At 43.3% G+C, this 126,335-nt stretch overlaps 1 protein-coding gene across 1 annotated transcript; it reads left to right on the top strand.

Annotated features, from left to right (window-relative positions):
- Nucleotides 1–67,564: 67,564 nt before the first annotated feature.
- On the top strand, nucleotides 67,565–123,666 carry LOC144260179 (collagen alpha-4(VI) chain-like). The gene is given in 23 exon segments (XM_077808735.1): nucleotides 67,565–68,264; nucleotides 74,208–74,831; nucleotides 75,234–75,611; nucleotides 75,614–75,820; nucleotides 77,832–78,071; nucleotides 78,074–78,436; nucleotides 79,197–79,795; nucleotides 80,118–80,262; nucleotides 81,137–81,688; nucleotides 82,682–83,239; nucleotides 90,206–90,555; nucleotides 93,032–93,110; nucleotides 94,323–94,468; nucleotides 94,559–94,651; nucleotides 97,173–97,226; nucleotides 100,082–100,108; nucleotides 102,801–102,845; nucleotides 102,933–102,986; nucleotides 105,353–105,418; nucleotides 106,770–106,823; nucleotides 107,788–107,840; nucleotides 121,971–122,033; nucleotides 123,639–123,666. Coding segments are annotated over 23 exon segments (5,478 nt in total).
- Nucleotides 123,667–126,335: the final 2,669 nt, after the last annotated feature.

Genomic DNA, 126,335 nt, shown 5'->3' with positions numbered 1-126,335 from the left:
CAGTGCAACCTGATCCTCATGGCAGGAGCTCTGTGTCCCTCCCGTGCCCTGTCCCCCAACTTCCTCTTCTCCCCTCACTGTTCTTTTTTCTTTCTGTCTGAGAGAGAAGTAATTACAGACTTGGTTGAAGCTGCCTTCTTAGAAGATGCCAGTTCAAAAGTTATTGTATTTCATCCAAACAGACAGAGGAATGCCATCAAGTTAACTGTAGGCTCCTCGCTATACCTAGCCAATAGAAATTCACCTTTGGGCTGAGTCAAAGCATGCTGGGACAGAGCCATGCTGAGAAGTCGTAGCAAGCTCCCTGGTGGCCACTCTTCCTTTCTTGTACTGAGCAGATCTTGGTAGAAGGCAGAATCTGGCCAGCTAACCTCCACTGCCTTGAAAACAGAGCTTCTGATCCTTTACAATCACTTTCCTTCAGCTTATATGCTTTAATGTCAAGGTTTTCCCACCCCACCCCTGTGCTTCTTCCCTTTGCTTCAGCTATTCTGATTTTTAGCCTGCAAGTTATTGACTCAGAGGAGCCTCCTGTTTACTTTCCCATTGAAGAAAGGAGTTGATTTTCCTTTGCCTTGCCTGATATTTTACTCTTCACCTCCTCTTTGGGCTGGCACCTTCCCTGCCCTCACAGCCATTGACTGAGCTGCTCTCTCCTTTCTTTTACTAGAGCCAGGTCCTAGAGCTTGAGACTAATGAAAACAAATCTCCAGATTGGGGAAGAGTATCATTTACTTCCTTTTCCCTGTATGCCTTTGCCCTCTTTCTCCGGTGTGGGGGTGCAGCTGCTCTAACCCTGTCATGTAGTAGCACTGGCAGTAGCAAGAACATAGGAAGACTTAATTGGTGGCAAAAGAAATAAGTGACTTGTTCACAAGGTGAAGACATATCTAAATTTGAATATTTGATTTTAACCTTTTAAATTGAATCATATGTTTTATTTACACATTGCAAATTCTTTACTTTCTTCCTGCTTCATAGCTTTAAATTTCTAAAGTGGATGTTTTATACTCATTTTTCCAATTAGTTTCCTAACTGTTGAGCCTAGTTCTGCCCTCATTTAGGGTGCAACTTCTATTGAAGTCATAGAAATTGTACACATGTAAATGAGGGCAGAAATGGGCCCTATAGGTCAGCAGTTCTCAAACTTTTTTCCCCCATGGACCAATTGAAAATTGCTGAGGGTCTTGGTGGACCACTTAATGAGCTTTCCAAATGTTGTTTGTACCTTTATCTAACTATTGTAAAGTGCTTTGCATAAAAATGCTATATAAAAAATGTTTTTCTGTTCTACAAATAAAAGCACACAACTCATATTTTAATATCAGTAGTCTTACCTTTCTAATGCGATGGCTGTGCCCTTTCTCCCCAGCCACGGCAGCCCCTGAGCTGGGGTTAGGAAGGATGGGGGTCTCTCCCTTTCTCCCCCACTGCAGCAGCCTCTGATCTGGGACTTGGAAGGAGGGCTGTCTCTGCCCAGCAGCTGCAGCCCTGGAGCTGGGGAAAGTCACCTCTTTCTCTGGCTGCCGCAGCCCTGCATGTCCCAAATTCCCCCCACCCCCTCTTCTCACCCCACTGCCCCCTCCCACCTACCCCCTATTGCCCCAAGGCCACCACCTCACCTTACATGTGCATCTTCTCCAGGGTCCAAGCACCTAATTCGTGGAGCCACGCCTGCCCAGCTCCACTAATTAGGTGGGTGGCCCTTCATTGTCTTGTGTGCGGCCTCCCAGGCACGCACCTGAATGGAGCTTGCGGACCACTGTTCGAGAACCTCTGCTTTAGGTTGTATTTACCTGATAGACTTTAGTAGTACTCTTTTACACAGGAACCGTGAATGGCCTAGAAAAAGATAAGATAGGGGACACGGGGACACACACACACACACACACACACACAGAGTCTGGCCCCTATCCGTGTTGCCAGCAATACAGCACCGGAAACTAGTTTTGTTGGAACCATATTTACAAGTTTCAGTGTGGGTTCCAGAGGTGGTTCAAACCCAATGTAGCCAAGGCTTTTAAGAAAATGTGTTGACAGAAGCATTTAAATAGGTGCAAAAGAGGCATAAAACTGTGTACAGATAGATCAGGGGTGGCCAACCTGGGGCTCCGGAGCCACATGCGGCTCTTCAGAAGTTAACATGCGGCTCCTTGTATAGGCACCGACTCCGGGGCTGGAGCTACAGGCGTCAACTTTCCAGTGTGCCGGGGGTGCTCACTGCTCAGCCCCTGGCTCTGCCACAGGCCCTGCCCCCACTCCACCCCTTCCTGCCCCCTCCCCTGAGCCTGCCATCGCCTTGCTCCTCCCCTGCACCCCTGAGCCTCCTGCACGCCACAAAACAGCTGATCAGGAGGGAGGGGGAAGGCGCTGATCGGTGGGGCTGCCAGTGGGTGGGAGGTGCTGGGAGCGGGGTGGGGGAGCTAATGGAGGGGCTGCTGACGAAATACTGTGGCTCTTTGGCAACGTACATGGGTAAATTCTGGCTCCTTCTCAGGCTCAGGTTGGCCGCCTCTGAAATAGATGAAAATGGTAGTGAGTACCACATGCTACTCATTTTTGGGGGGGCCCAGTCCAGGACTGTGTGAAATGAACTCACAGGAACTAAGGGCCGTCACAAACCTCTCCACCTTCCACTCCAAGGGCAAGGTGTTTTCCTTTGACCTGGCCTTCTCTAAGCCCCCGTCTACACTGGCAAGTTTCCGCGCAGTAAAGCAGCTTTCTGCGCTGTGACTCCCGAGGTGCACACACTGCCAAGCCACTTAGTGCGCAGAAACTGCACAGCTCTAAAAAAACCACCCCGACGAGAGGCGTACGGCTTTCTGCGCCGGGGCTACAGCGCTGCGGTGCCGGTGTAGACATCGTGGCAATGACACTGCTGTGACTGGCCTCCAGGAGGTGTCCCACAATGCCTGTTCTTGCCTCTCTGGTCATCGGTTTGCACTCTACTACCCTGCCCTCAGCTGACCAATCGTCAGCCTCACCCTGTAAATTCCTTTGCAGATTTGGAAGTCCCCTTGCTCTTTGCTTGGTGATGCGTGCAGCCGTCTCAGCGCATCTTTCCAGATGGCTATGCCTGCTCCATGCACCACGCGATCCCCTGCTTGGAGCAGTGCTGAGCTGCTGGACCTCATCGGCATTTGGGGAGAGGAGGCTGTCCAGTCCCAGCTGCACTCCAGCCATAGGAATTATGATACCTATGGAGAAATTTCACGATGCATGATAGAAAGGGGCCATGACCCGGACACACTGCAGTGTAGGGTCAAAGTGAAGGAGCTGTGGAACGCCTACCACAAGGTGCGGGAAGCAAACTGCCATCCCGGTGCTGGGCCCACAAGCTGCCGGTTCTACAAAGAGCTGGACGTGATACTCTGTGGTGACCCCACCTCCACTGTGAAGGCCCCTGTGGATACTTCGTTGGCTTGTGTGCCAGTCAAGAGTGGACTGAGCCAGGAGGAAAAAATTTTGGACGAAGATGGGGAGGGCAACCCAGAGGCCGAGGATGACTCGGCAGCCAGAGATGCATGCAGTCAGGAGCTATTTTCTACCCCGGAGGAGCCTAGCCAGTCACAGCAGTCGGATCTTGGTGAAGCGCAAACAGGAGAGGAGGCCCCTGGTAAGTGGATCTGATTTTGGGAATCGCTGAAGCGAGTTGTTGGGGGCAGGAGAGTTGCAGAAAGCAGACTTGTCCCCCACCGCATGCCTAGTCCGAGCGGCGGGACAGGCTGTTGATTGACTCTCTCACTTCACGGGAATCTCTCTCAGAGATCTCCAGGAAACTCTCGTGGAGATACTGGGCAATCCGCTGCCACAGTAGCGAGACATCTTCCATAACGATCAGCTCCTGTGGAAACTGTGGGGACAGGAATGATTATCCGGCCCCCCCTACAGTGCTGACTCTCCCCAAGAGCCACGTGCCCAGTGAACAGTGGGGTCCGGGAAGAGAGATTTACCCTGCCCCTGCAGCTACTCACCATTTTGGGGGTCTTGTGTGCGCTTGCCTGGGGTCAGCCAGTTAGTGAGAGGTGTGAGAGTACTGGCTGTGTTTTAAATCACTGAATCCGTGTTGTCTGTGTTGCAAACAATACTGCTTCTGTAAAATGCATTTAAACTTAATAGGATGACCTTGGGAGCCCAGCCCCCTCTTTGTTATTGGCGGCAGAAAGGCAGCGCAGAATTAGAAAGTGGCCAAGAAGAACTAAGGGGGACTTTCTCCATGAGGTTATGATGTACTCTGCTGCCGAGAAACAGGAATTGAAGGAGTGGCGGGACAGCAAGAAGAGGGACTGAAAGGAGAAAGTGGCACATCAGAAAGAAGCCACAGAGCGGCTCTTAAACGTTATGGAGCACCAAGTGTACTTGCTCCAGGCAGGGCCATCCTTAGGCATATGTAGCATACACAGCTGCGTAGGACACCCGAAAATTTGGGGCATCCCTGCGTCTTAGTGTCCATCCCTCTGCCTCTTCCTATCCCTGTTCTGAGGTGGGGCTTCAGGGGGCCAACAGGAGCAAAAGTTTGCATGTGAGTGAGCAGATGGAGCTGGGCCAGGCAGTGGGGGGGGCAGGCAAGGCTGCAAACAGAGCGGGTGGGGGGGAAATACCTGGGAAGAGGGGGGGGGGAGCCGAGCTCAGGGGGGGCGGTGGGGGGAGGAGGGTAGAGCCAGGCACGGGACTTCAGGGAGTGCAGGGGCGGAGGAAGAACCAGCCTGTGGATTGCTGGGAGGAGCCGGGCTGGAAAGGGAAAAGAGCAGGGGTAGGGTTCTTTGTATGGCTCAGTGAGCAAGCAGCAAAGATGCTAGGGCCTCATGCAGAGCAGGCTGGTGGCCCTGGGGGAGAGCAGCTGTTCCAAGCAGCCACCCACTGTACCTGCACCTCTCCCCTCTTTGCCCACATGCCCTGCCCAGCCGGCAACTCCCTGCAACCTCTCTCCTAGTCTCCTTTTCACTCCGCCTCCCTCTTCTCTGAAGTTTAAGCCCAGACGCCAAGGATCCCCTTTGGCCCATCACCTTTCCTCTCCTCCCTTCCTCAGCATCCATAAATAAGAAATGGGCAGCATTATCTCCCGCAAATGTAAACAAAACTTGTTTATCTTAGCAACTGGTTGAACAAGAAATAGGACTGAGTGGACTTGTATGAGGTGAATTAAAAAAATACTATTTCTTTTGTTTATCTTTTTTACAGTGCAAATATTTGTAATCAAAACAACATAAAGTGAGCACTGTACACTTTGTGTTGTGTTGTAATTGAAATCAACGTATTTGAGAATGTAGAAAAAACATCCAAATACACTTATAATAATTTTAAATTGGTATTTTATTATTGTTTAACAGTGCAATTAATCACAAGTTTTTTTATCTAGTTAATTTGTTTTCATTTAATCAGATGCATTAAGTGCAATTAATTGACAGCCCTAACAAAGTTAAATGGTCCACAGTGAAATCAAATGTAGGTCTTAGAAGAGGGCAAAGCAAAGTTCTCCTACTTGCTAGGTTTTTAATGAGCACCCCAACATTACTTTAAAAGACCCCGAACTCATTCTGCAACTTACCTGCTTTATGCTGAAACTTGACACAGTATAGATCATTGTAGGGTTATTTGTTAGGTCATCTGGCCGCACCCACTTTGCAAACATTGCCTTTTGTTTGCGTGACAATGGTAACTTGCCACATTTATCTCTGGATTTAAAAATAATAATAAAAAAATTATTCAAATCAACCAAAGACAGATCAGAAACAACTTTCCATGGTATATCCCATTTTATTTACAGCAGTCATAGACATTACTTAACGAGGCCCATTACTCAATGAGGGGGGGAAAGACACTAACAGAAAATGTAGAAATGCTAAATGCCTTTTTTGTTTCAGTTTTCACCAAAAAGGTGAGTAATGATTGGATGTCTAACACAGTGAATGCCATTGAAAGTAGGGTCTGAGGCTAAAATAGGGAAAGAACAAGTTCAAAATTACTTAGACAAGTTAAAAGTTTTCAAGTCAGCAGGGCGTGATGACATCTGCCTAAGGCCTTGTCTAAACTACAAAGTTTTTTCGACAAAAGCTGCCTTTTGCCGACAAAACAGGGGAGTTGTACACACTGCAAAGCTACTTTTGGCAGCAAAACTCTTCTGTTTTGCTTACAAAATAAAACCATCTCAACGAGAGGCATAAAGCCTTCTGTGGCAAAGTTAAAGCATCAAAGTGTCAATGTAGACGCTGCTGTTTATTTTGTCGACCTAACCAGCTTCCACCAGCATCCCACAATGCCCTCCATGACCGCTCTGCTCAGTATTTTGATCTCTGCTGCCCTGCAGGTATGCGCCCCTCCCCTTTCAAAGCTCGTTGAAGTATCTGACAGCTGAGCGTGCTGCTATGCTCCAGCAACAAAGAGCAAATAATTATTGTGGAATGCTCCTGTTCCGCTCTCTACTAGGAACACAGGGACAGGCAGCGGGGAGTGAGGGGGACTACTGCTGTGCTACTTTGACATTCCTCAGCACTGACAGCTCACAGAGCTGCTCAGGGTGCTGCTCCCGGAGAGCCGAGGCGGCTGTGGGAGAACTCTGAGGGAATCACAGAGCCATAGGCAGGCAGGCAGGCAGGCAGGCAGGCAGGCAGGCAGAGCGGGCTGCTTCTGCGGAGGGGTGGGGTGGGAGAGACTGCTGTGCTGATCAGAGCTGGGGGGCTGACATGGGGGTGGGTATTGCCCTTCCCCTGCCTTAGGATAGGTTGATCAGCCTGCTGTCTCCCCCCACACATCACTCTCCCCCCCACTTCAGTTGAAAACGGCTGATAATCTACTAGGATGCCCATGGAACGATGGGATTGAGAAACCTGCATTATGTGATGCTGTGCCTGCCCCATGAGGCACTGGAAACCCTTCCCAAAGCACCCTGCAGCCAACTGCACAGTGGGATAGCAGAGTGCACTGCTCTCTGTATCAATGCAAGAGCTGCTAGTGTGGATGCATTCTGCCGACCCAAGGAGCTAGTGTGGACATGCAACAGCAGTTTTAATTAAAGTGCTTTAACTAAAGCGGCATACCTTTTGCCAACAAAACTTTGTAGTGTAGATAAGGCCTTAGAATGCTCAAGGAGCTGACTAAGGAGATATGAGTCATCAGCGATTATCTTTGAAAACGCATGAAAGAATGGGGAGATTCCAGAGGCCTGAAAAAGGGCAAATAGAGTGCCAAACTATAAAAAAGGAGAATAAGGCCAACCCAGGGAATGACAGACCAGTCTGCCTAACTTCAGTACCCAGAAAGATAATGGAGCAAATGATCAAGCAATCAATTTGCAAACACCCAGAAGATAATAAAGTGATAAGTAACAGTCAGCATGGATTTGTCAAGAACAAATTGTGTCAAACCAACCTAATAGCTTTCTTTGACAGGGTAACAAGCCTTGTGGACAGGGGAAGTGGCAGATGTGGTATAGCTTGACTTTACTAAGACTTTTGATACCGTCTTGCGTGACCTTATAAACAAACTAGGGAAATACAATCTAGATGGAGCTACTATAAGGTGGGTGCATAACTGGTTGGAAAACCATTCCCAGAGTGTAGTTATCAGTGGTTCACAGTGAAGCTGGAAGGACATATCAAGTGGGGTCCCACAGGGATCAGTTCTGGGTCCTGTTCTTTTCAATATATGCCATTAGCTAAATAATTTGTGAAGAGAGAGTACACTTATAAAGTTTGCAGACTATACAAAACTGGGGGCGGGGGTTGCAAGTGCTTTGGAGAATAGGATTAAAATTCAAAATGATCTGGACAAACTGGAGAAATGGTCTGAAGTAAAGTAGTATGAAATTCAATAAGGACAAATGCAAAGTACTCCACTTAGGAAGGAACAATCAATTGCACATATTAAAATAGGAAATGATTGCCTAGGAAGGAATACTATAGAAAGAGATATGGGATTATAGTGGATCACAAGCTAAATATGAGTCAACAGTGTAACACTGTTAAAAAAGGTGGGGGAGAAGAGAGAGATATCATTCTGGGATCTATCAGCAGGAATGTTGTCAGCAAGACAGGAGAAGTAATTCTTCCACTCTACTCTGAGCTGTTAAGGCCCCAACTAGAATATTGTGTTCTGTTCTGGGCATCACATTTCAGGAAAGATGTGGATAAACTGGAGAAAGTCCAGAGGAGAGCAACAAAAAAATCATTAAAATTCTAGAAAACATCACCTGTTAGGAAATACTGAAATAACTGGGTTTGTTTAGCCTGGAGAAGAGAAGACTGAGGTGGGACATGATAACAGTTTTCAAGTACATAAAAAGTTGTTAAAAGGCGGAGGGTGAAAAATTGTTCTCCTTCACCTGAGGACAGAAGCAGCATCAATGGGCTTAAACTGCAGAAAGGAAGGTTTAGGTTGGAAGTTAGGAAAAACTTCCTACCTGTAAGGGTAGTTAAGCACTGGAACAAATTGCCTAGGGAGGTTCTGGAGACTCCATCGTTGGAGATTTTTAAGAAAAGGTTACTCCTGTCAGGAATGGTCTAGTTATTATGTAGTCCTGACTTGAGTGTAGGAGTCTGGACTAGATGATCTACTGAGGTTCCTTCCAGTCCTACACTTCTATAATTCTATGACATACGTAAATACAACTATAAAGTAGTTTAAGTTAATAGCTTTGCAAAGCTAATAATTATTTGGGACATATCATAAGTAAAACATAAAATACTAAATGTTGACATTTCCCTCCCATATGCAACTAAATAGGAGAGGGGAATTCCAGTAGCCATCTTTAACAACAAAGATCAATTTTTTTTTTTAAATCACAGGTGTTGGATCAGCACTTGGAGAAGTTTACTCAGTGCTGGAAAGTGTTGAGCTATTCCACTCAGGGCCTGGCAAGTCTCAAGATACTGGACTGTAACTCATAATTTCCCATCTCCCCCATATTGTCATTGAACTTTACATTTATAAATCTTCCCAACAGTTTCACATAACTGAACTAAAAGTAGTGTCTGTTCCCAGTGCAGTCCCCTCTTCCAAGGAAGTCACCTGAGTCCCAGGTTGCTGCTCTCCTAATATCACCTAGCTCTTATACAACCAACTTCATCAATAGATCCCAAAGTGCTTTACAAATAGGTCAGTATCACTATCCCCATTTTACAGGTGGAGAAACAGAGACATAGAGAGGTGAAGTGACTTGCCCAGCATCATCCAGAATGCTAGCTGCAGAACCAAGAATAGAAGCCAGGCCTCCCACGTCCCAGTTCAGTGCTCTATCCACTAAACCAGGGGTTCTCAACCTTTTTCTTTCTGAGCCCCCCCCCACCCCAACATGCTATAAAATCTCCACGGCCCACCTGTGCCACAATAAGCTGTGCGTATAAAAGCCAGGGCTGGCACTGGGGCAAAGCAAGCAGGGCAATTGCCTGTGGCCCCATGCCACAGCCCCATGCGATGGGGCTTTGGCTTTCTGCCTTGGGCCCAAATGAGTCTAATGCTGGAACTGCTTGGTGGAACCCCTGAAACCTACTTACGGCCCCTTGGGGGCCCGGGTCCCCTGGTTGAGAACCACTGCACTAAACCACACTTCCATTTCCACTCTGAAGAGAAACTAAAGCTGCCCTCTGAAATTATGTGGTGAAGGTGTCAGGCTTATACTCCCCCCCCCACCCGCACCCCCGAAGTCCAAAGATTTCTAACAAATTGGAAGTGCAACTGAATAAGACAAGGCGAAAAAACACAGCACAGTAGGATCAGCATGCATTGAGCAACACCAGGTTCAGAGAGTACAAAGGAGGGCCGGGATTTTCCATTAGCAGGTGGTTTTGGGTTTTCACTTTGAGACAATTTGTTTAATGGGGCCTGATTTTCAGAAGCTGGGAGTTCAGCACTTTCTTGAAGTCAGGCTTCATTAAGGTGTCAAGTGGGGCATCCAGAGTTTGAGGCACCCAACATCCATAGTCACTTATGAAAATCATGGCTGAGTTTTAAGCAGGACTTGCATGCAACTCCTCAGTTTTCGCTGTTACCACTCTCTTCTACTGTCAGACTAACTTGGTGCGAATGGCACATTCCACTGGCTGGCAACAGTTAGAGGCTGAGCTACAGCTGTACTTGAACAATTTGGATTTTTGAGAAAGGAAATGCAATGAAGACAGGAAAAATTTGAGAGAAAACAAGCACAAAAATAACTGGAGTAACTGATGCTCACTTACGAAAATGGCACTGGAAAGGCAAAACGCTCCCTCAGGTCAACACTCATGAACGGGACATACTCAACACCATTTATCTTTGATGTCTTTCTGCACATCATAAAAGGAGAACATGATTGTAAGTGTCAAAGTGGGAACCATAATGTTCAAAGCTATTTGGTTTTTACCAACTTCCAGAGCACAACACCCAGGAAATAACAATGAAGGAACGAAAAAACAGAAGCCAAGAAATGGTGCACTTGAGGATCTTTAAAAGTATTGTTGCGGTGCAATTCGGCCTCAAATAGGGAATAACTACAAGTTCCACATTTCTAAAGCTGGAGTACTTGCTGGGCTGGGCATCAATCCTGCAAAGACACACACAGAAGTGGACCAATGGTCCTCTGTAGAGGCACAATGGTCTGCTGCCTGCACAGCAATCTGTGGCATTGAAGTCCAAGGCCTTAAAATATGTTTGTTTACATATACTTTCAACGATGTCTTTAAATTTCTATTGTCACAAAGTTATAACTATATACACGCACACACACAAAAACTAACAACTGATATGGCACTTTTTTAAGAGGTAATTTTTCATATTCATCCACTTTTGTTCAGTTAGACAAATAGTAAAGATACGAATGATAACACTGGATGTATTTATTAGTGTATTTGCAAAGAGATAGTCAAGTGCACACAGAGCTATAATGGGGGCTATTTTAGATCAGGAAGAATAAAGAAATATGTACAAGTCAGATGTGACTGCAACAAGTTTCAGTGACAACTGCTGAACAATAGGTAGTCAAAAAAAACGATATTTTCAAAAGAAAAGATATGTAGGATTTAAAGCAATTTGAAGCTCTCTTTGAAGTTTAGAAAGGTTTATATTTAATAAATATCAGTTAAGATGAAAAAACTTGTTTTTAAAACGAAACTCGTTCATACAACCGTCCAACTTTTCCTGCGCAAACATATTTATATTGTTAGGGCCTGATCCAAGCCCAATGAAGCCAATGGAGAGACTCTCATTGACTTCAGTGGGCTTTGGATCAGGCCTTAAGTTTTTAGGCACAGAGCTGGGCACTACTAACTGCCTCTGAAATCTTACATTCCGGTATCTGTCTGAAAATGAAAGCAGAGTGCATCTGTCCAGACAGCGCCCTTTGGAAGGATTTTTCTACACTGCACTGCCCCACAGTTTGGACTATGGGGATGTGAATAGCAGTATGCACCAAAGTGCTGCACCGTAATTCCCCTGCGAGGACGCTGCGGGTGTGAACTAAAAAGTTCCTGGTTCACATTAACGTAGTCCTCTTTGAAGAGGACTACATTAAACACAAATTAAGAACCTTTTAGTTTGCACGTGCAGCACCCACACAGGAGAGTTACAGAGCAGCACTGTAGTCACACCCCTGCAGGCCAAACTGTGGGTCACTGTAGACATCACCTAAGATGCATTTGATGGAGTTTTCAATACTTGTAATTTGAACTCAGGATATTATATATTAATTGTTGAACACCAAAGCATGTATAGTGTATGTGTCTGATCCTACTCCAATTAAAGTCAATGCAAGAAGGAGTGGGCCTAAGTAAAGGCCCAATCCTGCAAGAGGATAAGCACCCTTAATTCCCGCTGAAGTCAATTTTACTCGAGAGAACTCTGTAAATATTACAGGGATCTCTGCAGCTCACAGGGTCAGGCCCCCAGATTATACACTCATTCAGGTAGGAAATGTGTGGGGTCTATGTTCTGTACTGCACTAAAGAAATAATGAATACACAGAGAAAACAGAGAAAATATTTCATCAACTAGAAGAACTGAATTCTCTATCAAATACACCTTACAAAGAATGCTGTCTGACAAGGAGCCATCTGCATTCACTTACAAAGAGATTATTTTTTGGAATGTGTTAGCTTTCAATACAGTAGAACCTCAGTGTTATGAACTGACCAGTCAACTACACACCTCATTTCGAACTGGAAGTATGCAATTAGCCAGCGGCTTGTTTTACAGGTGGTGAGAGCAGGCGCAATCAGGTGTAACTGAGATACCATTATCTGGGAACATTTAGGCCCTGATCCTGCAATTGGATCTGGACTTGGTAGATGTCAGTGGGCCAACCTATGTAGCCTTCAGTGACAGCAGCAGTATTTTGCACTGTTAAGAAAAAACATTCCTGTGAACTTTGACTAAACAGCATTTAAACCCTTCTGGTAGATGAACCCGTTTTGATAAAGTCTATACCTTTCAAACACGGAAAGGGATACTCATGCAAACATTTTTACTGTAGTGTGAAATTTTCCCAGTAGTGTGGTAATATGAAGGGTCCACCAAAGATTACTGCACTGCCTTAGCCCAGAAAAGGGGCTTAGCCCAGACTGGCTGCTTTGGGAGGGCCTCTTCACTACCTGGGCATCACAATAATGGCTCCTGCAGGGCCTGAATAGACTTGGACATATGGGAAATGTGCATGTAGGTCTGGGTGGGGATAGGCCATGGAATGTGTGACTACAAAGATCCAGCATTCCTGACACACTGGATAGGGGTGAAAAGTGGTAAGAGCTTCTCTGTTAGCCTATGTACCGTAGGAGCACCCACAGAGGAGTTGTGTTGAAGCCGCACAGCCTGTCCACAGAAGGGTGGTAATATAGATACTGAGGACCATAATATTGCACTTGAATATAGGACTTGAAATAATAGTAAACTGCCCTGTTTTGTAAGTTCTTCAGTGTGTTGCGGGTCTTGTAGAACATTAGCCTACTGGATTAGAGGACTGCCTTCAAGTTCCAACATGATGCTTAGGCAAGCCCTGCAAAACTAGTATTTCATCAAAATGCCATTTGCTCTATTGTCATGTAATGTTCTTGTATTGACCCACCCATCATAGCGGATAACACAGAAGTTGATATATAAATGAGCTCTTTCCCTTGTATCCAGCCTGCTTCTCTTATCTGATGTATTGACTGCCAGGGAGAAGCAAAGTATATTTTATCTACAAAAAGCGAACACCTTTCAAGCAACAATTAAACTATCACAGGATCTCATTGTATAGCCCCACTCTTAACTGTGGTCTTCCAGGACCAGCAAGACATCATGTATCTAACACACTTGCTCCTCTTACCAACACCAATTTGTCCACTCATCCAAGAGCACCTTCATTGCTCTACTAATAAAACTATGGAGCTCAACAATGACTAAAGCAAGGAAAGTGTCAATGACTAACCAAGCAGTCTTGAAGACAACTTTTTGATAAAAGTATCATAATGTCCTTACACTAAAAGATCAGGTTAAAATTTCCAAGACAAAATTTATTGGAAAAATACCATAGAAATTACTCCAGGACCATTTTGATACATTATATTAGCTGTTTCCCCTACAAAGAAAGTTAGTATCTGTCAGGGTATACCCCCCCCACCCCAAATCTGAACTCTAGGGTACAGATGTGGGATCCCACATGAAAGACCCCCTAAGCTTATCTTCTACCAGCTTAGGTTAAAACTCTTCCAAGGCACAGTCTCCTGCCTTGGACAGATATTTATGTTACCACAAAGTGATTTTCAGGGAAGGGTCACTTAGAATCCCTATCCCCACAAGCCTCTTCACCCCCTTCCTGGGGAGGCTTGAGACAAAAATACTAACCAGTTGCCTTAGCAACGTGAGCACAGACCAACCCCTTTTTTAAGGACTTTTGAATCAGAGGATTCTTTAAAAAAAGGTAAATTTTATTAAAAAAGAAAGAAACATCTGAAAATTCAGGCTTTAGGGATTAAACACCAAAAATAACTTTCTTGGGGTTTCAGCTTAAAGGTTACAAGCAAAACAAAAGCACCTGGAGTTAGTACAGAGGAATCCACAAACCACAATAACTAAAAAGGTCCCTAATCGCATCTGTCTTAACTTTTCCTGTGCTACTTACATATCTGGGGTTCCAAATGAGGAGTTTCTAGGTATGATGCTGACGATTTCCCATACCTGGCTTAAAGCCTACAGCTTGTTGCTACCTTCCCCTCTCTCCAGCCCAAGAGAGAAAGAAAAAACCCCCCACACCCAGCAGCTTTTCCAATTTGAAAGGGTACAGCCTTCCTATTGGTTCCCCTGGTCAGGTGCTAACTCAGCCCTGGTCTACACTAGGACTTTAGGTCGAATTTAGCAGCGTTCAATCGATGTAAACCTGCACCCGTCCACAAGATGAAGCCCTTTATTTTGACTTAAAGGGCTCTTAAAATCGATTTCCTTACACCCCTGACAAGTGGATTAGCACTTAAATCGGCCTTGCCGGGTCGAATTTGGGGTACTGTGGACACAATTAGACGGTATTGGCCTCCGGGAGCTATCCCTGAGTGTTCCATTGTGACCGCTCTGGACAGCACTCTCAACTCAGATGCACTGGCCAGGTAGACAGGAAAAGAACCGCGAACTTTTTAATCTCATTTCCTGTTTGGCCAGTGTGGCAAGCTGCAGGTGACCATGCAGAGCTCATCAGCAGAAGTGACCATGATGGGGTCCCAGAATCACAAAAGAGCTCCAGCATGGACTGAACGGGAGGTACGGGATCTGATCGCTGTATGGGGAGAGGAATCCGTGCTATCAGAACTCCGTTCCAGTTTTTGAAATGCTAAAACCTTTGTCAAAATCTCCCAGGGCATGAAGGACAGAGGCCATAACAGGGACCTGAAGCAGTGCTGCGTGAAACTTAAGGAGCTGAGGCAAGCCTACCAGAAAACCAGAGAGGCGAACTGCCGCTCCGGGTCACAGCCCCAAACGTGCCTTTTCTATGATGAGCTGCATGCCATTTTAGGGGGTTCAGCCACCACTACCCCAGCCGTGTTGTTTGACTCCTTCAATGGAGATGGAGGCAACACGGAAGCAGGTTTTGGGGGCGAAGAAGATGATGATGATGAGGCTGTAGATAGCTCACAGCAAGCAAGCGGAGAAACCGGTTTTCCCGACAGCCAGGAACTGTTTCTCACCCTGGACCTGGAGCCAGTACCCCCCGAACCCACCCAAGGCTGCTTCCTGGACCCGGCAGGTGGAGAAGGGACCTCTGGTGAGTGTACCTTTTAAAATATTATACATGGTTTAAAAGCAAGCATGTGAAAGGATTACTTTGCCCTGGCATTCACGGCTCTCCTGGATGTACTCCCAAAGCCTTTGCAAAAGGTTTCTGGGGAGGGCAGCCTTATTGCGTCCTCCATGGTAGGATACTTTACCACTCCAGGCCAGTAACACGTACTCGGGAATCATTGTAGAACAAAGCATTGCAGTGTATGTTTGCTGGCGTTCAAACAACGTCCGTTCTTTATCTCTCTGTGTTATCCTCAGGAGAGTGAGATATCATTCATGGTCACCTGGTTGAAATACAGTGCTTTTCTTCAGGGGACACTCAGAGGAGCCCGTTCCTGCTGGGCTGTTTACCTGTGGCTGAACAGAAATGTTCCCTGCTGTTAGCCACGGGGAGGGGGGAGGGTTAAAGGGGTAGCCACGCGGTAGGGGGAGGCAAAATGCGACCTTGTAACGAAAGCACATGTGCTATGTATGTAATGTTAACAGCAAGGTTTATCCTGAAAGAGTGTAGCCACTGTTTTATAAAATGTGTCTTTTTAAATACCGCTGTCCCTTTTTTTTCTCCATCAGCTGCATGTGTTTCAATGATCACAGGATCTTCTCCTTCCCAGAGGCTAGTGAAGCTTAGAAAGAAAAAAAAAACGCACTCGTGATGAAATGTTCTCTGAGCTCATGCTGTCCTCCCACACTGACAGAGCACAGACGAATGCGTGGAGGCAAATAATGTCAGAGTGCAGGAAAGCACAAAATGACCAGGAGGAGAGGTGGCGGACTGAAGAGAGTAAGTGGTGGGCTGAAGACAGGGCTGAAGGTCAAATGTGGCAGCAGCGTGATGAGAGGAAGCAGGATTCAATGCTGAGGCTGCTGGAGGACCAAACCAGTATGCTCCAGTGTATGGTTGAGCTGCAGCAAAGGCAGCTGGAGCACAGACTGCCACTACAGCCCCTGTGTAACCAACCGCCCTCCTCCCCAAATTCCATAGCCTCCACACCCAGACGCCCAAGAACGCGGTGGGGGGGCCACCGGCCAACCAGCCACTCTGCCACAGAGGATTGCCCAAAAAAAAGAAGGCTGGCATTCAATAAATTTTAAAGTTGTAAACTTTTAAAGTGCTATGTGGCATTTTCCTTCCCTCCTCCACCACCCCTCCTGGGCTACCTTGGTAGTCATCCCCCTATTTGTGTGATGAATGAATAAAGAATGCATGAATGTGAAGCAACAATGACTTTATTGCCTCTGCAAGCAATGATTAAAGGGAGGAGGGGAGGGTGGTTAGCTTGCAGGGAAGTAGAGTGAACCAAGGAGCGGGGGGTTTCATCAAGGAGAAACAAAGAGAACTTTCACACCGTAGCCTGGCCAGTCATGAAACTGGTTTTCAAAGCTTCTCTGATGCGTACCGCGCCCTCCTGTGCTCTTCTAACCGCCCTGGTGTCTGGCTGCGTGGCCAGGCGATTTGCCTCAACCTCCCACCCTGTCATAAACGTCTCCCCCTTACTCTCACAGATATTGTGGAGCACACAGCAAGCAGTAATAACAGTGGGAATATTGGTTTTGCTGAGGTCTAAGCGAGTCAGTAAACTGCGCCAGCGTGCCTTTAAACGTCCAAATGCACATTCTACCACCATTCTGCACTTGCTCAGCCTGTAGTTGAACAGCTCCTGACTACTGTCCAGGCTGCCTGTGTACGGCTTCATGAGCCATGGCATTAAGGGGTAGGCTGGGTCCCCAAGGATACATATAGGCATTTCAACATCCCCAACAGTTATTTTCTGGTCTGGGAATAAAGTCCCTTCCTGCAGCTTTTGAAACAGACCAGAGTTCCTGAAGATGCGAGCGTCATGTACCTTTCCCGGCCATCCCATGTTGATGTTGGTGAAACGTCCCTTGTGATCCACCAGAGCTTGCAGCACTATTGAAAAGTACCCCTTGCGGTTTATGTACTTTCCGGCTTGGTGCTCTAGTGCCAAGATAGGGATATGGGTTCCATCTATGGCCCCATCACAGTTAGGGAATCCCATTGCAGCAAAGCCATCCACTATGACCTGCACATTTCCCAGGGTCACTACCCTTGATATCAGCAGATCTTTGATTGCGTGGGCTACTTGCATCACAGCAGCCCCAATAGTAGACTTGCCCACTCCAAATTGATTCCCAACTGACCAGTAGCTGTCTGGCATTGCAAGCTTCCACAGGGCTATCGCCACTCGCTTCTCAACTGTGAGGGCTGCTCTCATCTTGGTATTCATGTGCTTCAGGGCAGGGGAAAGCAAGTCACAAAGTTCCATGAAATGCCTTTACGCGTGCAAAAGTTTCGCAGCCACTGGGAATCGTCCCAGACCTGCAACACTATGCGGTCCCACCAGTCTGTGCTTGTTTGCCGAGCCCAGAATTGGCGTTCAACAGCATGAACCTGCCCCATTAGCACCATGATGCATGCATTGGCAGGGCCCATGCTTTCAGAGAAATCTGTGTCCATGTCCTGATCACTCACGTGACCGCGCTTACGTCGCCTCCTCGCTCGGTATCACTTTGCCAGGTTCTGGTGCTGCATATACTGCTGGATAATGCGTGTGGTGTTTAATGTGCTCCTAATTGCCAAAGTGAGCTGAGCGGCCTCCATGCTTGCCTTGGTATGGCGTCCGCACAGAAAAAGGCGCGGAACGATTGTCTGCCGTTGCTCTGATGGAGGGAGGGGCGACTGACGACATGGCTTACAGGGTTGGCTTCAGGGAGCTAAAATCAACAAAGGGGGTGGCTTTACATCAAGCAGTATTTCAGGCAGGACTTCACGGAGGGTTCCAATAAGAAATGGTGCACCTAAGTTATTGTTCTTATTGGAACAAGGAGGTTAATCAGGCCTCTGATTGATACATGGCTAGATTTACCTTGCTGCACCTTCTCTGTGAGTGACTGCAGTGTGACCTAGAGGAATGAGTCCCCTAGACGGAGGAGGGGGGAAGCAAATGAGTACAAAACAAATCTGGTCTATTTCTTGTTTTGATTCACTCCATCTATCTTTTACATCTTTGGCTGGCAGCGGACGGTGCAGAAGGACTGCATGCCATCCACATCTCATGGCTGCCCAGAAGAAGATGATGCAATAGGACTGCTAGCAATCCATATTGCCTGCCTGCTCACCATAAGACGGTTCAATAGGACTGACTGCTGGACTAAAGAGAATGACCTGGTCGAGTCACTCTAAATTTAGTCCCTGCGCCCATGTCTGCCGAGGCGCTCCTGGCCGACGTGGCCAGGAGCACCTCGGACATGACAAGGACAGCTATCAGTCGTACTGTACCGTCTGCTGCCACAAGGCAAGGGGTTGATGCTGCTGTGTAGCAATGCAGTACCACGTCTGCCAGCACCCAGGAGACATAGGGTGATGGTTACCTGAGCGGGCTCCATGCTTGCCGTGCTATGGCGTCTGCACAGGTAACTCAGGAAAAAAGGCATGAAACGATTGTCTTCCCTTGCTTTCACGGAGGGAGGGAGGGAACGGGGGCCTGACGATATGTACCCAGAACCACCCACGACAATGTTTTAGCCCCGTCAGGCATTGGGATCTCAACCCAGAATTCCAATGGGCAGCGGAGACTGAGGGAACTGTGGGATAGCTATCCACAGTGCAACACTCCGGAAGTCGACTCTAGCCTCGGTACTGTGGAAGCACTCCGCCGAGTTAATGCACTTAATGCACTTAGAGCATTTTCTGTGGCGACACACACACTCGAATATATAAAACCGATTTCTAAAAAACCGACTTCTATAAATTCGACCTTATTCCGTAGTGTAGACATACCCTCAGATTAAGCTTCTCTTAACACTTTACACTTAAGGCAATTAGGGTACAGCTGCTAAGGAGGATGCTCTAGCTACTTTCTGGCTGGGTGTCTATAAAAGGGAGCTACCCCCCTCATTTATCACAGTATCTCATTAATTAAGGCTTCACTGCATTCCAACTAAATGCAAAGCCTGTCTTTTCATCTTCACTCAATCAATTCTACCCACTTGCATATATTCAGCACATATGTTAACTAATTGAGCTGTTTCTCCCACAGTCTGGACAGGAAGAGAGATTATTATTTCAGTGTTTAAATATTTGGGAAGTACTATATCTATATCTATATCTATATCTATATGTGTGTGTCTATTTACTGGTGAAAGTTAAGGATGGTATGTAAACACCAGTGTAGATAGGCAGATATGGGATCTCAAAACACCAATACTGACGTCAGATGGTGATACGGCCAGACTGGTATTTGTGCTTCAGCGTCTGTGCTAACATTCCAATGTACAGCAATGCTGCCATACTGCCCTACAGAAGAACACGACAGAAAAAGAGTTAAACTCTGCAGCATGTTTGGTGAAGATGCTCTATGCTGCCGGGAGAGAGCTTTTCTGTTTGCATAAAAACACCACCTCCGCGAGGGGCAGAAAGCTATGTCAGTGGGAGAAGCTCTCCCACAAACATAGTGTTGTGTACATGAGCGCTTATGTCGTTGTAACTTACATTGCTCGGGGGTTGGTTTATTCGCACGCCCAAGCAACATAAATGGTGCCAACGTAGGCTGTAGTGTAGACATAGCCGTAGTGTCTGAACCTGCAAACATTTATGCACGTGCTGAACTCTGTCCCTATGAATAGTTCCAGTGAAATGTTCTCAGATGGGTAAATTACTCCTGGGCATAAGTGAATGCAGAATTGGGGACTAGCGAGAACAGAAGCTCTTGGGTGTACACGGTTTTGTATCTTAGGCCTGGTCTACACTAGGAAATTAGGTTGGTATGACTATGTTGCTTAGGGGTGTGAAAAAGCCACATCCCTGAGTGACACAGTTAAACCGACCTAACCCCTGGTGTAGACAGTGCTAGGTCGCTGGGAGAATTCTCCTGCTGTCCTAGCTACTGTCTCTCAGGGAGGTGGAGTACTTACACTGATGGGAGAACCACTCTCGTTGGTGTAGGTAGTGTCTTCACTGACACCCTACAGGGGTGTAGCTGTGCTGCTGCAGCGTTTTAAGTGTAGGCAAGCCCTTAAACATCACTGGGAGCCTTGGCGCTCGATGGCATGGAAAAAGAGAACAAGAGCTGGTATGATGTGGAAAGTGGCAAGGGATATAAAAAATGAAAAGGAAACCAATCAGTAAAAGCCGAGTAATGGCGTACACGGATTCTGAGATTTTAAAATACGCACAGAGCTCTTGCTTTGGTCTCATTTTTATGAGGTGATCAAATGGAAAGATTACGTTTTACATAAACAAGCAGAGCAAATCTTCCATCTTCAGAAACTGGGCAAAAATCATTTTGTTCCAATTTCCTTTCCTCGTTTTGTACCAAAACAGTGATTATTGGAGGAGAAAACACAAGGTTTGTAGCAGAGGGTGTGGTGCTTCTGTAGAATCTCCCTATTAAAAGCAGTAACTGGAATTTTAGCCATTAGCTACCTGTCACAGGGCTGGCCCTTTAAGGGACTCAGCTACCCAGCCTACCTGTGACAGGCTCTACTGAAGGGAATGAGCCAACCCAGGTCCACCTGGAGATAGTTAACTGCCTACACACCTGGAAAGCAGCTAATAAAGAAATAAGCACCTGGGCCTAATAAAAGGGCTAGGAGAGCTCAACTGAGGGGAACCTTTGGAAGAGGAAGGATGCCCTGGCTTGGAGGTGGGTGAGGAAGATGCTCTGAGGGAGTCTGAGCTAGGCAAAAACTGTCCAGGTAGGGAAGCCTGGGAGAGACCCTGACCAAGCTGGAGTAGAGCTCTCCAAACAGTGAAGAAGCCAGAGGCCTTACAACAGAAGGAGGTGCTGGAACCCAGTGGCTTTTGGTTTGGGACTTTGATGTTTCATCTGGGTAAGAGCCTCTGAACATTTGCAGAAGTGCTCCTTTTAGGAGGCTTTCTGAAAGGGTGCTACTCTGCTGTAGAGTGTTTGTTTGGCTTCTCCTTGACTGGGCTGTTTAAGTGACCTTATTGTCCCCTCAGGAAGAAGGGGAAACTGAGGCAGACCATAGCAGAGCCACACTCCTCCATAATGGGCTGCTCAGGAAGTGATGGTGCCCCATCTGCATCACCCTTCAGTGAATTCTGTTGAGTATCACATTAGTGGGTTGCTTTAATAAATACCCATTCCAAAAGCTAAAGGATGGTGGTAAAACTTGCTCTTTTAACTCACCCCAGCTCACCAGTTCTAGCTGCAGAAATTTTACTCATGCATTTCCTGGTTAAATGATTTAGACTTTTTAACTGGCCTTCTACGCAGGGCACTGAATAAATGTGGTATATTTAAAATAAAATAGAAGCACAATTTCTTAAGTCAATAGATACACCTCTAGCTCTCATGAATACAGTTTCTGCTCTGCACTTGAAGGATGGAGATACACTGTTATGGTGTGGTCTTGTAGGTTGAAAAATGCATGGATATACAACTTTGGAGTGATGGCTGATACTCCAAAGAGTTTTTATTGGCTTTAACTTTTGCCTTTCCATTAATGTGTGTAATGCCAACATCATCGGCTGGGATCAAAGCTGGGACCTCTGGAGTTAATGCATGAGCCTCTACTGCAAAAGCTAAAAGGTGTGTGTCTTTTAGCCAAGGCTGTAGCAGAGTCATGGATCTCTAACTGCCAGTAAAGTGGGACAGTGGGCCACACCGTGCTCAAAAGACTATGTTTGCCTCAAAAGTGGTAGGCCAGATCTGGGGTTGAAGTTAATTTTTTTTGTAAAACTTCAAGGGAATCCAATGAAGCTTCATGCATTATAACAACCTAAAAATAGGTGTTCAGTGTAGTTCAAGAAGTCTTCCAACTTTATTGACTCTTCTGTGTGTTTCTGTTTTTTAGTTGCTCCAGAGAAGTAAAACTTAATCTCAGCCAGGGGGATTTAAAAGACTAACTGCCCAGCACCTTAATTTTGTTGTTCAAAGTCTAATTTTGAAAATTATTCACTTTTGAAATTGGAAAACTGGTGTGGATGCAGCCCCCATCAGTGTTAATACAGCACATGAGTGCTGGAGATCTAAGCTTTCATTATATTCTATTAAAAAAAAGTCCCTAACCCTTTTCCTTATCTGTGTTTTCTGGGTCTCTTTTTCATGTCTTCAATGGGAGCAGAATGAGGCCAGTCTCACCACTCCTGAACACCCCACCCTGAATTTTCACTTAAAAAAACCTAACTTCCATGAAAAGTCACAGGTGCTCAAATTACTGATTTGTGTTTAATAGCTTCATTTTAACAAGGACTCTTTTGTATGGGATTTTCTGACTATAAGGCGGCATTGGTTTCCTTGGTCTCACTTCTCCTTTTCCATCCTTTCAAGAGGGTGTGTGTGTGTAATTCACTGGGTCCCCATTGTGGGCTGATCATGTCATCTCAACACTGGTATGCTATCTTTAAAGTTGCTGGACAAGCTGCCAATGTACTGTATGTACATATCTCAATAGTTCTTATTACTTGTCAGTTCCTTTGAGGCAGTATTGTTAAACCCCAAACTTTAGATGCCACTGCATGTGCACACATGCGTCTTGTGCTCATGGTCAATCAGAAGAACATGTATATTCTTTCATCAGTGCTGAAAATGTCTCCGTGAATTGAGTGAATGGTACTTGTAACCAAACTTCTTAAGCTTTGATTTTTATGGAGGATTTTCACTCCTGTGACAAGAGTGATCTTCTACTGAGTGAAGAATCTTCTGCTCTGGACCATGGTATTAAGGAATTACATTAAGCAGTACTAGGTAACAAAACTACCATACAATGACAGTGTTTCAGAAGCTTACTGTTCAAAGTACTATGTTTCAGCTCCTCTACTGAGAAGGGCAAACCTGAATCAGCAGTGACCCTTTCCTATAATCCAGGGACTGGTTATATCAAGGGCTTGGCAGGCCATTACTAGCAGTTATCCAAAGTCTTTACATAACCCTTCTGCCAGGAAGAGTCTGCAGCAACCAGGGCTGGGTTCAATATCTAGGGGTTCCTCTTCAACAACACAAAATTGGCTTGAGCCCTCACCCAGTAACCTGGGAAAATTGCACACAACCTGGGCACCTCTAAAAGGCAATGCTTCCCCTCACAAGCACAGAGTCTGTGTATAGAAAAGAAACTCTTCGTGAAAAGAGGGAAGTCACCTGACATTAATTAGGGAAAATGCTGCAAGCAGGATTCAACTGTGAGCAAAACACTCATCCCACAAAAACAGGGAGTCTGGTGGCACCTTAAAGACTAACAGATTTATTTGGGCATAAGCTTTCATGGGTAAAAACCCACTTCAGATGTACGGAGTGAAAATTACAGATACAGGCATAAATATATATTGGCACATGGAGAGAAGGGAGTTACCTTCCAAGTGGAGAACCAATGTTGAAGGTCAAGTCCCAATAATTGACGAGGAGGTATCAATACCAAGAGAGAAAATTGTTTTTGTAGTGAGCCAGCCACTCCCAGTCCCTATTCAAACCTCAATTAATAGTATTAAGTTTGCAAATGAATTGTAGTTCTGCAGTTTCTCTTTGGAGTCTGTTCAACGCCACTGTTCCGTTCAGCTCAGCCAGCTGCCCCGCCCAGTTTAGGACCCAGATTCAGGGCTCTTCATACTAGGAAGAGGGAAAGGCCTGGCAGGTGTTACCTACTGTGAGGAGCATGATACCAGGTAGTGTGGATGGGTGCTATAAGGAATTGATACATGCACTGGATTAAGGGTTCAGGCTGGGACTTTAGTGAGGGTATGATGGAGTCCCTATTCTGTTGCCCTCAGCCCAGGAGAAGTACAATGTACTGCTGAGCCCTGTGAGGGTGAAGACAGGATATTGCTGTGCAAGGGTGCCTCTGACTGAACAGTGAAAGACTGAGCATGATGTTGCTGGATATCTGTTTAGGTTCTGTTGGACGGAGTTGTTATATCCTAGAGCCTGGGATGGGATGTTTGACTTGCACACACAACTAGGACAGTTTTGAGACCTCAAGACTGGGAAAATTAAGGCCTCCACAGGATCTGATGCAAGATATAAGGCCCTGTTACAGAGGTCCACAAAAATACATCTGTTAACTTTCCTCTAGGTCTCAGTGAGTATTGTCTTGTCTTTCCGTTCCTTGGGATGGTTCCTTGAAATTGTGGATCAGGCTCACCTCTTGCTCTATCTGGGCATGCAGGAAACTCCTTCTTTCAAAGTTTGGATATAGGGGCTGGTACCTGTGGCTTAGGGGCTGGTACCTGTGGCTTAGTGGTCAGTCTGTCTGGTATAAGGGATATTGGTGTTCTTAGTCACACTTAATTCCTGTGGTCAGTATACACTGGAAATACCGAAGAGACATCACATTCCCCTCTGGAGGGAGGCAGTGCTTTTGTTCCTTTGGAGACAGTTGAGATATGTAATGGCAGTTATGTTTTCACAATGATTTTGAGATGAAGGTAGACATAGGGCCTTCATGGGAAACTGGGGATAAACTGTACGGGAGGGAGGGTGGTGGTGAAATGCAGGGAACCTTACATTAGGCACATGGGGGAGAAGAGGAATTGAGCAACTTTATTTATTTGGTGGGTAAGAAATCTAGGTTGTGGAGGAAAAACACTGCTTCCTTACTGCCTCTTGAGGGTGAGAATAAGAGTTACTAAATTTACCTTGTACTACATAATGGTGTGGAAGCTTGCTAGAATAGTATTCTCCTCTATGTGCAAACTGGCTAGAAACAGAGAACCCTCACATTCATTCCTCTTCTAGGGCTCCCAGTTTCCAAGTTAAGTGGAAAACCTACATTGAAGAAGTGCAGACCTTTTCAAGCATACCCCTGGACATTGGAATTTTCATTAAAAAGAAATAGGTGTTTCAACCCAGACCTGTAAGGAATTGTCACTACCTGCCCTGCAACTCTGGGCGCCTTAGGTGCTGTGGCTCACAGCCCTGACACCAACAGCCCACCTACAAGCATGTAGGTCAGAGCCTGGCTTTCATAGCCCATTATGTTTTGCATGTGGCCTCAATGCCCTCCTTAGTCTTGAATTTCCCCCAATCCATCAGCCTCTGTAGAGTCTAGCTCTTTCTCGTGGAACACTCTCAGAAGTCAATTGCTCCTTTTAAGAATCAATACCCTGCAGTTCATTAATTTAGCTGATGTTTGATGAACATCCTTATTTCAATCACAGCAATGTGTTGGTTTTATAGGAAAAGTAAAACCAGTTCCTTAAACAGTCATAGATTGAAGAGAGATCAAGTATAAGGAATAAAGACTCAGGGTTCCAAGCAAACAAAAGTAAAAGGATGCTGCTAAGACTAAAACTGAACTTCAGCAAGTTACAGTCTTTACTTATGCAGGTTTCTCACCTTAAACTCAGTTCCCGGAGATTTCAGCCCCCTTAGCTGAAGGGCCTAGTGGTCTCTGATTTCAAGAGCTCTGAGCCCTTGAGTTCTCCAAATGAAGGACAACTGACTTATATTACCCCAAAGTTGCTGTTTCAAGAGCCAAGAAGACTTCTTGCTGTTCTTCCCTTCCTGTGGACTTGATCTCCCTGCTGACTCATATGAAAATGGAGCTTCCATTGTTTTGATTCCACACTGTTTAATTTACATTGGAGACAGGTGAATAGCTGCCTTCCCTCCTGTCAGGGAAAGAACGTGTTTTTTCCAGTGTTTGGTCACTGACTTTAAAGCATAATATCAGTGAGTACCTATAACTCCTCATACAGTGTTAATGCATACATTTCACAACAGTATTAATCACCAATATGTCAGAATTCCATGTAAAACCTTATGACAGACTTGTATAATACAGTAATATTATACAATATCAGTGAATTCAATTTGTTCTTCATCTGAGGTTTAGCCCTCTTCTCCCCCATCTTTATCTGAGAATATATTTCAAAGGTTTACTGGTCTATGAAGTTCCTTTTCTCCTGTTGGGAAGAGATGCCATGTATTTTAGTGAAGATGTCATACTGGTTCCTCCACTTGTTAGCTTTGTTTAATTTTTATGTAAATGAATTCCAATGTGTCTCCACATTTACCTTGTATAGTTGCTTTTAGGAATCTTAGTCAATAAACACAGGCATGGGGAAAATCAAGAGAAATTTTGGCCAGGAAATATCTGCAGCTATTGCAGGGGCATGGAGGGGAAGTGGTGATGTTATTCTTTTGTAGTCTTCAGAAAAACCATGTAAACTCATTCTAAATTAACTTGGCCTATAGCAGACAAGTGAACTGACGTTAATGGGGTAGTACCAGTTGAATGTGGCTGTAAGAGTCTTGGCATATCTCCTCTCCCAGAAGGATGTAGTCTGAGAGGTTGCCTAGAATATCCTAGGTGGAAGGTGTGCCCCAAAAGACTTGTTGATGCTATAAAGCATATATACTATAGGAGGGACAGGACCAGTTTTGAGACTTTTTCTTACGTGGCTTATTTTGAGGTGGTGGATGTCCACCAAGTGAATGCAGACCCAGAAGCTCAACCAGTAGCTGGCAAAATCTGCTTTTGGAAGTGGAATGCAGATAGAATCCAACTATCTTTGTGTGATAAGGGAAGTGTCTCTTGGTGAAGTTATTCTGTTTTAGAAATATTTGGAGCTCAAGCATATGCAGCATTCCTTTGTAACTTTTATATCCCTGCCCACGCAGCAGCACTGTAAAAGTTGGAGAAATATGAGCCACTGTAGAGACTCTGGCCAGATCCTTAGCTGGTGTACATGTGTTGCTCCCTTGATGTCAATGTAGGTATGCTGATTTTCACCATCTGAGTACGTGGCCCAATTAACAGTACCATATTTTGTTAATCTTTGGCTTCATCCTTCTAATAGTCTGTCAATATGCAGGAATGGCCCTTTCCTGGAGATCTGCCTCGTCATAACTGAAAACCACTAATCTTTCTCTTCTCTTTTTGGTTTTACTAATTACTGTACGACTGTGCAGAAGAGTGAGAGAGAATTAGTGGGCTTCTGCTTTCTTTAACTTTCCTTAGATATCTCAATTTGGTGAAATGTTTTGTAGGTTGTTTGCAGGAGATACTCATCAATTAGCTATTACAAAGGGTTCGATCTCAATCTTCGAGCAGAGCATGGGGGGAAACTTCACATGTAGAAAAATTGAAAAGATTGGGATTGCTTACCTCAGAAAGGAGGTAGATGAAAGGGGACATACCAAAGCATATAAAATATTGAATGGCCTAGAGAAGGTAGATCAGAAAGAACAAGGTGACCTTCAATGACCTTGAAAGGTGCCAAATACAAAACCAGTAAAAAGGAATTAAAGTGTAGAACTCATTGCTGCAGGAAGGCCAAGAATTTCATAAGAGTCAGAGAACAGACACTCACACTGATAATTATAACTCTGGTGTTCTTGTTAGCAATGATATATTTTTGTGGAAGGTTTATGTGCCAGGTTTATAAGAAAATCTGTCAGTTTGGGATGAAACCTAATGTTGTAGGGAGGGGGGGGAGGCAGACTATCTCCTGTATACCTATGGTGGAATTCTTACCCCTTCCTCTAAAGCATTTAGTGCTGTCCATTATCGGGGACAGTACACTGCACTGGATGAACTGCAGGTCCGATCCATTCTGGCAATTTGTAAATTCCTATGAAAAGAGTGGAGCAATTGTGACTGAAAGGAAATATTCTGAATTTAGCAATGCATACAGACAACACACCATATACTGACCACTAAATAATGAGAATCCCCACCTCCGCACATACACTTCCAAACTCTAACATATGACATTCCGTGGGTCTTATTCATCCCCAATCCAATTCACCTTGTACAGAAGGCCAGCATGAGACCAAAGCTAACTGTAATAAAATCAGTGGAGTTACACTGGGATGAATCTGTCTATAATGGGCCAAAGTTCTTTGTAAAGACAGAGGCTTTTACAAGCGCTAATAGTACTGGAGAAAGGGAAGACTTGGCAGACCCAAATAAGCAGAGCTGTAGATTCCCATTTCCTGCAGGTCAGTTCTGCACAAGCTGTAGAAACTTTCTCCAGTTAAACACATGCTCTGAAGGTGAAGATTGTTTTTTCTGAGAAACATTCAGTGTTTTTTTTTTTTCTGGCAGCCTCCACAAACTACTTATACACAAGTCCCTTTAATCCTCTCTTGTTTCTTGACCCAAATGCACATCCACTTGAAGATGCAGAACACAGTGTTCTTAGACATTTTATTATACACACAGTGCTTCACAGACTTTAATTTGTGCCACACAATTGCTTATACACATCCACTACTGTCTTCTGTCTTTATTCTGTCTGGAGGTAGACACAGTGGTTATAACAAACCAAAGGGAGGAGCAAGGTTGTGTTTTATAATCTGTAGACTCTAGACTGCAGGCAAAGGGGAATAAGTAAACTTAGATTATGCCTTTTAGACCTACCCTTCATTTGAGGGCACTATTGAGACACATAAGACTGGGGGTTGCTGGGTGGGACTGGGCCTCAGACAGATGCAATGCTTAAGAGGACTTGATAGGCTGCACCATCCTTAGGGATGCTTTCCACCTCCCTCTATACCTTACCTGCTTTAATGGCCTCAAGTGCTCAGAAATCAGGAGACTTGCTTAAAAATTGTGACATTAAACCAATAATAAATCTTGAGTTCTCTTTGCCTTCTGGTGTGTGAGCCCTTAGGGTGCACTTGATCATGTTTTCAAGCTTTTCTTCACAACTGTGAGGGCTACCAACTTACCTTTTTAAAAAAATGATAGCCAAGATTCTCACCTAATCACGTGCTTCCAGGAGCTGGGTCTTTAAGAAAACCATCAAATATGACCACTTGCAATAATATTGCAAGAGTTGGCAACACTCAAGACATCCTCCCACAGAGCCCCTTCCCGCATGTTTTCCATGGTATGTGTGGAGGAGAAATAACATGGGCTTCACAATGTTGGAGGGGACTAAAAGAGGGTGACTGCAGTGAGAAGGGTCAAAAGGAATGATGAAAATGAAAAGGGGGTTTGAGTTGCTCATCGAGGGCATGATCCTGCAAGATGCTGAGCATGCCAGCCCTGATGCAGTTAGGTTGAAGTCAGTGTCCCTGCTTGTGCTTAAATTTAAGCATATTGAGTGCTTTGCTGGATTGGGGCTCAACATCTTGCAGGATCAAGCCCATATAGGTGATTGTTAAGAAAGTGAGAAGTGGCCAGTCTTGGGAAGAGGGAATTTAAGTTCTAATAAATATGTTGTAAACTGTGACAGCTGAACAATTGTTTAACAGGGAAATGGACCCAGATCAGATCCAGGTTTAGATAATGGCAGGAATAGGTTAATTTCCCAGCAGGAGCTGCCTGCCCCTACAGTGCTAGAGGGCGGACATATAGAGGAAGCTCAGAGAGAGCTCCCACTCTGAAAGAGACAGGCATCCCATATACACATAAGGGCTTTTGTGATATAAGTCTAATCACAACGAAAGGGAAATACTTCAGGGCACAGACTTCCAAAGAATTAACAGAACCAAAAAATATGGTAATACTACATTCCATTCATGAGGCTTGATATTCAGTGTTGCTTAGGGTATGTGTTGCCACTTATAACTTCAAATTAAAAAAATCTCAATTGGCCTGTATCAAAGGTTTGATGTGACTTTATGCAGTGCTCTGTAGTCTTACTTTACAAATAGATTTCTTGGCAGTGGAAAGTTTTTGAAGAAATTACGAGGGAAAGGAAATTAAATATATAGAATAATATATTCAGCTTCATGTATGTCAAGACTACAGAGGAACTTTTCTGAATTAACATAAATGTACCATGGTATATTAAATTACATAAGACATCCTGTTTACCATTACTGAAATGCAGCTGTGACCGGGGTCACTGGAGGGGCCTCACTGAGATTACTCAATCAGAGCAAACTGTCTGCCCCATTCTTTGCAATCTCTAAAACTACTGGGCTATTCTAATAATTAGATTCACCAATTGCAGGTACCATTGTTGCCTCTGCTTGAGTGCAACATGCTCAGACAGTGTGGCCATGCAGCTGAGATATCCTAGCTGTAGACTGTATTGTCTCTACAAAGAGTGTTTAGACAAACCCATCAACTGTGCATCGAAAAAACAAGTTGAATGACTGTCTAAAAGTTTGTGATCAGTGTCAGTCTCATGTAGACAAGGGCCACAGGTGTAAAGGGAGGCACTGTAAGCAGTGTCAGGGTTTGATCACCAGTGATGTAGACAGCCACCTGTGTTTTATGGATAGCATTAGAAAGCCCAGATCATCGGAAAAATATAATTTTTACAATTTTGAATGCACACAGGAGACTGGGTTGCATGTGCCAAATTAAGTTTTTTGCTATGTTCCTAAAGCCAGAAAAATCCAGGGAATTTAAGGGTGGTGAGTGTCCTTCTACCTTTAAGACCTTTATTGGCAAAAAGTTCCAGGACTACACATTCCTAGTGCACTATTCCAAAGGTTACAATGCATACTTCGTCATTAGACCGTTACTGAAGGAAAAGATGTGCATAGAACTGATAACTCAGGGTAGTAAACTAATGTGTGTGGAAGTTAAGGCCCTGGGCTTTCATTTTACAGACTCTTTAAACCTCTTGCCCATGAAGCTTAGCAAGCTCCCGCAGGCGATGGGGTTTGAAGGCTGCAAAGGGAATTGCCCACTTTTTTTTAACACTTTAGAAAACCAAATTTACATGGGGGCCTATGCCCAGGGTGGAGAACTATGGTGTAGATAGCATGATGCCTGGGGAGAAAGCAGAATTTCTTGACTGGTATCGGGACAACCGATATGAGATGTTTGACTTGCAGAAAGAGCTTGCATATTATCAGCAGGATGTCAACATTTTGAGATGTGCTTGTATAAAGGGAAGGGTAAGCCCCTTTAAAATCCCTCCTGGCCAGAGGAAAAATCCTCTTACCTGTAAAGGGTTAAGAAGCTAAAGGTAACCTCGCTGGCACCTGACCAAAATGACCAATGAGGAGACAAGATACTTTCAAAAGCTGGGAGGACAGAGAAAAACAAAGGGTCTGTGTCTGTCTGTATGCTGCTTTTGCCGGGGACAGCACAGGAATGGAGTCTTAGAACAATGAAAAAGCATTCAGTTTTCTTACAAGAAGACTTTTAATAGAAGTAAAGGAATCGCCTCTGTAAAATCAGGATGGTAGATACCTTACAGGGTAATTAGATTCAAAACATAGAGAATCCCTCTAGGCAAAACCTTAAGTTACAAAAAAGAGACACAGACAGGAATAGTCATTCTATTCAGCACAGCTCTTTTCTCAGCCATTTAAAGAAATCATAATCTAACACATACCTAGCTAGATTACTTACTAAAAGTTCTAAGACTCCATTCCTGTTCTGTCCCCGGCAAAAGCAACATACAGACAGACACAGACCCTTTGTTTTTCTCCCTCCTCCCAGCTTTTGAAAGTATCTTGTCTCCTCATTGGTCATTTTGGTCAGGTGCCAGCGAGGTTACCTTTAGCTTCTTAACCCTTTACAGGTAAGAGGATTTTTCCTCTGTCCAGGAGGAATTTTAAAGGGGTTTACCCTTCCCTTTATATTTATGACAGCCTGTATCCTGTACAGAGAAGAGATCATGAAAATGACAAATGGGAGATATTGTAGCGAAAGTCCCTGGTAAATTCACAGAGGTAAAATTGTGTATAGATCCTTTCTGGTACAGAATGCTGGCATCTGTCTCCATGGGCATGTACAGGTTTGTTTTTTGCAGCCTAACACAGTAGCTCTTCTCCCTCCAGACAACTATCACAGGCAGAAGAGATATTTGACCCCCTCTATTCAGTGGCTGTTGTATACAGCTCACAAAGAAAATATACAGATACAGCATGCTTTACAGGGTGGGGAATTACAGGTAGGCCCCTACTTTCTAGACGGTTACGCTGTCGTTGATGGGGTATGCACAGCCTTGAGTTTAACAGGTGTTTTTTTACCAGGGCTGTGTCACCTGTTGTGAAAAAGCACAGAACCCTGTGACAGGGACAACTTTGGACAATAGTGTGCGTGTCTTGGAAGCATGCAAAAAATGCGACTGGTCTCTGGCAATACCAACGTCTTCATAGCCTGTTTCACCACTGTTTAGGCCCGCGTAGAACGATACAACATGCTAGACAGGCTGCAAGAGCAGTGCCTGTACCACGACACTGACTCTGTGATATCTGTGAAAAGGGAGGGTGACTGGAACCCTCCTCTGGGGGATTATTTAGGGGAGATCCCACCAAATCAACACATCACCAAGTTTGTGTCAGCTGGCCCAAAAATGTATGGGTACAAGCTGTCAGAAGAAAGGCCTGTATGAAAGTCAAAGGGATTACCCTGAATGTAGCAAACTGTGAAAAGATCAACTTTGAAAGATCTAGTCCTGGACTATAGTGAGGCCCTGGGAGAGAACACCCCAAAAAAGATAGAGGTGCAGCAGCCCTCTATCATAAAGAACAAAACCCTTAAGAAAATGCAGAAAATGCAGAAAGTAGCTTACAATAAGAGGGTCCTTGGAGAAGGGTTTAAAACGCTGCCCTACGGCTTTTGAAAATGGATACGAGGTGGAACACCCCTTTTCTGTGATTCTCACAGGGCCTACCAACTTTGGGAAAAGTTATTTTATAAAAAATGCATTGGATAATGCTAAACGTTGTGTGTTATGCTTGAGAACATTGTGTGGTGTTACAGTTGCTGGCAACCTCTGTATAAAGAACTGCTTGGTAAATATCTCTTTATCAATTTTCTGGAGGGGCTGCCCGATACTTTTGATGACCACTTGTTTCCTACCAATAAAGTAAATATGATTATTGTAGCCGATCTGAAGAACTCTGCTTGTGAAAGCTATGAAATCAAGAGAGCCTTTACCAAGTACGTGCATCACAGGAACCTGAGCATTATGTAATAGTTCAGAACGTATTTTGTCAGGGGAAAAAAGTCGCACGATGAACCTAAACAAAGGTACATGGTTCTGTTCATAAACCCCAGTGATAAATTACAAATCGTTATGCTTGCTTGGCAAATGTACCCTGGCAAAGCACAATCCTTTCTAGAAGCTTTTGAGGATGCTACCAAAAGACCTTATAGCTACCTGGTGGTGGATTTAAATGCTTCCACACCAGAAGCGTACAGACTAAGAACCAGTCTTTTCCCTCCAGACTTGGCCAGCGGCTTATACTTTGAAAAGAACAACAGCTGGGTATAAAAAGAGATGAATTATCAGCAGGCCCTTTTTAACAGCCGGGGTTGCTGACTGAAAACCTGTCTAGCTGCATGAAAAGAAATCTGGTCCTTTTAAAATTACTTAGCAAATTGTCCCTGCAGCAAAGGGAGGTTAAACTGTGTTCGGCCTTTGACGATTTAGTAGCAGCCATCTCAGAAATAGCACTCAATACCTTGAAAGAAAACATACCTTTGACACAGAATCAAGCGCGCATGCTGAAAAAGAGACACGCTTATAAAAAAACCCAACAACTTTGTAATAAAAGGGTTTCACTTAAGAGAGAGAATCCTCCAGTGAAGCAGTCTGGGGGGTTTAATCGGACCTCTGTTAAGTTTTGCTATCCCTCTGATAAGGGGCTTTTGACTAATCGATAATGGAGTATGCAGAAAAAGTGTATGTGGTTCCTAGTCACCAATTGGCACAATAAAGGCTCCCCCTCCGTCAGAGGAAAATATCAGAACGACCGCAACTCACTTACTGGATGCTGAAATGAAGTCTGTTCTTCAAAGAACTGACTTGGCCAAATATGAAAAGGCTAAACTTTACAGAGCCATGCTTCAAAAGTACCTAACATACGTGAAGCAGAGCAAAGCAGATAAAGGGAAAATAAGTTTGTTTTTACCGGAACAGGAACAGAGTATGACTGCCAAACCCCCAGAAACATCAAAGACCTCAGACTCTGTTGCCTAGGAGGTGCTGGATAACACAAATAAGTGTTATAAGAAAAATGCATTAGTATTGCTAAATAAGCTGGGCCAGGATAAAAATATCTCTTCGTGGAACGATAAAGAGCCTTTTGTGTACAAAGGCTCTGTGGTTAATGGTTCTAACATGCTCTGCTAAGTCAGAGCCGTCACCCAGACGCACCCTGTTCCTAGCAGACACGTACCTAAAGGATGGGGATGTGTTTATGAATGCCATGGCAGAACAGAACGTACCATCTTCTGTCATGGGCAACGTGGCCAACACATCTTTTGGAATGCCCGAAGGCCTCGACCGCCGACACCAGGGTGGATTGAGAAACAGTGACCCCTTTTTTGCCATCTAAAAAATGAAAATTGGCTAAAAGATCCAAATGGCTGAGTGTAATGTTTTTATGTTCTAAAAAAAAATTAAAATGTAAAATGGTAATGTTCTGCTTTAAATAAAGCATTTCTATACTTTTCCAAAAAAGTTTAATATCTGTGTACTTTTTCTGAATTAAAAAAAACAAACAACCCATCAAACATCAATTGCCTTTAAACCCCTCACCTGGGGTGCTTTATTGAGTAACATGGCTATGAAAATCATTGCAAGATATACATGTCTGGATTTGTTGAAACATGTTTTGAGCGAGGCTAGGCATGCCCAAGAATTTACATTTTATATTTTTTTTGCAACATTAATCACCATCCGGTCCTTTTGCACTAAATCATTAGAATACAATTTTAAAATCTGCTCAAAAGATTAAACCCTTACTATGATGATAAAAGAAAAACACACAGTGATAGCCGCAGGCAATGGAGTGTGGGTCTTGTAATCGTCTAGTGGGAAACGCAATGTCGGTGGCATTTTTGTTTAAAAAATTCATAATGCTTCTATAAAACAACACACTGTTCAGGGGATGCCCGTATGAGTCAAAAACTCTCCGTGGTTATGCTCCGCCAGATACAAGGCGAGCCAGTGTTCACCCGGTTGGTTGTGTGGATGTGTGTTGACCACCAAACCTAGGGGTCTCTGAGACAGCTTGTCGCCCAGGAGCCAATCACAAGGGAGCACATCTAAGAAATTCTTTTTCGTGTAAGGATCCGCTAATAAGACACATGAGAGCTGCACAGTGTCCATGTTCACATGTAGTCAAACAGAACATTTCACCCCTGCTTTCTCTCTGATGTTGTCAAAAACCCCATACACGATCATATTGACAGTGACCGTCAAAGCCTTCCTAAACTATTTCTGCTCTCAGGATCCCAGTTTTAATCCAGGAATAGTGATTGGCACATTCCTGGTCGGGAGACAGATCAAAGGCAAACAAGGTGTAACCCTGTGCAAACTCCTCATGGTTGATTAACAGAAAATGATCTTTCATGTGTTTACCAGCCATCTGTACCAGATTCATGTATTCTCTCACGCAGTGTCCGGCCTTGAAGTCTGGTTGCAGAGGCTTGGTTGGTATATGTTCACCATCCACATACCAGGCAACAAAATTAATACCATAATGTTTAAAATGAAAGGGGTTTTTAGCATAACTTCCACTAAAGGCATCATTATCCACAAATCCTAGGACAAGCATTTTGGGTAACTGTCCCAAGAACAGGTTCTCCTGTTTACTGACCCTGCTGCTCACAGGGATGCTAAACACTTTCATTCCCACATGGTCCACAGGGTATTTAGCATTAGCAGTAAGCAGGGCCTCCGCATGCCCCAGACGGACGCCCGGGGCCACCCTTACTTCCTTCACAAAAAGGGATGCTGATACAATGAGCAGTTTAAAGCCTTCGGCTGCACTGCATATTAAACAGAAGGTATCTTTACTGCACATCAGTTTAATTTTCACATCCACACCATTCAACACAAGTTTTTTCTTGAAAAAACAGGTCTCTGTGTAGATGACCCAGCAGCTCTATTGTTCTGCTCAGGGCAGTCAGCTTTGCCCGCCACACAAACCCTAGATTCCCGCCATCCAACTCCATTTCTTCATGTTGTCTTGGTGTGTCTTGGAGATAGGTGACCTGCTCTGCAGCTTTTGGGGGATGTGGTTCAGACCTGGGTCTGTTTGCAGCAGGCTAGCATGTCTGGCTCAACAAGGCAGGGTTCTGAAGTCCCATACTGGCAGGGAAAATGGGCTCAGAGGTAATTCCAGCATATCAGGTGACAGTCCCAAGGGGGTCTCTGTGACCCAACCTGTCACAATAGGTACAGCAGCATATTTAAATCCATATAATCTATGCCATTCCCTGCTATAAAAAAGTTGATGTGGGGCAGCCTCTGTAATGGCCAATGGAGGCAGCACCTCAGTGTAGATGCTTTTCTCGATGCTGGTCTGCATAAGGGCTATTTGGAACAAGTCTAGTTCGGATTTGGTGAATAAAAACCATGTTGGTTAAAATATTTTTTTTACCAGGCAGAGAGCATCTTCTCTTTTGCCCAGGCTTCCTCTTGGACTTTCGCTTATGGCCGGGCCTGCACATCAAAACCCTTCTTTTAAAGGGTTTTGCAGGTATGACTCATTTCTCTTTCTCTTCCTCCTTTTAATGTACATCAGCCCCAATCCCTCCTGTGTAGCTGGATTCCCCACCTTCTCCAGAACAGCACGGGAGACGTGGTTTACTATGTTTTGAACAGCAGTTTTTACGTGGGGTTTAATAATCTCTAGCCCCCTCCTCAAAAGCAGTATGGCATTTCAAGAGATGCTACGGAATATTCCGTCCATGTGAGCCCCGTACATCACGGGAGGGGCCCATGATATCCAGGAAGGGCATATCCAGCCTGGGCTTTGTCATCGTTGCTGTAGACAGTGGGGTCACCATAATTTTTTAGGGTCACCATAGCGCTTTGCTTTTTAGAAACCTCGCTCTCTCCGGGGATGCAGGTGCAGCTTGATGATCACCTTGCCAAAGCGAATTAGACGTGTCTGTTCTGATCTGTCTTTATTTCAATGGTGATGGTGTTTGTTTACTGACAGGGATGTAATGAGGTTTATCGTAGGTGATGGTGACAAACTCATTGTTCCTTCCTTGGACGGGGACACAGTGTTATGGAAAAGTCCCCCACAAACTGGCGTTTTACGATATCAGTGTGTAGATACAAGGAGTTGAAACCCACTATGATATCTGCCAAGAAGGGGATTTTTTGGACGCTGTGCGTGGGGCCCAGATCCAGAATGTTAGCTAGCTCCCTGCTGGTAGAAAACATATAAGTAAAATCGGCGGATTTAAGTCTAACTTTTCTGCTCACAGGGTCATAGTTCACTACCACCTCATGCAGTCCAGGATGATGAGTTATGGTACTGTTCATATTATCCAGTAATTCAGGTGTGGATGAGTAATAACCTCATCATAGGATGAAACGCCACACCATATCTCCAAAGGTGATTTTGAAAGGGGTGTCTTTTATTGATAGTGTTCCAGCTGTGTGGGTACGGTATTTCCACTAACCCCACCTCCCAGGCACCCAGGAGATCCAAGGGGCTTAATTAGCTTCGAGCTGGTGTTTTGGGGAAAAACCGCAGGGCTGGCATTGCTGGGCAAAGTAATGTAACCCTCTCCCTCTCCCTCCTGGAGGAATCGTTTTTGTTTTCATCTAAATGTCATAGAGTTGAGAAGCTTCTACTCAGCTGTTAAATGTATCGGGCCACCCCCAACCATTTCACCAGTAGCTGCTTTTTTCTCCCTTTTCCTTTCTCCACTAGAACTTTTTCAACCCTATCTCATTTGGGGTTTACTTTTTGTAATTCTTCAGGGTAAAAAGATCCAGTAACCGTCTCACCCTCGTAATCTTTTAATTGGTATACAGATCTCTGGCCCCTAGTTAAGGCTTCATCCACTATGAATATCTCATCGGTAAACATTTGTTCATAACCTTTTTCAAAACCTCACGTGGTCACCTTTTCTAAAAGGGGCAACAACTGGTTTTATTTTAAAACTGTCTCTGTAAACCGTTTTCCATATCTTCAGAAAATTTGAAGGGTTAACATCAGTGGGTCTGGTATGAATAGTTTTGTGAAAGCTCTGGTTGTAACTCTTTATAAGGTCAGGTAAAACATTGATGTAGCGAAAGGTGTTATGGGCAGTAAAATATCTCCACATCCTAGTTTTTAAAGTTCTGTTGAATCACTTCACAACCCTTGCTTTGACTTCATTATTAGTAACAAAATGGTGAATGTCATGCTGCTTTAACAATCTGCTTAAAGGTTTGTTTAAAAATTCTTTTCCCCGATCGGTTTGTAATTTTTTAGGCACGTGACCTTCGCTGAAAATAGCTTTAAAGGCCTTGGATACCTCACCACTCATCTTGTCTTTTAGGCCTAAGGCCCAGGCATATTTGGATAAAATGTCTATCACTGTTAAGAGGTACCTAAAACTGCTGTCGTGTTTGGAGAACTGGTGCATATCCACTAAATCTGCCTGCCATTGCACATCCACATCTGAAACAATGGTCTGGTTTCTTTTAAAATGTATTCAAGCCTGTTTGTGTAAAGTGTAAGCATCCTCGTCTGAAAGCCAAGCTGTTGCTTGTCTTCTATTTAAAGTTTTACTATGCTTTTTGGCTGCTTGAAAAAGAGGGTTCACCCTGCTGAAGCTCCCATCTTCTCTGGGGGGTGTAATATATTTTCTTTAACAGAGCTATCTGTGTAGACATGACTGTTACTTGTACCATCTTTCCATAACACAAGTATGGCAGGGACACATTCATATTGATAAATTTAAACAAGTTTTATTAATCGTCTGGTTTAACACGACCTTTTACAGCTGCCTGTGAAAGTGGACACAATGACCCCTACCGTTAAGGAGTCTGAGCTGGTTCATTCTTCCATTTTGTCCTTTTCTGGATTTTCCTCTTCAGATCTGTGTCTCAGACATGAGCAAAAACAGCTGATGCATGATATAGTTACTCCCACAGGGCAATCGATGTGTAAGTTCTCAAAGGCTTCTAGAAAGGCATTGTCGAGCTGTCGAGATTTTTTTTCAGAAAAGAAACCGTGTAAGCCCCCACTTGTTTTTAGATTTACGCAATCCAGGGTAGGTTCCTAACCCCATTACACCCCATCTTCAACCGTCACTTCTTAATTGTTCATTTACCTCAGTGATGTCTTCTTCCAGTCACCTTGTCTACCGGTGACTCCCATGAGCCTTCCTCCATAGCGGTGGACAACAAGAGGCCATCATGCTCGTCGGTCTTCCTCATGAGTGGTTAGGTTTTGGGGTCGGGTTCCAGTGTATCCATAAATGGCTGGGCCAAAGGGCTACCCATGGCTGCTCCGTCCTCCTCTTCAGAACTGTCACTGATGTAGCGCTTTCTCCGCAGACGGTTGAAGGCCCTTGTAGCTAAAACAAAATCTGAAGATTGCACAGGGGTGGTGAAGGAGTCCATGTTTACTCTCAGACTTTCCACGATTTTTAAAACATGCGTTCTTGGAATGAAATGGTGTCTTCCGCATGGTGCTGGTACTTCCTGGGGCAGTGCTGTACTCTGATTGGTAGGGAGAGCTCTTAGAGGAGTCACATGACCCTCTTCTGGGCAGGTCATCCCACCCCAGAACTCCCCCACGATTGGTCAAATCTGCTCTTGGGGAGGTCCTCTGGTTGAAACCCAGCCTGATTGGTAGAGGGAGGTGGAAGAAGTTCTTAGAGGGGTCACATGAGACCCTTTGCTTTTGGTCTTGTGTCAGTCTTGACCCCAGAAGTAATACCCCCCAGGGGGAGGGTCTTAGGGTGACAGGTGGGTGGGGCCTACGTTTGATTGATGGTAGGCCCCTTATACTACTCACAGTGAAAGGGAAATACCTCAGGGCACAAATTTCCAAAGAATTAACTGAATCAAAAAATAATATGGTAATACTACATTCCATTCATGAGGCTTGATTTTCAATGTTGCTAAGAGTATGTGTTGCCACTTATAACTTTGAATTAAAAAATCTCAATTCGTCTGTACCAAAGGTTTGATTAGACTTTATGCAGTGCTCTGTAGTTTCACTTTTATAAATAAATTTCTTGGTAGTGGAAAGTTTTGGAAGAAATTACGAGGGAAAGGAAATTAAAGTGATAGAATATAGAAATTAAAGCTATAGAATAAGATATTGAGCTCCATGCACGTCAAGATTACCTATGAACTTTTCTGAATTAACAAGTATCATGGTATATTTAACGTGGCTTGTGTAGTCGTGGCACAGTGCTGGGAGAGAGCTCTAAAAACCCACCTCCACAAGGGGCATAGCTACCAGAGCTTGGAGCGCGGCTCCCACCGCTGGTGCACTATCTATACTGTCATGTTACAGTGCTGAAACTTGCAGCGCTCGGCTGCTGTGTTTTCACCCCCCGAGCGAAAAAGTTGCAGCGCTGTAAAATGCCAGTGTAGACAAGCCCTGAGATTACTCAATCAGAGAAAACCGCAAAGAATGGGGCAGTCAATCTCTAAAACTGCTGGGCTATTCTAATAATTAGATTCACCAAGCCAGCAACAACACATGTTCTGTGTGTATATAAATATCCTCACTGTATTTTCCACTGAATGCACCCGATGAAGTGAGCTGTAGCTCACGAAAGCTTACGCTCAAATAAATTGGTTAGTCTCTAAGGTGCCACTAGTACTCCTTTACAGTTTCTACAATACCTTACTGTTTACCCCAAAACCACAGTTCCCTTAAAGCAATCCAGCCCTCAGCTCCCACCCAGAGAGCCAAGTCAAATATGGTGAGGATTATTTAAAATTTTATTCACCATATATAAAGTTCTACTAATCCCAATGGATCGGACACATTATACAGGTCAATGAATATTTCAGATCTTACCCAAATCCATGCTTATAGCTAATTCTTATTAACTAAACTAAAAGATCTCTTAAAGAGAGTATTGTGGTTAAAAGATCATTATACAAACAGCTATGAAGAAAGTTCTTAGGTCAGTTACATAGTAGAGATAGTGAGCTGCTGATTTGTAGAAAGTTCTTCCAGAATTAGTTCTATAGGTTATAGTCCCATAGGCAATCCATGTGCAGAGTCTGTTTTAAATTCTTCCATGAGAAATAATCCAGTCTGGAACTGAAGATCTCAGTCTTGTGACTCAAACTTCCCCTAGTAAAACTCAAGCAGACTTGAGATGAAAAAAGGATCAGGTGTCAGAGTTCTTGTATAGATCTCTGGCAGGCTGTGATAGCCTCTTGACAGCAGGTAACACACAGACAAGGAAATGTATATTGTTACTTTAACAGTTATTTCCTATGTATACACAGATAATTAGTTGCACTGATTAACATAAGGCCATTAACCATCCAAAGATTGATCGGTAGCTTACTACTAACTTCAAAGAGAAATATAAAGACAATATTATTTACACCAAGTTTCATCTAAATGTTAATATACCCTTTTGTTCTCTGAATCAATAGAATATAGTAACAGACAAATAGAAGTTTACCATCTACAAGCTGATAAAATTACATATATTTCTCCATTACTAAGCAGATGTTTGGTGTCAGATCCTCCGCTATGACCAAGGTCCACAGTGCACAACTCAGGGGCAAAGGGAAGGGTTACAAAGCTCATCAGAGCCCCCCAGTGCTGCACTAACAAAGTCACAGAGGGCCATGTGCATGCAGGCCGTGTCTCCAATGGGCATTGCAGAAACTTCTGGGTTGGGAGCAGAACTACTGCTCATTCCAGAGGTAAGAGAGGGAACCTCACCCTTCCCCAGGGACAACAATTTGGTGCAAACTCAGGTTTTCTCACTCCCCAGATCTTTCTTGTGAGATTTTCTGTGGGAGTGGGTGATCCAGGCTGATATTACAATTGTTATGCCCCTTGTATGAGGACACCTTTGCACCTAAAAGCAACCCTTGATAGTATGTATCAATATAGTGATTGGAGCTAGTCTGAGAAACTTTGACAGAATCATATTCCATTGCAGCTCCATCCAAATGCTTTGTAAAATCAGATCGATTTCTTTAGGACTTCGTTTAAGAGAAAAATGGCAAACAGTTCTAACAATGTGAATGTCTCATTTGGATATGTTCAGAACTAGCGGTAGTGACTTTGTTTGGCTTTGCTTTATTATATATTAGACTATATAATACTATTTTTAAAAACTCAGTATTGAAATAAATCATTTTGAATGACCCCAAACAATTTCTTTTGTGAATTTTCCTTTGCGGAAAGTTTTTGAAATGTTCAGTTTTTACTCTGACTCAGAACAAAGGCAGACATTGAAATCTCAAAATCCTTTACACAATGGAACTTTCATCTTTTGTACAGCTCTAACAGTGGTAAGATTTTCATGATTAATGTTTACATCTATATCTCCTTCAATTCTACCTTAGCTATGACATGCAGAAGTTCAAAAATCATCTTTCATAACAATGACACACCTAACTGCTCTTTCTATTACATATCCGACAAAGTATCAGCCTCCCCACTCCCTGCAGCACTTTTCACTTACTGTGCTGTGTCTTCAAAACAGCATGAGACTTTCCAAGATGGCTGCTTGGTGCTTGTCACTCTAGCAATAGCTATAGTTGTTGTAATGCTGATGGCTACAAAGCTCTTAAGCTCCAGCTTGATTATGTGAACTCCTTTACATTTTTGCTCCAAGAATCCACAGCCAAATCCTCATTCAGATAAAAGTCCCATTGGTTTGAACAGGAATTTTGCCTGAATAAGAAAAGATTACTCCAAATAACTCAAAGTAAATCATTCACTTAACTTTATGTAAAGGTGTATCAGAAAATGTCTTCATATTATACACACTTCCCAGGCATATGATGAATTAACCATATGTAATTCACCCTCACAGATAAAAGAGGCAAACACAGGTAGATATGTATAGTCTACTATCTGCTTATCTCTACAACAGACTACAATTAGCTGAATTTGCAGATAAAATAAGAACCAAGAAACATTCTAGATCTTATCTCACCTATATAAACTAGCTCTCTACCCCAGGGAAATATCTGAAGTTGCCTGCTGATGTTTAGGAGAGAGGTGAATAACATGTCAAATCATATTATTAGTGTACTGAAAAATAATCTACTGTAGATAGTGCAGCACACTTATAAAAAGCTATCTGTTCCCAACATCTGCTGGTTTTGTTTCTTATTAGAAATAGATTTTATGGCTCTTAGTCAAAGCTCTTAATTTTTTTTTATGTACAACATATATGTAAGACTACTTATCAATGCCCGTAACAGGTGGGAACAGGAACATATATTAGTTCTGTAGTTTCCCAACAACAATGAAACTTCTCCAATTCTAGGCTGGCCATGCTTTGTGAAGATATTTTTGAAAACAGTGGGCCGGATTCTCCTCTCTCTTTCACAAATTTTTCACCAGCGTAGCTCCATTGAAGTTGATGGCATTACCCCTGATTTACAACATTGTAAATGAGAGGAAAATCAGGACCTGTGAACTCACTTGGGTCAGAAGTTTTGTATTGTGAGGATTGTAGGAGCAGGGCCTTTATATTAAAAACAAATATATAATCAGAATTGTTAACAAAAGAAGAATGGCAGCTCTCTTTGCAATTGTTCCAAATGCTCTCTTATTCTTGAGATCTCAATTCCATAGCATGAATTCCATAGCTCATGCTTTCTGTATCCATTACTTCCACTTTATCTTTAGCTTCTTTCTATCTGCAGCAACCACACATTTTCTATGGGCTCCTTATATTTCTTCTTTCGATCTCAAATTCTTAAGTGAAGACTTATAAATGATTGATTACTTTGCACCAAGTTTGCTGTAGGTGATGGCACTAGAAGTAGAGTATTTCTCTTTGCTAAGTTACTTTGTGCTTACTGGAGAACCTCTGGAGAAGATGAACTTTGCTGAGACTGTAAACTGGTTTCTATCATACTCCATTCTAAACAAGCCCTTTGACCTTACTTACTTGTCCTGTCTCCATTGCTGCCAGATCTGAGCTATATTTCAAATGTTACTTTCAGATCCAGAAATCATAGGAGACCTTGTCCTCCTCAATCATTTTTACACAGCTCACACAAGATTCACCATTCTATTATTATGTAACCCTTGTTTTTATTTCTATTATAAATAAGCAACAAAGCATCATTTTTATTTGAAATGCTTAAAGTAAAGAAATAAAGGAAGAGTGTTTCTGTGCTGATTCATGTAAAAGTTAATAAATTAGAACTCTTTAGTGGTAGCTTTAAGGCCTGTAATTTTGGTGAGGAGCCACCCTCTAAAAACCCCATTTAGATTGGCCCTTTTAAGGCACCTCCATTTGGACACCCACAATCACAAATCAAAAATTAGCCTTAATTTTGTTAATATTACAGTAGCCCGCAATAATCAGGGATCACAGCCCCATTGGGCTGGGCACGATACAATCACATCGTAAGATTGTTCCTGCACTGAAGAACTTGCAAACTATGGCCTTGATCCTACAATGAGCTATGCACAGGCATCGATTTTCCATCCCTTATGGGGCTCATTGCATGACTGAGTCCAAGAAAAAACAGAATATGGGCAGACTAACAGACTTCGGGCAGTTTTAAAGTTTTACCACAAGCCCAAACACAAAAGCACAGATACTCATTCCAAGGGTCTCTATGGCACAAAGAACCCTTCAACTCACATAGATCAGACAGATCAGTGATTCCCTACCATGGGTACATGTACCCCTGGGGATAGGCAGAGGTCTTCCGGGGGTATGTCGAATCATCTAGGTCGGGGTAGATAACCTATGGCACACGTGCCAAAGGCAGCACGTGAGCTGATTTTTTCAGTGGCACTCACACTGCCCGAGTCCTGGGCATCGGTCTGGGGGGCTCTGCATTTTAATTTAATTTTAAATGAAGCTTCTTAAACATTTTAAAAACCTTATTTACTTTACATACAACAATAGTTATATATTAAAGACTTATAGAAAGAGACCTTCTAAAAATGCTAAAATGTATTACTGGCACGCAAAACCTTAGATTAGAGTGAATAAACGAAGACTCGGCACACCACTTCTGAAAGGTTGCCGACCCCTGATCTACGTATTTGCTTAGGCTACATAAAAAGCACTAGCAAAGTCAGTACAAATTAAAATTTCATACAGACCATGACTTGTTTATACTGCTCTATATACTGTACACTGAAATGTAAGTACAATATTTATATTCCAATCTATATATTTTATAATTATATGGTAAAAATGAGAACGGTTTAGCAATTTTTCAGCATCAGTGGCTGTGACACTTCTGTATTTTTATGTCTGATTTTATAAGCAAGTAGTTTTTAAGTAAGGGGAAACTTGGGGTGCGCAAGACAAATCAGACTTCTGAATGGGTACAGTAGACTGGAAAGGCTGAGAGCCACTGACCTAGATGATCATGATGGTCCCTTCTGACCTTAAAGTCTATGATCTCAAATGGTAACTCACTTTTACATCTGTTCCTTGTTAGAGATGGGTCTGAGCTGCAAAAGTCAGATCCTATATTTCTTTGGTTTTGCTCATTATGGAGAGAAGATCTAGCTGCCAAACTTTAACTTGGATCTGGCTTCAGAGTCTGAAACTCTCATGCCTCCGCAGGGAAGATTAGCTGGCGTGTGACAGGAAAGATCTGTCCCTAAAAAGGTAGCCGTTTTTCAATCTGGGGCTTTCGCTCAATACCCTGAGGCCCTTCAGTCTTAATTTTGAAAGATACTATCCTCCTGGGCCCATAATTCAGTCATTAGACTGCTCTTTTAAAAGAAAAGATAAACATAAAAATCCTTCAGCATCCAAGCTTTAGTGTTTGGCCCTTCTGTGGGCTGTTGTTTACACTAACAGTAGCATAGGAATATACATTTTCAGTCTCTTGCGTGCAGATACTGTAAGGAAAATAGCTGCTCCTATCAGCTGGTTTGTGTTTACCTTCAAACTATTTTATCTGCAGGAAAATATTTAAACTGGGCAACTGGTATTAGATATGAAAGAGTAGAATTTGCTTCAAGTAAAAACCGCTCTGCATCAAAAACCTCAATGCATACCACACAAGATCTGAAAGTGACATACTATAATAAAGCAGATTTGCCAGGTAAAGTATTAAAAATGACGAATCTGAAAGTCCGTGAGACTCTATCGGAATTTAGTTAACATACCATTTGGCAAGAGAAATGAATATTTCAATACTTTGCAATAAGTAATCATTTTTTAAAGTAAATGAATACAACAGCATTTTTTAAAAGTAAAGTCAGGTAGTCAGGATTAAGACATTCCCAATCTAATTTGTTTAAGAATTCCATTGTCACCCCTTATGTATGGAACATCACAACCGAAGGCGAGTCTGTGTAACCATGTTTTTCCTTTCACTGTCACCTTTGGATACTCCAGTCAAATCCATAGAAAGTGGTCTTACTTCCTCTGCCTGCACTGATTGGCTGTTTGCTCCAATCCTGTCTTTCCCTCAGTCTCTACCCTAGCTTCACTCCACACCTGCCCCTTCACCCTCTCCTCTGTCTGCCCTGTTCCCCTTTGCCATCTTCCCTTCCCTGCCTTTCCCTTTTCTTTCCATTTAGATGATCCCATCCTAAGTAAAATCATCCAAGGAACTAATCACCATCACATTGTTCATTCTGCTTGTGTGTTCTATCCCTTTCTCCACTCAGTATCTGTCCTGTCTAGTGGGATAAAATTGTCTCATTGTTTCCTTGTACTCCCCAGCCAGTCTGTCTGTATCTATCTATTGTCTTTTGTCTAATACTTGGATTGTAAGCAATTTGGGGCAGTGACTGTCTTTTTGTTCTGTGTTTGTACAGCGCCTACCACAATGGGGTCCTGGTCTGTGACTGGGGCTCCTAGCTGCTATAGTAATACACATCAGAATAAAAATAGTCTTAAATTAGATTGTAAACTCTTTTAGGGTAGGGATTTCTCTTATGTGTTCATACAGCTCCTAGCATGTGAAGTGGAAGCTAGAGTCTGTTAGGTGAGGGAAAATTGTGAGAAGGAAAGGCCCAGCTTGAGTCTTCAAGGTTTGTGTGAACCTTGAAGAGTTCCTGTTTCTGGCCAAAGCCAGGTAAATCTTCTAGAGTTTAGAGATTTCAGTCTGAAAGTTTTACACAGCATTGTTTTCATATCTCATGAGACATTGCATCATGAGTCTGAAGAGTCTCCCACACACAAAATCTACCTATTTATGTTCTTATACTATGCCCATCACTGTGGTATCAGAACATATTATACAATTTAAATTACTGAGTAGTCTACAGAGAGTCCTCTCTCCTTGTCCAGAGATACATAGGATTCATCATGTACCTTCATCTCTCTCCTCTTGTTCTTCTGTTATTCTCTTACCCAGTCTCAGAGCAAGCAGAGTAGAGGGTTTTTCTCCTCCTTCATTTCCATTGGGATTCCCTATGAACACCTGTATGAAGGAACAAAGCACAGGAACTCTTTGAAAGACAAATATGCAGGTCAAGTGCAAACTAAAATGTCTCCCAAAATGAAAAGTCACATTTGGTAGAGTAGTCACATGAATAGCTGATGTGTGCTACACTTGAAATAAAAAAGCAGTGCAGAACTGTCAGAAGGGTCCAAACATGTCACAGTAAAGAACCCTGTATTGTCAAAGCTTATCCCTGCATTTACTTTACGCTATGCTATGCCTGGCCCAAGGGATAGTAAAACACACACTGTGACATGTCATTCCATATTCTTTATGAAAATATGTTTGATATGAATATGACATAACTGAGATACTTTATGCAAGATGGCTCATGTGAGATCATTGGAAAGGTTATGATTTACTGAATGCAATTATCCAATTTGTATGCCTGTATCATTTCTGTATCTGAAGTTAGGAATATTGACTGTGCATCTGTATTTCAACTATGTTACTTTGGGTGATGTCCACTGCTAACACTTCAGGTACAACAATGGGAAAGCCAGACAGGGAGGATGGCCCATCAGCGAGAACAATGGACTGTGAAAAGGTTGGCCTTTCCGTCGACACTCCATACTGTCACTGACTCAAGGATGTTGTGATATTACAGAGTGAGGTGGTCTTGTCACATGATACTAAAACATTACCTGGGACTGGGGGAGGGATAGCTCAGTGGTTTGAACATTGGCCTGCTAAACCCAGGGTTGTGAGTTCAACCTTTGAGGGGGCCATTTAGGGATCTGGGGCAAAAATTGGGGATTGGCCCTGCTTTGAGCAGGGGTTGAACTAGATGACCTCCTGAGGTCCCTTCCAACCCTGATATTCTATGACTTGTTGTAACTTTCCACTATAAGGAAAGGGGGCGGGGAATCAAGTTTGGGAAACTTGTAAATCCAATTTAAGGGTGGGGAGGAAGGCAAACAGGACGACTCCTCTCCATGGCTTGTCTGCCCAAGAAGAAAGACTGCAAAAGGGAAGGCAGGGGTGGAGTCTGAAAAGGAATATAACTAGAACTCTGAACCACAGAAACTTTGCAGACTGCAGGCAACAATATCTAGGGTGAGAAATACTTGAAACTAGCTTAGTTTGTGTGTTTGATTTCATTTGCTTAGTAATCTGCTTTGTTCTGTTTGTTACCCCTTTTACCACTTAAAATCTGCCTTTTATAGTTAATAAAATTAATTTTGTTTAATAATAAACTTGGTTTCTGTAATTGCTAATGGGGGATTGCGGGGGGGTTGAGAAGTTGTGTATACCTTTCTCCACATTGAGGGAGGGGCCGAATTTCATAATATATCTTTGGGTCTGCACTCCAAGGGAGGTGGACATCTGAGTGTTGGAGTAAGGCCCTTAAGTTGAGTCTTCCCAGACCTGATCTGCTACTGGGTGTGGCCCTGCCTGTGTGTGTGTGTTAGAAGAGGTTTTAAGAGCCTGGCTCAGCAAGACAGGTTAAAGGGGGACCCTGCTGGAAGAACAGGTAGACTCAGTGGTATCTCAGCACATCAGGTGGCTTAGCAAGGGGTCCAACCTGTCACATACACTAATTTAACTATGTGTTCCTAGTACAGATTGGTGCTGTTGTCTACCACCTTTTAATCACTACAGTAATAATGAGCATTCCCCCATGACTGTTTCTGAAGCTTTAAAAACTTTGTTTCATGATCAAATTTGTCATTTTAAAGTAAAAAACAAAGGCTGAAATTTTCAGAGAAGCCTGCGGGAGATGGGGGACTCTTAGACTCCTTTGACAATCCCAACCAAAGCTTTAAAACTTCAAAATGGCTGCAGAAGACTCCTAAATGGCTGTATATTCACAGCAGGTCTGCAAATGGAAACACTGTATAGACAGATACCTCAAAGCAACAAAAGGCGGCAAATCAGAGTTCAGGACATCACTCCACCTTTGGTTTGTCTAGGTATGCCTATTATGGTCACACACATGCTATACAGCCCCATTCTAAATGTCTCTACCGCTTACATTAGCAGGATACATACTGGTGGCTCCATTGCTCTGAGGTTCGGGTAAGATGAATAGACAATGAGTTAACAAAAATGATTAGGGGTATGGAACAGCTTCCGTATGAGGAGAAATTAATAAGACTGGGACTTTTCAGCTTGGAAAAGAGACGACTAAGGGGAGATATAATTGAGGTCTATAAAATAATGACTGGAGTGGAGGAAGTAAATAAGGAAGTATTATTTACTTCTCATAACACAAGAACTAGGGGTCACCAAATGAAATTCATAGGCAGCAGGTCTAAAACAAATAAAAGGAAGTATGTCTTCACACAACCTGTAGAACTCTTTACCAGAGGACGTTGTGAAGGCCAAGACCATAACAGGGTTCAAAAAAGAACTAGATAAATTCATGGGGGATAGGTCCATCAATGGTTATTAGCCAGGATGGGCAGGGATGGTGTCCCTAACCTCTGTTTGCCAGAAGCTGGGAATGAGCAACAGGGAAAGGAAAGGGGGAAAGGATCACTTGATGATTACCTGTTCTGTTCATTCCCTCTGGGGCAGCTGGCATTGGCCACTGCCGGAAAACAGGATACTGGGCTAGATGGACCTCTGGTTTGACCCAATATGGCTGTTCTTATGTTAATGGTGGATTGTGTTGCCCAGGATTTTGAATTTCCTAGTTAGTGCCAAATGAGAGTTAAATGCCTAACACCGTTTCTATTCTAAAATGGGATTTTAATAAATAACTTATTCCAGATGAGACTGGATTTTAATACTTACTCCTGTGTATGAGCTGCTTTTCTGAATGTTCTTAGGAGCAAGAGTTTCACATCTGTCCACTGTCTTAAGCAATTTTGGCTCTGCCTAGAAGGTATCTTCATGAATGAAATGTTTGTGCTTATTCAACTTCTTATCCTCTACTAAATGGGTCAGTGAAGAGATGTGAAGCTTGTAAGTAGGTCTGATATTATTAACCTTTAGGCTACTGACATTTTTCTACTAGTCCAGTAAATGAATGTAACAAAGATACCTATAGATGTCTGTATCATCCTGGGGGTTCAGACACCACATTTTACAATACTTTTAGGATAGCTTTAGTTTATGATTACAATATTTGTTACTGATCATTGTTTCTTTCTTTTCTACTGGTAAACACTGTTAAGGCTGACCCTTGTCAGTACCAACTGTGGGGACACTAAGTTAAAACATTTTAACTTTAAAACTCTATTTTTAATTTTAAGTTTTAAATTTCCCATTCTAGCCTTAGATGAGAAGTGCCATGTGAAATTTCAAGGGGATTGGTTACTTTTCTGGGAAATTAGCTTTAATCAACTCCCTTACTATGATCCTGCACACACTTATTCTCATGTTTTAATTTAAAGCATGTGATAGTCCCACTGACTTTGATGAGGGGACTCGTGCTTAAAGTTAAGCTCACATCAACCTTTTGTAACTAAAATAATAATAAAATTACAAATAATACTTATATGGGGTTGCTATAAGCACTCATAATATGTGAAATTCTCAAAGGAGCTAGATAAAGGTATAAAATAGAGATGGTTAAAATTTTTCCTTCGAAACTGTTTTTGACAGATAAATAGGTTTTCAAAAAAAAGATTTTTTTCATAAAAAGCATCTGCTTTCTGGAGAAAATTAGATTTTTATATAAAGGAAACAAAAGACCCAAACCTGAAATATTTCAGCCAAAAACTGAAATATTCTGATTTGGAAATGCTGTGGACTGTGCTTTGTGGGAGTTATAGTTAAGTTGTCTCATGTCCCCCTTCTCTATGGGTTAGGCTCCCCAGCCAGACTACATCATCCATGATGTGCTTCTTCCTCTCTCTAAGGAAGTGGGCTGTGGTGAATCATGGGAGATGTTGTCCAACCAGAGATCCCGGCCTATAAAGGAGAACCAGCTCTTGAAGCACCTGAACTACAACTCCCAAGAGACATTGCAGCAGCATTTCCAAATTGAAATATTTTGGTTTTCAGCCCATTTTTTTCCCAAATTTCCACCAAAAATCAAAAATGTCCATGAAAAATTTTGTTGAAAATGATTCCTCCCCCCTTTCATGGAAGTTTCCCCATGGAAAAAAATCCATTTTTTTCAAACTGCTCTGGTCTAAGGCCACAGACCAAGTTGGATGAAACTGTATTTGGCAGGTGTTGATGTAAATAACCGAAACATACTTTGTACAGAAAAGGGGGAAATGCATTTCCTGAGTGGGGGAAAATAAGCGTTTAGGGCTTGATTCTGCAAGGTGCTGAACACTCCGGTTTTGTACATGTGCTTAATTGTAAACACATGAGTAATCCCACTGGTTTCATTAGTGGCCCCATTGTTAGGATTGAATAGAGTTTAAGACAGATTATACTTAGATGTGCTGCTACTAGGTCCAGTGATATGTGTGGGCTCCTGAATTGAGAGGAATATTGCTATTTTCTGTGGTCTGGTTAGTAAACCCTTTGTTCTCCAGATGGGGCTCACATTGGATGACTGGAACTTTAAGAAAGTTTGGATCAGGATCTGAATTTTTACATCGGGAGCCCATTGTATTTTTTTCATTTCACACCAGCAGCAAAAATAAATGCACTAGTAATAATGAATCGTTAGACATTTTAAAAAAAATGTAAATGCTGATTTAAAAGCTACAGACAAACAACCAAAGGGAAACTCATAATCACATCACAAAATGAAGGCAGTTTTTCTATCTTATAAATAGTTAACCATTCATCTAAATGGTTAAGCAAGTAAACTTTTAAACCACCACTTGGGAAAGAAAGATGGAAAGTCTTTATAAAAAAGCTAGCAGTAAATGAATGAACTTCAACGTGACCCGCCTTTTCAGTAAGTCTAGATGCAACTTCCTAGCAGAGACCTATTCCTTCTAGTGTCTGGCAGACCCCTGACTGCTTGCAGCAGCCTATGTCTTGATATTAGGGATGAATGCAGGCTGAGGCAGGGGGCAGGTTATCCCAGGAGTATACTGAGCAGGGTCTGCTTCCGTGGGAGGGCGCTCCCAACCTAACCCCCACTGCTGGCCCTACCCCCAGCCAGTTGCAGCCACTCACCCTGCTGGGAAGCCTGAGGGAGAGCAACCTCTGGAACATCTGGCCCATGACACATTAATCACACTGACCTCCAGGCAATTAGGTAAGCCACCAACTGCATTATGTTTGCTTCTCCAATCCTCTCTTAAGTGATTTAGTGTTTTGCCGTATCTGTGTATGGCTCCACCAGAAAAATATGCTTTCCCCTTACAGCCTCTTAGATGGATGGAACTTTTTTCATAGAGACATTTTAATGCTAAAAGATTGATAATGCACTTATAACAATAATGCATCGGTCCTCCACGTAGATAAAGTGACTTCTAATGATCAAAGTTTTCCTTATCTGCATAGAGTTGACACTTGGAAAATATTTTCATTATTTTCATAAGTGCATTATCATTCTCTTAGTATTAAAATGTTTCAGTGAAACCAGATGGGGGTGGGAGTAGGGAGGCTTACTTGTTTCACTGTTTTGTAGGACAAGAAAGTTGTGCTGGAGGAATGTAGACTTCTAATTTGCTTTTGGGGGAGGAAAGAGAGGATGAGAGAAACTGATGTGAAAAACTAGACATATGGACTGAAGCTGTGTGTATCTTTCTCTTTGTACTCCAGGGCTTAAGTTTTTCCAATACACTTTCTAAGGAATGAAGGCAGTACAGAAAAAGTAGAGACCAAACTGAAGTGCTTCACCAGGTAGGAGGAATCTATTTGATCACATTCATTCAAACAGACAGAGGTGGGGCGAGAACTTGTTATGAGCAAGATCATGTTCTTTCTGCTTAACTGAGGCAAAAAAATAGAGAGAAAATGAAGAATAACGTGTATACAGCAATAAGCAGAGTGTGCAGAGAGATCTTGATACACGTGGAGTTAAAGGACTGTTAACCTAATTGGCAGCATTAGTGTGGGATCACGTTCCTGAATTGATTAGTCAGGGTGTGATTCCATGATACTGTACTCTTAAATGATTTGCTACATGAGTTTCCTAAGGTAGGGCCATGAAATTATCTCTTGGAGCTAGGAATGAAGTCGTCCTATGCCAACTATCTATGCAGTCTGTAAGAAGCAGTGAGTCCCTATGATTCTGGGGAAATAAGGCAAAATAGACAGTAGCAAATGGAGAGCTTGATCACCACCTGCTTTAAATTCATAATCTTATTTATTTAAAGCAGCTGCCAGGAGGAGGCTGGAGACAGTCAGCAGGGATTGATTTAAATCAAAGAGATTTAAATCACCAGTTTTAATCATTTAAATCAGCAAGCAGGAAATCTTGATTTAAATAATCAATTTTAATTGTGTTTTTCATTTGTACTTATTTACCTAAAGAAAGATTGATTCTCATTGGTTGGTAACTATTAAAACATGTTATTTTGCAACTAAATATAGTCTGTATGCTAAATTTGGTTCTTCTTTTTGCTAACCAGCTGGATGCACTATATCTATACACATTTATTTAAGCAATTATTGATCTTAATTTACATGTATTTGCATTTTTAATTTTTATATTTTGTATTAAGTTAGAAAATGGTGAATGATGCAATTCTTATTTACCAGATAATGATTAATTTTCTACTTGTGATTTGTGTCAAGCTACATTTGGAGGGAAATTAGAATTCAGTTAAAAATGCACAAAAACAGTATTTTTCCAATTTTTTAAAATTCGCTGAATAAAACTACCTTAAATGTGCTGGATATATAAGAAACAAAAAGTAAGTTTATTTAAACATGTTTTGCATTTAAAACTAACTGACATTAAACAAAGGCAGTATTATCTGTAGTTAGGGAATTGAACTGATTGTTTCTGGCCATTATGTCCTTCAATATTTTAGAAGTGGTAGCTCTCATTCTCTCAGACCTAATTTCTATTAATAGATTGGAAGAGAAAAACAAGCTTTCCTGCTTTTTTTTTTTTTTTTAACTCTGAATTGGTTTTGTAACTATGAATGAACTAGTCATTGAACTGAACTAGGTGAATAAACTGAAAATGAAGAAAATAGTCTCTGTACCTGCAGAAGAGGCTATTGCTGTCAAAAACTAATTAGCACTTCAGCTGGTTCCAGGTGCTAGGCCATTGACTTCCACCAGTTCAGTGGCCTGACTTTTTTTGTACTGAGTAGTATAATTATTTGTATTTAATTTCAATTATTTTAATAGTTTATGATAAGTGTAGGTTTAATATAGTGGTGCATGGTGGTGGCTATTAATCCACTTTGAATACAGGACTGATGGTCACTTTGAAATCTCCATAAATTCATATTGGCCCAGATTGTTTCACTACAGGAATAACATCTGAGATTTTCAAAGCCAACTAAAGGATACAGCCTCACTGGTTTCCTGAAAATTAATAGGAGCTGTGTGACTAAATCCCCCAAATCTCAGCCAAATGGTGTAGCCCATTCCTTTGTGTTGACTCTGGTTTCCAACAAACTGGCTTGTCTTTTGACCTTTGCTGGGACTTGAAAACTCGAGTATTACATTCTTTTGCATTTCCAGTTAGTCTTTGGAAACTTGTGCTGTTTCCATATCCCCTCGGAAATCCTTTTCATGTTACAGCAGCTGTGATAATTTTCCATTGTTGCCATCCATTGGGGCTATGTTTCCCAAACTTTTGAAAGTTGGTTTCATTTTAATGAAAGTGGGGCTTGATTGCACCCTTCCTTCAATCCTTCCATTGTTATTAAAGGCTCTCCCATCCTGATGTATGGATCTTCCTTGCTCCCCTGACTAGTCCTTCATGGTCCTCTGGGGAGGGGTGAAAAGAAAGGGCATGTGTCCTACATTTTAGGAAATGTTGCTTTAGGGGTTCCAGAGTTTGAATAAGTATAATGTTCTCACTTTAGACTTGTCTTCCTTAGCTAGTCATACTAAGCAAGTCCTTTCCCCTGCACCATGAACACGTATAACTTATAGGGATGTCCTTGTTTTTCTTTCAGAGTAGCAGCGTGTTAGTCTGTATCCGCAAAAAGAAAAGGAGTACTTGTGGCACCTTAGAGACTAACAAATTTATTTGAGGGTAAGCTTTTGTGAGATATAGCTCACTTCATCGGATGCACGCATGCTGTAGCTCATGAAAGCTTATGCTCAAATAAATTTGTTAGTCTCTAAGGTGCCACAAGTCCTCCTTTTCTTCTTGTTTTTCTTGACAGACTTTCCACTTGTGTGTGTATTTGTATGTCTTGTCCTTAGAAAAGAACACTAAACTTTGCAAAATAGATATTGTTTGCATGCTGCTTGCAAATTATCTTTTAAAATCTCTGTGGTTATAAGTCTGATTGTAACTAATGTGTGACAAACACTCTTGTGTGGTCCATAGCTTTTCATGAACATCAGGAAGTTACCCCAGTTTTTTCTACTGTATTTGGTTTAATAATGTTGTCCAGATGTTTATTCTCTAGCAGTGTTGTTTGTGAGAAGAACACAAATGCCATGTTAACCATGAATATAAAATGCATCTGCACAGGGGAGTCAGCTTAAAGACAGTTAAAAGGTAAAATGAGTTTACAAGAGATAATCTTGGTTTCTAAGAACATCGTTTTCACACACTTTCTAACACAAATGCTTCTTTCTATTAGAGATGAGCCTGAACTGTAACTCTGGGACTTTAGGAACTCAATTTGGTACTTTGCTTCCATTTCTGCCTTGTTTGTAAGGGATTGCTGAGAGTGAAACTACAGTCGTACATCAGTTTTTCCACAAATCATCATATAAAATGGATTCTATTTCACGGTCCGGAGAAACATTTAATGTGATTCCAAATAGTTTAGGGGGGAAAAGTCCACTTCCATAACTTTCTACAGAACCATGATGGCATGGACTATGCCACAGTTAAATTACAAGGGCTTTGACCGAACTTGTTTTGTCTATCAACTAGGTAAGCCTTGTGGCTATGCCAGCGTAAGAGTGTTAGGGAGGGCAGGAGAAAGCACCAGCCAGCATTTGTGTTGGGGCCATAATTTGGTTGCTGTAGCATAACGTGGGTGGCAGATATGATCCCGCAATTCCTGCTCATCAGAATGGCTGCGGTGGGGGAACATTGGCAACAACTATTAACCATAGATAGTGAGGGTTTTCCTGGGATAGGCATCAATCCACATTTCTGTTGTTTAGCATCAGAGATTGGTTTGTGGTGTCTTTTGGAGATGTGCTAAAACTGAGCACTGCCTTTAAATGGACCTTAAAGTCAGGAGCAATTTCCACAGCTGAAGTCTAGTTTCTAATTTGATCCCATCTTCCAAAACTGAGAGGAATTTCACAGACTTGAAAACTAAAATAGTCAGCTCAAGGGTGTGTAAGCACATCACTAGTCATGTACCTCCACCTTTGAAACTGACTCTAAACCAAGATCACTTGCCTTTTGGCTCTGGACAAGAAGAGCCCATTTAACAGGTTTAAAGCGTCACATCAACATTCCACCCTAAATCAGATATTAGAGAGAGTCCTGTACAGGCCAGATCCTGAGCTCCCTTTGGGCTGGTCTGTGCCGCTCAGTGCCTGAAAAGCTACCTAAATGGGCAGCTGGTGATTCCCTTTGTGCAGCGAAATCTCTCAGTGGTGCACAGCCAGTGGAGGTGGTGTGTTGGGCTGGAGACCAGAGCAGGTGTGGCCTCAGAACCTCATGCTCTGACAGTCCCCAGATGGTAGAATGAACTCTAGGGGGACCATTACCTTGATAGTAGCATAGAGCAATTGCTTCTGGGGTTGAATCGGCCCCTTGCTGACCCCAGGATTGGGGGGAACAAAAAAGGTGTCTTAGAGCCCCCTTTTTCTCCAAACTTGTGTGTCGTACCAAGCTTAGCTCAGCCAGAGCCCACCTCTCTTAGGTCGTACATCTCTTAGGGGTCTATATTTCTGGTATTATGCTGAGACCAGTACATCTGGAGTTGCATTTCATATTTAAGACTTAAATCCAAATTTCCCTAGCATATGCCTCTCTGACATTGCCATTTCAATTTAACCGAGTATAATAACTTTGGCAGGAATATTGCCCAGAGTTATTAATAATTCAGAGAGAAAGATATGTGAAGGTACACCGGGGAGATTGGACAGCCTCTTCTTCGCAGTATCTGGACTATTTCCTAGGCATGCTTAGTGAAATCTATCCATGCCCTTCTCAAAAGCAATCAGACCAGGCAGATTTGGAGTCATCGCTCTGGAGAAGGAACCTGTGCAGAATGTGTAAGAAGATTATATTAGAATTTAGGCAGGCAGGGTTTCTACACAGAACTACTGAGAAATGATTCAGAAACATACACACAATCCCAGTCTTATAAATTCAGTTCCCCCTATTTCTTCTGTCATATTTGGGGACACTTTTATGTGTTTCCAACTAGAGAAGTCACAAATCTCTAAACTGTTAATCTGTATTTATGAGATTTCAAACCTCAACCGCATTCCATGCAGAAAAGCAAGCCAAGATGGGATAAATGTTTGTGACGAATAATTGTTAATCCTGTTTCATTACCCTGAGATTTCCATTAATATTTCAGCACTCACAGCAGAAACATAAATAAAAATCTCCCCAGTAAAAACAAAACAAAAAACAAAAACCTCCTGTAGAAACCCTGTCAGCTCCTAGCACAGGTCATGGCCATGAATATATTTCTTCTTGGAACTTTAAAAAGCCTGTGTACATGGATTTTATTTCACACTATGGGCTCATTTGATCTGATAAACTCAGAGGCGTCCTGTGCTTTGCAGCTCTAATCCTTTGGGGGACCCTTATCCTAAATACAGAGGGGATTAATTCTAATATACTCTGCTTCCCTTGCCACCTTCAGTAAAGGCAAAACAAATAATCTCCTGCTAGCACCAAATCAAACCACATTCTGGCATTTGAAGAATTCTTTGTGGTGCCTTGAAGAACATCAACATTTGCCACACTTCAAGGAATATTGCACACCTGGTCACCATTATTATTATTAGTGGTAGTAATATTACCATAACATCTAGAGATACCAACTAAGATTGGAACCCCATTGGGCTAGGCACAGTAGAAACATAAGGTAAGAGAAACATCCTGTGCCCTGAGGAGTTTACAATTTATATGGACAAAACAGACAAAGGGTGAGAGTGAAATAAAGTCACTTCTCCACTTTTTGTCATACTGAAGGTGACATGGCAGGTCAGTGCCAGAGACAGGAACAGAACCAGATCTGCTGGGTCCAAGTGCAGTACCTTATCCACTAGATCCTGGTGGAATTTCACCAGAGGCAGGGAAATAGTCCCAACTTTCTTTCCAGCTGCTAGATTTCTAAAATGGGCTTCCTAAGAGCCCCTTCCAGCAAATCAGTGGAGCAGGGCCAACTTGCAATTATCCTAAACAGGGCTAAAGTAAGGGAAGGGGAACTCCTCTGTAAAGAAACACAGGCTTTCCTCAATCATGGGTCAAATTTAAAACACCATAAAGTGCATATTGCTTATTCCCCTCTGTATTTAGACTAAACTCCAGACCCTTCTGGTTTTGCTTAGCATATGATCATGGCAGACCAAACTGCTCCAAGGAAACCAATCTACTTTATTGCGGAAACAAACAGTTCTTTAAATGCACAAGTATTTGTTACTTGACAGTTAAGAAATAGTTTATTGGGTAATTGAGATTGCAGTTTCAATGCTCTTAATCAAAGATACTTGCCACAAGTATTTTATTCATCAGCTGGCCTGTCATTATTGAAAAGAAAAATTGGATACTGATGACAGTATGTTCACTGGTAGTGAAAACATTGTCTGCTTCCTGCCTTTCTCTGCATGTGAATCATGCTGTACTTTGTTGACCTCAGTTGATCTCCAGATGGATATTCTTTTTTTCTGCTTTGTGTAAGACTAGGCCATCATGTACAATGCAAATCTTTTCAAAGCATTTCTTTTTTTGCAGACCAATCCTCAGTCTATAAATCCTTTGTTTGAAAGTGTTAGCTAGTTTTCAGTCTCTCCTCTTCATTGTCATTCTACACACTACACCTTTACGTATAACTGGGAGACACAATTTACTAAAAACAATGAGGAGTCCTTGTGGCACCTTAGAGACTAACAAATTTACTTGGGCATAAGCTTTTGTGGGCTATAACCCACTTCATCAGATGTATGGAGTGGAAAATACAGTAAGCAGGTATAAATATACAGCACATGAAAAGATGGGAGCTGCCTTACCAAGTCGGGGGTTAGTGCTAATGAGGCCAATTCAATTAGGGTGGAAGTGGCCCATTCCCAACATCTGACAAGAAAGGGTGAATATCAAAAGAGGGAAAGTTACTTTTTGTAGTGCTAGTGAGGCCAATTCAATCAAATTGGATGTGGCCCATTCCCAGCAGTTGACAAGAAGGTGTGAGTATCAACAGAGGGAAAATTACTTTTTTGTAGTGACCCAGCCACTCCCAGCCTTTATTCAGGCCTAATTTGATGATGTCAAGTTTGCAAATTAATTCCAGTTCCGCAGTTTCTCGTTGAAGTCTGTTTTTTGAAGTTTTTTTGTTGAAGAATGGTGACTTTTAAGTCTGTTATTGAGTGTCCAGGGAGATTGAAGTGCTCTCCTACTCGTTTTTAAAAGTTACAATTCTTAATTCTTTTGCGTAGAGACTGTCCATTTTGGCCAATGTACATGGCAGAGGGGCATTGTTAGCCAGAAGGGTACCCAGAAGTCACCTACTACAGGACAGGCCCAACAAAGAAGATAACAGAATGCCGCTATCACCTACAGCCCCCAACTAAAACCTCTCCAACGCATCATCAAGGATCTACAACCTATCCTGAAGGATGATCCCTCACTCTCACAGACCTTGGGAGACAGGCCAGTCCTCGCTTACAGACAGCCCCCCAACCTGAAGGAAATGCTCACCACCAACTACACACCACACGACAGAAACACAAACCCAGGAACCAACCCCTGCAACAAACCCCATTGCCAACTCTGTCCGCATATCTATTCAAGGAACACCATCATAGGACCCAACCACATCAGCCACACCATCAAGGGCTCGTTCACCTGCACATCTACCAATGTGATATATGCCATCATGTACACAGGAAGGTGTGCAGGTAAATAAACCATTTACAACCAATTGTCCTAGTCAATGGGAGCCATCAAGATTCTAAAGCACCGTTAATGGCCCACACTTTGCATAATTACAATGGGACCTCAGAGTTATACTTCATATTTCTAGCTTCAGATACAAGAATGATACATACATATGCATAGGAGGAATATATTCAGTAGGTTATAACCTTTGTTATGATACCTTACAAGAGACCTTTTGCATAAAGCATATTCCAGTTACATCACATTAAAACTCATAAGCATATTTCCATAAAACATATGGAGTGCAACATCACAATAATATTTAGCAAGAACTCAGGAGTAGAGTGGTGTGAATAAATTATATTTTTGGCTAGCTGGCAGTTCCAAAAAATTGAAAAAATTAATTTTGGGTCAAACAAAATGTTTTGTTTGATCTGAAATGAGTTTTGTTTTGACTTAAAACTGTTTAAGATTTTTAATTGCATTTTTTATAAATAAAGTCAAAGGAAATTTTTAAACAAAAAGTTGTTTCAAATCAAAACATTTCATTTAAAAATGTTGAAACAAAATGTTTCATTTTGGGGGATTTTTTTGTTTTGGTTTGTTTTTTGTCCGAAACAATTTAAATTTGACATGAATTCACAAAATGTTTCAGTCAAACTAAATCTTCATTTCCTCTTCTTTCCCGCAAAAAAAGTACTGAGAGAAAAATTTCACTCCATTCATGTCAGGAGACAAGATTGTCAGGAGGGAAGGCCCAGCACTTTGATTAGCTGCATGAGAACTGAATTCAGACTGAGGGCTTGTCTACGCTATAGTTATGTTGGTACAACATATGTTTCTCAGGGGTGTGAATAAGCCACCCCCCGAGCGGCATACATTACACCAACCTAAGCACCGGTGTGGACAGCGCTATGTCAGCAGGAGAGCTTCTCCCACCGACATAGCTACCGCTTCTTGCAGAGGTGTCTTATTATGCGGATGGGAAAGCTCTCTCCCATCGGCATAGAGTGTCTTCACCAGATGCTTCTAGGGTAGACTAGCCCTGAGTCTGCTCAAGCACCGGAAACAGTGAGTTCACAGTGTATGCATGCTCAGAGGGTTAACCATGTATTAGCACAGAGCAACATGATATCTACAGGATGCTTACAAAGCACATTCCATCTAATGTACTATAGCATGTGTGACGTTATCTAATTAAAATATACCCATGCAAATCATTATTCCTATCTGTGACAGGTGTCGGTCAGTCCTCCGAGCCCCTAGGGGCGATGGAGAGCTATGGTCTCCGTGGCAGGCCTCAGCCACACCTTCCGGGCGTTCGGGAATTAGTGGGGAAGGTGTGCCAGCTGGAGTCAGTAGCGCGCCTCTCAGGCAGGGGAGCGCCGGCCGGAGTCAATAGCGCGCCCCTCAGGCAGGGGAGCGCCGGCAAGAGTCAGTAGCGCGCCCCTCAGGCAGGGGAGCGCCGGCAAGAGTCAGTAGCGTGCCCCTCAGGCAGGGGAGCGCCGGCTAGAGTCGGTAGCGCGCCCCTCAGGCAGGGGAGCGCCGGCAAGAGTCGGTAGCGCGCCCCTCAGGCAGGGGAGCGCCGGCAAGAGTCGGTAGCGCGCCCCTCAGGCAGGGGAGCGCCGGCAAGAGTCGGTAGCGCGCCCCTCAGGCAGGGGAGCGCCGGCAAGAGTCGGTAGCGTGCCCCTCAGGCAGGGGAGCGCTGGGGTAGGGGAACGCAGGCCCACCCAACTCCATTGCGTTCCAGCCCAGGGCCCTGACAGTGGCGGGAGGCGAAAGTCCCGCTGCTGGGTCAGCGGGGCCGTCCGCACCCGCTGACCAAACACACCCACCCCACGGTGTAGTTCGGCCCCTGGGCTACTTCCTACCCGGTCTCTCAGGCAGGTCGCTCCAGTCCCTCCATCTCCTCCGGGTATTCCGCTGCGGGCAGCTCCGGTCCCTCCATCTCGTCTGGGTATTCCGTTGCGGGCCACTCCCGCTCCCCCTCGGTATTGGACTCACGCTGGCCCAGGCTGCAGCCAGGCCCCTCCAGGTCCTCTGGGTATTCAGCGGCTGGCAGCCCTGGTTGCCACAGGCCGTCCTCCCGGTCAGGCTCCTCCTTGCCCAGGGCTTCGCCTGGGTCAGCAGCAGGATCGCGAGGGAGCAGCCTGTGTCTGTCTCCCTCCCTGGTGCTCTCTTCACTGGGCAGAGGGCCCAGCCCTTTGTACTTCCTGTCCTACCCTTCCCCTTCCGGGGATTGGCGGAAGCTTGGCCTGGCCCCGCCCTCTCAGGCTGAAAGGGTGGCTCTTTACCCTCTGGTTCGGAGGGGAGCCACCCTGGGCTCTCTACATACCCCACCCCTCAAATCCAGCTCCCGATTTTCGGAGCTGGTGTCCTCACCTTCTCCGAGGCGGGATAGGAAATCTGCATTGGCGTTGTCTTGTCCCGCCCGATGGTGAATCGTGAAGGCATAGGGCTGCAGAGTGAGATACCATCGCATCAGCCTGGCATTATTGTCCTTCATCTTATTAAGCCACTTCAGGGGTGCGTGGTCCGTAACCAGTATAAAGGGGGCCCCGAGGAGGTAGTAGCGGAGAGCATCGACTGCCCACTTAACGGCTAGGGTCTCTTTCTCCACGACGGAGTAGTTCCGTTCTCTGGGGAACAGCTTCTGACTGAGGTAAACAATCGGGTGTTCCTCCCCATCCACCTCCTGAGAGAGGACCACCCCAAGCCCAACGCCTGAGGCATCTGTCTGGACAATAAAGTCACAATGAAAGTCGGGGCTGAAGAGTATTGGATCACTACACAGCCGTTCTTTGGTAGTTTGAAAGGCCGTCTCACAGTCGTTGGACCAATGCACCCGGCGGGGACTGTCCTTGGTCAAGAGCTCCGTTAGCGGGGCCGTAATGCTTGCGAAGTGGGGTACAAACCGCCGGTAATAACCAGCTAAGCCCAAATATTGACGTACTTGCCTCTTCGTGGTCGGCACCAGACATTCCTGGAGTGCTTGGACCTTCCCAATGAGGGGGCGGACCTGTCCCCGGCCCAAGGTGTACCCCAGGTAAGTGCTTTCCTCCCGCCCGATTCGGCATTTTTTTGGGCTGGCCGTCAGCCCGGCTGCGCGGAGGTCCCGGAGGACTGCTGCTACTTGGTTAAGATGTTCCTCCCAGTTATTGCCATAGATGACCACATCGTCCTGGTAGGCCGCCGCGTATTTCGTGTGTGGTTGCAACACCCGGTCCATCAAACGCTGGAAGGTTGCCGGGGCCCCATGTAGGCCGAAAGGCATCCGGGTGAAACGGTATAACCCTGAAGGGGTGGCAAACGCGGTCTTCTCCTTGGACCTGGGATCCAAGGGGATCTGCCAGTACCCTTTGGTGAGATCTAAAGTGGTGATATAACAGGCCTCCCCGAGCCGGTCGAGGAGCTCATCGACGCGGGACATTGGATAGGCGTCAAATTTTGAGATGGCGTTGACCCTCCGGAAGTCAATGCAAAACCGCCGGCTCCCATCGGGCTTCGGTACGAGGACGACGGGGCTCCGCCACTCGCTCTGGGAGGGCTCAATAACACCCAGCTCCAACATCACCTGGACTTCCTCCTCTATGGCCTCCCGCATTTGCCTAGGCCCAACACCCCACGGGGTCGCCGCCCATAGAGAAGCTCTAACGGGGAGAACTTCGTGGACACCTGTGGGACTTCTTGAATCGCCAGTAGTAAAGGAGGGAGCAGCTGGTCCCACTGGCGGAGATCCTGGGTGGGGAAACGCCGCAACATCCCCTTCAGGGTCCGGTTGAACCGCTCGACCAATCCGTCAGTCTGGGGATGGTAGACCAAGGCCTGCAATTTCTTAATCCCCAATAGGGCACATACCTGGTGGAACAGCTTAGACGTGAAGTTGGTCCCTTGATCAGTGAGTATCTCCCATGGGAGGCCCACCCTTGCGAAGATCTTCACGAACTCCGCAGCGATAGTGCGGGCGGTGATACTTCTTAAGGGGATGGCCTCCAGGAAGCGGGTGGCGTAGTCCATCAGGACGAGGATGTATTGATGGCCCGCCTTGCTTTTTGGGAACGGCCCGACCAGGTCCATTGCTACCTGCTCAAATGACACACCTACGACTGGTAACGGGACCGGGGGGCCTTCCGTACCCCGGCCGGGGCTGCATGTTGGCAGTCCGGGCACGACGCACAATACTCCTTCACCTCACGGTGGAAGCCAGGCCAGAAGAACCTGGCCAGGACCCTGGCCACAGTTTTTTCCTGCCCTAAATGGCCGGCAGCCGGGATGTCATGTGCAAGCTTCAGGACAGCCCGACGATGGATGCGGGGGACCACGAGTTGGGTCCGGACCTCTTGGGTCTGGGGGTCTCGGTCAAGGCGGTAGAGCCGCTCATGGTTGAGTTCAAATCTGGGCCACTGGGTGGTGCACTGCGCCTCCACAACCTCACCATCCACCCGGGCCAGCTGCTCATAGGCAAACCGGAGCGTAGGATCCTCCCTTTGATCTCGGCTAAAGTCCACCAGGTCAGGAGGGGGACCCACCATTTCCCGGCCATCCTGCCCGGGGGTGGGGCCTGGTTCAGCTCCAGGGTCGGAGGTCGAGTCAGGTCCTGTCTTCTTCTCAGGCGAGGCTCCCTCAAACGCCCCTTTGGTGGGTAGGGATTGGAGCACGTCGATGAAGTCTGGCCAGTGACGGCCCAGGATTGCTGGATAGGCGAGGGATGACGCCACCGCCACATTCATCAACTGAGTTACTCCATGCACCGTAATGGGGACCCGCACCGTGGGGTACGATTTTACATCTCTGTGGATGCACTGAATCCGTACTTCCCCGATGGTCCGCTTGGTGTCCGAGAAGAGCGCCTGGCGGACAAGGGTCTGCCCACAGCCCGAATCAACTAGACCCACCACGGGGACCCCGGCGACTTCCATGGGAGCTGTCAGTTTGGCCACGGAGGGCAGACGGGCCCGTCACTCCCCAGCGCACACCAGGCCAAAGTTGCAGTCCATTGCAGGACAGCCCCGTTGCAGATGCCCATACTCGCCATATTGGAAACAAGGTCCTACCTCTGGGCGGGCTGGCCGCGTGGGGGCACCAGTGGGGCCGCAGAGTGGGCCGGGGCCTGGTGGTCGGGTTAAGCGTCCAGGGCCGAAGAGTGGTGTTGACTTGGGCTGTCGGGAAAACTTGGTCCTGCTGCCTTCTGGTCGTCGGGTATGGTGGGGTGCGTTGGTTTCGGAGGTGGGCCCCCTCCGTTCAAGTTTCTGTGCATTGGGTCCAGGGTTTGGGGGGCGAGCGGCCAGTCCTATCGAGGCCTCAGCCTTGAGAAAGTCCTCCATAAGCGAGACGGCCGAGCTCAGACTTTGTGGCCGGTGCCGTAACAGCCAAGCCCTCCCCTGGGGTGGGAGGATGTGCACGAATTGTTCGAGGATGACCTGTTCCGTCACCTCAGCTGCGGTTCGATGCTTGGGTTGGAGCCATCGGGTACCGCGTCCTTCAGTTCCTGGGCCACTGCCCGGGTCTGGTGCCCGGTGGGTAGACCTTTTCCCGAAACTGTCGCCGAAAGGTTTCTGGGATAATGTCGAAGGCATCCAAGATAGCTGCTTTCACTCGAGCATAAATGCAGGCCTCATCATCTGGGAGCCCACGGTAAGCCTTCTGGGCTAGCCCCATCAGATATGGGGCAAGGAGTGTTGCCCATTGGTCAGGCGCCCAACCAGCCACTGAAGCAACCTGCTCGAAGGTCACTAGGTAGGCTTCCGGGTCATCTTCCGGCCCCATCTTGGCCAGACGGATCGGTGGGGCAGGAGGGGTCGGGGTGGCTGCCCGCTCTGGTTGAGCACCACCATGGCCCGACCACAGGGTTGCAAGCTGCTGGAAGCACTGGGTTTGCTGTTCCTGGTGCTGGGCCTCCAGGGTTTGAAGCAACTGCTGCTGGTGGGCGTCCAGCTGCTGCACGAGTTGGTGCTGCTGCTGTTGCTGGCTCTCAGCCAGGAACTTGATAAGCCTTTCCAACTCCATCTTTCCAGTAGGGGAGCTTCAGAGGCGCCCTCGCACTAACCCCTTTCAGCAGGGGTTGGGAATCACTTGCCCGCATTCTCCACCACTTGTGACAGGTGTCGGTCGGTCTGAGTTTACTGTAAGCGTGCCTTTAGCCAGAATCCACCTTGAATAAAATGCTATTAAACATGAAATTATAGTGGTTGTAAGAAAGTTATTGCCGAACGATCTTTTGATTGGGGATGATATTAAAGCTTGTTCAGTCAGGTTGATATCATAAATCAGTCACAGGAAAGAAATTATCCGAAACCTGTGTCTAATAGGGGAAATGATTTACCTATGGAGAGTTTCTCCAAATATGTGTCTGAGGAAGATAGCTGTTTGTCTGTGAATGAAGTTTCTGAATGTCTGTCTAATATCTCAAAAGTGAATCTGGAATTAGATAAAGCACAGAAAGTACTCACTGATCAGAGAAATGCTTCTCTAGAGCAAATTAAAGTTGGTGATCAGGTTAAAACCCTAGCTGAGGAAGAAAGGGGTACATTCTTGGTGAGTGTTGGAAAGCTTGTGAAAGTGAGCCTAACCAATGTAAAAGTAATCCTATGATGAGCTGCTGCCTGTGAAAAGCCGCAATGTGTCTGTTGGAAGTGGCAACTTGCCTGTTAAGGAAGCTGTCCCACGCTCCAAGCAATTGTCCGTGAACAGCCATGTGTGCCGGGACAAGGGAAATAATATCAAAAGCTGTTTGTCTGTTAAATGGGAATGTTTCTCCAGCTCTTCTCTGTCTGTAAAGCAGACAGAAGAAGGCTGTCAGCCTATGATGGTTGAACATTTGTCAGTTGCCTCAGAGCTGATTCTGGATTTAACTGAAGCCCAGGATGGAAATGTTCCTAAATTTGTGTCTACTAGGGGGAGTGACATTGGAACGAGGGTGCATCCGGTTAATGTCATAAATAGCTCCCAGGAACTAAGCAATTCTGTTGCTTCTATTTTGCCTGTTGCTAGTGTGTTGCTGGGTAAAGAGATGACAATCTTGTCTGATCAGGTTGATATCATAGCCAGGGCACGAGAAAAGCATGAGTGTGATTTGACTGTTACTCACTGACAGTGTGGAAACTTGTAACAAGGAAGAGAATGCTTTTAACCTTTTGACCATGGAGTCTAGCAGCTTGCCTGAAAGGGGGTTATGTAAAAATCCTCCTGATGGGCCAGAGGTGATTCTGGATGTAAGTGAAACTCAGAAGGAGTTTTGTAATTTGTCTGTTTTGCCAATGTCGGTTCTGGACATAAATAAAGCTCAGAAAGAATCAGTTACAGTTAATGATATTGCAGGAGGGAAGCAATTTCTTAGTGAAGCCTTTGAAGTTTGTAAAAAGTCAATAGCTGTGCCTAGTGTGGGTGACAAGGTATTATTACTTCCATTAACTCTTTATGGGCCATTGTTGATAGTAAACAGTCTCTCTTCCGAGAAAAGCGTGTTGGTGCTTAATGGCCAAAGTATTTCAAGTAAAAATGAATCCACTGAATTTGCTTTGGAAAAATCTAGTGTGGATAGCTTAAAGGAGGCTTTTAAAACTAATATTGGAAATGAACACTCTGTGTCTCAGGTTCAAGGAAAAGGCTGGATTCCTGGCTTTACACAGCAGAGCAGCCTTGTGAATAGACCCGTGGACACTTTGGATTTGTCATGTGATTTCTTCGTAAGCTATAATGCATCTGATGCCTTGTGGATGCAGAAATCGGTAGTTGAAAAGCAGGAAAACTGTAGTTCAAACATAATGATAGAAAATGGTTCTGTCACTGTAAGGCATGGTGTCCATGCAAGTTACCTTGCTAACAAGGGAAAAAAGAAAGGCAAGTTAACCATTGAAAGGCAATGTGCCCTTACAGACTTGCCTCACTCATCTCTAAAATACCAAAAACCCCCAAAACTGGTTAAATTGGAGCCTATGTTAAGGAAAACCCTAAGATAAAGAAAAAGCTACAAAAGTTCAAAAGGGATATTAAACAAGCTGACCTAAAGAATAATTTATCTAAACAAAAGGCTTGGCATCACAAAAATAATTGTAAATGTACACTTGTGATAGAACTGATGTTATTGCTAATGAGTGGAACTAACTTGTTGCTGATACCAAAAACTGTAAAAATGTACAATATGCATGGTCTTTTGGAAAAACCCTTGAACATGTTAAGAGTGGTACATAATAGAAACCCTTATGATTATGCTGCTTGGTTCAATAAGAACACACTTTGTATTAAAAGGCCTAATAATGCTGAGATATCACATCTAATGCCTGTACACAATCCTAAAACTTTCCACAACAGAAAAACCGCTACAAGCTTGAACTGCTGTGCACAAAGGGAAACTGAGGTACAACACTGCACAACCTTCATGGCTGAATGCCAGAGTAAGTGCTCCCTGAAGAACTTTAATGGCTATGTTAAGTCAACACATAGACCAAACCCTGGAATCACTAAAGCGTTTCACAAAGTATGGACTAAGCTTTTAACTTGGGCCAAAGCATGCATCAATAATTTGGCTTTGCAAGGAATTCAGTATAAACACAGCTCATGTCAATGTTGGAAGGTCTTTAAGTTGTATCCAGGAGCTCTAATTGTGACTTTCTACACCAATCTCGTGTTGGGGGTGTGACGTTGTCTAATTAAAATATAACCATACAAATCATTATTTTTACCACTGTTATATAATTGCAATGAATCTTATACAAAGTGTAACACGTGTCAGTTCCTTTGGGATTGGTAGAACCCTTTTTATATGACGAAATAAGATTTTCATTAATCCTCATCATATCTGACTTGGGTGCCTATGTGGAGGCCCAAGGCTGGGTTACTTTAAGGGAACTGTTGTGTGGACTTCTGAGTAACCAGTGAGGTAATACAGAAGCTGTTTTGTGCTGGCTTGGTAAACCTATGTATTGTAATATCCACCAGCTTTGGGGATTGTCTACCCCATGCCTTGCAGTTCACCCTAATGGAGTGACCTCAGCTGGCTTCCCTGGGACCCTGGTTACAGCATCAGTAGAACTGTTTTGTCTTATTAAGACGATTCTGAAATGCATTTTATTTACTTTATATAGTTTTCTTCCCAACTCATAGGATAATGTATTTAAATTTTAAAATTCATCTTAGCAAAGAAGTTTCAGTCGTAGGGGAGGTAGCATTCAGAAAAAGCAATTTGAAAATGACAGTAAAGCACAGAGCTACATTTTTACCTCAGGCACTGATTTGGGCCATGTTATACTCTTCTGCAGAAAAACTGAGGGAGGGGGACAGAGGGTCCAGAAAGCTTCGTGCTGCTCAGCTTGTGGAGTTTCATTCTACTGCTCCCCTAAAAGTGGAAGGGCTTGGGGGCAATGGAAGTGCTCAGACCAAGGGATCCAAGCCGGAGGAGTCCAGGTGTCTGTGGGAAACTCCTCTCCCATCTTTGCAGATCAGGGGGATTTTGCAGGGAAGGCCTGACCTCTGTAATGAGCTATTCCTCTGCCCCTCCCTGAACATGGTTCTTGGAGAGTCTGTGCTGCTATTGACTGCTTTGCCCAGGAGTTGTGCTTGAGAAGCCATGGGGAAGCCTGAGATAATGAGCAGCATTAACTTGCGTGTGAATAATATATGTTAAGCTGCCTACAGGATCTGGAGGAGAACAAACATGGAAGCCATTAACTCCCACCCCTCTCTCTTGACTTGCAGAACCCGAACACCTAGGGATTGGAGGGCCTTTGACAGGCCTCTGATGCAGCAGGCAATCATGATCTGGAGCTCATATATTCGTAGAATTTAAACACCAGAAGGGACATTTGGATCCATCTAATCTGGTCTCCTACATAACACAGGCCATAGAATTAATAGTCACCATACCTCATTTTCTCATTCCCTCCTCTGCACAGAACCAACCCACCTGGCTCCCCTCTGCTCCTGTCAGCACAGGGGGCCATCCAGCCCTTTTATTCCTAATGTTTACCAAATATATTTTCTTCCATCTGCTAACGTTCTGTGCTTTGTACTGTGGAGTTCAGTTCTGATCCTGGCCAGACCTTGAGGGGAGTATTAGAGAGCAGGCCGCTTTTGAAGGGCAGCTGGGAACCAGTCAGAAAGAGCAGAAGCGGCTCTTCAGCCATGTCACAAAAACAACATATGAAATCTTCCCATCTGAGCTTGCAGAAAGAGACGAGCCTGGGCTTCGTTGCTGTGGTTCAACATTTCTTTTTCTTCTGGTCAATAGGTTGTTGTCACATAGTTTACACAAGCTAAAACACTTTTAAAAAGAAGTCTCTCTGCCCATTTCAACAATTTCCGTTGCCTATGCTGAATACGTGGCTCAAACTTGTGCTTTCCATGAGTCAGGAAAGAGGGTGGAAATAGGGTTGCCAATGTTCTAATCGTACAAAACGGAACACGCTTCCCCCGCCCCTGCCCTGCCCCTTCTCCATGGCCCCATCCCCCTCACTCCATCCTCCTCTTCCTCTGTTGCTTGCCCTCCCCCATCGTCATTCACTCGCTCATTTTTACCGGGCTGGGGCAGGAGGTTGGGATGCAGGAGGGGGTGAGGGCTCCGGCTGTGGGTGTGGGCTTCAGGGTGGGGCCAGAAATGGAGGGATTCAGGGTGTGGGAGGGGACTCTGGGTTGGGGCAGAGGGTTGGGGGCGGGCTCTGGGGTGGGGCTGGGGATGAGGGATTTGGGGTGCAGGAGGAGGCTACAGGCTTGGGGTGGAGCTGAGGGGTTCAGAGTGTGGGAGGGGCCTCTGGGATAAGGCAAGGAGTTGAGGTGTAGGAAGGGGTACAGGCTCTGGGCTGGGGGTGCAGGTTCCTGGTTGGGGCCAGAAATGAGGGTTTCAGAGTGTAGGAGGGGGCTCAGGGCTGGGGTAGGAGTTTGAGTTGCAGGGTGAGGGTTCAGGCTCTGGGAGGGAGTTTGGGTGAGGGAGGGGGCTCAGGGCTGGGGCAGGAGGGTGGGGTGCGGGAGGAGGTGCGGGGTATGGGCTCTGGGTGGTGCTTACCTCAGGGGGCTCCCTGGAAGCGGCAACATGTCCCTTGGCTCCTAGGCGTAGGGGCAGCTCTGTGTGGCTCTGTGTGGTATGTACTGCCTCTGCGCGCAGATGCCGTCCCCGCAGCTTCCATTGGCTGCAGTTCCTGGCCAATTGGAGCTGTGGAGTTAGGGGTGGGGCAGCGTGCGGAGCCCCCTGGCCACCACTGTGCCTTGGAGCCAGAGAGACATGTCACCACTTCCGGGAGCTGCATGGAACCATGTAGGGAGGCTGCCAGCCCCGCCAACCGGACTTTTAAGGGATCGCTCAGCGTTGCTGACTGGAGCTGCCGGGGTCCCTTTTCAACTGGTCGTTCCACCTGGCAACCCTAGGTGGAAAGGAGATGGGAATTGAACATTGAATTGGGATGAGCATACTTGTGGCATTTGCTCATGGATTCAGTAATGTCAGTTTGTGTTACTGTTGGTCTTATCTCTATTGGTGTATTCCATTTCTAAATTCATTATTGTTTTATTAATTGATGACCGTTTTAACCAAAGGCCACCAAGTAACATCTGAATATTTAACAGCCATATGGTTGAGATTTTCAAAGCCAAACGAGGGATTTAGGGACACAACTCCCATTTTTCTTAATTTTAAGCCCCTATTCATCTTTGAACATCTTAACCCTAGCTCAAGGTAGGTTTTGATTCGTACAGCAACAAAAGCTCATTGAGTACGCATACATCAGCACCAGTTCATTTTGGCTCTGATCATGTTCCCATTCAAGTCAGTAGCCTAACTCTCATCCACTCCAGGATCAAACACTTTATTTCCTATAGTGAGTGAGGAAAATATGAAGATAAAATACTGTTCATAGTATTTAAAATGTAAACTTGACAACAGGAATGGGAATAGGAATATTTGCTGAGTCGGCACTGATTTGTATGAGTCCCCTCAAATTATATGTATTGGATTTGACTATTCCTGATCCAGTGAGGTTATCAGATTATCTATATTCATTCCAGTATCAATCTGTCTGCATCTGAATGCAAATGTCCATTTGGTGGATGGGAGCATTTTGAAAGATCAAGGCATGGTGAAGTACATTGCAGTCCTGTACACAGCTAGGAAACATCACATGAGCTAATGTCCTTAAATTCATTAAGATGCTTTAGAAACTTTCTTTTTCAAGACTAACAAGTTCTTTATCAGGCAGATGTTCTGTATGTTTCTCATGGCTTTATTTTCTTTTTCTCTATGGAGGCTTTCAGAATGGACAACCAGAAAACACTTCTTTTTGCAGCCAGATTCTGCTCCCCTGACCAGACAACTGGTAATACAGCATGAGCCTGCTCCTGTTCCCATTGGGGTCATCAGCAAAGCTCCCTTTGCCTTTAATGGAAGCAGGATTGGGCTTTGTGCTTCTTATCCATTCAAATATATGTAAAAAAACAACCCCCGGTGTCATTTAATTCTTTGTGTAATTCCAGACAGCTCTTGCAACATAATTTCACCAGGAGTACATTTGCATTAGGATATTAAAGACAATTTTACAGAATTAAATTTAAGGCAAATGGTTTAGTGGTGTTTCTTTTTCTTTTTGGGGTTTTTGTTTGTTTTTGGTTCAAGCGTACTGATGTTCAGTGCTTTCAAAATTTAGGGAAAAATCTTATTACTAAAAACAAATGAGCATGCAATAGCTGACAATTAGCATATTTATATTTGGGAGTAGACTCATGCCAGCTTTGCCTATTATTCCATCAACACATGCAGTTCAGATCTAGTACTGATTGCTAATTGCAAGGCTGCTTATCAACTCTAGATAAGTTATAAGCACTCCAACATTTTGACTATTGTAATCAACTCTTTAGCCCTTTTGGAAGATAGAAGAATTGAGGAAGGCAATCTGTCAGTATGCAGGCCATCTTCCTTATGTTTAACAATTCAGGGGGTCATAACCATTTTACCCTTTTGCCAGGTGGTGGTAACATGCCATTTTGGAATGACTAAAAACCCAGGGCCCTAATACGGCAAGTATTTATTGCATGACATAGTGCTTACTCCTGTTTAAGTCAATATGACTAAAGGCTTGTCTACCTGTTGGGGTAATGCATACTCTGGGGTGTGATTTCTGAAGTGCACTGGTGTGTTGCACATTATTTGGTCTGTGTGGTCCCAGCTAGTGGGCACTAAAGGTTTTCTAGTGCGTTTTATCGTAGTACTGTTTGAAACGCTTTAGAAGTCACACTGTCAGACTGTGTGCATTACCCTTCTGTGTAGACAAGCCCTTAGTCCCATGCTAATAAACACTATGCCTCGTAGTAAATGATTGTAGTATTGGGCCCATAAAACACACGTGAGTAACTTTCCCTGTGATCTAAAACTGCAGTAAGACAACACACCATCACCAAACCACAAGTGCTGGGCATTGTGGTGGAAGATGCTTAAGTACATATGTCAACAGGCATGCATGTGTATACTTTACCATCTGTTCTTGTGACCAGGCCAGATAAGTAAGTCAGGTATGTGTGAATTTCAATATCCTGTCTGTTCATAAGAATGGATCTGCAAACTCACATTGCATCATCCCTTTGCATTCTTGTGATTCCAGGAACTTGCACATCCATGACCACTGGCTTCAGTATGTAGGGTTTTCAGGCAAACGGATAGCTGGAATTTCAACAGGCAGGAGTGGTGGCTTTTTTCTGAATTTTTACTTTAAGTAGCCTTATTTTCCCCAGGAAGCAAACAAGAACTGAGATTGTAATATTAGATAATACATCCAGTAAGAACTGAAAAAAGTTATGTTTCTTCAGTCTGCAGGAAAGCTTCTGTTGCAGACATTGTATTCCTCGTGGATGGATCCTGGAGTATAGGAAAAGAGAACTTCAGAAGGATGCAAGACTTCTTGTACATCATGGTCAGCAGCTTTGATGTTGGGGAAGATAAAATCCGGATAGGTCTGATTCAGTATAGCGATGCTCCACACACTGAGTTCTTCTTGAGCACTTACAACTGCAAGGAAGCCATCTTAGAGAAGATACAAGCATTACACTACAAAGGAGGGGGCACAAAAACTGGGGAGAGCTTACGGTTCATGCTGGAGAATCACTTCGAGGAAACTGTTGGAAGTCGAAGGCAGGAAGGCGTCCCCCAGATTGCAGTGGTGATAACAGATGGGCAGGCTCAGGATAATATCCAAGAACCAGCCAAGGAAGTCAAGGATACAGGCATCACACTGTATGCCATTGGCATCAAAGATGCTAGTTTGGAGGAGCTTCGAGAGACAGCTAGTGATCCAGATGACAAGCACGTCTATGAAGTGGAAGACTTCACTGATCTGCAGGATATCTCTCATAATATGCTACAGGTGCTTTGTAGCACAGTAGAAGAGGTGAACCAAATCACCCACTTCTCCCAAGGTATGTCCACAAGCCCCTGTTCTCCTCCCCCCCCACTCTTTTCTCTTTCATATTCATAGGTGAAGTGTTTAAAACTGTGACATGCAATCAAATCGTGGGTCTTAACTTCATTGCATCTTCCCTATCCCTTTCTCTACCTCATGCAGGCACTCTGAGGAACTAACTTTGAACACACACTTACTGTGACAAGTTCCTACAGTATCTGGTTAGCTTAAAATATCCAAAATAGCACCGTGGGTTGGCAGACTCCAAACACAAACCTACTTTGTTGAATCAAAAATAAAAAATCAGTTTGAAAACCATTTAATTTTGGTTGGTAGGGGGGAAGTCAACTTATCCTTTAGGATGAAGATAGCTCACAGCTGTGAAAGAAATGAAACAACTTGCCTTTTAATTTTTTGTGTCACCTTTCTCATGTAGTTTGCACAAAAGCCACCTTGGCTGACATCGTATTTTTAGTGCCTACTTCAACAAGTATTGGCCCAGAAAACTTTCAGAAAGTGAAGAACTTCCTCTACATCCTGGTTTCAAGCCTTAATGTGAGCAGCGATCAGATCCGGGTTGGACTGGCCCAGTACAGCAATGAGACCTTCAAGGTGTTTTTGCTGAATCAATATTCACTGAAAAGTGACATTCTGGAACAGATACAGAATTTGCCATATAAGAGCGGAGGGAGTTACACAGGCACAGCTCTGGATTTTGTCAGGACAACGTATTTCACTGAGTCTGCTGGTAGCAGAGCTCTGGAAAACGTCCCCCAGGTAGTCATCCTGATCACTAATGGGGAATCCAATGATGAGGTCAAAATCCAGCCAACAAATTGAAAGCCAGAGGCATCTCTGTCTATGTGGTTGGAATCAATGTCCAGGATTCAACTGAGCTTCAGGAAATAGCCAACAAGCCTTTAAATAAATTTCTGTTTGGTATTGACAGTTCTGATTTCCTTCAAGATCTCCCCAGAAGCCTTTTGCAAACCATGTGCTTTGCAGTCGAGAGCCAGATTAAAGGTAAATAACTTGCCCTTACAATGGTGGCATTTCAGACATTTTTGGTGTACCAGTGCAACAATCCTGATTCTGATCTGACTTACACAAGTTTTACCTTGGTGTAACTCCACTGGCTTTGATGGAGTTAATCTTGATTTGGGCCCCAATTCAGGAAAGCATCTCTATTCCGGAGGGGAGCTTTAACTTGTACTTAAATTGTAGCATGTAGGTGAGTTCCATTGAAGTCAGTGGGTTTTAAGTTTATACTTGAAAGTTAAGCACATGCTTAAGGGGCTTTCCAAGATCAGGGTTTAAGTGAAATCAGGCTCAGGCTCACAGATTAGGTGAAATAGCTAAAATTCCATTTGACTAGAACTGGTTGAGAATTTTCTGATGACGTTTTTTCTTTAAATAAAATCAATATAGTTTTCAATGAAAACTTGTTATTTTCCCAACGTTTTTCATTTCGAGATTGGGGTTTCTCCACTGTCCAACACTTCTGTACTGTTTTCCAGAATTTGGAAAACAAAGTGTGTGTTTGTGTATGTGGCCAGGGGAGCAGTAACTATATTTTCACACCATTTCATAGTGTTGATTAAACAGTCAAAGGTGTGAAAAGCATTTTTTTCTCTACTTTCTCAATTCCCCTTCCTTTTTCCAAAGGGGGAAAAGGAGGGAAAGTAAAAATAAGGGGATTCCCCCCAAATTTGAAAAAACAAAAAATATTTTTTCAGTTTAAAATGAAACAATTTTTAATTTGAAATAGTATTGTGATACTAAATGAAAACTTCTGTGTCCATTTGATGTTTCCCATGGCAAATCACATTTCAGTAGGGATTTTTTTTCCTCACAAAAAATATCACAGAGGAAGATGATCAAGTTGCAAGGATACTATCCTGGGACTCAGAAAATGGTTTTATTCCCTGCTCAGCCACAGACTGCCTGTGTGACCATGGGCGAGTCATTTAGTCTCTTTGCCTCAGTTCCCTGTATTTACAATGGGGTGTTAGCATTCCCCTACCTCAGAGGAATCTTGTGAGGATAAATACATTAAAGATTGCAAGGAGCTCAGATAGTACAGTGATGGGCTCATATAAGCCCCTTAGGGTCCAGCTACACTTACAGCAGAATGTAGAGTAAAGACACTGCACTCTCAGGTAGCATGGGTATAAATAGCAATGCAGGCAGTGAAGCATGGCTTAAGCGAGTAGAAGAGGATGCCTGCATGCCTGAACCCCCAGGGTATGTATTCCACATGCCCAAGCAGCGCCTCCCATGTCTACACAGCTTTTTTTAGCAGTGCAGTGTCCCACTGCCACCCTGTGGCTGGAGCCTTTCACTGCGACAGTGAAAGCCTCCAGCAATGGAGAAGAGCTCTGGCAGAGAGGAGGCAGCGGGAAAAGGCCTTTCGCTGCAGTGTGTAGATACACACCACAGTAACAAGTGTGGATGCAGCCTGCCTTTCAATTCAGTGTGCAGCTACATATGTTGTGCCCATACTCTGCATGTTGCTGTAAGTGTAGCCTTAGCCTTAGCTAGATAAACTCCTTCAATGGAAATTATGTCTCAATAACCAAAGTAGAAGTGCAGTTTGGTCTATGGATATACAAGCTGTGATTTAACAGAACGGGAAGCCCCAGAGCATAAAGATCAGTGGCTCAATCCTTCTCCTGTAGAAGTAAATGGAAGATTCAATGTGAGCAAGTCTAGGGCCCCACATGTATAAATATAGTCAGATGTAGATTTGGTCAAAAATGGGATTTTTTTTCCCCATGGAAGTTTTCACAGGGATAGCTTCGTGGGATGCTTGTCTATTCCAGAGAGCTGCAGGAACAATGGTCATATAATGTTACTTCGTTATAATTCAGCACCATCCACGCAATAGGCTGTAGAATTCTCTATTTTAAAAGAGTAGAGAACAATGAGTGCAGTAGTTACAATTTCAGTTCTGTTTACAATTCAAATCCAGACTTGATTCCAAGTTGACAGCCACCCCTTTCACTAATTTGTCACATTTTTTCTTTCTCTTCAGCATTTACAAAGCACTATGCTGGCATTATTTTTCTCATTGACTCTTCTGTGAATATGAGGTCTTTTACCTTCGAGCAAATAAAAAATTTCATTTACCAAATTGTTGACCAGCTTGATGTTGGGACTGACAAATACAGGGTCGGCCTAGCCCAGTACAGCAGGGAAGGCCATGTGGAGTTTTTACTGAACACCTATAAGAGCAAGAAAGATATGCTCAATCACATCCAAGGATGTGTCACATTCCTGGGGGCCCTTTGCAGACAGGAAGTGCCCTGGAGTTTCTGCACAAAGTCTTTTTCAAAGAAGAGGCTGGGAGCCGAATTAGCCAAGGCACCCCCCAGTTTGCAGTGGTCATCACTTCTGCCAAATCAAAGGATGATGTCGCAGAAGCTGCAGAGGAGCTGAAAGAGATCGGAGTGAAAGTCATCTCAGTCGGTGTCCAAAATTCGGATTGGGAAGAAATGGAGGTGATAGCCACCTCTCCCTTGGTTTACCAAGTCAATGGAGTGCAGAGCATCAGTCAGCTGCACCAGGACATTACTGATGTTTTGGAAGCATCAGTTCAACAACAGTATGACTCAGCCCTAGATGCAAAAGTGCCAGCAGGTATAGTATATCACAAGAGTGAAAACAGCTGCTTGAATACATTTGTAGGAAGAGAAACTCTGTAATTCAACCATAAACAAGAGAAATATCAAATGACTAGGTAGAAGGGGGCAGAATGCAGATGTCTGAATTTAGTGCTTGCGAAAGATTGGACCGCCGAGGTAGCCACATGGCAGTAAGGATGCAGTATCTGTGTACATAAAGTTGCTAATACTTACCTGCACTGGTTATATGCAGTGAAATTCTGCTCTCAGTTACACCCAGGAGTTCCTATTATTGGTTTCAGAGGGGTGGCCCATTGTGACTAAGAGGAGGATTTTGCCCAGTGTTTTTCTGTTCACTTTTTTTTTTCTCGAGATGGGCCGTAGGAAGAAACTCCAGATTCAGATCCAAAGAAGAACTTCCCTAAAGTCCTGTGGTAGTGTGATTAAGTGTCTTGGTTTGGCTGCAAGAGAGACTCAATCTGCAAACTTCCCCATAATTTGGACAAAAGGGAGTTTAATATCCCTTTATATCTGTTTAATATCTGATTCAGACTCATTATAAAATGGGCCTGAACCATGAAGTTCAGATCTAAATCTGAACTCTCTGAAGTTTGTAGGATTTTGGAGCTGGTTTTCTCTTTCATTCCCATCTAGCTCATTATTTGTGCTGTTGGTTTCTTTTAATAAACTATCCCAATTGTATCCTTCAGTGATCCCGCAGTCTAACCTACAGTAACCTTGTTATCTTCCTTTTCCTTTGATTAGTTTGCTTTTAGTATGCTCCAGAGCATCTGTAGCAGACATTGTATTTCTTGTGGATGAATCCAGCAGAATTGGGTTAAGAAACTTCCAGCTGACCAGGACCTTTCTGCTCAAAATAGTCAATGCTCTGGATATTGGCCCAAATAATATCAGAGTTGGCTTGGTATTGTACAATGATGAACCAAGGCTAGAGTTCACCCTGGATATGTTTGAGGACAAATCAGATATCTTGAACTACCTGACAAAACTGCCATATCGAGGTGGGCGTACGTACACTGGTGCTCCCGTAGATTTCCTGAGGAAGAAGGTTTTGACTCAAGAGGCAGGTAGCAGGAAAAATCAAGGAGTACAGCAGTTAGCTGTGGTTATCACTGATGGCCAGTCTTACGATGACTTTGATGAGCCTGCTTCTAAACTGAGACATCATGGAGTTGCTGTCTACGCCGTGGGCACCAAGAATATCTCAGAGAGTAGCCAGCTGGATAAAATTGCATCGTATCCCGCAAGGAAACATGTCACCAACTTGGAATCTTTTCTGCAGCTGTCAAATATTAAATGGAAAATAAAGAAACAGCTTTGCAGTGAGATTGTGTCACAAACCTTTGTAGTCCCAGTGTGATCACGGACCCTGAAAGAAGGTAAGAGAGACATATAACATCCGGCCCAAAATCTTGCTCAGGTTCATTGATGGAAACTCAGTAACTCTATTGGCTTTCAAGGATATACTCTGAATTTGCATGAGTGTAACTGAGAGCAGACTGTGGCCCTCTATCTTTGTCAAATAAAGTATCCAGGGCCATGAATTCAGTCATATTCTTTTTACATTATCATTGAAAAATGAGACTTGTGATGATATCAGAATGTACAGCTTGGGGTGAGGAGGGGACTCCCTCCCACTCAAGAACCTTTCATGGATCTTCTCCTTATCTACACAGAGAAGGAGGGCTGAGTTCATCTGCCCTCTCACATCATCCCCCTTTGCCTTTGACCTCTTGGAAGACCCTATTTATCTCCAGAGTCCCATGCCTTGGAAGTCATGGCCAGGGGACATGCACTGTTGCCCTCCACCCACCAGCAGTGGTAAATATACAGGCATGGTGATGCAGCTGACGCAAGGATGCTGTAGGGCAGGTTTGAGGCTCACCACCAGTGAATACCACCAATGCAAGGGCCTCTCTGCCAGGCACAGAGCCAGCTCTGCAGGAGACCCTGACATTGGGGGCATATTGGGTTAGGAACAGGTGTGGGTTAGCAGCTGGGCTGTTCCTCCCCGCTAATTATTCCATGTCACTGCAACACCAAGAGGGGCTGTGGTAGGAAGGGGCACAATTTAGGTCAGCCCTCAGGGTTGGCCAAGCCTCCTCTGGGGTGCCAAACCATCGCCATCATCCTCAGAGGTACAATCAGTATCCCCTTGATCCAAGCAATGGGCCTTAGTGGTGGCTCAAAGATAATTCAACTGTGTGGGACAAGTACTGCATTGATTTACAGCTGGCTCGATCCTATTGAAAGAGTGCTTTGCTACAGTATTAGCAGCCACGTTTTAAGTTAAACAAAATTGGTTGTGTGTCCTCCTGTATACACACAAATGCACACATATATCCACATGGATCTGGGTGAATACTGATGCAGACAATAGGTTGTCAATAGCCTTGCTCTTGTTGGAGAACTTTGGCATTGCAAGTCCTGCAACACTTGTGAACACCTTGTGGCCACATGCCAAGTGCTTGGATTAAGTTATATGTGTGTACAGGGTGTAAATTAGGCAAAATTTGGCCCCATATGTTATCCTGACTCCTATGATTTTTGTCTGCCCTTGGCTTAGAAAATGTAGTAATTTTTCCAACACTAAATATTATAGCCAGCATTTATTTTGTGATTGCTATTAAACCATACTGTAGCACTGCAGTAATTGGAAGATCTTTCACCTTTCCCTTTGCTTCCTCTCAATTAGGTTGTGTAGACACAGAGGAAGCTGATATTTATTTCCTGATGGATGGGTCTGGCAGTATATTCCCAAATGACTTCCAGGACATGAAAGTATTCATGAATGAGATGATCCGCACGTTCCAGGTCAGTGCCAATGGAGTTCGCTTTGGTGTGGTTCAGTATGCAAGCACTCCTCAAACAGAACTCGTGATTAGCCAGTACGACAGTGTGAATCAGGTAAAGGAAGCAGTCCGTGTTATTCAGCAGTCAGGAGCTGGCACCAATACGGGAGATGCTTTAAGGTATATGAAAAGTCTTTTTGCAAAGGCCACCAGGGACAATGTTCCCAAGTTGCTGATAGTCATTACGGATGGTGAATCCCAGGATCAAGTGACAAAGGCAGCAGAAGAGCTGAGACAAGAAGGGATTGTTATATATGCCATTGGCGTCAGGTATGCAGTTAAAAAGGAACTGAAAGACATCGCAGGAACAGAAGAGCGAATGTTTTTTGTGAATGATTTTGATTCCTTAAAGCTCATCAAACATGATATTGTGCAGGATATCTGCTCCCCAGAAGGTAAGAGGTTTTTCTAAATCACTTCAATCGCTTAGAAAGTAGACAGCACCTGGATGTGCTCATTATAATAATTAATAGTATTTACTATTTGCATTAGCCCAGCACAGATGTGGTGCATATTGAAGATAGCTTTGCTAAATAAACAGGAATAAACAACTTCACTCTTGTGTAAATTGTCTCAGAAGACGCAACATGCTTTGCCAGATGAAATCCAGGCTGTCCTTCGCCTTCTGACACAGGGAGGGTATAATTTCGTTAACTGAACATCTCACAAAAGAAAATGAAGTCTGACACCAGAGGCTGAAATTCTTAAAGATGGCCTTATGTATGTAAAAATATATATATATTTACTATTTACAGTATGGTAGCTCTTGAAGGTTCCTACCTCATTGTGCTAGGTACTGTACAAATATAGAACAGAAAGCAGCTCCCTGCTCTGAAGTGCCTATAATCTAATGCTAGACTATTTGAGACCCTAAACAAACGCACGTTTTGAGCACTGTTGGTACAGTCCAGAACAACATGTGGCTGTAGTGCATTGCTCTTCTAAAGGAGATAGATGAAGGCTCTGATTTTGGATCCCCAAGTCTGAGCATGAGCAGGTGAGTTTGTCAAAAAAAATGAAGTACTCATTTTAGGGCCACATTACTGACTTTATCCAGAGCGGCTGTGGATCAAGGGCAGTGTATAAATCTTACGGTGCCGCATTCTGAGATGGGGGAAGGAGCCCGTGTAACAGGATGTGGTTACATATTTATACATGCCATGGTCATCAGTGGAGATGAAACTCAGTATCTTCACCATCAGAACATAAATCCTTACTATTTAGAATTTAACAGTAACTGTTAGTTGTTAGTAAACACTAGTCTTTTATTTTCCTTGAGGTCTGCTATGGAAGACACGATTTTCTGTGTAGTTTTCAGTCTGAGTGGTTGGCAAATACATTCAGGAAGAGATTCAGAATTTTGTCTTTTCTTTTCTTTTCTTTCCCAGCCTGTAAGAACATGAAAGCCGACATTATTTTGCTGGTCGACAGCTCTGAGAGTATCCACCCTGTTGATTTTCAGAAGATGAAGGATTTCATACAGCTGATTGTGAACAGGTCTGATATTGGGGCTGATAAAGTTCAGATTGGCTTGTTGCAGTTCAGTTCAGAGCCCCAGGAGGAGTTCCAACTCAACAGCTACAGCAGCAAGACTGACCTAAGGAGAGCCATTTCGGGAATCAGGCAGATTAAATCCGGAACAATGACCGGGAAAGCCCTAACTTTTGCCTCCTCTTACTTTGATGAACCCAAAGGAGGGCGACCCAGAGTAAAACAGTATCTCATAGTGATCACAGTTGGGGAGGCCCAAGATATTGTGAGAGAGCCTGCTGAGACCATTAGGGACAAAGGTATCACCATCTATGCCATTGGTGTTCTCCAGGCAAACAACTCCCAACTTGTGGAGATTGCTGGCAGTCAAGACAAAGTGTTCTTCGAGGATAACTTTGATTCCCTTACCTTTCTGGAAAAGGATATTCTCTTTGAAATTTGCAACCCGGAGGATTGTAAGTGATAGTAATAACCTGTTGTGTCTTTCTAATTGTTCTTTATTTTGTTGTGTTTACTATTAATCCTTTATAAGGTTTGATTCTTCTCTGCCCACATATTTCTAGTAGAGATCTTCAGCTTTTCTTCCATTGTGATATTAACCAATGATAGTAAAGTGAAATGCAATAGCAGAAAATAAGACCACTCTCTTTACAGACCATAGTCTCATGGTTTTCCTCAGGAGCCATATTTTATTTCTTTTCAGGCAGGTATATATTTTTCTTTTGGACAAAAAGAAATGCCCACAGCCCTCCTTTTTAGTTTTTCTTTGTGTCAAGGTTCCTCCCCCACTCTGAACTCTAGGGTACAGATGTGGGGACCTGCATGAAAAACCTCCTAAGCTTATCTTTACCAGCTTAGGTCAAAAACTTCCCCAAGGTACAAAATATTCCCCCCGTTGTCCTTGGACTGGCCGCTACTACCACCAAACTAATACTGGTTACTGGGGAAGAGCTGTTTGGACGCGTCCTTCCCCCCAAAATACTTCCCAAAACCTTGCACCCCACTTCCTGGACAAGGTTTGGTAAAAAGCCTCACCAATTTGCCTAGGTGACTACAGACCCAGACCCTTGGATCTTAAGAACAATGAACAATCCTCCCAACACTTGCACCCCCCCTTTCCTGGGAAATGTTGGATAAAAAGCCTCACCAATTTGCATAGGTGACCACAGACCCAAACCCTTGGATCTGAGAACAATGAAAAAGCATTCAGTTTTTACAAGAAGACTTTTAATAGAAAATAGAAGTAAATAGAAATAAAGAAATCCCCCCTGTAAAATCAGGATGGTAGATATCTTACAGGGTAATTAGATTAAAAAACATAGAGAACCCCTCTAGGCAAAACCTTAAGTTACAAAAAAGATACACAGACAGAAATAGTTATTCTATTCAGCACAATTCTTTTCTCAGCCATTTAAAGAAATCATAATCTAACACATACCTAGCTAGATTACTTACTAAAAGTTCTAAGACTCCATTCCTGGTCTATCCCTGGCAAAGACCAGCATACAGACAGACACAGACCCTTTGTTTCTCTCCCTCCTCCCAGCTTTTGAAAGTATCTTGTCTCCTCATTGGTCATTTTGGTCAGGTGCCAGCGAGGTTACCTTTAGCTTCTTAACCCTTTACAGGTGAGAGGAGCTTTCCCCTGGCCAGGAGGGATTTCAAAGGGGTTTACCCTTCCCTTTATATTTATGACACTTTGTATCTTGCTTTTTGGAATGTCCTTGCACTTTCTGGTTTCAGCTAGCAGTTGGATCAAAAGAACTACTCGGGGGGGAGCAAGGAGGAGAGAGACCTGATCATAACATTGCTGCTTTGTTTCCTTTGTTTTGTTAACAACAGCATGCAAAAGGACTGAAGTTGCAGACATCATATTTGTAGTGCATGGATCAAGAAGCCTCATAGACTTGAAGTTCCAGGGCATGCAGAGGATCATGGAGGCTGTGGTGAATGACTCAGTGGTTGGAAAAGACAATGTTCAGTTTGGGGCTGTGGTCTATAGCCCTGATCCTCAGGATCATTTCTCACAGAATATGTACTCTGCTAAATCTTCCAGCAGCAGCAAAATCTTTGAAGCAAGATGGTATCAATGTCTTTGCTGTTGGAGTGGACGAAGCGAGTAGAACAGAGCTTGAAGAAATTGTGGGAGAGCGAGAGAAATTGTTCTTTGCACAGAGCTATAATGAACTGGAAAGCTTACACGAAAACCTCACTCATACAGTATGTGATGAGGCAAAGCCAGGTAAGTGAGACCTTTAAATTGAGCTGTTGGTTTTTTTTTCTTATATGTTTTCTCCCATTTATCCAGATTATCTAGGTTGTCACAGGCAATGTCAGTCACGGGTAATATAAATTTTTAAAATGTTCTATTGAGACAAGGTTAAGGGGTGGGTGGAAATAGTGTAGAGACAGTTTCCAGTATGGAAAGCAGCACACGTGTCAAAAATCAGATCTCCCTCTCTATCGTTTTCTTATGCACTTTTCCAGCAAAGCACGTTCTTTACTTTAAGCACATGATTAAGCCCTTTGATGTTTATGGGAACATTCGTGTGCTTCAAGTGCTTTTGCTGGATCAGGACTTTTGTTTCCCTTTTCTCTCATACCAGAGTCCCTCCTTTCCTCCTCCTGCCAGAAGTTCTGTGTGCTCTCCATCCCCCTTCTCTCTATACCAGGACCCCACTATGTCCCTCTCCCCATGCCAGGGATTCTGTGTGTCCTGCCATTTTCCCTTCACCCCATGCCAGGGCCACCCTTTCTCTTTCCCATGCCAGGGGCTCTGTGTCCTTTTCCATATCCCTCTTCCCTCCATATTGGGCTCCTCCATTTCCCTCCCCTCCCGGGGTTCTGTGTGCCCCCTGTTCCCCCTTCTCCTTATGCCAAAGTCTCCCTTTCTCCCTCCCCATACCAGGGGCTCTATGTGCACCCCCATGCCCTCTCCCCCACATTATTTCTTATTTATTTGTCACAGACAGACAGAGGTATGCCATGAAATTGAGGTAAAGGGCCTCACTTCACTCAGCCAATAAAAATGTATAAAGCATAAAAATCCTTGTACTTCCAGAGATAAGGTAAGCACCAATTGCCTGGGTTAGCTTAAACATCCCTTATAGGCACCTTACTCCATAATTGTCCTATATAAGGCTTCCTTGAAATGAACGATCCCTGGGGAAGCTGCCCCTTTTGGCCCCCCCATCAGCAGTCCTGCTGGTATGGTCGGCTGTGTACTGGCTCTTTCTGGTATGCCGTACCGGACTGGACCGGCTTATTTTCACCACTGGCTATGTGAGAATTAAGCTACGAGAGGCAAATTTTCAGCATGTAGAGGCTCGCTTGTGCTTGTAGAAATGTACCACAATAACACACCTATATTTAGCAGGACAACTGCAAATGTGTATGTAAGTGTCTAAAGACCCATTTGTGTGCACATTTGTGGTAACAGTGTTTGCGGTTGTGGTAAATATATGCACAGACGTTCTGTCTGCTGAAAAATCAAATGGGCCTTTACCCACTGAGAGTGTGGCCCTAGGCTTGCAAAATGGGTGATTTTCCCAGCAGAAGAATGTCCTCCCTTTCTAAAGTGCTTCTGGGACATGGGGAAAATACCCACATTATTTGGATACCCTACTTCTCCATTCACCTCAAACAATTCTTGAGAAAAGACTCTCTACACCAGTGGTGGGCAACCTGCAGCCCATCAGGGTAATCCCCTGGTGGACCGCCAGGCAGTTTGTTTACATTTGCATGGCTGCCCGCAGCTCCCAGTGGCTGCAGTTCGCCGTTCCCGGCCAATGGGAATTGCAGGAAGTGGTGTGGGCCGCAGGGAAATGGTGGCTGCTGTTTCCTTCAGCTCCCATTGGCTGGGAATGGCAAACCGTGGCCACTGGGAGCTGTGGTGGGCCATGCAAATTTAAGCAAACTGTCTGGCAGCCCGCCAGCGGATTACCCTGATGGGCTACAGGTTGCCCACTACTGCTCTACACACTCTTCTCCTAGCATATTGTGCTGGTTTCTTTTCACCACAATCACTTTTTTACTGCTACATTATCTACAGTATTGAGTTCACTGAAATATACAAGCATTGTACAATTCTGATGTAAACTTTCAGTTTGAAGTACCAAGCTCACTGACGAGAAGCTGCCTGTAATAAATGTCATGCACCTGAGATAGATAGCTCCTGCAGCACAAACCTGTTCACAAACAAGAAACTGCCCAACCTTCTAGTAAACCAACAGAGCTTCTGGTTCCCATGCCATTCAAGGCAGTCAGGAAGCTCATCATTCATCTCCTAGAATGCAAGCAATTTTTCTTAGTATGACACTTCAGATTTTGGCGAGAAAGGGATGGTGTTTTACTTGATTACACCTGCTGACTGTCCACCACTTGCTTGTCATTCAGTGAGAATTAAAAATTAACCTTATTCCCCTGACAGCCTGACTTCAGACACAGGTTCTGCATAGTCTAGTCTCACCTCCTCTCTGTAATAAGTCATAGTTATGGTGTATAAAGTGTCCAGGAGCTAGTTTCTCCCAGCATTTGCTACTTGATACATGGTGACGTTTCTTTCTGCACAGAGGACCTAAGGGTTTAAGTGGAACTTATGTGGTGGATTGCCCTTGTGCTGCCATCTCTGCCCAGAGGGAAATTTCACCCAAAGAGGGCAGAGTGTTGGAAAGGTGAAATGGATGAGAACGAAGGCAATGACTGAACTCTCCCAGATTTGCATAGCTAAGTAAATTTTTTTCCCCCCTGCAGCTTGTGGCAACCAACAGGCAGATCTTATATTCTTGATTGATGGGTCAGAAAGAATACCTGCAAGTAACTTTTCTGCCATGAAAACATTCATGAAGGAAATCATGGACAGTTTTATTATCGCTCAGGACAAAGTCCAAGTTGGTGTGATCCAGTACAGCAAAGATCCCCAGAAGGAAATATATCTCAATGAATTCCACTCCAACACAGCCATAAAGGAATGGATTGACAGCATTGTCCAGTTAAAGACCTCCACCTTCACTGGCAAAGGTCTGAGGTTTGTCAAGAGCTTTTTTGAGACTGCCAATGGTGGCAGGAAAAAACAAGGAGTTTTGCAAAGCCTAGTAGTGATTACTGGTGGGCAGTCTAACGATATGGTGGATGAGGCAGCTATTGCTCTGAGGAATGATGGGATACACATCTTTGCAATTGGCCTAGGAAGTCCAAACTCATTTGAGTTGCTTCGAATTGCCGGTGATGCATGCAGGGTGTATGTGCTGGAGAATTTTGAAGAGCTGAAAACCATAGAGAGGAAGGTTGTCACTGAAATCTGTGAATTGGAAGATCGTCCTAGCCAGGGTAAGTCACAGAAATCTTTTATTGAGTATATCTATCTAAAGTGTCCCACACTTTTGTGATTAAGCAAAGGAAAGAAATCACTTTTCTGTAGATCAGAGATAATTTTATATATATACATAAATATATGTAGTTAAAGTTCCTCCTCTGCCGTGGTGGGTCCTGCACTTATTGGCGGATTTGCTTGCCTCAGAGATTCACAGCAGCCCGCAGTTTGGCCACTTTTGCTAGTGGCTCAAACCTGCCATTCACTCAGCTAACTTCATCACTGGCCAGCATGGGGAAACGGAAGGAGAACAATCCCCACAGTCTCTGCTGATCCACCTAGTGGGGTCGGGGGACAGGCCAGGCACCTTCCCCTCTGGTGGGACCCACAGTCCAGGACAACTCCTCCTGTATCCAATAGGGAGTTGGGGGTATGGGGGAAACCTGGGTCCTCTACTCCGGGTTCCAGCCCAGGACCCTGTGGATCACAGCTGTCTACAGTGTTTCTTGTAACAGCTGTGTGACAACTACAACTCCCTGGGCTACTTCCCCATGGCCTCCTCCCAACACCTTCTTTATCCTCACCACAGGACCTTCTTCCTGATGCCAGATAGTGTTTGTACTCCTCAGTCCTCCAGCAGCACGCCCGCTCACTCTCAGCTCCTTGCGCGCCCCTCACTGACTGAAGTGAGGTCCTTTTTAAACCAGGTGCCCTGATTAGCCTGCCTGTCTTAATTGATTCTAGAAGCTTCTTAATTGGCTCCAGGTGTCCCAATTTCCCTGCCTGCCTTAATTGGTTCCAGCAAGTTCTGGATTGTTCTGGAACCGCCCCTGTTACCTTACCCAGGGAAAAGGGACCTGCTTAATCTGGGGCTAATATATCTGCCTTCTATCACTTTCCTGTAGCCATCTAGCCCGACCCTGTCGCAATATATATATAAGCATGCCATGGCTTCTTTTTTCCATTCCAAAACATGAAACTTTTAAATATATATATTTCCCTTGGAACAGAATTTCCAACTTTCACCCAGCTCCACTACCGACTCTTGCATGAAAATAGGAGCTTTGTGTTTCTTATGAGTTAGTCTGCACCCGCTGCTTATGTCCTGCTGAAGTTCTAGGGCCAGATAGAACTTCAGCAGGACATAAGCAGCAGGTGCAGACTAACTCATAAGAAACACAAAGCTCCTATTTTACTAAATCTGGCCCTAGAACTTCAGCAGGACATAAGCAGCAGGTGCAGACTAACTCATAAGAAACACAAAGCTGCTATTTTCATGCAAGAGTCGGTAGCAGAGCTGGGTGAAAATTGAAATTCTGTTCCATGGGAAATTCTTTAAAAAACAAACAAACATTCCATTTTTGGAATGAAAAGTAACAGTTTTAGAAACTTCCTGTGGAAGGGAAAATCTGAAAAAAAAATTCTTTCGAAATGATTGAAATGTTTCATTCAGAAAACTTTTGAAATGAAATACAGCCCATGCTCTGATGCTCCCAGCTCAGCCATGGCTTTCAGGGCTTCTAGACTTCCAGCTTCTTGCCCTGTCTAGAAGACTGACACAGAATCAGGCACCTTGCTCTGAGCACCACAGATGATTTGGGAGACTTGCAGCTTGGAAGCTGGGTCGGTGGGACACGACCAGTGCATCCACAACTATGCAGACAGTGGCTAAAGCAGGGATGGGCAAACTATGGCCTGTGGGCCGGATCTGGCCCATCAGGGCTTTGGATCCAGCCCACAGGATTGCCACCACCCCTGGTGCCGTGGGGCTAAGGCAGGCTCCCTGCATGCGGCCCCAGAAGAACAAATCCAGCAGTAAATAATATCACATAGAAATAGTTTTACAGGCTTGAGTGCTGGTGCTATTTCATAGCTAGGTGGTTTAGAGAGACTATGTGCAATAATATAAACCAACTCCTCAGATGGGGTAAATTGACATAGCCCCATGCAAGTCAATGGAGTGACACCAATTTACACCAGTTGAAGATCTGGCTCTCTAATTCTTCCAATTTTAAATTGAGCATGTTTTGTCACTGGTACAGATAGAAATCAAGATCATAAAATAGTGCTTGGATTTGATGACTGATTTTCTTCCCTACCCCCTTCTCAGACTGCAACATAGATGTTTCTGTAGGAATTGATATTTCAAGGCGCATGAAGTCTATATCTGCACTGCATGAGAAGCAGAAATTGCGAAAGTACCTGCCCAAACTTCTACACGGGATGGAATCCTTGACTAACAACAGCTGTACTGTTGAGTCTCAAATCAACATCAGGTTCAAGTACCAAGTGTTTGCACAGAACGGCCAGTCCTTGTTTGACTCCGATTTTGAAGCCTATGATGAAGAGATCGTCCAGAAATTCTTAGTTGTACAGACAACTGTGGACACATATCTGAATGCAGACTTCTTACAGTCATTTTGGGAGAAATCCCTCAGCCTGGCCTCTGCTAAAGTCAAGGTAAATAAAATGGAATAAATTATATGTTTCAAAGTATATTAAGTCTAGTGCTGGTGAACATTGCATGGGAAATAAAAACATCATTAATGCTCTTTTAGATAAATCCTTGAATTCATTTTGACAGCATTCATGACCCCTTACTGCAAACAATTCTGTGAGTGAATTTTTGCTCCTGGAATTCAAATACTTGGGCAAATCCATATGCTCGCAAGTACTTACATGGGAAGTTTTCACTTGTCCATCTTGGAAGCAGTTAGTAGATTAAGGAACAGAACAATACTCTGTAATAGATAGCTAATCACACAACCTGGGTAGTAATGACTCAAAGCAAACATCATTGTGAATGTTTTCTGTCAGAAACATATTCACAGAAACCACTTATACATAATTTCAAATAACAAATGAGTAAAGTCAAGGTCTATCAATGGATAATTTATGAACAGAGAAAAGTGGCTATATCTGTAGACTAACATGTCCACTGCAAATAGTTCATCCATGTTGAAATGAGACCAAGAGAAAGCAAATGTTTAAAGGGCTGATCCAATCCCTACTGAAGTCAAGGGGAACCTTTCCGTTGACTTGAATAGAAATTAGACACCTCCTAGTATTTCAGATTCAGTGCCTTTTATGTTTTTTTCTGATTAAGAAACTAGTTCTGGAAAGAATTTTACATACTAAAGCCCTGATTCAGAAAAAAACATTCCAATTCAGGAAAGGCACTTTAGCCCCTCTAGGATATTAAGTGCATCTTCCACGGAGACCTTATTTGAATTCTTATAAGGTATTGCTAGTTTACAGTTAAATCTTAATTTAATTTAGAATGCTCACTGAAAAGTGTATTCTCACTTCCATTCTGAGGAGCAGACACAAATCCCCATGCTGGCAGATAAGAATATAAACTCCATTTTCAGCATTTTTAGAATTCTTTCTTCTCTATATAGGTGTGTGAAGTGGTGCATATCTAATGTTTTGGGTTTTTCTTCTTTTTCTGTTAAAATCTGTAAAGTGCAAGTCTTCTCTGAATAATGACTATAAAATGGCATCATGAGGATCCACTTGTAGCATCGCTATGATTTCTGAACAAATTTGCTCAGTTTACCTGTAAAAATGTTATTTTTCTAACTGCCAATTCTACTAATGCAATGTGGAATCTGAGAGTTGAGCTGAATTCTTCCCTCCTTATGGATGATGACGAGTAACAAAGATCCTGCAGACCTAATGCTGCTTTTAGCTACATCTGTACGACTCCACTGTCGTCACCATTCTAGGAATTGGAAGGTAGCTCAGACTTCATACCCATTTAATTATTGGCGACAGCCAGAAGGGCACCCATTATTGCCCTTTGTTCTGGCACTTGTGTGCATGACATAAACACCTGACTATTTACTTAGAACAGGACTGACATCATGAATTCATTTTTCATAGGTCACTGAACAGCAACAAGTTTTTGCTCATCTGTTGGATGAGACACAATGATTCTGGTTCTTTGTAGTTTGCTGTTCATCTGTTGTTTGTTGTTCTGTTTGGTTATGGAATGCTGAAGCCAATCTTGAAGTCATTGACTGAGCAAGACTCGGATTTATTCCAATCAAAAACTGATCCCACCATGCTTAGAGTGGGAACAGAAAGGTACTTTCCAACGCTTTGTGATAGATTATTTGCACAGTAGGGGCTCAATTTGCCACTGCATCTGAGCTCCACTAGGGCAGATGGGGGGCCTGATCTAATTTATGCCACTGGAGACTTTATACCATTGGAGGATAGGGGTAGTGAAGCTTTGCTTCACCAATACCCGCTGTCTTGGTGTTAATATGCCCCTTCTCTCCTCCTACCTTGGGGGTGTGGAGTAGCTGGCACAGGAGCTGACTCAGCCGCATATGCCAGCCTTACACCAGTGGAGAGTTCTTGTGTGCTTGGGGAATTCTTTGCTGTCCATCTATGGCTGAATCAAGCATCAAGTAGGCAGAATGGACCAGAGAACCCAGTCCAGCATTGTTATGTTGTTAGTCTGACAAATCCAGTCCTGGACTGCCGTCACCCAAAGGAAAAACCCTGCTTGCTCTAAATTCTCTTAGTTACACCAGGGTCAATCTGGAGAACTCCACTGACTTCAGTGAAAGTCCTTCAAATTGTAAACAAGAATAGAAATGGCCCCTTGCCCAGAACATTTGGGTACTTAACTGAACTGTTTACACTAATAAAAGTTGCAGTCTACAAGGTAAATCCTTCCAAATGGAGCCACTGTCAAACCAGAGATATTTTGGGGCTTAATTACCATGACTCTGTCCTTTTTAAGCTACATTGTCACCAATTTTCAATACTAAATTGTAATTTTTAAGTTAACCTGAAATTTCAACTCATCAAAGATTGCACGGCGCTTTGAGAACTACCCAGGAAAAGTGGTGGTGATATTATTATGGTTGTTTTTTTCATATTTTCTGCTAACCACCATGGTAATTCAGTGTTTTCTTCATAGGTTCTTTTAGTGTTTACAGATGGGCTGGATGATACTATAGAAATGCTCAGAACAACAGCAGACTCCCTTCACATTAAAGGTATGGCCTGTTATGACAGCCCAGCATTGCATTGCATCAGAAGATAAATCTACAATGCAAAAAGAGCCTCACAAGCAGCGAGTCTCAGAGCCTGGGTCAACTGACTCAGGCTCACATTTTGGGGCTAAAAATAGCAGTGTAGAGGTTCTTGCTCAGGCTCTGAAACCCACATCTTTCGCTGGGTTTCAGAGGCTGAGCTCCAGTTCAAAAGGAAATGTTTACACTGCTATTTTTAGCTCCGCAAGCTTAAGTAAGTCAACCTGGGCTCTGAGATTTGCTGCTGCGGGGTTTTTGGTTTATTTTGCAATGTAGACATACTCAAAGAGTACTACATTCCTCTCCCACTGCAGACCTTCCACATACTCATGCTGATTTGCATGGTTATGGCGTTGCCCAAGAATTCTTGATGAGCACCCTCCCTTCTCTGAGTGAGCCAGGGCTCTCAATTCCGTGAATAAATTGTAGACTTTACCTCTCCCAGTACGATCATGAGGGTTTCCGCCAGCAACTCCATTTTCATTCTAGGCTAATAATCTTTCTTTATTAAACCAAGAGGGCTGACTGTTTTTGTTTCTGCCACTTTTAGTGTGAATTTAAATGTCCAGATTCCTCTATTTTCCTTTCTAAGTCTAAGATCAGAGACTATACGATGGTCTCTCACCTTGCTGTAATAGCAAGGAATAGATGTAAGCACAGAGTAAATAGATGGCTGCCTAAGACACTGCATTTCAGGAGGCAACATAACTTTGGGAGGAATTCTACTACAGAAAGTAGCTGTCTGCTCATGAAAATATTCACCAACTGAAAAGTCGACATTTTTCATTTCAGGTCAGTTGAAACCTTTTGAAATGTCTCATTTTGTTTTCAACCTTCTTTCTTTTTTAACCTCCAGTTAGCTCAAATTTTGAAACAAAAAGTCATTTTGAACAGGAAAACCAGCACTTTTCATTTTGAAAATATCAAAATGAAACTGACATTTTCAAAATCCTTTCCTCAACATTTTTCTGAGTTGGTAAATTTGTCGACCCCCCCTGTTCTGCAAATGGTTTCGGTTTTGAGGAATCCACATTTTTTCGACAAAACAGATTAATTGAACAATTCCTGACCAGCTCTATCTATGGGTCACTTCAAAAACCAAATAATTTACGGTCATTATTCTAATTATTAAAGCAGATCAGGTAAACAACAGTTTTAACATATTTCTTTTTTAAGGCCTTGATGCACTTTTAATGGTTGGCCTGGAAAATATGCAGGATTTGAATGAACTTCAGGAAATAGAGTTTGGCAGAGGATTTGGATACAAGCAACCTCTGAGCATTGGATTTCCAGTACTTCCAAACATCTTACGGAAAGAACTTGTAAGTCCCTTTGTGATATGAACAAAGACAAAACCCATCACATTTTGACAATCTGATTGATAAACTAGTATATCAAGAATTGTTTTGCAGGACGTGGTTGCTGAAAGAAAATGCTGCAATATTCTTGCTAAGTGTGTTGGAGAACATGGTTTTCGTGGTGTAACTGGACCTCCTGGGAGGAAGGTAAGTGTACAAAAATGTCTACTGGTTAGTTACTTTGTTTTGCCAATCTTTTTAAAGTAGTTCAGTGTTATACACATAAAACACCTGCAAATCTTGCCAGTACAACAGGAAACAAAAGCTTGATCATTTCTCTAATGTAAATTTTATCCTAGTATATGTTTTTCTTATAAAAATATTGACCAGTAAAACACACAGAAAAACAGGTGGCTTGTGGGACTTCTGACACTAATGGCCATTGAACACGCTCCTTAGGCCAATTCAGTAATCAGAAATAACCCTGTCCCTTCCTCACTTGACCATGAGCTTTATTAGTAATTATGGCTAATTGCCTTTGGTAGCTTACTACTGCTGTATGAGCAATTTGAACGCTAGCCACCTTCCCACCAGTCACCAACATCACCTCTCTCGCGCTTTCTCGTTCTTCTTTCTCATCCCACTACTGCATCCATGTGCCAGAGTTGCCACACCTGGCATCGTACTGTCCTTCCAAAACTTTCTGTTTAAAAAAATCTTGTTACTCACGTTGCTTTCTCGAATATTTTCCTGAAATCCATCAGATCAGGTTATGGGGGGGCTCTACTGGTTGAAGTTTTCCTACTTGGAATGGTGCTATAACATGGAGCATGCCAGCCACTCCAAACAGAGGCTGGTTTATAAAACAAACTGTAGCCATTTTTCTTGTATAATATTTAATAATACTACTTTGAGTTGCTATAGTGCCATTTATCTGAGAGACTTGTTATTAATTAATTAAGCTTTGGTTTGTAACACCCCTGTATTGTTGTTCTAATCATTTTACATATGAATAAACTGAGGCCCCGAGATTAAGTTCCAGATATTTCAGCTCTGGCCTCCTTTCTTTTTCTTGTCACAGAGCATGGCAGGATCTGGCCCTCTCCATTCTATCTGCTTCTTTAATAAAACAAAGAGTGAAAAATGTGTCTCACTTAGAAGCAACTTAGAAGAGAGACAAACAATTGGTTATAATACACTGTTGCTGAATGAATATGGGCTGGAGAGGAAGGAGGGGAAGTATTTGCAAACATTGATTCAAACAAGAGCTATGAATTTCCTTTTGCATTCACAACCCTTTTCTTTCATTCTAGGCTAACATTCATAGCATCATTCTTTTAGTTACAAATATATTCTCAGAAAGCAAAAACTTGTGCAGATCTGTGCACTGGTCACTCTGTTTGACCTGGATTTATTTTCCCTTTTGCTGTTTATAAAAATTTGTCATCCACTCAGGAAGGTGAAACTTTATCATGTGATCAGAGTGAATTGTCTGACATCACAAATATTGAATAATTGAAGCAAATAAATTGTAAATAACCCACATGTTGGAATATGCGCCTGTATAATGCTCAAACAATTTCCAGTTGCAGACAAAATTTGCCTGTTCATGGATAATTTGCCATCCAGAGAGGCTTAATTAACTATTTCCTATAAATAAGTCATCATCTTGACAGCGTATACTTTGTAGGAAGGAAAAGAAAGACATATGTAAAAACCACTCTTTTATGGCAAACACCCAGGGTTTCTGAAAGACAGTTTCTCAGGTTATTTTTAATAGTCACAGAAAAATTTAAACATCCTCTTCAGATATCTGTTCACTGTTATCATAGCCCTCTTAGTCCTCACTTAGGCAAGATGTATGTATGCAGTTCTTATTTTTACTCATAAATCAATCCTGTCAGCTCCTTGCTTATTTTTGCTGCTCTTCTATAAACCCCTCTATTTTGTTAATATCTTTCCAGCAATATGGTGCCCAGACGATAAAAGCTATATGGAAGATACAGTTTCAGCAGGGCTGTGTAGAGAAAGACTGTTAACTCCTTGTCCTGTGACATGAAGCCTTTGCAAATGCAGCCAACAATCGTTCAAGCAAACTTTGCTGCCGTATTATATTGAAAATTCATGACTAATTGCCCGTCCACTGCCATTCCTAGTTCTTTTTCAGAATTTTGGTTTTCCAGGCTTCTCCTGCACACTGAATATTTGCATTTTGGGTTATTTTCCCCAAGAGACCATGAGTTTTTCATCATTCCAAGTCAAAAATAAATTTAGTCTTTGCACATATTTTTAATATCTCTAGGTCTGTTTGGAATATATTATTTCTCTGTTCTCAATGGTATCTAACTCCTTACAATATAGTACCCTCTGTGAACTTTGTTAGCATGTCTATTATTTCCTATTCCAGATCATTAATGAAGTTATTGAATAAAATCAAACCTATCAATGATCTCTCTGGCTGTCACCAGAGATCACACCAAAGGCATATCCTGAACACTGTTCTAATGATTATTTCTCAAGTGTATGCGGCTTTTAGTAGTGGTTGTGGTAATGTCCAAGTTGCAGCTTTTTTTCTCCCCTTTACAGTCGACTCTGGTTTGAAAGGTATGTTTTCTATATGCACATGCACAGTTCTGCAGCCACCCTCCTGTAATCAAATGTAAAGGAGCACTGTGTTGCGGAAGAGGAAAACTGAGACAGTTTTATCTTATTCATTTGTTTCTTTCAGGGAGGTGTAGGCTTCAAGGGATCTCCTGGCCATCCTGGTGAGGAAGGTGGAAATGTAAGGAAACATTTTGCCTTCTTTCATTTTAAGGGGGATGTTGGGAACCCCCCACAGACCTTGGAAAATGTACCACCACTGCTTGTACACAGAAAGGGGATTGCCTACGACTTCCACTGCACATAGTTTTTGGTGAACGTAGCACCAAATGATTTGCCAACATCACATCTACTTGTAGCGGAGCTCGGAATAGAACTCAGAGCTCCTGATTTACAGTCATGTGCCTCTCACACAAGGCCATCCTTTCCCTCTCAGCGTAAACCAGCATATCATAAGGAAAGTCAATTGCAAGTATAGCAGCATAAGGTTAGTATTTTTGGTGCATTTACAAACGGCTTTGCAATGAGTTATTTATTACTGCTGTAGACTTCAGCATAACACACTCAAAAGGCTAGAAATGTTCTTTTCCTCCTTTTTAAAATCATAAATTCTGTTGGGACATCACCCAGAGAAGGCCAACAAAAATTAATTTATTTTCCAGGATAAACAGAGAACTAGTTTTATAGTGTTGCAGCCACGTCACTTGAACATCTCTCCTAAAAGACTTTATTGATGCACACCAAAAACCCATTCTGAGATAACTATATACAAGCATGCAAGCTCCATGGGAGTAATTTCTGCTCTTGGCGTGTGCTTGACTAGCTTGACCTTGCCGCTGGAGATACTATCTGGGGCTGTCCAGAAGACAGCCCAGTTGGTGCCGGCAGTGGGAGAACGCCTCCAAACTGGGATTGTGGAGAAAGCACTCTCTGTTGCTGTGCCCTCCAACCCCAGAGGCCATGACTCACCTTAAGCAGCAGAAAGATGGAAGAAATGAACTTTCCAAAATTTCAGGTCACCTCCATCCCTGCCAAGAAAGGGGAGGGAAAAAGGAAATGCATTGATTCCTCATTGCCTCATGGGTGTTATAACCTGAAAGCAACTCCCATGTCCCCACTTTCCCCTTTCAGCTGCTAAGCCCTCCAGCTTTTCCTGACTTCAATATAAAAATCTGCAGTACACTGAGAATTTGAGGAAGCCAAAACAATCAAATGTAATAAAATAACTAACACAAGGTATATTGTGCTGATTATACTGTGCTGGACTAAGGTGTGTGGTGCACTGAGGAGGGGAGAACTTGAAGGGGCAGTACCATGTAACTACAGGCTCCCTGCTTTATTATTCCATGATAACCAGCTCATAATTTAGGTCTAATGTGTCCAGTAGGACATGGGGCTATGCGTAAGGTCCAGAATGCGGCTGCATTATTGCCCTTGCACTTTTGTATAATGTTGTGCCAGTATACCACTATTTTATACCTGGAACCAGATTCTGATCCCATTTGCACTAGTGTAAATCTGGAGTAATTACACTGGTAGAGAAGAGGGCCCAGGGACTGCACAAGAGAGAGGTACAAGGCTCCTTGTGCCCTCCTCCTCCCTTGTCTGTCTTTGCAAAGGTCTTTCACAGTCAGACCCCAAATGATCTCTCTCTCTCTCTCTCTTACTCTGAATTTGTTTTTTTATTAAGACAATACTCTAATGAGTCTTCATGAAAGATTTTGCTGCTGTCTTTGGGGGCTGCTCCTGGATGCTCCTAAATTGTCTCCAGTTTTTTCAAAGATTACAGATGTGATCTCTGAGACAAGATTGTTGCTAAAGATTCTTCCACCTTGTATTTAGCTGTGACACTCTTGAGTTCCTTTCCCAGACCTGAAGAACAGCTCTGCGTAAGCTTAAAAGCTTGTCTCTTTCGCCAACAGAGGTTGGTCGAAACAAGATATTATCTCACCCACTTAGTCTCTCTAATATCCTGCGACCAACACAGCTACAACAACACTGCAAACAAAATATCTGTATCTTTTCACCAGTCTACATGTCATCCCTAGGAGACCCATAGAATAATCCTTCCAAGACTAGATGTCCATATGAGAGGAAAGGGGTATTCAGTTCAGGACCAGTTTTAAAAAGAATCAATCTTCAAAAATCAAGATTTCAGAGTCAGAAAGATTTTTGTGTGTGGTGGGGGGACAAAACATAAAATGATAGTAAGTACATAGAACAGTGATGCAGCTCAAACTTCGCAGGGACTGACTCAAAGCCCTTTGATGACAATATGAGGATTCCCATTGAGTTCAGTGGGCCCTAGTCAGGTCCCTAGTGCAGTGGATGATGATAATTAAAGAACTCTGGCTTGCTTTAATTGTAGCTTTTTAAATAACAAGTGACCAATTTTTAACGCATGAATTTTAACACTCTACCTTGCTTTGTAGAGGGAGAGAGGTCCAATGGGCTTCAATGGAACTCAAGGAGAAGGAGGATGCCCGGGTGTTAGAGGTCCTAAGGCAAGTGTTAGAAGAATTCTTTATCCCCCCCCCCTTTTATTTTTACTTTCCATATACCTATTTTGCACCTAGAAGAGTTCCCTTCTTTGCATTCTTTAAGGACCTATGGATGGCTATGCCCTGTTTTCAGAATACCAGAGTGACCCTCTAGCTTCTGGGTGTGCTGGTCTTGTATCTAGTCTTAGATGGCGCTGGCCAGGACAAGAACATTGCAATGGTGGCTGGACAGTCTGCTGATTCAGCAGCTCTCCAATGAATCTCCCACCCATGGAGCTGCTACAGAGCCCTACTGAGGAGTTAAAGCCGAACCAGCCTGATTGCTAGGACAGGAACAGAAATGTCAATCTGCCCTGGGGCACCAAGGAGCTTTCATGGGGTAGATCCTGAAACTTGATCCTTCATTGGCAGCTGCCTGTGATCGATTCAGCAAGCTGCTTCTTGCTCCTGCACCAGCTCTAGAAAACACTTCAGCTGTTTTCAGGTGTTTTTTGGTGAAATTTTAAATTTTAACAGAACTTATTTTTAATTTCAGGGAGCAAGAGGCTATCGAGGAATTCGGGTATGTGTTCTTTCTATAATTTCTTCCAATAAAACGGCTCTTGGTTATACACAGTCCTGTCATCTCTACTTTATGTTGTAGGATGAAAGTATGAAAGCTAGCTAAAGACCCAAAGGCAAAGGGTATCAAAAATTGAGTTTAAAAACATTGTGTGGATTTGCAATATAATTGTGCAAATGTATGCTGGGTTGGGAACTGCTCCTAGACTATTAAGAGACGATGGATGTGTGATTCAGTTGAACTGAACGACTGCAGAAATTTGACCTAAATTGCTCACAGTGAAAAAGTCAGCAGTAATTACCAATGTGACACTATTCCAAGGGCCAAATTATGGCTATTGGGGGCACAAGAGAGGGTTGCCAGAACTTCCCCTGGCTCTGGTTAGCTGGTTCTAGGAGGTAATGCAAAGGTGCTGGGAGTAGGTAAGTCTGTTTCCTGAATTCCCTTACCTTTCTCTTTTTCTAAAGATCTAAAACACATAACAGTAAAAGAAGGGTCAATTCAGCCCTGATGATTGATTTCAAAACCATTGCTGATTTTGGCTCAAATGTACTGAAATCTAGGGTGGGATTTTCAGAAGAGCCTAAGGGAGTTAGGTATCCAAATCACGCTGAAACCCAATGATAGTAGAATGCCTAATTGCCTTAGGAAAATGTCAGCCTTAATGTGTGTTCCGTAGACAAAGTGCAGTCTAAAAACTAGTGCAGTCCTTGAATCAAAGCCCACCCTATTGACATACAAAGACTCCTTCACCTTTTTTGGCTACCATTATGAAACTTCATTTGGAAAGCGTATATCTTTCATTGCTAACATTCTCATCTGGGATGTGCATCTCAGCCATAACACATGCTTCAGTCACCCTGCTCATTGTGTCCTCTTAAGTTATTTAAAAATGAAACTCTCCACTTCAAAGAAAGGATTCAATACTGGTAACTCAGTAAGGTCAAGAGAATCAGAACTTTGGTCTCATGCAAGCCTTTTAGAGACAGTTAGTTATTTAGAAAAAGCTGTACTTGGTATGTGATACTATAAACTTGGGGTCAGATCTGTTAACACGAGAAAGAAAAATAAAAAAATGCAAAAACAAAAGTGGTGATCTCTTAGGATGTGGTTGTGGAATATTTATACAGTAAACACTGATTTATGAGCTAAGAGATTTGGAACAGTCTAATTTTCTCTCCTTCACTGACTAATGAAATTTGCCCCATAAGCATGTAATATATAGTGCTAATTACTGCCAAGGCCAAGCTAACAGCAATTTACAAAGATATCAGAGCTATCAGATTGAGTCCCATTGACTTCAATGGTCTTTAGAAGAGGCCCTTAAAGTCACTTTCAAGGTGTTTGCGTATTACCCATTTCAATTCTCAAGGTAACAAAACAATTTAAGGTCCCTTTTCATCTCTTTCTTTATTCCAGCTGAACATGAGAGTAAATTTCTTCTTTTTGTAAAGGGTAAACAAAAGGAGAAGATGAGCACTCCAAGTACCATTTAGTTTACAATTAAAAGAAAACTACTAGGGCAATTCTAAAACATTTCAGGAGTTTCCCCACTGACATTTATGTCTTGTAGCTGTAAATCTTCAGGACAATTACATTCAAATGTCAAATTCTTCATCTGAACAGCAAGTTCACATTACAAGCTTCTGAGGTTTGGGTTGCTATTTTATAAGACATTGTCTTCCAGAAATGGCTGATACTTGCTCTGATTTTTTTAGTGATATGATCTCAGCTGCAATACAAAAAGGTGACTGTAGATTGTGTAATGTATTAGTCCTACCAGTCCTGTAAAAAAACAACTCCTGGCTGAAGAATTTCAGTTATGAAGGACTGAATGGACTACTTTCAGATCCCATTAACCCTTTTCTGAGATCAACCAGAGGAATCATTGGCTTTCCACTGGATCTGACTAGGTCATCCTCTCAGAGCTCTTAGCCCTTGCTGCCCTGGGAAAGGAGTAATCAAAAGCAGGTGTCTCAACACTAATTACACACCCATCAGATTGGCTCTAAGAATGTTTGGATAAATGACATCTTTAACACAACATGGAGGCATTCACAGTTTTGAGTGAAGCTGTTTTAGAGTCAAAGTATCAAAATCCACCCTGATGCCAATAAACAGAATTCTATTAAAACAATCCATTAAAATGGATTGCCTTTATTTGTCCCAAAGTCTACAAAACTCTTACATAGTTTGTACTTCCAGTAAAGAGATGTTTTTCTAAGAGAAATGCTCTAGGAATTATTTTGGGGAAGTTTCCTAGTCTGTGTTATACAGGAGGTCATCTTTGAATCCATAAATAATCTATGAATTGTTACCAGCTGTTAAGTATAACAACCACAATATAAAATGCCCTAAAAAGTACACAGTACACTGTAAATAAGTAAAACAACTGAGCACCAAAAATACAAGAGAACCTAAATGCTAGATCAAATGCAAACTGATTATATACTGGAAGCTGTTGAGATTTTAAGGATGCTGCAAGTGGTAAAGGAGATGTGAAAAAATGACAGATGGCAAAGTGAAGAGGGTTCTTCTTCTTGAAGAAGTTCATATTTTTAATAACTATTATTCTTACTTTTGAAAGTATTCAAAAGCATGTTAGGTGCTTTACTGTACATATAGAAAGACAGGTTCCTCGCCCCCAAAGGCTCACTAGTGTGCTAATGTGGATTTTTATTTATACCAACAGGGTGAAGATGGTGAAAATGGAATTGATAGGATTGATGGATCAGAGGTAACCTTTATTCACATGTACTGAATTAAATGAATGAGGTTCACCTGAAAGAAAGAACATTGTTTGTTTGTATTTTTATTTTTCTAGGGAAAACGAGGATCTCCTGGATCTTCTGGAGAAAAAGGCAGCGCAGGAAGACAGGTAAAATGTCTTTAGCCCTGATGGAAGCTTCTGTCACCTTTCCAACCTTTACTGCCAAATCTGCAACCTCTGTGACCTCTTAACAGCTGCACATTCTCTAATTATTTGATATAAACTGCTTAGATATATTTTAAGTGCAAAAGCCAGATTCTCATCTGGTGCAAATCAGTGTAGCTCCATTGATTTAATAGAGTTATGCAAATTTATGGCAGTGAGGATCTGGCCCTAAAGATCTAACGATGACATTAATACTGTAGCTCTCTACCTGTATTCTAATTGTATGTGCTTTCTTCATGACTTAAGGGTAGAAAAGGACCTAGAGGAGAATTGGGTGAGCGTGGAGAGCCTGGTCTAAGAGGAGACCATGTAAGTAAAGTCTGTGGTATCTCTTAACTTTTGACAGGCTGAAAAGACTTTCAGTGAAGTGAATAGCAATAGAGCTTTTAACCTTCATCTTTGAGTCCAGATTTGTCATGTTAAGTCCAGATTTTGGTGATGAAGTTGCCTCAAATGTCAATTTTGTTGTAACGTTTGAGGGCATCCTGATAATCCTGGACCAAGCACTACCCTGCTGAGGAAATTGGGAATAGAACTGGTCAGGAATTTTTATGATTAAATGGCTTTTGGTTGGAAAATGCCAGTTTGATAAAACTGAAACATTTTGTGGAAATGTATCAGTTTCTCAAGTCTAGGGTGGAATTTCTGGTCAGAGAGAGAAATCCCCACCTCAGAATATCCAACAGACCTGTGGTTAGGGAACTCAGTTGGGATGTGGAAGACGCAGATTTAGTTCCTTGCTATGAGTCAGACAGACCAGGGACTTTTAGTTATTCCAGGGAGGGGGGTCTCTCTCTTTCTCACTCTCTCTCTGATGGTATTTTTGCTGGATGGAAAAACTATTTCCTGCCTGTCTCTGATAGGGAATTTTGAGAGTTCCCCTCTCATTAATGGCTGGAGGTTTGGCACCTGAAATCTGTGGATGCCCCAAGATACATACCCATCTTAATAATACCAGAAAGGGGCAGGAGCACAGGCCTCACTGCTTCCTTATCCATGGTAACACAGCCCCTTCTGTAGCCATCCTGGCATGCAATCCCTACTTGCTGGCTGAACTGAAACCCCATCCTCTAAACAGATTTGCAGCCATCTGGAGGAGTTACTGCTTATTCCACTAGAAGAAACTCGGGGGCTGATTTCTGGTTGGAAATGTACACTGATGGTGAGAGCAGCTGCTTTTTGACTTCACCCTTCCTTGTTATGAACTGCAGAGCCCTAATCTTATGGAGTGGCTTCAGCCGTGTCTGAGGACCAGGAGTTAGAATGCAGTGGAGGCTCTGCTCTCTTCACACCATAGGTTGAGGACCTTTACAGGTGCATTTTGCAGCCCTTTTCTCCAAATAGCAAAGAATATCATGTGGCTCCTGCCAGTTTCTAATCTCAGTTAAGACGGGAACACTGTCAGATGTCCTAGTAACAATCAGGGAAATCCTGGCCCCACTGAAGCAAATGAGAATTTAGCCATTGTCATGACTTCAGTGGATTTCAGTCAGTATTTCATTCCCTGAGTCCAACTGTATTGTATTCAAAGAGGACAATATTTGTGCGTAATTCAATTTGTTTCAGGATAAAATCTTGCTGAAAATCACTGATTATGTTCTTACCAGCACATGTAAACCCCTGCTTTTGCAGGGATGTGGCTGTTGGGCCAGTTAATCCACCATCTGAACAGTCTCCCTTGTGCAACCAATGAAACTGTTGCATACAAATTAGCTCTAGGGTAAAGGTAGGATGGGTTGAGTTACCTCTTATATCACAATGGTCTGGGACTCTAGGCATGTCTTAGACACGGAGCTACTGTAGCTGTACACTGCACAGGTGTTGTTTGTAAAGACAAAATGGCTGAGAACTTACAATTTGTGTGTTAACAGACCGTGAATCCCAGTGATGAATGAACCTGGTGATATTCTTAACAGAAAAGAACTCTCAGCCATGCATGTAGCTGTTTCCATCACTTCCACTGACTCAGTAGACATTTTAGGCTTCAATGAATGACAAACAGTGACAATCCTGGAATCTTATTATGTAGACCCTGCGTAATTATACCTAAACAGACAGATCAACCATTTAATTACAAGCTTGAATTCATTGCCCATCCAGATACTTACTTTTCATCTCTTTGGGCAAAGAGCTTTTCGTTTTTGATTGTGGAAATGCATCTGCAGAGGCCTCTTGCTACCGTCATCTTCTGAATAAATCCTTTTTTATTATTATTATTACTCTGCTCCTATTTCCGTATCCTGCCTTTGCAGCTACACTAACAAAGAGGAAATTACCGAAAATAATTAACATCGTCTTGACTTTTTCAGGGGGATCCCGGAATTAACAACAATGTCTCTGGTCCAGAGGATGAAAAAGGAAAGCCAGGGCAGGAGGTAAACACAGCTTTGCACTGTTAAGGGCTAACAGGGCTGTGTGGGGAGGAGACCTGTGTGTTTCTTAGAGGGTTGAGTTCTATCAGTTGTTGGGGGTGAGCTGCTATTTAATTTTATGTTACTTTATAACCTGTGTCTGCAGCACGTAGGGCTTTGGAGAGGTGTGCCCCTTTTTTATTATTGTATCAATCCATAGAAACGCCATGCTGTGCCTACAGCTGGTAACATTTTTGTGCTTGCTGATGATGTCGAATGCAGTTTGACCAGAAGGAAGATCATTTGTAATTTGTTACCTGGATTCAGCATGAATATATTTCTGCAGAAGACTTCTCAGGGTGGATTGAGCCACCAACTTCATTTCTCATAGGACTCTAATGAGTGAAATACCATGGATTTCTCATACTATATTGCTTAGAAAAAAAATAAATCAAGAATTCTGAATACCAAAATCATCCTTGTAAGCTTGCTAAAAATGATTTATTCCTTAAGAGAAGACTGAACTCCTTTCTGATCTGTTTCTTCAGATTTGGATATATGCTTACAAAATGTCTTCTGAATCCTTTCTGGTTAAATTAGATTTGCTGTAAGCGCATAGGGGTAGGAACTTGAAACTTAGTATATGTGTGTACAGTGGCCCTGATCCTGATAGGCAATGATGCAGTACAAATAAAATAACCAAAGAAGCTCTGGCCATAGTTCCTCATTTCTTGATTTCCAAGCTGTAAGGAAGGGTTTATCTATATTCTATTCAAATACCAAAGTTAGAGATACAGTAGGTATAGGCATATCCATATGAAATCTGGTCACATCTCAAAAACTCCTTGGTCTACGGGAAGCTGATTCACTGTGTGAAAATATATCTAGGATCTAATCCAAAGACCATTAAAGTCAATGGAAACCCCCCAGTTGCCTTCAGTGGGCTTTGGATCAGGCCCCAGACCTTAAGAAGTTGTCCTTTTTGCATAATCGCTTTTCAGAGAAAAGCTGCACTTTAATAAATTCCTGACAACAAAAGTCACTGCTTTCTGATTAATCTTTCCTCAGAATCCCCACCATCTGCTTTCTCTGGAAGACAGGGACAGACAAAAGATCCCACAAAAGCCTTTGTCTAATCTCAGATGGTTATGGTTGAAGGGTTGGAACCGAAAGGCAGACCAGTTCCTTCTGACTAGATACTTTTAATTAACCACATTTTCCACAGAACTAGGTCTAACAAATGCTGTGCTTTGAGTGATTACAATCCAATTAGAGGAAAAAATTTCCAGGAAAAATATCAAAGAAGGGCTATAAAAAGAAATATGTGTACTTGATATTTTTTTTAAAAGGCTGATTGTGTCTTTTCATTTTGCAGGGAGAACCGGGAACAGATGGAGTGCCAGGAGAGTTCGATGAAGAGGGCACTGATGTAAGAGCAGTTATCCTTATGGAATGGAAGTAGCTGATCCATAGTTGAGGATGCAGTGATGTTGCCATTTATAAGCCCTATTTTGCTCCCCACTTTTTTATCCACACAAAAAATCTACACCAAAGGAATATTGGCCTCAAGTTTGGAAGGGTTGGTCTGTGATGGAGGTACTGTCTTCTGCCAAATTTTAAATATATCGTACAAGGAATTCCTGATTTATGACCACCATTGAGCCTTGCGCTCAGTGGGGACCTTGGACCCTCCATGAGCCTTAGAAACTTGGGAAAGTCACCAAAGACAAGCCTAATCCTTCCTCACCTACCCATGAGCCTTAGTAAGCTTCTTACTCCCCCACAAGCCTATATAAGCTCATTGGGAGCTGACAAGCCTATTTTGACTCACTGGAGTCAGAGGAGCCTATTAAGGCTGAGGGGACATTTGCTGAACCACCTCCATCTCCCAGGAAATGGAGTCAATGAACCTGCTAATGCTCAGGAATGGGCTGCTTACTGGTCCCTCCTAATCTGGACTTGAGGTTAGCTCCCAAAAGGCCTCCATGATGTTTAACAGTGTCACTATAGTCATGAAGGAAGCTAAGAAGAGCAGAGTACTTAGGGGAGTAATGCAGTCCCCACTGCCCAACATGGATGGAACCAGGACTCTCCTTCTGCTGACCTTAGCAGTGGGGATAGGGAATGGGGAAGTCATCCTGGAGAAGGCAGTTTAGATACCTTCCTTCTGAATTTCCTACATTTCTAATGACTGTATTTTGATAAATGTAATACTTTTGTAAAGTTTCTACCCTTAATTTACTGATATGAACACTCAACTTCAATTTCACTTAACCAAGGTTTTTTGTCTGGGAATAGCCATTTCCCCACCATTAATGTACCATGTTTGGCTCCAGGGCCATTATTTTTCATTTACTGGTCATAGTTCTGGATAAATTGCGCTTGTCTTTTAGGGTGCAGAAGGTCGGAGAGGTCCCCAGGGCTTAAAGGTCAGTGATCATTACTGGTATATGCTATGTGTACATAGCTATCTCTCAAGTCTGAGCTTTTGCCTGTCTTAGAGGGGATATTTTCAGTGTGATCACAGAAACTGAACACAAGTATTTAATAATCAGGAAGTCCATTGCAAGCCTACTCAGCCTTTAGGTCCCAGGAAGCACGTGACCAGCAGTCTTTTTGATTTGGAAGGAGCAAAAATGTAAAGGAGAATCTTAGCTTTCTCTGAAATAAAAGCCTGTTTCTAGCTCATTTTTTGTGATGGTAGCCTTGTCAATGTAAACTGACATCAGCTGAGGTAAGTCAGTCACTTAGGTTATAAGGAATGGGCAGCTGGGCTCATTCCTGCAACACAAGGCTGAGGGACCTGATGATTTTCTCCCTAGTCCTTACCTGAAAACACACACTACTACGTAAAATGACCCCATTAAATGTGGGGTATGTCCAAAGAATCTTTATGCCAGCCCTGTGTATTGCGATGTGATAATGGAGAACAGGAATTGGTCATGTTTGGTGTAAAGCAACAAAATGCCATCTTGCAGCCTTGCTCAACAAATGCTTAAGTTGTCTCTGGTTTCAGAATCAAATCCAGAAAGCAGATGTCCAAATTTCCCACTGGGATATGCATGTGGAACTTCCATTTTAACTGATGAAATTTGCATATGGATAGCCAAAGTCAGAATTTTGCCTCTGTGGTGTATATAGGATAACACTGTTCAGTGGATGGTTTGTTTCTTTTAAAGCTAAACCAAGGGACTGGTGCCATTTCTATCAAATAATGGAGCTATAACCACTGCTCGATAAGAATGTGAGAATTTTCTAGCTTCTAAGGCTTACACATTTTTCAACCAGTTAAAAATTAAAAAGTTAGTGAGGGGAAATAGCTGACCACTGAGAAGAAGGGAGGCAGGCTGGTGCAGATCCATTATATTAAGCCTCCTTAAAACCAACACAAAACTTGGCTGAAGGTTTGTGAATATCTGCACTACTGTTGACAAGGCAAGACAGAGATGAGTGATTCCTTCTACGTCTGCTTTGCCTTGCCCTGCGCGTGTTCCAGAGTTCCCTCTTCTTCCACTACAGGGTTACCAACAATGAGACCTGATTGGAAATTTTCCAACAAAACAGTTTTGTTGGAAAATGGCAATGAGTCAAACCTGAGAAGTTTTGTGACAACACTTTAGGTTAAATGAAGTTTCATTGAGTCACAAGCAGAGTTCCAACAGAACCCTGTTATTTCCTTGCCAGCTCACTTAGTGGGCTGTTGGGGACAGTCTGCCCCAGGGCCAGGGACCCCAAGGCTTCCCGTCTCCCAGTATCAGAATGAGGAGCCTGGAAACCCTGGGAGCCTTGGTTCTGATTGTGGTTTGTCTTCTAGCTCTGTGGCAGGGAGCCTGGAAGTCCTGAAAATGCAGATCTCAGGACATCCAGGCTCTCTCCTGCTGAGGTGGGAGCCTAAAAGCCCTGGGAGCCCTGGCTCCGAGCTTAGTGTGGGTTCCAGATTCCTGCCACTGGAACCAGGAGTGTGGCAACCCAGGGAGCCTTCTGAGCCCCAGCTCAAGCCCTGGCTCTCAGGGTCTAGGGCCTGGCATTGCATCAGGTAGCCTGGAAGCAGTAAGAGCCCTGACTTGAGCTGTGGCTCTCAGGGTTCCAGACTCCCAGCCACAGAGCAAGACACCTGGGCCAGCTGGTTCCCCAGGCTGCCTGACTTTTGGGTCAGCTTGCTGCCCAAGCTGTGGGAGCTGGGGAGCCAGCTGGCCTGGGAGTTTGGAAGCCCTCTGGGCCCTGTGGTCTGCCCTGGAGCTGGGGGGCACTGGAATCTGGGAAGCATATTTGATTTTGGAAAGACTGTGTTTCAAAATGGAAATGTTTGGACTCTCCAGTTAGCAGGAAATTTTGAAATGGCAGAATTTCCCCATGAACTGAGAATTTCAAATTTCATCCAGCTCTGAGCACCCGCAACACATGAGCTGCTTCTGGCGTTCATAAAAATAACACACAGGATTGAAGCCGGCCAAGGAAGAGAAATTCCAAGTGCTGGAATGCTGATGGTCTTGATTAGGGATAGTAGATATGCATCTGAGACATAGAAATATAAGACAGGACTGGACCACCTGGGTCACTAAGTCCAGTCCCCTGCTATCATAGATGACCCATCATACAATCCCATTTGTAAATTTATCAAGCTTCATCTTAAAGCTGGGTAGGTTGTTTGACCCCACTACTTCTGTTGGAGGGTTGTTCCAGAACCTCATTCCTCTGATGGTTAGAAACCTTTTTGTAATTTCCAGCCTAAATTGATTCAGGGCAAGTTTATAATAATTTGTTCTCCAAACTGGTTGTTAGTTTTAAATGAAGCTGCCTTAAAAACAAACAAACAAAAATAGCCCCCCCCACCCCCCCCAAAAAAAATCAAAAGCTGTGCTCTGATTGCAAGTAGAACTAGCAAATCAGCTCCAAGATATTAAAATACAGAATTCTGTGAATTACAGCGGACAGAGAATTCCAGGAACTAGTGGAATTTATGGGAAAAATTAACTTCCAAACTATTGGGCCCAGATCTGTTACAGGAATAGATTGAACACAATTGTACTACAGTAATTACTACTGATTGGAGGTGCCAGGAAAGAACCTTAAAGCACAATCTGAAAAAAATGTATCTCCCTTATAAAACCATTAGCAGTTTAACCCCTGCGATGCAACAAAGAAGAGAAACACTGTAGAGAGATTTAATTGATGAAGACATTTCTGTCTCCATTCTATCGCTGGTTAAGTTTTAGGTAGTGTTCTTGAAAAAGAATTGTTTATCTCAGGAGTCACTTCAACCATGCAGTTACCAAAGAAAATCTGAAAGCAGATGGATCTAATAAATGAGCTGGCAAAAGTAAAATAACACTAAAGAAATTCAAGAAGGTTCCATGATTTTAAAGGCAGGGAAACAAACCCTCCCCATGGCACCTTAAGAAAATATAGTGGGACTGTGATGATGTTTATAAACCAGGACTTTGCTTATTCTGCTTGCATGTTATATCCTTTTGCCCTACCCGTCTTCTGTCTTGTCTGCTTAGGTTTTATGCTCTTAAGGGCAGAGACCATATTACTCTGTAGAGCACCTAGCACAGTAAGGTCCTGTTCTTGGTTGACCTCTACGTGCTCCTTCAGTGCAAATAATGATGTTAGTGATGTGTGACCAGTCACTTCGTAAACTATAGTGCCTCAATAGGCATGTCTTAATGTAATTCTTCATATGTTTTGGATAATATTAATTTTTCTGATTTTTCATTTCTCCTTTTACTAGTCTGCATCTTTCTCTAGATCTCACCAAGCAATTTCCCAGAGCTGTTCGCTTGTGTGTCTTAACAAAAATTAAATGTAAAGAAGCTTTGCGCTTTTGCCTCTGGCTCTATGGCACTATCTTCAGGCTAAGATTGTGCCTTTAGGGCCCTGCTCTACACTGCAGGAGAGAGCAGAGCACCACCACCTTATTGAATACATGATGCTATACATGGCTGCTATCTCTGACAAAATGGTAAGAGACAGGTTCTTTCCTGATTTACACCTTGTGCAATCCCCTTCATTCCAATTCATGCAGATGTGGTTCCAGTGATTAAGAACTGCATGGGGGTGGGTTTGGTGTAGTAGGGCAGTTAGCACACTTCCAGTCACTGGACTCAAGTAGCAATTGTGGTACAGCTGTTCCACAGCAGTGTAGCTTTTCTTCAGGTTGGGTGTATGTGTGTGTGGAGTTAGCCCCTCAGAAATCCATTGCCGTTCCCCTGGAAATAGCTGCTGAGTTTTACACGAGTTTGTCACGTTTCCCCCCATATGCACAGGATAGGCACTGAAATGCTTACTTGCTTCTTATTCTGGCAGCATTTCCATTAGGGAGCATGAGAAAGGTCTAAGGGCTGCCGGGTTTCTCAAACATAAGCAAAATAATGCTGTGAATAAATTTAAATTGAGTGCCAAGCACAAAGAGGAACTTAATAAATAACAATAGCATCCAAAATTGAATAAAACATTAATTTATGCAAAGAAAATGTAGGCTACAGAAGAGTCCCTTCAATGGCATAACACTGTCTTCAGCCAACCAGTCTTTGAATAGATATACAGTCCTACTGAGTTTTTGTCCTTCTGCACTTCCCAGTAGCTTATGGGGTCTCTTTGTTGGTGGAGGTGGATCTCACGCACTGATCTTTGGCTTGCTATGAGCTGTTGTGAGGCATCGCGAGTTTGTGACATCAGGGGCAGTCTGATTCAAATTCAGTATCCAGGGGAACATGACAGCTGCAGTCTGGTTTCCAGGTGACCCCTCAGATAGTGCCTTTTATCACATTCCTACTTCACAACTTGCCGTGTGAGTTTATATCTAAATATGAAACCTGTCTCACTGGCTTCCTGGCCAGGAACCCCCCGGGGCTGGAATCCGTTACAAGCATTTTGGCCTTTGATGCTGTGTGGCAATGGTATCCAAGAGACTGAATGTCAGCTGAGGGTACCCAGAGTCCAGCATCCCTCACCCTCAGCATGTACCCCCGGCAGGGTAGGTTGGAGGGAGTGGCACAGGAGATGATTATGGCAGCTCTGCACCATTTGGGAGCTGCTGTATGCCAGGGACCCAATTCCGGATCCAGCCACTGTCCAGCCCTTTTTCACTACCAGAGTTGAATCTGATCCTATGTGTTTATGACCGTTCTTGGGGCACCCAGAACTGTGAGACACCTTGATAGCCCCTGCCTCCGCCATGAGGGGAGTCTTTCTTGTGCCTGGCTGGATGTCAGCTCTGTAATAGCACCAGTCCTTCAGCCACTCCAGAGCTTTCCTCTGGGCTATGCCAGCTCTGTCTTCAATTTGTAGGTTAAAAGTAGGTGCACCCCAGTCCCTGAGTCCTTTTGAATCATTCCCCTGGATATCCAGCCCCTGACACTGGCTACTCTCAGAAATCCCAGATCTTCTGCTCCCAAAGGCACAGTGTCCCTAGTGTACCAGTGTTACCTTAAATTACTACTCCTGTAAACTACACAGCACTTATGAGCACTTATAATGAAACAAAAATAGGTCTATTTAAGAAGGGTAAAGACTTAACTAGAAACGAGAGACAGTGATGGAAATGGCTACAATACAAAACAAAATCATAACCTGACTCTACCTTTATTAATTGTTACCTTTCCTATCTAATAGAGTAGGCTTTCCCCTGCCCCCGCCTCCCAGAGTTCAATCTGTTGCAGAGCTGGCTGGTTCCACAAGAAGCAGGCCCCAACATTCACAAAAACATCCCAGCTCCACATGGGGTTTTCCTCAGTGAATGGATACAGACTGCTTCTCCCTCTCATGTTACACTGAAAAAAGCCTTTTGTTTCTATTCACGGACAGGGCAAAGCCCTGTCTTGTTATAATGTTTTTTTTTTTTTTTTACCGTTAAGAGGTTTTGATGCTTTGCCTCTGATGATTTTGCACGTCTTAGTATTGTGAAAGGCTAAACAATAGAGCTTTGCATTGCATCACCAGCTAAACAGGACGAGATGACAGCTCCAATGGGGCCATCACTCAGCTACACTATCCCCTGGTGACTAACTTTTACTCCAAGTCTCTAAAGCATATTTTCAATATAAATACAGTATTCCTTAAATATTACCCACACACATATCTTGCAATGATTATAAATCTTGACAAGTTACAAGCCTTCTGTAGTTACCTAACATGTTTTGCTTTATGGATAAATATTCTGCAAGATGTGCTTGGTGTAGTGAGTTTGTCAGGTCTGAGGTGAGAGTTGTTTGCTAAGAAAAGGGGGTCTCTGTGCCACAGTATTCCCTTCTTTTCATTTTCAGGGTCAATTTTTTGCTCTACATTACTCTTTTTTTCTCCTTGATTCTGGGGTCTCCTATCTTTTCTGGCTTCTAAGCCCTTTTCCCTTGTTGTGTTTAAGGCTCCTCTGTCTCTGTCTTTCATGATCTTTCCACTGTACCTACTGATATGGTCACTTACCTACCTACAATGCATCCTGAGGCTGCTCACTTAATCAGTTGTACCTTTCATTTTGTCACTGGTCTTTGCTACTGCTCCTGCCACCACCCCTCATCTGAGTTCATTCACTTGCATTTTCTATTTCCGTCCATCTTGTTTGCCTACCCACTAAGGCTACGTCTACACTGCAGTCGGAGGTGTGACTGCCGCATGGGCAGACATACCTGAGCTAGCTTTGATCTGAATAACGTGGGCAGCAGTACAAGCTGTACAAACCCGCTCAGGATCCTGGGATGTACTTGAGTGGCTAGCCCATGCTGCTGCGGCTTCGCTGCTATTGTTATTCAAGCTAGGCCAGAATGTCTACTTGTACTGCAGTCAGACCTCAGACTGTAGCACAAGTCTTAGGAAACATCTTCACTGTGATAAAAGACCCATAGGACAGACATGGCTAGCCCAGGTCAGCTGTCTCAGGCTGGGGCTGTGGGGCCATAAAATTGCAGTGTAGATGTTTTGGCTGGGGTTGGAACCCTGGCTCTGGGACTCTTCTTTGCGGGTCTGAGATCTGTGCTCCAGCCCAGGCCTGAATGTTCATACTACAATTTGATAGCCCATCAGCCTGAGCCCTGTGAGCCCAAGTCAGCTCATCCAGGCCAACTGTGAGTGTTTTATTGCAGTGTTGACATATCCTAAGAGTCTAATCCAAAATCCATTGAACTCAGCGAGGAGTCTTTCCACTGGCTTCACTGGGCTTTGAATCAGGCCCTACTTTCTAAAGGATTAGGCCTAATCATAGAGTCATAGAATATTAGGGTTGGAAGAGACTCAGGAAGTCATCTAGTCCAATCCCCTGCTCAAAGCAGAACCAACACCAACTAAATCATCCCAGCCAAGTCTTTGTAAAGCCAGGCCTTAAAAACGTCTAAGGATGGAGATTCTACCACCTCCCTAGGTAACTCATTCCAGCGCTTCACTACCCCCTAGCGAAATAGTGTTTCCTAATATCCAACCTAGACCTCCCGCACTGCAACTTGAGACCATTGCTCCTTGTTCTGTCATCTGGTACCACTGAGAACAGCCTAGCTCCATCCTCTTTGGAACCTCCCTTCAGGTAGTTGAAGGCTGCTATCAAATCCTCTGTCACTCTTCCTCTCTGCAGACTAAATAGCCCCAGTTCCCTCAGCCTCTTCAGGGTTGTGAGTTCAATCCTTGAGGGGGCCGTTTAGGGATCTGGGGCAAAAATTGGGGATTGGCCCTGCTTTGAGCAGGGGTTTGGACTAGATGACCTTCTGAGGTCCCTTCCAACCCTGATATTCTACGATTCTAAGTCATGTGCCCCAGCCCCCTAATCATTTTCATTGTCCTGCACTGGACTGTCTCCAATTTGTCCACATCCCTTCTGTAGTGTGGGAACCAAAATTGGACCTTAAGGCAGGTTACAAGAATGATCAACTGTTACTCAGCTACCCTTTCCCTCAGACAGCCTTAAAAAGACAGAGCTTTAATCTTATGCCTTATTTAAGAAGTTTTGGATTTAAAGCCTGCTGTATCTTGTGACTTTCTAGTGAACACGTTACAGTGGTATCTGGGGGCTTCCTTGGAAAGGATAAGACATTTTCAGAATTGATCTACTGTTCCTGTGACAAATGCTTAATTTAAAATGTTGCAGAAAGACTGGGTATTTAAAATGAAATATTACACATTAGTATTGCTGCCTCTGAATTTCCTTTATATAGAATTCCCCTTTAGTCTCTTTCTTAATCACTGCCTTTGGTGTCAATAAACCTTGTCTTAGGTCTTTTCTACTTGGTGTGGCTGTGTGGTGTGCTGTCCTGGGGGTGTGAATTGTAGAGCTCTTGCGCTTTAAATGCCAATTTGTAAACCCTACTGGTGCAAACTAAAGGATACCTAGTTTGCATTGATGTAGTCCTGTTACAAACAGAAAATTACATTCTTTCCTGGTGCCCCTTTTTTGGGGGGTGGTGGTGTGGGAGGTGTCACTGCAGGAAATCTAAGTGATTTAAGACTGCATCTTGCTCTAGGGCTTCAGCCAAAAAGTAATAATTGATGTTCTGTGAGATTAACAGGTCAGTTTTAAGACCATTACAAATCACAGCTTTAGAGAATGGGGCAGGGGATGAGGGGTGTTGTCATTTGTCTGGCTGTACTATGTGGTATGTGGTGCTAGTAAGCAATGGAGTTCTAATGTGGTTGTCAGAGAAAATGTTGACCTTTCTTCATAAAATCATTGGGTGCAGAAACGGACAAGTCCTTTTAGGGCAGTTGTCTCTAATGCACAGCCATCCCTTCAGAAAGTCAGGGGGCAAAGCTGGGCCCACAACTGAGAACTTTGCACACGAATTACAATGGTGTCAATTCCTCTTAATTACTTACATCCCAGCTTTTCAAAATAGAATAGCCCTCTGTGTGAATTAATGGGCATTCAGGGCTAAGGCCTCTGCCCGGACTGAAAGCTTCCAGCAATAGTGGAGATGCTCCTTGCTTGCTATTGCAATTGTAGGGTAGCAGCAGCCCTCTGACCATCTGTGTGCTGGGATGCAGAGAACACAGCTGCACAGCACACTAGTGCAGGGGGACCCACATGCTGCTCCCAGCAAGCAGAATCGCCCGGCCTCTACTGCATCTAGTGTCTTCAGCAGCCCTTCTTTAGACCACAGGATTTGGCTCTTGAAATAAACAGCATAGGAAAGTTTTGCTCCTACTAGATCAGGCAGCCTGGAGGATTTTGTGTTTAAAACAAACAAACAAACAAAAAACCAATGCCGTTCAAATGAAGACAGATATTAGTGTTTTGTGATCCAGGCTGACAAAACTTCTGATGTCTTTTAATTGCACAGAGAGGGCCAAAACGGCACTCACTAATGTCCATGCAGTTTTATGATTTTTAATGGCTTCTAAGAGGTGCTAAACCGACAGCACTAGAGTTAAAGTGGTACAAAAAAATAAAGTACTTTGCCATCCAGCAGCAACATGGCACTTTTTCACTATTTTCTGTAAAGGAAAATGTTTTGGAGTTTCACCTCCAATCAGCTTCTGCGTTCCATGAAAACAAAAAAGGCAGACTTTAAATACTTTGTGACAATGACTTTTTGATTACAAGAAGTACAAAAGGCAGCCATTCTGAGACAGCGATAACCAGTGGGCAGAAAGACAGTAAGTCTGCTAGAGCCTAGGAGAAGATGTGTGCATTGTACACATGAACAACACTACTAGTTTTAGGTAAGGTTGCAAAGGAAAAGAGATAGTGTTAAGGAAGAATAGAGAAATAAAGAAAAAAGGGAAACACATAAGAAAAAGAGAGAGTTATCTCTGGGCCTGATCCAAAGCCCATTGAAGTCAGTAGAAAGACTCCCATTGATTTCAATGGGCTTTGGGTCCAACTCCAGTGTGCCTTTTCTCATACAAGGCAGCCTTGTATGAGAAAATCATGCATACAGCAAAATATAGAGGGGGACACATTTTTCTACAGCTGGCATTGTATCAGATGCCCAATGTTGCAGTATCTTAACTTTGTCTACCACTAGGTTTGTTCAGATCCACGTGTTTTTTTTTTTTTCCTTTGATTTCCTTCCCAGTTCAGTCATAGTATGAAGAATTCTTCAGAACTGTGGAGTATAGTATTTTAAATCCAATTTTTCCCAGGACTTGTTTTTTTTGGAATTGCCTGAGTTCCACAGAATCCTTGGACATATGTTTATAATTTCCCCAATGAAAGACCACTTCCAGTATTCTCCAGAACTGCTTAGATCTAACCCATATACTTGACTCAGTCCAACAGAGACAATATGAAGAGATCTTTCTTATGGATATCAGTTGAACTGACTCATGTGCAGATGCCAGCTTTATGTGAGTGACACTCCACTGCTGATCTTAAAAACTAACAACTTAATTTTTCCACAGAGATTTGGGATGCAGCTTTCTGAGCAACTGGAATTAAACTGGGAGGCATATACCGGTGCCCAGCTTTGGGAAAACTCTCAGTGCTGGGCTAGATTCTGAACAGTCCAATAGAGGTGTGCATGTGGAGGGGGAAGAAGACTCAAGAAACTCTCCACTCCCACCACCCTTGTCGCCTCTGTGCTGTGGCTAGTGATAATTCTTGCATTGACTGAGTGGGCTGCACTAGATTAGTGCTGACATTGGCCTGTTGAAACGAATTCATCACCATGTGAAACAAATACAACTAGCCTTTCCTACTCCCTCTTCTCCATCCATCTCAGACCCCAAAACAAGAAAAAGGCTACCTGGCCCACTCTCTTTTCAGCTGATGTTTCTTCAGTGGTGGTTGCTGCTTGCAAATCACTGTAGCTTTCTGTAAATGGCAGTAATATTGCTTGATCAGTTTATTTGTAGATGTAAACATGTCATGAAGTAAAGTGTTTTTTTTTTTTTTCTCACTTTCTGGCAGGGTGGGCAAGGAGATCGTGGGGAACAGAGGTCTCCCTACCAACACTACAGAAAGAAGGATTCTAGGTGGACTCCTCCTGAAGGTCGAAACAGCAGACTGGACTTCTACATAGAGTGCTTCCGGCGACGTGCACGGGCTGAAATTGTGGAAAAGCAGCATCACTTGCCCCATAACCTCAGCCATGCGGAACGCAATGCCATCCACAGCCTCAGAAACAACTCTGACATCATAATCAAAAAGGCTGACAAAGGAGGTGCTGTTGTCATCATGAATAGGTCGGAATATGAACAAGAGGCTGCTCGGCAGCTCTCCAACACGAGTTTCTACAAGCCATTACCCTATGATCCCACTGAGAGTTACCAAAAGCAACTACAGCATTTGCTCAAGAAACTTCCTGAAAAAGCACAAGATCAAATCCGCACAGACACACCCCTGGAACCCCGACCTGGGATATTCTATCTACTACCCAAGATCCATAAACCTGGAAATCCTGGGCGCCCCATCATCTCAGGCATTGGCACCCTGACAGCAGGATTGTCTGGCTATGTAGACTCCCTCCTCAGGCCCTATGCTACCAGCACTCCCAGCTACCTTCGAGACACCACTGACTTCCTGAGGAAACTTCAATCCATCGGTGATCTTCCTGATAACACCATCCTGGCCACTATGGATGTAGAAGCCCTCTACACCAACATTCCACACAAAGATGGACTACAAGCCGTCAGGAACACTATCCCCGATAATGTCACGGCTAACCTGGTGGCTGAACTTTGTGACTTTGTCCTTACCCATAACTATTTCACATTTGGGGACAATGTATACCTTCAGATCAGCGGCACTGCTATGGGGACCCGCATGGCCCCACAGTATGCCAACATTTTTATGGCTGATTTAGAACAACGCTTCCTCAGCTCTCGTCCCCTAAAGCCCCTACTCTACTTGCGCTATATTGATGACATCTTCATCATCTGGACCCATGGAAAAGAAGCCCTTGAAGAATTCCACCATGATTTCAACAATTTCCATCCCACCACCAACCTCAGCCTGGTCCAGTCCACACAAGAGATCCACTTCCTGGACACTACAGTGCTAATAAACAATGGTCACATAAACACCACCCTATACCGGAAACCTACTGACCGCTATTCCTACCTGCATGCCTCCAGCTTTCACCCTGACCACACCACACGATCCATCGTCTACAGCCAAGCTCTGCGATACAACCGCATTTGCTCCAACCCCTCAGACAGAGACAAACACCTACAAGATCTCTGTCAAGCTTTCTTACAACTACAATACCCACCTGCGGAAGTAAAGAAACAGATTGATAGAGCCAGAAGAGTTCCCAGAAGTTACCTACTACAGGACAGGCCTAACAAAGAAAATAACAGAACTCCACTAGCCGTCACCTTCAGCCCCCAACTAAAACCCCTCCAACGCATTATTAAGGATCTATAACCTATCCTAAAGGATGACCCAACACTCTCACAAATCTTGGGAGACAGGCCAGTCCTTGCCTACAGACAGCCCCGCAACCTGAAGCAAATACTCACCAACAACCACATACCACACAACAGAACCACTAACCCAGGAACTTATCCTTGCAACAAAGCCCGTTGCCAATTGTGCCCACATATCTATTCAGGGGACACCATCACAGGGCCTAATAACATCAGCCACACTATCAGAGGCTCGTTCACCTGCACATCCACCAATGTGATTTATGCCATCATGTGCCAGCAATGCCCCTCTGCCATGTACATTGGTCAAACTGGACAGTCTCTACGTAAAAGAATAAATGGACACAAATCAGATGTCAAGAATTATAACATTCATAAACCAGTCGGAGAACACTTCAATCTCTCTGGTCACGCAATCACAGACATGAAGGTCGCTATCTTAAAACAAAGAAACTTCAAATCCAGACTCCAGCGAGAAACTGCTGAATTGGAATTCATTTGCAAATTGGATACTATTAATTTAGGCTTAAATAGAGACTGGGAGTGGCGAAGTCATTATGCAAGGTAGCCTATTTCCTCTTGTTTTTTCCTACCCCCCCCCCCAGATGTTCTGGTTTAACTTGGTTTTAAACTTGGAGAGTGGTCAGTTTGGATGAGCTATTACCAGCAGGAGAGTGAGTCTGTGTGTGTATGGGGGTGGGTTTTTGGAGGGGGGTGAGGTAGTGAGAGAACCTGGATTTGTGCAGGAAATGGCCTAACTTCATTATCATGCACATTGTGTAAAGAGTTGTCACTTTGGATGGGCTATCACCAGCAGGAGAGTGAATTTGTGTGGGGGGGTGGAGGGTGAGAAAACCTGGATTTGTGCTGGAAATGGCCTAACCTGATGCTCACTTTAGATAAGCTATTACCAGCAGGACAGTGGGGTGGGAGGAGGTATTGTTTCATATCCTCTGTGTATATATAAAGTCTGCTGCAGTTTCCACGGTATGCATCTGATGAAGTGAGCTGTAGCTCACGAAAGCTCATGCTCAAATAAATTGGTTAGTCTCTAAGGTGCCACAAGTCCTCCTTTTCTTTTTGTGGGGAACCAGGTTATCCAGGAGATCCTGGCCTACGAGGCTCACAGGTAGCAGAAAGAAAGTCTGAGTTATTTTACATGACATGTATGGAGAAAGCATGCCATTAGGTTCAATTTTCTATTTTCCTTTTGGAATATTTTGTTCATACCGATTTCAAATATCCTGGGTGAAATTCTGCCCTGGCATGTTAGCAACGTTATAATTTTTTTAAAACTCCTTTATCCACCAGGGTCTAAGAGGACCACAGGGGGTCAGAGGCCCTCCTGGACCACGAGGCATACCAGGCCCTCAGGTTAGTTTTAAAGAATATATCCTTATTTTGCACCTTATGCTTGTCTACTTCTCGACAGTGTGTTTTTTCAAAATTATATTTGGATCTTTATAAATAAGATCTATGTAAGTGGAGGATTTTTTCATTCTAAAGCTTAGTAATGAACATCCAAATGAGAGAGTTACACTAGTCATTGTAGACCTTGATAATATGGTACCAAAATAATGGACTTGAAAGTCAATGTTGGTTTGTAAATCAGGAGAGAAGAGAAACTTTGTGTTACTGAGCTCTTTCATGGTTACAGTGAAAACGCTTAGGTCCAGATTCTGCTCTCAGTTATACTGGTGTATACTGGAGTAACTCCATTGCTTGCTCTGGGCGTATACCAGTGTAACTAAACCCTTTTAGTTAGTAAGAGATTTCATTTGGGAGTGGCTACAGGGACTTGCCCATGAGATTCAAGCCTGGGATCTGATGAAAGAACAGGGGACAGCATAGATGCTGTGGGCGGAATTCTGTTTTCGCTTACACTGGTGTAACACCATTGACTTCAACAGAATTACTGTGGTGTTACACCAGTGTAACTCAGTCAGGATCTGGACAAATATATCAAGATTTAGGCATAAACTTCAATTGTGTGATGAGACTCTTGCTTTCAGATCCAGTTACTTTGTGTATATATAGTCTCTATGATGCTTTAACAAATAATATCTTAGGAATATTGGAAATCTCAAAGAGTTTACATGGAAAAGAGAAAAGAATTTGCATGGCGGTCTTGCACATCACTATTACTGTGGTTCCTGAAAGCTTTGAGAAATGCCAGTAGATAGGCCAAATGTAATGAATACTTCTAGAGTCATTCCAAGCTCTGGTGAACATTAGCCATTATCTTTTTTCTAATGCATCCTTTAATTTGTGTTTCTGATTGTAGGCTAATCCAGGAGCCCCAGGTGCAGGAGGCTCTCCTGGGAATCCAGGGTCTAGAGGACCACAGGTAAGCATTTTAAGAAGTACATTGTACTTCTGCAGCACCTTTCATTCAATGATATCATTGCACTTTACAAACACAAAACCCCTCTTATATAGGTAAGTATTAGTATAGTTTACATATGGATAAATATGGGCAGCAAAGCTTAGGTCCAGTGTATTTAGGCACTTTAACTCTCTGATTCAATGGGAGTTAGGTACCTAAATATCTTTGAGGATCAGGACCTAAGTGACTTATTCGAGGTTGCCCAATCAGTGGCAGAGCTACAGTAGGATGATACATGTGGAACCTGACTTCCCATTTCTTGTTCTAACCACTAGATGCCTTGGTTCCCATCTTAGATCAATCATCATAGAGTGATCCTGGCCTGGGTCACTCACAAAAAGCTCCTGAATGCTAAGGTGCAGGTGTAACCCATAGATGAGTGTGTTACAGTTCCCCCTCTGCCCAATCTGCAGAGGATATGTGTCCATTACAACCCCAACAAGAAATCCTTGGCTCTTTAGCTCAAGTTGTAGCAGTTTATGGTTTTACAGCTGGAGGTCCTTGGATCAATCCCTTTTGTGTCAAGCAAGACAGTGGCTATCACATTGGAATCCACCAAGCATGCGTACTGTGGGGATGATTAGGTCAAGAGGATGTTAGACGAAAAGGATTGAAATCCACATTTTTAGTCTGATATCACATTAGGAGGTTTTGATTTATGGTTTGTTTCTTTGTAAGACTTTTTAGCCCCTCCTGTCCTTTCATTGAATTACCTGTGGTTATGTCTTTGATATGCAGTCTAAATCTATTAAAGAAAAGCAACAGTATCCTGTATACATGGTGTTTCATCCAAGCATTTCAAAGTACTTTACCAATATTACTTAGCTCAGCCTCCCAACTTCTCTGAAGTAGGTATTGTTAAACTCACTTTTTACAGAGATACACTGCGGTTAAGAGAGTGGAAGTGAGAAGACCAAAGCTGGGAATAGAACCTAGAAATTTTAACTCCCTGTCTCCAGCCTGTAGCCACCAGATAATGCTGCTTCCTACTGGAATAAGTCACCATCTAAGAAGTGCTGTGCCACACTCAGTCTCCTCAGTCTGGCTTTGTTATTTAGTTGGTGTGCTTCTTGCTGGAATAAACTGAGTCATGAGATAGTGGAAAGCATAAGGAATCCAACTAGAACCAAGAACATAGCTAAGAGCATACTTCACAATGACAAGCTGAATAATTCAATTCACTCTGACATCACTTGTGTTTCGTGCCAGTAGAGTTCCAGTCAGGTTCCTATTGTGATTGGTATATTTCGCTGGCCTTATTCAGGCAGTACTGCCACTGGTAACAATGGGAGTTTTGCCAGAGTAAGGCCTGTGGGATTTGGCTGCATGTGTGCACACAGCGTTGTCTGACTCGATCTGTGCCTTCCAGTTCCTATGAGAAGAAGCCCCCATAAAAGCTTTGAGTCTGGCCTGCTATTGAACTTTTACTATTTACATCTTTTAATCTGCAGAAAATGCAAGCGCAACTCTTACCCCAGTGACTAACCCTGTTGTACTAAAACCAAAATACTCCCTGGTAAGCCAAATATAAAAAGTGTAATCTCTTTTGTATTTAAATTGTAATAGGGTGAACCTGGAGATCCTGGTGAGATGAGTCTGCTGGGACCCACTGGCCCAAAGGGCATGCCTGTAAGTCTTGCTCTTCCTATTCGGGTTCTCTGTGTTAACTGCTGGGAGTTGTGAGGCCTTGCAGTTCTCATTTTCTTTTTCATTCTATTTTTGTCCATTTAGGATTTTTTAAAATCTTTTTGCTCAGTTTTCAGTCTTCTCACTAATGTCACAGCCTTCTTGGCTGGGTTATGCTGGAGGTCGGGCTAGAGGATCATCAGTGGTGTGTTCTGGTCTTAGTGTCTGTGTATCTTTATTTTGTTGCAAGGAAGATACTTGCGCTTTTTCAGCCACCCATCAGACAGAAGTGCAGAACAACTTATTCTCATCTTCAAGCAACTATCTTACAATCATATTTATTTATCTGGTATGGAGTCCAGGCAAATGAATATGCCAGTCAAGATGCAATCTCTGTACTGGACCTATCCTTCTCTCCTTTCAAGACTTCCAGGGAAAAATTCTCCTCTCATTGTGGATTGGAGAGAAGATTTTTGCCCTAGGGAGAGAGAAAATATAAGTGAGGTGCCCTGTAGATTGGAGAGGAGGATATTGGCCTTAGGCTGTATCTTCTCTTGGTGGCTTTTGCCATAGCTGCTAGACTGCGTCTGTGACACCCTCCACTACATAATCAGCCATAGCTTCTAAGGTCCCAAAATCATGAGTGCTCCTTGAGGCCAATGGAGTATTGAATTTACAGCTAATTCTACATTTGAAACTAACCGACAGTATCTTTTCCAACCTGTGCAGGGCCCAGATGGCAATAATGGGTATGATCCTGCAGGAAGCAAAGGAGGAAAGGTGAGATCAAGCAGAGGTCTTTGTCATGGAATGTCACGCCTAATAAGATACCAGTCATTTCTTTGTCGTGACAAAGGAAATTTCGGACACTATCCGAGTCCCTCCCCAGAATGCGAGAGGCTAATCCCATCCCCAGTTATGTGTACCTGTATATCAGGCTTTCTGAATTTGGAGCTGCAGCAGTGGTAGTTACCTCCACTTCTGGCATAGTGGCTCCTGGGACATCCCCATGTACTTATGCTCAGCAAGGAAGAGCTAGGGACCATCTAGCCCTAAGTTAATATTTATTTACAAAAATAATTAAATAATCTCTTCTAAAAATATAGAAACTATTTACAATAAAAGATCTAAAGTAAGGGCCAGGTCCAAAGTTGATAGAATTCTGCATAGCTCCATTGGAATCAATGGATAACTCCTCTGCACTAGTTGAGGATCTGGCCCGCTAATCTGTGAACTTCTCCCCAGATATTTGTATTTAGTAGTTGTTTTTTTGTTTTGTTTTGGGTGTGGAGACAGGAAGGGGGAAATTTGAGCAAAAACAGCTTGTGACACGCTCTCGCTCAATTCCCTTTCCTGAGTACATGGAGAGATAGCAATGATTTGCTAACAAAAAATGTGTAACACATTGCAGGGACCCATTTGAAAAATAATCTGACCATAACATTTTACAACAATACTAATTCAAAATAAATAAAAATCCTATAATATTCATTCCAATCATTATGCATATTTATTGATTGGAATAAACAGAAAACCCTGCATACAACAAAGGATGATAAAAGATTTCTGGACACCATCCAGTGAAAACTGGCTTTAAGAAATAAGAAAGTCTATCAACAAACAATATTATAATAATATTTTCCAAAAATAAATCTGAGGGGAATAGATGAGTGTCAATCTCAGAACTTGCTCCACTGCATCTGCTTTCTTCTCTGTAAATTTTTTCTCTAGTTAATCCCCAACAACTGTTCTACATAAAGGCCATACCAAAAAAAAAAAAAAAGAAATAAAAGGAAGGACAAAGGTTGGGAAGGAAGTTTTTGAAAAATATAGAAAGAACCGGCAAGCATACCCATGTTAGCTGTTAATATTGATACACATCACATTCAATGTTAGATAGTGTGTTGTGCACAAACACCACCCTGAATCTTCTCAGTCTTGATCTAAGCATGCATTAATAATTCCTTTTAGTTCCTATGTAAACAAATGGCATACCAGGTGCCATCTTCCTGGTGTCTTTTCTTCTTAGCAAAGTTTCCTAACCCCGCCCCTCCCTCTCCCTTCCCCTCCCCCCCCCGAGTCTTTTCTTTCATTAAGAGAAAGAGAAAACTCCTTCATAATTTTATGCTAGGCATACTTCAGCTAAATAATTATCTGTATTTACCAGTCTGCTGCAGTTAGCCTGAGCTTTCTAAAGGCTGATAATGACAGCTCCAATAGAAATTGTTCCCTGGAAGTTCTGAACACATTTCTATTGGTTAAATCACTTAACTCCTTGATAGCTACCTTGGGCTTTGTCTATATGAGCATCTCTCTTGTTGAACTGAAATCTGTTTAAAAAAGATTTAAACTGGTTCAAAACCTTATGTGGACATGCTTATTGCAATTTAGCTTTACTTAGTAATATAGCAACCTGCTTGGAGGGAGGAGCATGGGTTGCAGGAGGGAAGAGTTTGGAGGAGGCACTGGAAGTCAGTTGCTGTGCTCATGGCATGAATTCTAGCTGCTGTTGCAATATCACTGTCAACAGTTCTCTTCATAAAGAGTCAGTGTAGTTTTACAAGCATGGATTCCTTTCATGTTATTACCCAGCATGCTGTACATGAAACAAGGAATAAAGGAATTGCCAGACTGGAT

This window comes from Eretmochelys imbricata, chromosome 2 (genome assembly GCF_965152235.1).
Source record: "Eretmochelys imbricata isolate rEreImb1 chromosome 2, rEreImb1.hap1, whole genome shotgun sequence".
NCBI lineage: Eukaryota > Metazoa > Chordata > Testudines > Cheloniidae > Eretmochelys > Eretmochelys imbricata.
Note: the sequence above shows the minus strand (reverse complement) of the source record. Positions and strands in the feature narration are given on the sequence as shown.